This window comes from Portunus trituberculatus, chromosome 49, assembly GCF_017591435.1.
Source record: "Portunus trituberculatus isolate SZX2019 chromosome 49, ASM1759143v1, whole genome shotgun sequence".
Lineage (NCBI taxonomy): Eukaryota > Metazoa > Arthropoda > Malacostraca > Decapoda > Portunidae > Portunus > Portunus trituberculatus.
The window spans coordinates 3,446,795-3,590,973 of NC_059303.1; the positions used below are offsets into that span (position 1 = coordinate 3,446,795).

The window sequence follows — 144,179 nt, forward strand, 5'->3', positions numbered from 1 at the left end:
GTAGCTTTTCTTATCCAATTTTAGGTCTACTCAGTTGACTGCATGCCTCCTCCACAGTTTCACTACACAAGACTTTCTTCATTCTCTCACCCCTATTCTGTCCACCTTTAGTACTATAGTTAACCAGTACTCTCAATCTTTCAAACCTTTCTCTTGTAAACTCTGGATTTCCATCTTTATATTATCTCAACTCATATAAGAAGGGGGTTTCAAGACTTTTATACCATTCTTTTAGTTAATTCGCTCAGACCTGCTTGAGGACTAGCAGCAGGACTTGTTTACATTTTTGTTGCCCTTTGTCAGATTTCACTTTACATGAAAGAAAGAAAAGTACACTTCTCAGCTTGTGTGACACAGTTGTCTCTTCTCCTAGTTTTAGGTTTTCTTGGTTAATCTTTCTATTGGATGCCCTGGTTCTGTGTTCCTTGTCTCTGCTGGCTCATCTCATCTTCCTCTCTGTTTTGTCTATCAATTGACTAGGTTTATATCTGTAGACTTCCTCCTTATTTTTGGTTGTTGCTATTCTCTGTTCTTCCTCCACACAATCAAAGAAGGCTTTAATTGTTAGGAGATGAGTGAGGTGCCTCAATGAATCTACATACATAGATATCTTTATTCTCAAACATTATTACATATATAACAAATCAGTGCTGAATAGGTGTCATTCCCCCTACCCTATTTGAGATAGGACACACTCACTCCCCTAGTTTGAAAGCATCTCATGTGTTTAATGATATTCATCAGCCTCTGTTTTCAATTTTGACACATATATATTTGGTCATAATAGTGTTAGTCTTGTATCTTTATTTGATGAACATGAAAGGACGTAATTATGATCTTAATGAATAAACGTTATAACTGATAATAATACAAGCTGATGTTATTCCACCTGTGTTGCTGAACAGCTAACCCATGTGGTACTTCTCTCTTGCAGAGCCCTCACTCTGTTGGACTGATCTGGTGGATGCTGGCCCGCGAAGTGCTCCGTCTGCGCGGCACTATCTCCCGCAAGCTGCCCTGGGAGACTGATGTGATGCCTGACTTATTCTTCTACCGGTATTTTGAGCCCTTTTGCCTGTGTTACTTTGCTACTCAAAAGTTGAAGATGCAAGAGACAGCTTAAGGATAGAAATTGTAGCTACATCTTGAATAGTAGTGAAAGCGTGAGTCCAGGGAGTCCTTTGTCCACCTGGGCTCTCGTCTCTAGTTATGTACTCTCTCTCTCTCTCTCTCTCTCTCTCTCTCTCTCTCTCTCTCTCTCTCTCTCTCTCTCATTTCAATTGAAGAGTGTATGGGAAGTGCTGTTCGGCTTCCACCCATTAGTGCACGGGCAATTTTATTTATATTGGTAACCATATTAGGGCCCATATCACCCCTCCAAGTGCATCTTCAGCATAACCACCTAGAACCTGGGTATCATGGTGACATGTAGGTAACTTTAAGCCACTCGACAAATGGCATAGTTTTAAAGAGGTATGTGGTGGGATTCGAACCTATGCGTGGACATCTGCCCGATCCCACGCTCACCACCTTATCCACTATGCCACCAATATAAACACATTGTTTTTGTAGTTGTCAGGAGATATGTGTGGAGGGGTAAGAGTAAGTTAACATTCTCCCATGAATAGTGGATAGTGTGTGCTTACGCATTCTAACACAAGTGATTCCCTGGCATCAGCCTGTTGGTGTGTTGAGGTAGAGGACTGAGCCATCACCACACTGCACAAGGATCAGTTCTGTAGCACACTGGCCAGATGCAGCACTGGTTCACCTCAGCTGTTTCATAAACAGACCCATCTTATATCCTCACTTCACACCAGATCAGCTAATCAAATCATGTGGAAGAACATGGATGCCCACAAGGCTTCATTTTTATTTCTACTTTAAAAGTTTCTCTGTTCATTTGTACATTTCTGCCCTGTACAAATTGTCAGAATTGATGTGGCACTATCTCATACTAATCTAACTGTTCAAGGAACTGCTGCCATTTTTCAGAATAATTGCTAAATTGTGTGATTCCCAGATGATATTTGTGTTCATGGTATGGCTGATTTTATATTTGAAATAGCCATTTGATAAGCTGGTATAATGGTCTCTAATTCCAAGCATGCCAAGTAAATGGTCAGTTATCTGTGTGTTCCTTTACAGGATGAGTAAGACGGGACGTAATTCTGACAGGAATGAAAGAATGTCTAAGCTGATAATGGTCTATTATCGTATCTAAATCTCACTCTGGTGTTATTGGAGTTAACTTGGATTTCTATTGTTCCAGTGATCCTGAGGAGCAGGAGAAAGAAGAGGCTGCCAAGGCTGAGGCTGCCAAGGCTGAGGCAGAATCAGCAAAGGTTGACTCCCAGGCTCCTGAGACCTGGGTGGGTGATGTGCCTGAGGCTGAGGCTGCTGCTGCTGCCACACCAGCTGCACCTGCTGTTGCTGTGGCAGGTGGTGTTCCACCTGCTGCTGGAGCTGCTCCTGTTGCAGCTGCTGCTGCTGGTGCTGCTGCTGCTGCTGCTGTGGCTGCCCCTGGGGCTCCTGCTGCTCCTGTTGATGACTGGGGCCAGACTGTAAGAATTGTTTTATCATGTACAATGAGAATGCTTGCTTGATTCGATACACCTGAGTATATTTTATATATATGTAATGCATTTTAACTTTGGAAAGAACTTCTTTGTATTACAGGGAGATGACTGGGCTTCACCCACCACTGGAACCACTGAGGACTGGGGTGGCGCAGGAGACAACGCCAACTGGTAAACTCCAATAAATGTAATACACCAATGTGCCCAGTTGTTTGCAATTTTTCCACCAGTTGACTCAAAGAAGAGAATGGACAAGGCCCTCTAACATGGGCAGCAACTTTGATTATCTACACTGCAGTATCCATGGAATCAACATGCACATTATTTCATTTATGCAATACTACTACTAATGTGAGCACAGATGGAGCAGAGTTAAGAGGCTATTAAATTTCAAGCAGCACAGTTTTATACTGATTACACTGCATGTAGTTCAAAATGCCTTGCATATTAATACATTGACTGTGTCTCCTTGCACTCACCCTCTCCCTCATACCTCCCATCAACTTTTTGTATCATCAATTCTCTGATTCCCCAGCTACTCTTTCACTGTTGCAATGTTGCATCTCTTGCTATATTCTGCTGGTTTCATGCCAACTGTTCTTCGTACCTTGCAAACTTCATGCCTCCCCTCTTCCAGCCTTTCTGCACAAAACCTCAGGTCTATTCTGTTCACCTCTAATGCAAGAGTTAACCGGTACCCTCAATCATTCATAATTTTCTCCGGTAAAATCTGGAACTTCTTATCTGCTACTGTACTTAAATGTATTATGACGACCTCATTTTTAGATGAGTTTCAAAACATATCCCTTGGTTAACTGACCTCTTATCTGCTACTGTACTTAAATGTATTATGACGACCTCATTTTTAGATGAGTTTCAAAACATATCCCTTGGTTAACTGACCTGCACAGGGACTCACCTTTTAAGTAGGTCTCTCTCTCTCTCTCTCTCTCTCTCTCTCTCTCTCTCTCTCTCTCTCTCTCTCTCTCTCTCTCTCTCTCTCCAGTTGGGTGTAATAGGCGTTTTCAGTAGCGCCTTGCAAAAAGCGAACGGTCCTAAAAGCGTTCGCCTTTGGCGCCCCAAAGGCGAACGCTTTTCAAGATATGTTCGCTTGTGTTAGCTCTCAGAGTCACGTGATAGCGAACACATACGGTGATTGGCTGTGAGACGAGTTATCAACTATTATGAGGAGCATGAAGATATGATAAGTATTAGCATGTAAAGGAAATACATTTAGTAACGGTTTACTGATATTGAAATTCATAAGAATTCTCCTTGCAGTTTAAATTAAATGAAAACAGTCTTGCACTCTCAAGACATCTGGGACTACGCACTCTGGATGGACCACGGTTCACACTTGTTCACGCTACTCATTTCAAAGCTTGTGACTCCGACTTGGATTTTCAGTTATGTGAGAATCTCGTATGTTACGCATTATCTAAGCACATTAATTGTAAAATATAAATATGATGGGATATTTGCACTGTTACTTGATAATGACATAAGGTTATAGCAATATTGCGGAAGATTTGGGTATATTTTTTAATGGTGGTGCTCTGAAAACTTTGGGCGAACGAACACACAACATCATGGCCTCTTTGACAGTGCAATAATTTGAGGGGATCCACAACAAAAATGTCTCTGCCAATGTAACTACTGAATGACAAGCAGTCACTAGTGGTGTAGCGGCTTATTTGGCATATTGTGTATCAATGGATACTGGGTATATTACCTGTAATACCTTATAAAGTAGGAAAATGTGACAGGGGAAGTGATACCTGGGATCTTAAGGGCTCTATTCACCTCTATTATTTGGTCTCAACACCGCCATAGGCGCTCACGTATTATAAAACAATTTAGTTAATCTTTTAAAGGTCCGTTTCACGTACAAACACGAAACTCACATATGTAGAAGGCTTGGTGACCTTGCCGTAAACATAAAATAATTGAGCCGCAAGCGTCTAGTTTGGCCGTCAGTTTCTAAGTCCAGCGAGCTCAGCACCAGTCAAGAGTAAACACTGAAATGATTTTCAATTGTTTATAACAGATTTGTGGGTATAAACAGGGATTTGTGGGTAGCGGCATATAAGGATTTCATGGTGTATCTATAGAGCTAATCCCTCCAATCACGCGCTGCCATTCGAGAGGCATAAGGTTATCATTTTTTAGGTTCCTTGTTAGCACTAGGTTAACACCCTAACGGGGGTTCACTGGGGCTGCGCCTCCCTCCGTATAGGATAGCTTAGGTTAGGTTATGATAGGTTAATGCCTTAGCGTGGTTGGGGGAGGATCCAGGGGAGACGCAGCCCCCACAATTAGGTTAGGTTAGCTTAAATTAGGTTAATGCCCTAGCGGAGGGGTCCACTGGGGGCTAAGTTACATTAGGTTAGTTTAATGCCCTAGCAGGCGGGGTCCAGTTAGGTTATATTAGAAATTAGGTTATGTTAGGTTAGATTAGGTTATACTTGGTTAGATTAGGTTGGAAAAACTTGAAATATTATTGAAAATTTCCGTAATTTTTTTTTTAATACTCATATTGCGTTTTTTTTTTTTTTTCCCCACCAAAACCCCGATTCCCCACAGGCCCCAAGCTTGTTTGGGGGGATGGAGGGGAAGGGAGGGACAGACTTGTTATAAAGAATTACCAAAAGTTTTTTTTACACTTAACAGATTTACCTGTGACGTCTGTGACAAGATGTTTTTGAACAGACGCAAATCTGTGCTACAAAAATCATTTGGACATGTGCATCCAACCTCTGTCGCATGTACCAGGGCCGTCAGAAAATATTCCCTGCAGAAATTAAATGTGTAATGTTTTATTTGAGCCTTGCCTTCAATTATCCCATTCCCATAATAATATCTTAATATTACGGTGGAATGAGGCTATACGTCTCAGCTTGGCGTGATCCTGCGGGCAGCGGGCTGCGACTAAAGAGTACAATAGTTTTTCCGTCGGGCAACGACGGACACTCATCTGGCAGTGTTACTAATTACTATCGTTTTCAGTAGATGCGTTCGCTCTAAAAGCGAACACTTATGGATCGTTCGCCTTTTGCAAAGTGGTACTGAAAACGCCTAATGTTCCATGGATGGAAGTGTTGCGGTACAGAATGACTGGCTCTGATGCAACAGTTTTTCCAGGGGAGCAGATATCAATGTAAGTGCTAATGTTAGAAACACCCTATAATTATGTTACTCTCTTCAAACAAATAGGGAGTTTTCATAACTAAAGCCCCACTGCTATGCTAAAACGACGCAGTGTCCGGCCGATGGTGACCGTCATCAAGGCAGATTTGATACGTTTGAACTCTTTTAAAGTGCGTTAGTTAAGTCTAAGTAAATTTGGTACGAAACTGACCTTGTTTTGGTTGCACCTTGGATACAGTCCTCTGATGTTGCCTGTTAGGAATTTAATCAAATTTAGTGGGGATTGCAGCACCCTTTTCTTAACTTGTCTTGCCACTCCATTTTTTCCATTATAAACTGCATCTTTCTGCTGCTCTGCCAGGCTTTCCACTATGTGGCCTAAAAAAAAGGTGTCTCTCACATCCACACTTGCATTTCTCCATCTTGTTTCTTGGGCAGCAGTCCTTTGCTGCTTCTGGAGTTTCAATGTTTTTAATTGCATTTTTCTTTATCCCTGTGGATTGACCATACTTGGCACCATATGTTTTTTTCTTGTGGAAACTGGGATGTTCTCTTTGTGCCTTTGATATGCACATAGGTACATTTCTTGTTCATGCACTCCCTCTTTTGCAAGGAGGCATTGCATATTTTTGGGTGGGCATCACTACATTTGCGACCAAGTCTACATCCAGTCCTTTCATCATAGCCATGCTTCATGAATTTAGAGCATAATTTGGGATGAGGGAACCTGCATCCTGTACCTTTATCATCCATACTTACACACCCCAGCTACGTAAAACCTACATACCGGGAGGATGTTTTGTTTAGGTCTTTCTTCCTCCTGTATTTCATTCTTCTCTTTTACCTGGGTCTGGGACGGAGATACCTGGTGTGAGTTTTGTAACGGACAGGTTCATATCTTCTGGGGTGTCTCCTAATGGCAAGATCAGCTGTCTGGGTATTATTGTCACTTATTCTGTGAGTTTACCCGTCCTCAAAAACATGCTGGACCTTTCCTCCTTGCCTCTGATTTGAATATCATTCCCTTCACATGACATTCGGTTTTCTCCTTTTTCCAAAGAGTGTACAAGCTTTTGTTTTGTTATGGCATCTCTTCTGGGGTGTCTCCTAATGGCAAGATCAGCTGTCTGGGTATTATTGTCACTTATTCTGTGAGTTTATCCGTCCTCAAAAACATGCTGGACCTTTCCTCCTTGCCTCTGATTTGAATATCATACCCTTCACATGACATTCGGTTTTCTCCTTTTTCCAAAGAGTGTACAAGTTTTTGTTTTGTTATGGCATCTTCAGCTTCTTTCGTCCAATCATCTTCATCCACATCAAACTTGCTAAATGCAACTTTTCACAGGAATACTTCCTGTTTGACTTTGCAAAGCACAGGAGTTGGTATATGGGTAACTTGCTGCAGTAATAATGAATAATAGTTCTTGCAATCATCGCAGCGGATGGCATGGTCCATGTTGTTGTTAGAGCCGCGAAGATCTTTAGATCCTTATTAAAGGCCCTATCACACTGGCCTATGATACGCGGAACCAGGAACATCCGCTCCAGATAGCTGGAACTTGCCCGAAATTAAAGTTGGGATGGCTTCATATCCATCCCGGTTCTCCGTATGCTATCCCAATGGAAAAGTAAACATGATATATGTAATGAAAACTTTTCATTTGAACTAAAACGAATGTGACTAAATTTTTCATATTGAAATATTAAATAATATTTCATCAATTTAGAAAGATAAAATACACACACACACACACACACACACACACACACACACACACACACACACACACACACATATATATATATATATATATATATATATATATATATATATATATATATATATATATATATATATATATATATATAAATATGTCGATAGTTTGGGCTCATGGCAACCACCTTTGACTCTAAAGTTGCCATCGCGCACGTCTCAGCTTTTCTCTAGTTATTTTTACTTACTTTTCTTCAACAAGAGAAAGTGCAAATGCAGTTCCAGGACAAAGCACAGGCTGAGGTATAAGCGGCATGGTTTTGTTCTGGTTTATTTTGATTAGGCTTTGTCTTGGTTAGTGGGCCGTTTGCCTAGCATAACAAGAACGCGGGCAGCTTGTGTGTGATAGTGTTCCTGGTTTCGTACCAAGAACCATGGCCCAAGAACCAAACGGCCCACTAACCAAAACAAAGCCTAATCAAAATAAACCAGAACAAAACCATGCCGCTTATACCTCAGCCTGTGCTTTGTCCTGGAACTGCATTTGCACTTCCTCTTGTTGAAGAAAAGTAAGTAAAAAAAAAAAAAAAAACTAGAGAAAAGCTGAGACGTGCGCGATGGCAACTTTACAGTCAGAGGTGGACCGTAGTTGCCATGAGCCCAAACTATCGACATGATATATATATATATATATATATATATATATATATATATATATATATATATATATATATATATATATATATTTTTTTTTCCTTTCTAAATTGATAAAATATTATTTAATATTGCAATATGAAAAATTTAGTCACATTCTTTTTAGTTCAAATGAAAAGTTTTTATTACACATATCATGTTTACTCTCCATTGGGATAGCATACGGAGAACCGGGATGGTTCCGCTAATCCCGGGCAAGTTCCAGCTATCTAGAGCTGATGTTCCTGGTTCCGCGTATCATAGGCCAGTGTGATAGGGCCTTTATGAGCGAGCCCACATGGACCATGGTCCATGTCATCACTGAGGGAGCAGGCTCCACACATAGACACTTTATGTTATCACTGGCGGTCGCCATCTGGCTTTTTTTCTATCACTTTCATTTTCACATTCACTTAGCACTTAAGATTTCTCCGTGTCTTACTTTACTTATTCCAAGTATTCACAAGGACGAGAATGTTTTGAGTGGTGAGCTTGGGTAGCTCTTGCCACTATCACCCGTGTTGTTTCTTGACCTTAGGGTGAGGATCAGCGGGAGGGATTTGTTTAACAATCCGGCCCTGACCTTTGACCTAACGCCTCACATCCGCGGTAAGGTCAACCGTATCTCTTCACCTCACCCTGGCTGCCTTATTTCTACACAGAAACGTTTTTCGTTTATACTGTTTTTGGACAGCTGCACAAATTCGAGAATTATGTTACATGAGGGATATAAATGATTTCACAGTCTTAGATAAAAAGGAGATAAAAATGATAATTAATGTTTTGTGTACTGAGTGAGGTAAGATTCTATGTGTGATATCGACTGACTTGTAGTAACAGTGGCATATATTTTTTTTTATTTTCATGAAATGTATTTTATAGCTTTTATTTGGTTTTAGTTATTTTTAAGTGTACACATTTTGTGTGAATAAAGACTACTGAACTGAACTGAACTCTCCACTCAAGCCACTCACGATCACTTCACGAGAATGTATATACATTGTATATAGGTGTTAAGTTTCAAGGTCTACGTCCTTGAATGTAAACTGCCTATTTATATATTTTTTATACTTTAACCTTATAGTCTTTGCCCAGGGGGTGGGTGGCAAGGTCCATCCTCCTTTGTTGTATTCATTATTAATTCAACAATAAATTTATCAATCAATCCTATTTTACCACCTGGTGGCAAACCTAGTTCAGAAAACCCCCCATCGGCCATTCAGTTATTAAAGTTTATCTCTACGGTCTACAAATACAAATCGGAAAGTTGGCAATTAAATAATGCTATCCCTTTTAAACACAGTAGATATCAGCAAAGATCAACCTTGAATTAAAGGGGCTACAGGAACTAATAAATTTAAAAATGTTATCTGTTATTTAGGATTGTCATTCATTACTGTTATCAGAACAATTTATATAATGCCGAAAGTATTATTGGGTAATAATTCCATATTCAAGTACTACCTGCAGCGATATATAATTGATCGTGCTTATACAAATGAAATGAATATTTGTGCAAAAGTCAGCAATGATCAGATAATCAGCATTATTTTAAAAAACAATATAATAGGGTATGTCTATTGGAATGCTTGGAGAAAGGAAAAGAATATCGAATTTGCAACTCGAAAAGGCGCACAGCTGAGCGCGTTTGGCGGGGCCGCGGGAAGCGCCATTAATAGAGAGAGCTTGAATCAGGATGGCTGGGGTAAGTGCAATTCAACTTTACATTTCTGATTTCCTATGAATTTTGGTTAGCTCGAAAGCTGTAACATACAACAACGAGCAAGTTTACTGTGTTATGAGTTGATATACTGCTAGATTATTCAGAATCACGTGGATAATATTGCAGTTAATTGGTGTTGTAAATGTAAACAAAACTGCCTCCTGTGTTGGACCCTTCCTTTACACCCATACCACACCGCCACCACCTAACCTCACCCACACACTCACTCCAGCATGCTCGGATGAGTGCTGTATGTTGCAGGGGGATGGCTGACTTGAAGGGAGTTATGTGACAATGTGTTTTAAAATGTCCGCCATCAGTATCTTGTTGAGTTTATGGGCCGCTCAGCTCCTTTATTGACATGTTGTTGTGGTGGATAATATTGAAATAACTGGAAAGTGACCTTGTTTACATGCAAGGGATATATTAGATTAATTTATTCCCTTAATTCTGCTGACCCCTTTGTTGTATCGTACAGGTACAGTACCTGTAACCTTAATGATTATCAAATATTTTTTTCTCTTATTTTAGTCAGAAATACGATTTCTTGTTACGTACATATATGCACGAGTGGGAGGCAGACTGCAGGTAACATATATGAGCCATAAGCAATTTTAACAAAAACAGATGCATTTAAATGCATTATTTCCCTTTAAAAAAAATAGATCATTCTTTGACTTGGACTGCATCCTCTCTCCATTCGTGAATCTAGGAAACTTTTTCATATCCTCCCTTGGGTCATGATCTGCTCGTCATTTTCACTGGCAGCCACATGACTGACTCGTGGGTGTTGCTTTTGACTAGAATTGCTGGCAGAAGAGATGTGCACTGGGCCACTGGAAGGTCCCATGCAGTCATCAGGGTCAGTAGAGTCTTCCATTTTTTTCAATTTTTTTTCTCCTTTCTTCTAGTAGTACATAACTGTACATCATCAACAGTTGAAGCTTGATCATCGTCATAATATTCCTCCTTGTGAAAGGTCACTCATTCTGCCTGCCGGTTGAGGACCCCCCTTTTAAGGTGATTAGGAGTTTTTACACCAGACTTTTCATTCTTATTGTCCTCATCAGTCAGGCCTCCAATGTCTTGAGATGGCATGAGGAAAACATCAATAGGATGATTAACATAACATAACATAACATAAATAATAGGATAACAAAGGGCCATCAGGGCCCATCTAGGTTATCCTGTATCAGTCGCACAGCGACCTTGTCATCAGTACTTAAAGATACACTTACAAGTACACAATACATTATATACTAATTCTAAATATTTGGCCCATTAACAGGGCTAAGTCCTGCAGCGAAATCCTCTACAATTTGTGGTCCCCATACATGGGGATCATGTCTTATTTAACTATAGTAAATTTCTTATAAAAACTATCATGCAGTGCTATACATAATTATAAATCTAATAAATTTAAGTGCTTATCTAATCTGTTTTAAACATTGTCAAACTAGTGCTATTTACAACCGTCTCTGGCAATGCATTCCAGAAGTCTACCACTCTATGACTAAAGAAATATTTTCTTATATCTAACCTGCAGCCTTGCTTTCTAATCTTCCTGCCATGATTTCTAGTCCTATTTCCCTCCTCTAAGGTAAAGAAAGATCTCACATCTATGTAGTTTGTATCTGAGAACATTTTAAATAACTCTATCATATCCCTCTTATACATCTCCTCTCAAATGAAAACATGTTTAATTCCTTTAATCTATCTCTATACTCCAGGCGCTTTAATGCTGGTATCATCCTAGTTGCTCTTCTCTGAACTGCTTCTAACATGTTGATATCCTGCCTATAGTGGGGTGACCAGGCCTGTATGCAATACTCTAAATGGGGCCTAACATAGGAATTATATAAGCTACGCACCACTTCCTTACTTTTATAACTAACATTTCTATTTATAAAACCCAGGATCCTATTTGCCCTATTTCTTGCTTCTAAACATTGCTTTGAAAATTTCATAGTCCTGTCTATCACTACTCCTAAATCCTTTCCTTCCTCTACTGCCTCTAGCCAACATCCCTCCATCTCATAGTTAAAGTTTGTGTTGTCTTTACCTAAATGCATAACCTGACACTTATCAGAATTAAACTCCATCTGCCACCTGTCTGCCCATGCTATCAGCCTGTCCAGGTCTCGTTGTATTCTGTAATTGTCCTTTTCACCCTGTACTGCACATGCTATCTTAGTATCATCTGCAAACTTTGATACTTTGCTACTAATTCCTATATCTAAATCGTTAATGTACACCAAGAAAAGAAGAGGTCCTAGCACTGATCCTTGGGGTACCCCACTAACCACTTCCTTCCACTCAGACATTGCCCCATTTAATACTACTCTCTGTTTCCTATCAGAAAGCCATTCACTAATCCAATCAACTAACCTACCCCTATCCCATGTAGTCTCAATTTGTACACTAGCCTCCTATGCGGTACCTTATCAAACGCCTTGCTAAAATCTAGATATATAACATCTATGCTATTTCCATCATCTAACTCCTTGGTAATATATTCTAAGATATCGAGCAAATTTGTAAGACAGGACCTCCCTGATCTAAAGCCATGTTGGGTATCTCTAATTAATCTATTCTCATTTAAATGCTCCCAAATACTACCCTTAATGATTTTCTCTAGTATCTTACATACTATACTAGTTAAACTGATCGGTCTATAATTATTCGCATCATCCTTCCTACCTTTTTTAAATATTGGAGTAACATTAGGTGGAGCTTCTTCCAATTATGCAATGATTTCCTGGACAGGTAGGCTGGTAGGTCTGCAAACAAAAACTAGGGTTATAATTGTAAGTTGGTATTGTTATAGGAGAGGTTGTTAGGCTACAATTTGGTTGTTCTAAGAAAATTGATTAAGCTACTCCTAGTAAATTAAAATATTTTAAAAGATGGATTAGAAATGTAAAATTTATGTGAATTATTAAAGAAATTTGTTGTTTTTACACTATTTGTGTAAATTTAAAGTACAAAAAAATAAATATTTAATATCTTAGATTATGCAACATTGATGCACCTATAAATTGTTCTTTTAAAACAATAAGAAAATAAAAGAATGCGTTTCTTACCTCTTATTATATATATATATATATATATATATATATATATATATATATATATATATATATATATATATATATGATGCAACTCAGTGACTGTGTAATCCGTCCATCGCTGGTGAATGCTGAAGTTTTACTGATGTCCAAGGGTTGTTATGCTCACTACAAGAACCTGATAATGCATTATGAAAGTAGCACTAGTGTTGCTCTACACTCAGTGAAAAGGTTCTGCCACTGGCATCTATTTCTCTCATATACATTGATAGACACAGTCAGAAACATTAGATTTTTCTTGTATATATGTATGAGTGGGATGTAATATATAAATAGTTTTACACCATACTACGGTATGTATCACTTCAGGATGAAGCTGTTCTTTTTTGGTAGTTTTTTTTTACCTATTTTGAATGAATCTGCACTTCATTTCTATTGTAAATCAGTAGCATATATATATATATATATATATATATATATATATATATATATATATATATATATATATATATACATATATATATATATATATATATATATATATATATATATATATACATATACATATATATATATATATACAGTCAACCCTCGGCTATCACGACTTCGGCTATCGTGTTTTATTGCTATCGCGCACCCCTGAAAAGCTGCTAAAATTTCATTATCGCGACCTCAGTTGCCTGCTATCGCACGCCCCGCCATAACGTAATAAAATATCTGAGCCCTCATTAGCCAAAACCGCCTTCCCGCCAAGATCAATTCCGCTATCGCTTTTTCGGCTATATCGCGGCTATTTCGGGCCCAATTGGGCGCGATAGCCGAGGGTTAAGTGTATATATATATATATATTCCCACCCTCCTCCTTTTTTCCTAAAAATACAGTCTGTCCCCTCAGAAAGTAGCTACTGACCAAAATGTACCATAAAAAAATAGTTTGGTTATCACAAAGTACCACAAAATTAACAGTTCAAAATTATGACTGTTACTACTGTGGAGAGTATTCAGCTCTACCGCTGATCACCACTGGCTATGCCACTCTATTGAAACCTATCTATTTAACCTAAACTAACTTAACCTAACCTAGTTGAGGAGACATGCACTGCTGATATGTCTTCAGAACAAATTAACTTTGTTATACAATTGGCAATCAAATGGATCTTTTTTGCAATCTTTTCTTGCCATTGGCCAGCTTTCCCTCTTCCATAAAAAAGGAAATCTAACAAAAGCAGTGCTAAGAAATTAATATGAAGTTGTTACCTTATATTTCTTTGTAAAATTTGGCAATAAAGTGGAAATAATCGAGGTAGCACCCTCCCCGTTTAAATATCTTCCATAGACTAATTTAAATCAAGTCACTTCTTTCTGCAAACCACTCTGATTGGCTAGATTTGTTATGTATTATTTGTATTGGTCTGCGACTTCATGCTCAAACAAAAGAATCAATATCCGTGATTTATTTCATACATGTACAAATGATGTGACAGTATGCACACTCAAACGAAGACACCTAATGGCATTCCTTAGTGCCTGGCAGTCCATCACATGCGCTGGTGTCGGAGCGCGTTAGCTTGTTCTTTAAAAATTGTTGTCAACGTTATAAACAGTTTGCAACATATTACTCAGAATGAGAAGCTCTATAAGATGAGAATGGTAGGAAAACCCATGTCGATTATGTTCTAATACTGTAATGATACCAGTTTGTTCCCTTAATTCGCTTCACTGATGATCCCTTTGCTGTACTGGTAAGGTTTGTTTTTGTCCATAAATAAACTGTTGCAGCAATAATAAGTTCAACAACAAAAACTGCTTCTCTCTAAGTTAGTGGCTTAAGGTTAAGTGTCCAGAACAAGTACTATTTGGCAAACATAAGTAATTTTCTTTGAATTCTTTATGTGTTCTTAAATAATCTACCATCATATTGTTGCAAATCACTTTTAATTTTGCACTCTCTTCCATCTTCTCTCTCAAAAGGAATAGAGGATGAATATTAACTAGAGTTGCATGGTTCTATCTTTTTTTGGGGTTAGGGGGGATTTGCTAAATTAAAACCTAAAACTAGAATAGAACCAAATACTGAATTTTGCTTTGGGAAGTAGCTAAGTAGGGAGTTGCACTACTGCTGCTCCTACTCTTGTAAACTCTTGTGCCACTTTCTTTGGTCATTCAGTTGTTAGTTTACTTAATTTAGTTTCTCTTTTTTCAAATTCTGCATCAAGAATTTTTTCTTATATTTCTCAGTTTGAGGCAATTCCTTTCAGTGTCCATAGAAACCTAACACATTCCTGGGTTGTGTTGGCTGTGAGTCATGGCTGTAACATCTAAATTGGCAAACTTCAACTTATTTAAAAGAGGAAGTTTCAAGACATTTATCCTATTCTTTTGGCTAACTCTCCTGATCCTGTTCGGTACTGGGATCTCAGTAGTTTTTTTTTTTTTTTTTTTTTTTTTTTTTTTGCCCTTGGTCAGTTTTCTCCCTCTTACATAGAAAAAAAATGGCTGAAACAACTGGCAGTCTTAATTGTATATTGCCTGAATGTCCTAAAGACGCATGGAATATATTTATCATGAGTATTGGCATGAACAATGGTGTTGTGGGTGGCACAGGAGACAGCAGTCGTGGACATCCAGATGTGCATTTATATAGTAATGAAAATGTTAGAGGCCTCACTCGTATCTGTGCATATGCAGTGCAGTTAGTACAAGAAAGCTAGTGTTATCAAAATAAATATTTAAAGACATGCAAAGTTGCTTATTTAACTTAAGGGGATAGATATATCAATAAAGAACTAAAAATCTCACAGCACTAAAAATCTCCCAGCCCCTGACAGCCTGCACTCACATCACAGCACCTTGTATGGAACGATAATGTCACATATATATATATATATATATATATATATATATATATATATATATATATATATATATATATATATATATATATATATATATATATATATATATATATATATATAGGGACTGCAGCTGAAAGCAGCTTTTGGCCTAAGTATCACTCGTCCCAAACATCTTCCTAGATTTCAATTACCCTAAAGCTCTGGCAGCTGTAAAGGATTATGACCAAATAGTTCCAAACTCCCTAATACTGCAGTTATTCATCCATCCTCTTTGTCTAGTCTACCATACAATTTTTCCTCCTGTAATGCCTGAAAGAAAAACAACCTTAATTATTTTAGCATTTTCAGAATTACCTTTAGCAGTTTACCAGCAAAATTTGTTAGTGAAGCTTCATAGTTTTTTTTTTTTTTTTTTTTTTTTTTTTATTCAGTTGACGATATTTATTTATTTGTTTTCTTAACAGATGGCCAAACAGGAAAAGCGAAAGCAGAACCAGCCTGGCCGGGCCACCAACAAGAAAATTTGTAATGAAGAGATTAATACCACCATCAATGATTCCCCTCATAACGCCTCTGCAGATCTCTCTCTGGACCTGGCAACCAACGCCAACAATGTAAGTAACATTAGAACTGCACAGTTACTGCACCACTAATGGAACTGTGGTACACTTGTAACAACGGAGAAATTTTTTACTTAGATTTTTTTTCTTTGGAAACTACTCTATTGTCAGTGCATTTTCCCATATCACTGATGCTTCAGCCTTGTTGGGAAGTAATAGGAGTATGATCCAAGGAACTAGGAGTGACTGATGCCAGACACTCTCTCTCTCTCTCTCTCTCTCTCTCTCTCTCTCTCTCTCTCTCTCTCTCTCTCTCTCTCTCTCTCTCTCTCTCTCTCTCTCTCTCTCTCTCTCTCTCTCTCTCATGCACACATACACATGATGGATCAGTTGACACGATATATTTAAATATAAGGGAGTACCACATAGCAGGCTCCTATGGAAAATAGAACACATTGGAGGAATACAGGCAAATATCTTAAATTGGATGATGCACTAAACAGAAACAGATAGGGAAATGAGGACAATGATAAGAGACACCCTATCAACTTGGAGCACAGTTACTAGTGACATATCACAGGGTTCACTACGAGTAACAACTATGTTCCAAGTACACTCGACCCGAACTAAATGGTTCAGGCACTGGTCCAAATAATGAAAAAGTCTGGATAACACAAATGGTCCCTTTGTTTGCCAAATATGGTCATTGGTCTCCTTAGACTTTTCTGGGGAACTGTGAAATTCAGTCTGTTTTTTGTTTCCCTGATGAACTAAGCCTAAATAAACTTAATTTAAGTTAACCTAACACTAAAACTAATGGAACAGTAATAGCCAAGCATAAAAAAAAAACATGAAGTATTATTACTATTACATGCAGCTTTGTCATGCAATGTTGGTTGTGTCCACATTGCCAGCTTCACCCTGCACTATAGCATTGAAAAGTGTTTGTTGACTGTGGAATTGCCACAGCCACCTATTGCTTCCCTGAAATTCTGTATATAAATTTTTGTGCAGCTTCCTAGCTGCTGTGAGGATTTCAATACCAATGACATTGATCCCCACCCATCGCTGCTGCACATCCCACTTCATAACTGTGTTATCTAATGCAGTATCTTTACCACTCCTTACATATTTCCTGGCATGTCTTTACTGCTTTTACCTGATGATGCATCCATACAGTATTTGACAGAATATTCTACTAGCTTACCTTTTATTTTATTTTATTTATTTTTTATTTATTTATTTATTTTTTTTTCGTTGCAAAAGGGAATGCTAACAAGGGCAACAAAATTTTTGAAAAAAAAAAAAAAAAAAGGTCCACTGGAACTGCAGGTTCCCTAAAAGGTCCAATAGACTCATTCAAAAGCCAGAGACAAATGTCTTGACACCTCTCTCTTAAAAGAAGTTAAGTCATAGGAAGATGGAAATACAGAAGCAGGTAGGGAGTTCCAGAGTTAACCAGGGAAGGTATGAATGATTGAGAGCACTAGTTAACTCTTGTATTAGAGGGTTGGACAGAATAGGAATGAGAGGAAGAAAGCTTTGTGCAGTGAGACTGCAGGAAGATCATGAGACAGAAAGCTTTTGATTTTACCATATCTAATAAAGCTGTAAGAGTGAAACTCCCCAAACATGCGAAGAGTACTCCATACAAGGATGGATAAGGCCCTTGTACAGAGTTAGCAGTTTGAGGGACGAGAAAAACTGGTGGAGACGCCACAGAACGCCTAACTTCATAGAAGCTGTTTTAGCAAGAGATGAGATGTGAAGTTTCCACTTAAGATTATGAGTGAAGGACAAACTGAGGATATTCAATGTGGAAGAGGGAGACAGTTGAGTGTCATTGAAGAAGAGGGGATAGTTCTCTGGAAGGTTGTGTTGAGTTGATAGATGTAGAAATTGAGTTTTTGAGGCATTGAAAACTACTAAATTTTCTCTCTCCCAGTCAGAAATCCTAGAGAGATCAGAAGTCAGGTATTCTGTGGCATCCCTGCATAAACTGTTGACTTCCTGAAGGGTTGCTCTTCTCTGAAAGGATGTGGAAAGATGTAGGGTGGTATTGTCGATGTAGGAGTGGATAGGGCAAGAAGTTTGGTTAAGGTCATTAATGAATAATAGAAAGAGTGGGTGATAGGACAGAACCCTGAGGAACACCTCTGTTAATAGGTTTAGAAGAGCAGTGGCCATCTACCACTGCTGCAATAGAACGGTCGGAAAGGAAACAAGATAAACTTGCCAAGGAAAGGATAGAAACCGTAGGAGGGCAGTTTTCAAATCAAAGCCTTGTGCCAGACTCTATCAAAAAGCTTTTTATATTTCTTAATGCAACAGCAAAAGTTTCACCGAAATCTCTGTAAGAGGATGACCAAGACTCAGTAAGGAAAGCCAGAAGATCACTAGTGGAGCAACCTTGATGGAAGCCATACTTGCGATCAGATAGAAGATAGAAGATTATGAAGTGACAAATGTTTAAGAAGCTTCCTATTCAGGATAGATTCAAAAACTTTAGGCAAGCAAGAGATAAAAGCTATAGGACAGTAGTTTGAGGGATTAGAACAGTCACCCTTTTTAGGAACAGGCTGCATGTAGGCAAACTTCCGGCAAGAAGGAAAGGTAGAAGTCAATAGACATAGTTGAAAGAGTTTGGCTAGGCAAGGTGCTAGTATGGAAGCACAGTTTTTGAGAACAATAGGAGGGACCCAATCAGGTCCATAATCCTTCTGAGGGATTAGGTCAGTGAGGGCATGAAAAACATCATTATGAAGAACTTTAATTGTAGGTATGAAATACAGGTAACTCGATTTATGTGATAGATGCATTCCAAGAGGCATCGCATATATCAAAATTCACGTAAAACAAACATGTAATTCTCATAAGAAACAATAGATAATAAGGGGGATGCGGGATGTGGTCCAAAAAAAAAAATCATACAAAATACTCTATTTATTTGGCAAAATTAACATGTTTATTATTTACCATTCTAAATACTAGAAGTTTATTTAAAGTAAAGAGGAAAGCAAAAAATAAGAGAAAATAACAAAATAAAGAATACATAAACACAACACTCACTGCTTCGCTGCCTTCACTACTCACACCACAGTTAGTCACCATCTTCCTCTGAGCTTTACCACTTTATCAAAAATCCACTTATCAAAAATAACCCCACGTGCAGAAGAAGATGAAGGACATTTTGGGGCCATCTTGGTGAATTATAGGCAAATTGAAGAGATTCCGTCTGTACTCAGTGCTGGCAGACTGCACATGAGAGCGATCATATTTAAGGTGAGTTAAAGGTACTAAGGCCCTGTATATCACACATACAGGCCTATAAACAATGTTTTCCCCCTTGCATATGTTCATGAGTTAATATTTCATAAACAGACTTTGTGGGTCCACCTGGAGTCACAGCCTTTATCTAAGAAAGATAGGGCATCGCTAGCGAGAAATCCGTCTGTCCTCCTCTAAGTCTGATCACTAACACACACTAGACTTAAACTCATAGACCTTGGAGCCAGGTGTGCACGAAAAATGACACGCTTTTTCAAAACCACTAACTTGTGACTCCAGGTGGAGTCACATTTCCGTTTAAGGGTTAAACACAATGCTCAGTGTTACTTTATTATTAACCTGCAAATTAATCTGTTAAGGATGACTTGCTAGAGGGAACACAACAATAAGATTATTGGGAATACTGATTGATACATTTATTGGCTTTGAGTTGTACAATGACAAGTGTATATATACACAAATGGGCACAGTTAATCTAAAAGTTAACTTTTAAAAGACCTGAATGGTGCTTTATAATGTAATGAAGTAGAAGCTGCTCCCTGTTCTGTCTGGGCTCACCTTAACTTCACTACTAGATTAGCTGAAATCTGTAACCACAGAAGCTCCAGCCATGATTTATCAAAAAGAGGCCAACAGCATTTAATACCAAATAAAAACAGCCTTTTCCAATTATTATTTATTCAGCTTCTTTAGGGACCAGCACCTCAGAGGGCATTTATTTCTTATATCAACTTTTGTTGCCCTTTATAGGATTTCCCTCTTATATTAAAAAAATAGATAAATAAATAAAAAGCACAATATGTGCTCACACAAGAAAAATATATGTAGAGGAATGGGGAGGGGCTACAGGGTGTGTTAGAAGGATACAGGCAACCCCCGTTTAACGAAGGTTCACACAACGAAATTTCGCTACAACGAAGGTTTCATTTTACTACCATCTGCTCGTTTAACGAACACCAGGCTCGCTTTAACGAAGTTTTATCCCGGTAATTTTTTTCCAAATTTGAAACCCCCACCATATCACGCAAGCTGACAGGATTTTGAATACACCAGGAGCTGCTGGTACTAAGGCCTGCCTCAGGAAAAATCTTGGGACCCCTATAGAATAAAGATCAAGATCAAGCCTCTCGTGGACAACACGTGCAACATTCACTCCCCAGTCAAAACATAACAGCGTCAGCAGCAGCTTGTCTTCCCTAGCTCAACTTACCACCAAAATGCCCTGCAATTGGCCTAATGTTCGTAAGAAGACCAGGAAGTCTCTTACTCTCCAAATGAAGCTAGATATTATTCACAGACACGAGGGAGGCCAGAAAACTATGGCATTGCTGGCCACTATCTTGACTCCATATTATACTGTCTCTATTTTCAAGTCAGCAGACTCTATTAAGAAGGCTGGTGAGACCGTATCTTCCTTGCAAGCTAAAAGAACCACCTGAACTCGTGACTCTACAATGGATAAAATGGAAAGCCTTGTGGAAATGTGGTACATAAGTTTTGTATGCAGTACAATGATGCGCACTTTGTTTACATTCCACATGTTGCCGGTTAGTGTCTTTCCCGTTTCACTCTTCCTCCCTTCATAAAGTTAAGATCATCAACATTATAAAGTTACATACATACATACATTAGTGTACATTATAATGACTTAAATTAAACTACCTAAATGTATAACTTCATAATTTTTACTTTCATTAAACCTTTTACTATACTATGATGCACTCTCGCTTTGCTTACTCTCAATGGAAGTTCAAATCAGGGGTTAAACTTGTTATAATCGGTTTGCTTAACAAAGTTTCGCTTAACAAAGTGTTTTTAGGAACGTAACCCCTTCGTTATACGGGGTTTGCCTGTACTACTATAAGCGGTGGCATAGTGAATAAGGTGGTGAGCGTGGGATTGGGCAGACGTCCACACGTAGGTTCGAATCCCACCTCATATCACCTTGATACTTTGTCATTCGTCAAGCGGTTTAAAGTTACCTACGTGTCACCATGATACCCAGGTTCTATGTGGTTACACCAAAGATGTGTTTGGGCCCTAATATGGGTACCACTATAAATAAAATTGCCTGCACCATTAATGGGTGGAAGCTGAACAATGCTTCCAATATTCTTCAAGTTACCTGCAGGTGCTATAGGCCAGGACATGGAGGAAAAAAAAAAGCTGCCACAATGTAAGATGTACAGGTACAGTAATGTTTGAAACCATGTTGCAAATGTAAGTGGAATTTTTATTTATTTTTTCTTTGTGGGGGGGGGAGGCCTATAGCACCTATAGGTAAACTTGAAGACTATGGAAAGCGTTGTCCAGCTTCCAACTATTAAAGACACAGGCAATTTTATTTATAGTGGTACCCATATTATGGCCCATATCACTTATCCAAGTACATCTTTGATGTAAGGCAATTACACATATACCTAGAATCTGGGTATCATGGTGACATGTAGGTCACTTTAAACCACTCAACAAATGAACAAGTTTCAAGGTGGCACATGGTGGGATTTGAACCTAAGCATGTACATCTGTTCGATCCCACGCTCACATTATCCACTACTAATGTGGCTATCCCTAACAGGAGAAACTATTGATTATATTCCATCTTTTTTTTTGTCCAGCATTCCTATTTTGTGCATTTTCATTAACTAGTTCCTCTTCCCCTTCACTGTTACTATCATCATCAGCACCATCATCATCATAACCATCATCTTCTTCATCATGGTTTTCCACACCATTCCTCTTTTTAACTTCAATATTGTGCAAAACAGCTGCACTACAAATTGTGGCCATTGTTGTGTCTAGATTTGTCCTCATAGGTATGGAGAGGCAACAGAATCTTTGCTTGAGGATCCGAAATGCTCTTTCAATAAGGATGTGGGCTTCTGAATGAGCCAAATTATATCTATGTTCCTTTTGCAGTGTGGGATACCAAATTGGAGTCAACAAAAATGAGGTTAATTGGTATGCAGAATCCCCTAGCAGATGGCCATCATAAGCTCTTGCTTGCAATTGAGCATATAAAGAACTATTCTTAAATATCCTGCTGTCATGCACTGAGCCTGGCCACCGACAAACTACATTATAAAAACTCAAGTCTGGCCCACACACTGCTTGTACATTTAATGAAAAATAACCCTCTCTGCATCTATACAGTTCTGCTTGAGGACCACCTGGACACTGAATAGGAATGTGTGTACAATCTATTGCGCCAATAATACTGGGGATCCCTGAAATAGCATTAAAGTTATCCTTAACAGCTTGCAGCTGATGCGTTTCAGGAAGGTTTACATGTCGCTGAAATAAAGCGGCAATGGCACGTACAGTGCGTGAGGCACATGAGCTTACAAACTGTTGTGATACGTCAAAAGTATCCCGAATTGCAAGCTGCAAGTCACCAGTTTCCATCGACCGTAAGGTGATGAGGAGTTGAAGGTGTGCTGGCACACGACACCCTGCCGAATGGAAAGATATTAGTTAATATTTAAAGAACTAGTTACTTGTCAAACTAATACTTTTTCTAAACTATGGAAAAGGTGTTCTTACTTTATCAACCCTTAAAGTACAGGGGGTTGATTTACTTTCCGTCTGTTACAACAGGGAAAAATCACACCTATCAAAATGCTAAAAATATTTTTCCCTATAAAAACATATTTCTTTGTGTTATTCTGAGTACAACGATGTAGTTTTTAACATGTTATGACACCTGAGAGCAAAGTTATTGCATATAAAATAATTCATGGACCAAAAAATAAAGCAGATGAGATCGGCTACAGACAAAGCAGAGACTCACGGCAACTCGGCCACATCATCTTGTGACCCTTTCACCACTATATTAAATTTATGTTTCCACTCCTCTATTGCCTGCTATAATGGATATCATATCTTAGTATTCATATACACTCATGCCATGAGGATAACCTGGACTCTGTGGCAGTGAGTGGTAGTGAATTACTAATGAAATGTCGCTGTATTTCATTAGTAATTCACTATCACTCAGTGCCACCAAGTCCAGGTTATCCTCATGGCATGAGTGTATATGAATACTAATATATGATATCCATTATAGCAGGCAATAGAGGAGTGGAAACATAAAATATCATGGTGAAAGACAACACGCAGGCTAAAATGGTCACAAGAAGAAAAAGAAGCGGCCGAGTTGCCGTGAGTCTCCGCCGTCTGTGGCCATCTCATCTCTGTTTTATTTTTTGGTATCCCATATAAGATTTCACTTTATGCATTACAAAACAATCCTTTCTTGGGGGCAAGGTTTGTAAAAAGCTAATAGAAATATATATAATTTTTTTTTTTAACCTATGTGGTATGTTGGGGACCAGCCCAGAACACATCCCCCCTATTTCCATTATTTCCTATGGGAAAATTACGTCCGCTTAATGAATTTCCGCTCTTCGAACAGCTTTGACACCTCTTATCCTGTTCATTAAGTGGAGTATTACTGTACAGGCAATCCCTGCTTAACGAAAGGATTGTTCCTAAAAAAGCCTTCGTTAAGCGAAACTTCATTAAACGAACCAATTATAACAAGTTTGACCCCTGACTGAACTTCCATTGAGAGTAAACAAAGCGAGAGTGCATCATAGTACAGTCAAAGGCTTAATGAAAGTAAAAATTATGAAGTTATACATTTAGGTAGTTTAATTTAAGTCATTATAATGTACACTAATGTATGTATGTAAGTAATTTTATAATGTTGATGATCTTAAGTTTATGAAGGGAGGGAGAGTGGAGCGGAAAATATGCTAGCTAGCAACCTGTGGTATGTAAACAAAGGGTGCATCATCGTACTGTATACAAAACTTATGTACCACATTTCCACAAGGCTTTACATTTTATCCATTGCAAAGTCATGAGTTCAGGTGGTTCTTTAGCTTGCAAGGAAGATAAGATCTCACCAGCCTTGTTAATAGAGTCTGCTGACTTGAAAATGGTAGACAGTAGATGAAGTCAAGCCATGGTGGGAAGCAATGCTATTAGTTTTCTTGCCTTTCTCGTGTCAGTGAATAATATCCAGCTTCACTTCGAGAGTAAGAGACTTCCTGGTCTTCTTAGCAATGCTAGGCAACATTGCAGGGCGTTTTGGTGGCATGTAGAGCTGTTGCTGACGCTGTTATTGTTTTGAACTATGGGAGTGAGTGGTGCTTGTTTTGTCCACGAGAGGCACTTGTGTATTCAAAAGCCTGTCGGCTTGCGTGATACGGTGGGACTTTCAAACTTGGAAAGAATTGCCTGGATAAAATTTTGTTAAAGCGAGTTTGGTGTTCATTAAACGAGTAGATGGTAGTAAAAGGAAGCCTTTGTTGTAGTGAAATTTCGTTGTGTGAACCTTCGTTAAGCGGGGTTTGCCTGTATCTGAGTTTGCATTTTCTTCACATGAAAGTGCAAAAGTTCTTACTTTTACATCAAATTCAAGTGCCCAAGAGGAGAGAGAGAGAGAGAGAGAGAGAGCATGGGTGGTGTTATTGGACCTTGGGGGATATTTCTTAGCGGCAGGTTCTGCCATGAATTTTTTTATATGCAATAACTTTGCTCTCAGAGGTCATAACATGTTAAAAACTACATCGTTGTACTCAGAAAAGCACAAAGAAATATGTTTTTATAAGGAAAAATATTTTTAGCATTTTGACAGGTGTGATTTTTCCCTGTTGTAACAGACGGAAAGTAAATCAACCCCCTGTACTTTAAGGGTTGATAAAGTAAGAACACCTTTTCCATAGTTTAGAAAAAGTATTAGTTTGACAAGTAACTAGTTCTTTAAATATTAACTAATATCTTTCCATTCGGCAGGGTGTCGTGTGCCAGCACACCTTCAACTCCTCATCACCTTACGGTTGATGGAAACTGGTGACTTGCAGCTTGCAATTGGGGATACTTTTGACGTATCACAACAGTTTGTAAGCTCATGTGCCTCACGCACTGTACGTGCCATTGCCGCTTTATTTCAGCGACATGTAAACCTTCCTGAAACGCATCAGCTGCAAGCTGTTAAGGATAACTTTAATGCTATTTCAGGGATCCCCAGTATTATTGGCGCAACAGATTGTACACACATTCCTATTCAGTGTCCAGGTGGTCCTCAAGCAGAACTGTATAGATGCAGAGAGGGTTATTTTTCATTAAATGTATAAGCAGTGTGTGGGCCAGACTTGAGTTTTTATAATGTAGTTTGTCGGTGGCCAGGCTCAGTGCATGACAGCAGGGGTTCCATTGGTATTCAGCCCGCACGGAATTCAGCCCACGGAATTCAGCCCACACGGGATTCAGCCCACGGAATTCAGCCCACGGAATTCAGCCCACACGGGATTCAGCCCACGCGGGATTCAGCCCACGGAATTAAGCCCACACGGGATTCAGCCCACGGAATTCAGCCCACACGGGATTCAGCCCACGCGGAATTCAGCCCACACGGGATTCAACCCATGGAATTCAGCCCACGCGGGATTCAGCCCACGGAATTCAGCCCACGCGGGGTTCAGTCCACACGGGATTCAGCCCACTGAATTCAGCCCACACGGGATTCAGGCCACGGGATTCAGCCCACACGGGATTCAGCCCACACGGGACTTAACTCACGGGCCCACACTGTTGAGTTGAATAGGGGTTTAATTGACATGGAACCCTTAGAAATATGACCATTTCTACTGAACGGATTTTTAGAAAAGAAAAGTAAATAACTTAAAGCAATATTATTCTTTGACTATTCATTATTTTTACAGTAGTTAGTGCTCTATTCGCCGAACCCAGCTTGCACCACGAGGAGGTTGAGCACCATAGCAAGCCTTATATATATATATATATATATATATATATATATATATATATATATATATATATATATATATATATATATATATTCTAATAGTTTTTTTTAGTTTCTTCATTTTGTAACTTAGTTTTTTTTTCTGGGGGAGGCTTATTTTTCTGTTTTCCTACAACGAGAGAGAGAGAGAGAGAGAGAGAGAGAGAGAGAGAGAGAGAGAGAGAGTGTGTGTGTGTGTGTGTGTGTGTGTGTGTCACATTCACACGCACACTCTCCCCTAAGCTAGAGAAGATTATGTGTGTGTTTTCGTTCGAGTGCATATATACGTGATGAGAGAGAGGGTGTGTTCACATTCGCAATTCCGAGGGCTGAATCCCGTGTGGGCTGAATCCTGTGGGCTGCATCCCGCGTGGGCTGAATCCCGTGTGGGCTGAATCCGTGGGCTGAATCCCGTGGGGCTGAATCCCATGTGGGCTGAATTCCGTGGGCTGAATCCTGTGGGCTGAATCCCGTGGGCTGAATCCCATGTGGGCTGAATCCGTGTGGCTGAATTGGGCTGAATTCCGTGGGCTGAATCCCGTGTGGACTGAACCCCGCGTGGGCTGAATTCCATGGGCTGAATCCCGTGTGGGCTGAATTCCACGTCCACCGACAGCAGGATATTTAAGAATAGTTCTTTATATGCTCAATTGCAAGCAGGAGCTTATGATGGCCATCTGCTAGGGGATTCTGCATACCAATTAACCTCATTTTTGTTGACTCCAATTTGGTATCCCACACTGCAAAAGGAACATAGATATAATTTGGCTCATTCAGAAGCCCACATCCTTATTGAAAGAGCATTTCGGATCCTCAAGCAAAGATTCTGTTGCCTCTCCATATCTATGAGGACAAATCTAGACACAACAATGGCCACAATTTGTAGTGCAGCTGTTTTGCACAATATTGAAGTTAAAAAGAGGAATGGTGTGGAAAACCATGATGAAGAAGATGATGGTTATGATGATGATGGTGCTGATGATGATAGTAACAGTGAAGGGGAAGAGGAACTAGTTAATGAAAATGCACAAAATAGGAATGCTGGACAAAGAAAAAGATGGAATATAATCAATAGTTTCTCCTGTTAGGGATAGCCACATTAGTAGTGGATAATGTGAGCGTGGGATCGAACAGATGTACATGCTTAGGTTCAAATCCCACCATGTGCCACCTTGAAACTTGTTCATTTGTTGAGTGGTTTAAAGTGACCTACATGTCACCATGATACCCAGATTCTAGGTATATGTGTAATTGCCTTACATCAAAGATGCACTTGGATAGGTGATATGGGCCATAATATGGGTACCACTATAAATAAAATTGCCTGTGTCGTTAATAGTTGGAAGCTGGACAACGCTTTCCATAGTCTTCAAGTTTACCTATAGGTGCTATAGGCTTCCCACCCCCAGCAAAAAAAAAAAAAATGAAAAAATAAAATTCCACTTACATTTGCATCAAGGTTTCAAACATTACTGTACCTGTACATCTTACATTGTGGCAGCTTTTTTTTTTCCTCCCATGTCCTGGCCTATAGCACCTGCAGGTAACTTGAAGAATATTGGAAGCATTGTTCAGCTTCCACCCATTAATGGTGCAGGCAATTTTATTTATAGTGGTACCCATATTAGGGCCCAAACACATCTTTGGTGTAACCACATAGAACCTGGGTATCATGGTGACACATAGGTAACTTTAAACCGCTTTACGAATGACAAAGTATCAAGGCGATATGAGGTGGGATTCGAACCTACGTGTGGACGTCTGCCCAATCCCACGCTCACCACCTTATTCACTATGCCACCGCTTATAGTAGTATCCTTCTAACACACCCTGTACCCCTCCCCCTTCCTCTACATATATTTTTCTCGTGTGAGCACATTGTGCTTTTTTTTTTTTTTTTTTTTTTTTTTTATGTAAGAGGGAAATCCTAAAAAGATCAACAAAAGTTGATATAAGAAACAAAAGCTCTCTGAGGTGCTGGTCCCTAAAGCTGAATAAATAATAATTGGAAAAGGCTGTTTTTATTTGGTATTAAATGCTGTTGGCCTCTTTTTGATAAATCATGGCTGGAGCTTCTGTGGTTACAGATTTCAGCTAATCTAGTAGTGAAGTTAAGGTGAGCCCAGACAGAACAGGGAGCAGCTTCTACTTCATTACATTATATAGCATCATTCAGGTCTTTTAAAAGTTAACTTTTGGATTAACTGTGCCCATTTGTGTATATATAAACTTGTCATTGTACAACTCGAAGCCAATAAATGTATCAATCAGTATTCCAAATAATCTTATTGTTGTGTTCCCTCTAGCAAGTCATCCTTAACAGATTAATTTGCAGGTTAATAATAAAGTAATACTAAGCATTGTGTTTAACCCTTAAACGGAAATGTGACTCCACCTGGAGTCACAAATTAGTGGTTTTGAAAAAGCGTGCCATTTTTCATGCACACCTGGCTACAAGGTCTATGAGTCTAAGTCTAGTGTGTGTTGGTGATCAGATCTAGAGGAGGACAGACGGACTTCTCGCTAGCAATGCTCTATCTTTCTTAGATAAAGGCTGTGACTCCAGGTGGACCCACAAAGTCCGTTTATGAAATATTAACTCATGAACATATGCAACGGGGAAAACATTGTTTATAGGCCTGTATGTGTGATATACAGGGCCTTAGTACCTTTAACTTACCTTAAATATGATTGCTGGAATTTTATAAGAGTCCTGCTAATTTATGGTAGGTAGCCTTGAAATATGGACATAAGTTGGAAAATAAGGAGTATAATTTGGGCTTTCCCATGTATTTTCAGTGGGTGGTCAGCAATGTTTTGGCTGTAAGATGGGTAGAGACAGCAGCAGACCATAGTGTGCTGGCTTCAATTTTGTGATGTCATGCTGCCTCCTGTTATTGAACCTCCTTGATTTTTATTTATCAAAGGAGATTAAGAAATGTTATTTTAACAAAATTAATTGTCAGATGTCAAAATATGAGGTGTCGCTTGCAGTTGTATACCCAAGTGCCTCCCTTCCAGAAGTTGAGATAATGGTATCACAGAGTTCTGCAAAATCTGTTTTATATGGTTGTTGAGAGACATTGCTCAGAAAATAAGGTTTTAAGTCCATAATAATGGTTTAGTTTTTCAACCTTTTTGGCCAAAGGGCTGCTTTAGCTTGTATATTAGTGCAGTAGTATATTCATCCACCATCAGTTCCTGAGAGAACAGTGTGCATGACTGTACTCGTGCGCCAAATCAGGATAGACAATTGCGTCCCAAGCCTGTGTGGAACGTGCTCCAGTTACTTTTGCTCTCGTCCCCAGCCTGTATGAAGCAGGCCCACCTCACTTGAAAGTCACTTCTATGCTTTGTTTTGTATTACACACGCGTACCTATCACTCGCTCTGTACTTTTAGGCAAACCTACTAATTTTTGTGTTGTTAGAGCAATAGCAATAATGTGATGATATAGATGACAAGCCGTCCATAAGTAGTCAATTTACTTCTACATTATTTTATGGCAAAAAAAGAAAAAAAAAGAATGAAACTCCTCCAGTCTCTGTCTGATGAAAAACCAGCCTCTCCATTTGCAGTAGATGCTAGTGATGAAAGTACTAATGGTGAGCTTAGTGATGATAGCATTTTGGATCTTACTTATTTCCTTGATACTTCTAATACAACAGGGCTTTAATGTAGATAACTCAATTGTAGTGCCAAATGGTGAGGCCGAGAATAATGATAGTGATGATGTTTATGTAGATGTGAGTGATGGTTGTAGCACTGTGCATAATATAGTGTCATGGGTGAGGAAGGTAACAACTAGGCCTGAAACATGGAAATGTAATGTAGCAAAGAAAAATGTAATGCCAGTAAAGAATACGTCAGCATAAATTGTGGAAAAGTTATGACAAAACGATATATTTTCTTTAATTTTTTTTATCATATTTGTTGTTATATTTTCATTGCAAAAGGAATCATGTAAAATGTACAAACCATGAGCTTTAAAAGGGTATAAGAATTATTATCCAAGCTATAATATTTTGGAGAAAATCTTTTTTATACTTTGAAAACTTTTGAGCCGTTTCTTGAGAATTTTAAGAAATGGCGCTTAGGTATACTACTGCAGGCGACGCCTCATATATAAATTAAACATTACATAACAAAGGACCAACAAGACATCTTGCCTGTGTTACAGTTTCATGTTTCATGTTTGCTGAGCATAATGATATTTTTGACCTTTGTAGGTTGGTGATATGTAATATTGGTGATCTTTTTAGGTTTGTGAATATGGCTCCTTCCAAAGAGAAGAGTGTTGTAGGTATAGCTTATCAAGAAATGGAAAATATTTTCGCTTCAAGAGAAATTAGACATCATGGCCAAGGTTGAGGCAGGTGAGAATCTCTCTGAAGTAGGCAGATTTTATTATATTAATGAGTCCACAGTTTGTAACATGGTGAAATGTAAAGATGCCATAAAGAACGCAGTGCAGAAATGATCGATAAGGGGCCCCTTATGGGGGAGTCTCAGGGGCTAGTTGTGGTGGGTCCCAGTCCCAATCTTATTCGTAACATAGGGTTTTATTCTGTTAATGTGTTTTCAATATATGCACACATTTTCTCAGTCCCTTTCCTGCGCATTAACCCTGTAACTGTTTTTCGTGGCAAAACAGTTCTAACTGTTCTTGTTACAAATGTTAATCAGCTTCCATATTTTGCTGATGCCTTTCTTCATCCAGCTTCAAAGCTCCTTGGCTTGCATTTTGCACCAGCTTCTTCTTTACCAAGTGGCCTTTCTTTTGGCTTTGGAGTCACTGGCTGTTCCACAGTGACAGCAGGACTGCTGTGGAGTACTGACTGAAGAGGCACAACAGGACCACTGTGGAGCACAAGTTGAGGAGGAACTTCCTGTTGGATGGGGTCTTCCACATGTGATTGAGAAAGTGTCACAGACCCATCAGCTGAAAAATAAATTACATACTTTTTAGTCTTAACCTACATAAAGAAAAATAAGAAATTAATTTATACTCTAATTTTTGTGTTGTGTTGGTATGTTATGTACCTTGTTTGCTTATGTTTAGTTTTGTTAGTTAAATAGGTAAGGATGTTATGTTGGGTTAGTTTAAGTCCAGTTGGGATAACAACATTTGGCTTACCAGGTATTCAAATATAAGGGGGTGGCTATCATACCAAAAACAGCACCATGATTTTAATAAAGAAAAAACTTCCCCTCACTCCCTCATTGTGACACCTCCATTTTCAACAACAACTGTGTGGTGTCCATGATCACTGTCTCGTGTTATTGAGTGGGTCCAATTTGTCGTCTAGCAAAGGAAGGACACTTGCTGAAAGAGGATCCACAGGTTTTGATGGCTTACCACCTTCTCTCTTGACCCTTTCAGCTTTATGACGTGAATCATTCTTGCTTCTGGAAAGGTTTTCATGATGGTCATTATCTGAGTAAGTCTTCAACACAGAACTTGATAATGTACACACAATCCCATAATTTATTATGTTCAACTTATCCACTAGTTGTCTCAATGCTAGTTAAATCTCTAAATTTTTAAACCATTTTCTGTATTATTGTTGATTAGGATAACATTTTCTGGCTGATATAGGTGTCATTTGAATATACTGGCTACCTAACTGTTTCTTCCAACATCTTCCCTTAAAAATCAAGATCGTTTGACAAAATCCATAAAGCAACTACATTCAAAACACCAGAATGAACTAAAAAGAAATTATGAGATGACTTGACATATACCTAAAACTAGCCTAAATCTCTTCAGCAGCCATGTTTTTATGTAGCAGTTTGAGACGCAAGTGTCGGATTCAAAGTACAGTAGTACCTCGACATACAATTTTAATTCTTTCCGTGACGATCGTTGTACAGTAGTTCTTTATCTGGTATTTGGAAATTATTACCTTCGATTCGATATACGGTAAAAAAAATTCACATACGGTATCCATATCCACTCTTGTCATCCGAGAGGGCCCAGCGCGGGGAAGCAGGGGTGATGATGTCATCCACGCCACACCTCCCCGCCACTCACAGTACTAACTTTAACTTGACCACCCTTGGAGCCTGTTATCTCTTCCCCTCCCCTCTTGTCTTTTTAACTGCATTACATATTACTTAAATACATTACTAATTAGATAAATAAATGGAATATTAAAGGGTCTATTGTAAGCACAAATATATTCATAATAATCATGGCAAACACTTAAAGCCTACTACCAATGAAAACCATGCAGCAACTGATAAGGGGCACAGATGGGCCTGGCAAGCCCATTATCAGAGAATGGTGGAAGTCAAATAACATCAAGCACGCCTTAGATAACATGAAGTCATCTTGGGAAGAAGTGAAGACGTCTACCATGAACTTGGTGTGGAATAAAGTATGGCCAGAACGCGCACATGACTTCCCAGGCTTCGCTGAAGACGACATCGGTGCGATCAGAAATTACATAGTAAATCTGTGCCATAGGGTTGGCTTCGATGAAGTTGATGATGATGATGTTCAAGATCTTTTGGAAAGCCATGCTGAACATCTCTTAAATGATGAACTTATAATAAGACATAGACAAGGCATCACAGGAGGCAGAAAAAGAGGGAGACGAAGAAGAAGAACCTGTGCGTGGCCTGGACATCAAAACTTAGAGAATGTCTCGGTGGTATCAAAAAGCTCTGGAAACCCTGAAGGAACGTGACCCAAATCCTGCCAGGAGTAGCAAAGTGGCTCATGACATAGAGAAAAGTGTCAAGATTTATAAGAAAATTAATGATGAAAAAACAAGAAAAACAGTCCTCCATCTACTCATTCTTCAAGCCAGTCAGACATGCCATCCCTGTCACACTTGCCAACCCTGCTACAGCTGGCTCTTCCACATCCGCTGCCGACGGTTCTACAGCTAGCCCTTCCTCCATATCCTCTTTTCTGGATTTAGAGATAAAAGAGAAACTATGAGGAGGTTGATAAATGTGGAAAGAGTGTTAAGTTATATGAAGGAAGTGATGTCAAGTTTAATGGACAAGCAGGATAGACTGACAATGGAAAACAGCTGAGATTGAGATTAATAGAATGTGAGAAGGTCAGTGCAATCAATCAAGGATTAAAAGAGGAGATACTGGAGATAAAGAAACAAAATGATATACTAAACGCTACATGTCAACACTATGAAAACTCCCTAAGGAGCTTAAGGAAAAAGTAAGGGATGAGATTGAAGACAGGATGGAAGGTGGATTAGGTGAAAAAAAGCTGAATGAATTATGAAATGAATGGAAACAATAACAGGAAGAGGAAAAAGTTAAATTTTCAGAGGTAGTTGAGACAAATTCACATACACACAAAAAAAAGATGCTGTTATACAAGTAATTAAGGAGAAAAAGATCTAGTGAGAGATACAGTGGATAAGAGGAAATGTTTTGTGAATTTTGGTATGAAGGAAAAATATCCAAATAAGTTCATGAAAGAGCGTGAAGAAAGAGAATTAGCCAAAACTATTATCAAACAGGTCCAGGACAGCACACAGGAGCTAGAACAGGAGGTGGAGGAAGTGATTAGGTTGGGAAGATATAATGAAGGGGGTAGGAGACCAATGAAAGTGAGAATGAGATCACAGGTGGCGATGGAGGAAATTATGACAAGGAAAGGGAAGCTGGCTGATGATGTTGAACACAAAGATGTATGGATAAAAAGAGATATAAACTTAGAGGAGAGGAAAAAAGGGAAAGTGCTAAGAAATGAAGCTAAAGAAAAAAACAAGAAAAGGACAGAGATTGAGAAAAAGAATCTCTACTGGAGGGTTCTAGATATGAGACTAAAGAAATGATATGTACAGAAGGAAGTTGTGGAGGACCTTTACTAATATAGAAGGGTTGTTATCCAGCATGTTGGAGGTTAGGGATTATTTGAAAGAGTGAAAGCTGGATGTAATGTGCATTGTTGAAACAAAACGAAGATTGGAGATCCATGTTAACTTTAAAGAGGAGAGATATAATAGCTGGAGAAGAGACAGTAATGATAAAGGGGGAGAAGGAGTGCTAATAATGGTTCATGATAATATATGTGTGGACTATGTGCAATATGGTGAAGGCAAAGTGGAAGTAATGAGAGTAACAATCAAAACAGAGGAAAAGAGAAAAAGGAAAATCATAGTCGCATATGTGCCACCTAAGACAAATACATGAGGAACTGAGGAACATAAAGATATGCAAAGAGAGGTGATTAAGTGCTGAGATAATATATTGAGAAGAGATGGAAGAATACTTTTAGTTGGAGACTCTAACTATAAAAAAATAAAGTGGAGAAAGATGGAAGTAATGGACAATGCTGGACAGCGTGGAAGTGTTACAGTTGACTATGGTAAATACAATGAACCAGTGGGTGGAGGAGTCAATAAGGTACAGGGAGGAAGAAGAACCATTGTTACTTGGCCTACTATTCACAAAGAAACCAGAGCCCCCTCCCAGCATACAGAGTCCAATGGGAAGAAGTGATCATGTGACATTAGAGATGGAAATACAGGAGGAGGATGGGATAAGTTACAGAGATGACTTAAAGAAAAAAAGAGATTAAATTATACAAGAGCAGATTTTGAAAAATTAAGGAACTTTTTTGCTGATATTGAATGGAGATACATTATGTACGAAAGGACAATACGTACAAGAAAAATATGAAATATTCTTACAGAAATATAATGGAGTCAAAGAAATACGTACCTTTTTATAGAGTTAAGAAAAAAATATACGCTTGGTACAATGCTGGAGGCGCAAAAGCGAAAAAGGCAAAGGATAAAGTTTGGAAGAAACTCTTAAAACAGAGAAATGACAGTAACAGATGACAATATAGGGATGCAAGAAATTAATACACAGTAAAACCTCGCTTGATGAACGTCTCTAAGGATGAACAATTCAGGAGACGACCAAATAATTTGTCAATATATTGACCCAGGAACGAACACGGTTAAATGGCTCGCCGGCAGGCGAGCTGTTTGTGATAGCCAACCCGGCTATCACACAACAACAAAACAAAACATAAGCACAAAAGAAAATAGAAACAGGAACATACGAAAAATATTACATAACATAATCTCCGTGCCACCATGATTTTCTCCTGTTTTTCCTGGGCATGGTGATGTTACTGGCGCGCTCTACTGTAGATTCCTCGGCGTTATCCTCTCTGCTATCTTAGTCCAATGGGAAGAAGTGATCATGTGACATTAGAGATGGAAATACAGGAGGAGGATGGGATAAGTTACAGAGATGACTTAAAAAAAAAAAGAGATTAAATTATACAAGAACAGATTTTGAAAAATTAAGGAACTTTTTTGCTGATATTGAATGGAGATACATTATGTACGAAAGGACAATACGTACAAGAAAAATATAAAATATTCTTACAGAAATATAATGGAGTCAAAGAAATACGTACCTTTTTATAGAGTTAAGAAAAAAATATACGCTTGGTACAATGCTGGAGGCGCAAAAGCGAAAAAGGCAAAGGATAAAGTTTGGAAGAAACTCTTAAAACAGAGAAATGACAGTAACAGATGACAATATAGGGATGCAAGAAATTAATACACAGTAAAACCTCGCTTGATGAACGTCTCTAAGGATGAACAATTCAGGAGACGACCAAAAAATTTGTCAATATTTTGACCCAGGGGACGAACGCGGTTAAATGGCTCGCCGGCAGGCGAGCTGTTTGTGATAGCCAACCCGGCTATCACACAACAACAAAACAAAACATAAGCACAAAAGAAAATAGAAACAGGAACATACGAAAAATATTACATAACATAATCTCCGTGCCACCATGATTTTCTCCTGTTTTTCCTGGGCATGGTGATGTTACTGGCGCGCTCTACTGTAGATTCCTCGGCGTTATCCTCTCTGCTATAACGGGGCCCCACATAGCGACACTGACTTGTGATGCTACACACCTGTTGTGTAGCTCTGGCACGCTGCACATCCAAAGTCCTCTTTCATGACTGTCTTCTCGGATCTTGTCTGTCTTCCTCCCCATCCTCCTCTCCTCCATTCCATCATGCCATCAACGTGCAGTCTCTCAAGTAAATAACCTTTTCTTTTTTATTAATTTTATTATCATTTTGATAGCATTTAGGTAAGTAAAACAATTTAGGGTTTCTATAATTATTTCGTTCATGTCATGCATACATTAAAGGTCTATTTTGAATGGGTTTTATGGACAAAAGTATGATTTTTTTTTTTTTTTTGGTCTGGAACGGAATAAAATTTCAATACATTCTTATGGGAAAAATTGATTCGGGACGAACAAATCGGGTGACGAACAGGATTTAGGAACGAATTATGGTCGTGAGCTGAGGTTTTACTGTATTAGACTAAGGAGAGAGGAAGAAAGAAACTTTGAAAAAGATGTGGCGAGTAAATGCAAAGACAAACCCAAGCTTGTCTACAAATTCATAAATGGCAAAATGAAGAACAAGGAAACAATAGAAAAATAATTAAAGGAGGGAAGATATACCAAACAATGAAGGAAATGTGTGAAATAATGAATGAGAGCTTCAAAAAGATTTTGCAGAACCTAATAGGACATTGCATAGCCAAGGATTACAGGAAATCACAGTGCACAAAGAGGATATTAGAAGGTTATTGAATAATTTGGATGTCAGAAATGCAATGGGGCTGGATGGTGTATTAGGCTGGGTGCTAAAAGAATGTAAAGAACAACTATTGGATCCAATTTGGAAAATGATTATAAGTTCACAAAATGAAGGGTAAGCTGCACTAGAATGGAAAAGAGCCAACTTAAAGGAAGAAGGCATATGAACCATTAAATTACAGATCAGTATCACTTACAAGCACTATTGGAAAGTTCTGTGAAATGATTATCAAAGATAAATTGGTTAAACATCTGGAAGAAGAACAAGTCATATCAAACAGACAATTTGGGTTCAGGACAGGACAGTCATGTGTGTTGGATTCATTAAGCTTCTACTAGGGAGTAATAGAAGGACTAGAAAACAGAGGGTTGGGTGGACACAGTATACCTGGACATAAGAAAGGCTTTTGATAAAGTCCCTCATGGAAGACTACTTTGGAAACTAGAGATCATAGGAGGACTGTGAGGAACTTTGTTTGAATGGACAAGGGATTACTTGAAGGAAATGGAGATGAGAACTGTGATCAGAGATACATGCTCATCTTGGGGTAAAGTAACAAGCGGAGTGCCACAAGGGTCAGCCCCCATTATGTTTCAGATTTATGTAAATGACATTCACAATGGAATAAACAGTTACATTAATTTATTTGCTGATGATGCAAAGTTACTAAGAGTTACCAAAACCCAGGAAGACTGTTTGCTGCTGCAGGAAGCATATAAACAAGATCTACAAGTGGAGTAGAAAATGGAAATTGGAGTTCAATGCCAAGAAATGTCACCTAATGGAACTAGGAAACTCAAACTCCCCTCAAGACTTCTGGCATCTAGCCAAAAACATCTCCAATAACTTCACTTCTTCATCTTTCCCTCCTTTATTTCATCCTGATGGCACCACTGCCATCTCTTCTGTCTCTAAAGTTGAATTCTTCTCTCCAACCGTTGCTCACAACTCCACCTTGGATGATTCTGGGCTTGTCCCTCCCTCTCCTCCTCCCTCTGACTATTTCATGTCTACAATTGAAATCCTTCATAATGATGTTTTCCATGCCCTCGCTGGCCTAAACCCTTGGAAGGCTTATGGTCCTGATGGGGTCCCTCCTATTGTTCTCAAAAACTGCTTCCGTGCTTGCACCTTGCCTGGCCAAACTCTTTCAACTTTGTCTATCAGCTTCTACCTTTCCTTCCTGCTGGAAGTTTGCTCACATTCAGCCTGTTCCTAGAAAGGGTGACCGTTCTAATTCCTCAAACTACCATCCTATAGCTTTAATCTCTTGCTTGTCTAAAATTTTTTAATCTATCCTAAATAGGAAGACTCAAACATGTGTCACTTCACAATCTTCTGTCTGATCGGCAGTATGGCTTCCATCAAGGTTGCTCTACTGGTGATCTTCTTCTACTGAGTCTTGGTCATCCTCTTTTAGAGATTTTGGTGAAACTTTTGCTCTAGCGTTAGATATATCAAAAGCTTTTGATAGAGTCTGGCATAAAGCTTTGATTTCCAAACTGCCCTCTTACAGCTTCTATCCTTCTCTCTGCAACTTTATCTCAAGTTTCCTTTCCGACCATTCTATTGCTGCTGCAGTAGACAGCCACTGTTCATCTCCTAATTCTATTAATAGTGGAGTCCCTCAGGGTTCTGTCCTGTCACCCACTCTCTTTCTATTCATTAATGACCTTAACCAGACTTCTTACCCTATCCATTCCTACACTGATGATACCACCCTACATCTTTCCACGTTCTTTTAGAGATGACCAACCCTTCAGGAAATCAACAGATCACACAGGGAGGGCACAGAACATCTGACATCCGATCTTTCTAAAATTTCTGATTGGGGCAGAGAAAATCTAGTAGTTTTCAATGCCTCAAAAACTCAATCCCTCCATCTATCAACTCGACACAACCTTCCAAACAACTATCCCTTCTTCTCAATGACACTCAACTGTCTCCCTCTTCCACCCTGAATATCCTCGGTTTGTCCTTTACTCATAATCTTAACTGGAATCTTCACATCTCATCTCTTGCTAAAACAGCTTCTGTGAAGTTCGGCGTTCTGAGGCGTCTCCTTCAGTTTTTCTCATCCTTCCAACTGCTTACTTTGTATAAGGGCCTTTTCTGCCCCTGTATGGAATACTCTTTACATGTGTGGAGGGATTCCAGTCACACAGTTTTACTGGATAGGGTGGAGTCAAAAGCTTTTTGTCTCATCAACTTCCCTCCTCTGACTAACTGTCTTCAGCCTCTTTCTCACCGCCGAAATGTTGCATCTCTTTCTATCTTTTATTGCTATTTTCATGGTAACTGTACTACTGATCTTGCTAACTGCATCCCTCCCCTCCTCCTGTGGCCTCACTGCACAAGCCTTTCTTCTTCCTCTCATCCCTATTCTGTTCAACTCTAATACAAGAGTTACCAGTATTCTCAATCATTCATACCTTTCTCTGGTAAACTCTGGAACTCCCTCCCTGCATCTGTATTTCCGACTTCCTATGACTTGTCTTCTTTTAAGATGGAGGTATTGAGGCATTTGGTTCCTAATTTTGGTTGATGCTTTTCCTCTTTGTAGAGAGCCATCACTCAAGTGGGCCTTTTTTATTTTATTTTATTTTTTTATTTATTTATTTATTTTTTTTCTGCCCTTGGCAGATGAAGACCGGTATGGCACTATTTGATGGGAGATTAAAGAGGAAAAAGATCTGGGAGTGATTATACAGGAAAATCTGAACCCCGAAAAACACATAAGCAAGATATTTAGAATATCTTTTAAAATGTTGACTAAAATGAGATTGGCATTTCAGTTCATGAACAAAGATATGATGAAAAAAATTATCACAAGCATGATACGTCCAAAGCTGGAATATGCAGCTGTGGTGTGGTCTTCAAGCTCTAAAAAAAAGAAATAAGAAGATTAGAACATATACAGAAGATTGCTACAAAGATGGTGCCGGAACTAAAGGACCTCTTAACACATGAAGAACAGCTAAAGGAAATGGGACTACCAACCTTACAAGAAAGAAGAGAATGAAGAGACTTAATAACTATGTACAAGATAGTCAATGGCATTGAAAAGATAGACAAGGAAGACCTGGTGCTGGTGACAGAAGATGATGGAAGGACAAGAGGTCATGTAAAGATCAGGAAGAGGCAGTGTGTGAAGGATATTGGAAAATACAGTTTTACACACAGAATGGTGGAGAAGTGGAATGCATTGTGTAATGAATTTGTTACAGCACATAATGTGCATAAGAAAAAAAAATGGATAAATGGAGACATGGAGAGAGGACACAATGAGCCCCACTCGAATCCTGTACAAAACAACTAGGTAAATTAGGTGAATGCACACACACTTCCAGAAGCTGGAAGGACAAGAGGACATGCAAAGATTAGGAAAAGGCAGTGTGTGAAGGATATTAGAAAATACAATTTTGCACATAGAATGGTGGAAAAGTGGAATGCATTGAGTGATGAAGTTGTTACAACACATAATGTGCATAGTTTTAAAGAAAAATTGGGTAAATGGAGACATGGAGACAGGACATTGTGAGGCCTGCTCAAATCCTGTACAATACATTAGGTAAATACAGTGGCACCTCCACATACGATTTTAATTCGTTCCGTGATGATCTTTGTATATAAAAAAAATCGTATATCAAATAAATTTTTCCCATAGAAATTAATGGAAATACAATTAATTTGTTCTTGTGATATGAATTTACCCCCCTCCACTCCAAAATAATAACATACTTTAAATACTAACTAAATATAGATTTAATATAATATAAATACAGTATTTATTGTATGCATGATATAAATTAACTATATTGCTCAAAATAACAACTTAACCCGCAAAACTCGGGACACACCGATAGACGTTCACCACGCAAGGCATGGGGCACATCAATAAACCCTTAGGCTTTTTACAGCTATATTTTGGTTATTTTCTTCCCGTTTTCTCTGCTTGTGAGCTGGCAACACTCATCAGGAGTAAACATATGCTCTACGTCACTGTGTCACCAACGATAAATGGTAGGAGCGATCGACAGTGATTTCATTGTGTCTGATTCCGCCACCTCTCCCGCACGCCTTACTTCTATACCTTGGGTCTCTTGCCATGTTACGGGGAGACAACTTTTGAATGAGAGTGGTATCAGAACAGGAGAGAGAGAGAGAGAGAGAGAGAGAGAGAGAGAGAGAGAGAGAGAGAGAGTGGGGGGTAGGATACAAGGGGCCTGTTTTCTCGCGGTCTAGCCAAGACTGCTGAACCCGATCGGACGCAAGGCCACGTAAACCGATGATACTACTTCATTCAACCTGTGATATTTTGGTAACCATGACATCTAGAGACTTCTGGTTTTTTGCATTGCAAAGAGGAAGAGTTGCTTGTGGGCAGGAGTAAACATATGCTCTACGTCACTGTGTCACCAACGATGGAGGGTGGTAGCGAGTGATTTCACTGTGTCTGATTCCGCCACCTCTCGCGCGAGCATTACTTCTATACCTTGGGTCTCTCACCATGTTATGGGGAGACAACTTTTGAATGAGAGTGGTATCAGAACAGGCGACAGCAGGAGAGAGAGAGAGAGAGAGAGAGAGAGAGAGAGAGAGAGAGAGAGAGAGAGAGAGAGAGAGAACACAAGGGGCCCGTTTTCTCTCGCTCTAGCCAAGGCCGCTGAATCCGATCGAACGTAAGGCCACATAAACCGATGATACTACCTCATTCAACCTGTGATATTTTGGTAACCGTGACATCTAGAGACTTCTGATTTTTTGCATTGCAAAGAAGAAGAGTTGCTTGTGGGCAGGAAACCATTTGTACTCACTTGTTTATTGAATCTCTAAGTGTAATCAGTATGTGAATACAGGCTATTTTGTGTGTTTTTCACCAAACTTTTACTTTTGGGACCCATGATCACGGTCTTGAGTTCACAAAACTTAATAAAAAATACACACTGCCGAGGAGCATAGACACATACATACACAAAGGATGAACAATGATACACAACACGGGCTGAATGTTCGGTTGGACGCGGGTAGCCGAACGATAGCTGCACCACCTACTGATGGCTAATTGTATCTTAAAAATATTGTCATATTTCAAGGTGTAAATTATATAAAAATTTTCGTCGTATATCAAAAAAATCATATCTTAGTTTAGGCGATCGTATGTCGAAGTAGCACTGTACACACACACACACACACACACACACACACACACACACACACACACACACACACACACACACACACACACACACACACACACACACACACACACACACACACACACACACTGGTAAGCCATATTGATAGAATTTTTAGAGAAACATAATTTGCTGAGGAATATTGGAGTAGCATTTCACTACATGGGCAAAAAAATGATGAAGAAATTGATAAGTACTATAAAAAGACCCAGATTGGAATATGCAGGAGTAGTGTGGACCCCTCATAAAAAGAAACACATAAGAAAGTTGGAGAGACTACAAAAAATGGCTACAAGAATGGTTCCAGAATTTGAAGAGATGACATATGAGGAGAGACTAAAGGCTAAGGATCTACCAACCCCGGCACAAAGAAGGGAGAGAGGAGATCTGATACATGTTTATAAATTGATCAATGGAATGGACCAAGTGGATAATGAGAAACTGATCCTGAGAGAAGAATATGACATTCGAAGCACAAGATCGCATAATAAAAAGCTGAGAAAAGGAAGATGTCTGAGAGATATTAAAAAATATAGTTTCCTGCAAAGATGTATTGAGACGTGGAACAGTTTAAATGAAGAAGTAGTGTCTGCAACGAGTGTGCATACTTTTAAAGTAAGATTGGATAAGTGTAGATATGGAGACGGGGCCACACGAGCATAAAGCCCATGCCCTGTAAAACTACAACTAGGTAAATACAACTAGGTAAATACAAACACACACACACACACACACACACACACACACACACAGGGTGACAGATGTACACACAAAGAGATGGTTGGGCTGATGGAATATATTTTCCTCATATATATAAGACTGATCTGGAAACTGCCATGGTAGGAGGAGTGCATGAACTAAAATGGATGGAAGATAAATCTGAGAACAATAATTAAGGACAGACCATCAGAATGGGGCTTGGTGGAGTGGAGTTCTCAGTGTTGGCAGTAATGTCAAAACAAAATGACATGGATTGTGAAATACCTGCAGGAAGACTTAAAAAAGATCTGTGAAATGGAGTAAAAGACTTGGAGATGGAATTCAATGGCAAATGGAGTTCAACACGACAAAATCATGAAAATAGGAAGGCAAGAGTGAAAGACGACCAGGAGTATCTATAAGATGGGAGGCGAAGTTGAACTAGAACCAGTAAAAAAGGAAAAGGGAGGAAGATGGAAGAAAACAATCAACCTATCGTAAGCCATATTGATAGAATTTTCAGAGAGACATATAATTTGCTAAGGAATATTGGATTAGCATTTCACTACATGGACAAAGAAATGATGAAGAAATTGATAAGTTCTATAATAAGACCCAGATTGAAATATGCAGGAGTTGTGTGGGCTCGAAAAAAGAAACACATAAGGAAGTTGGAGAGACTACAAAAAATGACTACAAGAATGGTTCCAGAATTTGAAGGGATGACATATGAGGAGAGACTAAAGGCTATGGATCTATCAACACTTGAACAGAGAAGGGAGAGAGTGGTTCTGATACAAGTTTATAAATTGATTAACGGAATGGATCAAGTGGATGATGAGAAACTGATTCTGAGAGAAGAATATGACATTAGAAGCACAAGATTGCATAGTAAAAAACTGAGGAACGGAAGATATCTGAGAAATGTAAAAAAAAAATAGTTTCCCCGCAAAGATGTGTTGAGATTGGAACAGTTTAAGTGAGGAAGTGGTGTCAGCAACGAGTGTGCATAGTTTTAAAGAAAAATTGGATAAGTGTAGATATGGAGATGGGGCCACACGACCATAAAGCCCAGGCCCTGTAAAACTACAACTAATTAAATACAACTAGGTAAATACACACACACACACACACACACACACACACACACACAACACACACACACACACACACACACACACACACACACACACACACACACACACACACACACACACACACACACACACACACACATGACATGCCATGCCAGAGGGAGTGAACAGCTACATAAATCTGTTTGCGGACGATGCGAAACTGTGCAGAGTCATTAAACAAAAAGAGGATTGTGAAATACTACAGGAAGACTTAAACAAGATCTGGAAATGGAGCAAAAATGGGAGATGGAATTCAATGTGGACAAAAGCCATGTCATGGAAATGGGAAAAGTGAAAGACGACCAGTGGGAATCTATAAGATGGGAGATGGAGTAGAACTAGAAAAAGTAAAAAGGAAAAGGACTTGGGAGTGACAATGGAAGAAAATAATCAACCGTTAGCCATATTGATAGAATTTTCAGAGAGACGATAATTTGCTAAGGAATATTGGAGTAGCATTTCACTATATGGACAAGGAAATGATGAAGAAATTGATAAGTACTAAAATAAGACCTAGATTGGAATATGCAGGAGTTGTGTGGACTCCCAAAAAGAAACACATAAGAAAATTAGAGAGACTACAAAAATGGCTACAAGAATGGTTCCAGAATTTAAAGGGATGGCATATGAGGAGAGACTAAAGGCAATGGATCTACCAACCTTGGAGCAGAGAAGAGAGAGGGATCTGATACAAGTTTATAAATTGATTAACGGAATGGATGAAGTGGATAATGAGAAACTGATCCTGAGAGAAGAATATGACTTTAGAAGCACAAGATCGCATAGTAAGAAACTAAGGAAGGGACGATGTCTGAGAGATGTTAAAAATTTAGTTTCCAAAGATGTGTTGAGACTTGGAACAGTTTGAGTGAGGAAGTGGTATCAGCAAAGAGTGTACATAGTTTTAAAGAAAAATTGGATAAGTGTAGATATGGAGACGGGACCACACGAGCATAAAGCCCAGGCCCTGTAAAACTACAACTAGGTAAATACAACTAGGTAAATACACACACTTAAGATTCTCCTTAAATTGTTTATTGTGTTTTTTTTTCTGATGTTAAGAATTAAACTGGTACAGTTTTTGTATAACTGTAACGAACTGTAATGGTGCTGCTGACATTGTTAGTATTGGTAATTTTCCCACTCACCAAAATTACAATGATATGGTATTATTTTATGTTGCCTTTCACTTGCTTCTCCTCTTGCATGAAAAAAATAAATAAATAAAATAAAAATAATATACGCATATATATATATATATATATATATATATATATATATATATATATATATATATATATATATATATATATATATATATTGCTGAAAAGCTTTATGTTTAGTGTACATCATCACTTCACCAAACAACTTGTAACAATGCAAGAGTTAAACAGTTTTCATTCATTCATCCCTTTCTCAGGTAAGCTCTAGAATTCCTTACCTGTCTGTATTTCCATCTACCTATGACCTAATCTCACTTAAGATGGAAGTTTCATGACGTTTATCCTATTCTTTTTGGCTAACTTTCAGATCTGCTCAGGGACTGGCATCTAAGTGAAAGTTTTTGTTGCCCTGGATCAGATTTTCCCTCAAAAAAAAAAAAAAAAAAAAAAAAAAAAAAAATCTCGTGTCCTTAACAACATATTAGATTTTTCTGTTTCCCAATCTGCATTTCTCCTTCTAAGCCAAAGTTTAGGGTTTATGTTGTTCTGGAAGTGTAGATAGCATAATGATGAATATTTACCCCCTTGTCTTAACATTTTCAGGAATATGGTAGCAAATGTGGTATCCTGAAATGGATCACTATCAAGAACTTCATGTGTCACGATTTTCTTGAGTTTGTATTCTCGTCACATATCAACTTTGTGCAGGTTAGTGTGAAGTAATGTTCTTGCTTTCTTCTTGAACTTGCTTATATATGTTTGATGTTTTGATGTGGGCACATATACATTTGCTCTGGGTCATTTAGAGATTGCTGAGTGATTAGTAATAGATTTGTGACCAGTTGGGATTTTTAATGCTTCTGTCAGTGTTTGTGATTTTCTCTCTCTCTCTCTCTCTCTCTCTCTCTCTCTCTCTCTCTCTCTCTCTCTCTCTCTCTCTCTCTCTCTCTCTCTCTCTCTCTCTCTCTCTCTCTCTCTCTCTCTCTCTCTCTCTCTCAATCAATAGGGAAGGAATGGCAGTGGAAAGAGTGCCATCCTTACTGCTGTGGTGGTAGGCCTTGGTGGAATGGCACGCTTTACCAACCGAGGAAACAGCTTGAAAGGTAGGGCTGTTATGACTTGAATTGTTTGATTATAATCCTAGTAGCGCTCACTTCACAAACGTTTTGCTACTTGACACTGTTGCTGAGTTGGGTAACCAGTATTCTTAGTCTTTCATCCCTTCTGGTAAACTGAAACTCCCTGCTTGATTCTGTACTTGAATGTTTTCAATAAGGCATTTATTAAAAGTTTTTATATCCTTGTATTACATACAAAATATTTATTAGATTCATTGCCCAATTTCTGCAGCAATAAGAAATTAAATAGAATGTAATGGCATATGGTAATGGAATGGACTCTAATCATATTACTCATATTAGTAGGAGCTGTAAAAGAAGATTTGACAATTTTATGGATGAAGATGATGGATGGAATTAGGTAGCTTTGCTCATATAGGGACTGCCATTTGTAGGCCTGATGGCCTCTTGTAACTTCCTTCATTTTCCTATGTTCTTATGTAATATACCTGTTTGTAGTGGATCATTTCCATATGCTGTGGTGGTGTGTGTGTGTGAGGAAGAAATGTGAGTGCTAGGAAAATTAAGAGAGAAATAATGCTATAGTTTTAATATATCTTATAAGTATGCTAGCTGTACGCAAGTATGATGTAGTTATAGGAGAAAAAATATGGAGTTTAGTGAAACATGATGAGGCTGGTGTAGAGACAAAAGAGACTGTAGTGAAATGTTGATGTGTCAGAGGATTTCTTAAAAGATTTAACAAAAGGGGCAATTATTTTTGTAGATGTAAAGAGAGGTTTATCCTGCCAGTATATACATATAGATGAAGAAGCTTGACATGAGATAGGATTGTACTGTCTGGAAAGCTTGGTGTGGAAGTGAATTATAATATATATATATATATATATATATATATATATATATATATATATATATATATATATATATAAAAAAAAAAAAAAAAAACACAACACACACACACACACACACACACACACACACACACACACACACACACACACACACACACACACACACACACACACACACACACACACACACACACACACACACACACACACACACACACACACACACACACACACACACACTGAAGTCACAATAGTACTGAAGTCACAACAATTTGCGGAGGATGTCCTATATAGAACATCAAAGTTAAGAGAGATAGAAGGTTGTAAAGAGGTGTTTGTGAGAAAGAATAGAAATGAGGAAGAGAGGAGAAGATATAAGGAATTGGTGGAAGAGGCGAGAAGGAAAAATGATGAGCGGTCTGAGGAGGAAAGAGAAAGTTTTTGGAGAGTTATAGGAGAGAGAGTCAGAAAGTGGTATATGGAAAGAAGGAATACGGAGGAACCCCTAGAGGGAGCAGTGGGTGGACCGTAATGTATACTAATATAGATGGGATACTGTCAAGTAGATTGGAATTGCAAGACTATATGATAGTGGAGAAGCCTGATATAGTGTGTTTGACTGAGACAAAATTGCATGAAAAAACAAAGATAAATTTGGATAATAAATATAATATATGGAGAAAGGATAGGGAGAGTAAAGGTGGAGGAGGAGTTATGATTATGACAAAGAAATATATAAATGTGGATAAGGTTTGGTATGGGAAGAACAACGCAGAAGTGATAAGCATAAGGATAAAAAGTGATGGAAAAGAATTAATAATCATGGTGACCTATGTACCTCCTAAAACAAATTCTTGGACATTAAGGGAATACAACAATATGATCAAGGATACTTTACAGAGTTTGGAAAGTGTATTATCTGGAAAAAGAAAGGTGATACTAGTAGGAGATTTTAATTGTAAGGAGGTGGATTGGGAAAATCTAGTAAGTGGTGTTGGAGAAGAAGCATGGGGAGAGAGATTTCTTAATCTAATGATGGAAAATATGATGGAACAGAGGGTGAAGGAAAATACTAGATATAGAGGAGATGATGAACCGGCTAGACTGGATTTGGTGTTAACAAGAGAAGTGTACCTATGTGGAGATATACAATACAAGTGTCCTTTGGGAAAGAGTGATCATGTGGTTATGGAAATGCAGATAGCAACAACACAGCGAAGGAAGGACGAGACATACAGGAGTGGTAGATTGAATTATAGAAAGATGGACACAGAAAGTTTGAAAAATTATTTCAGAAAATTAGATTGGGAGGAGATGTTACAAATCAGAGAAGTGCAAAAGAAATATGAGATTTTTATGAAATATTATAAAGAAGGAGTTATGAAATTTGTACCAAAGTATAAACCAAGAGAGGAAGGAAGAAAGGATTGGTTTAATGCAACTTGTGTTAAGGCTAAGGAAAAGAGAGATGTGGCTTTTTTGAAAGAGTTTAAGTCATAGGCAGGTGGAAATACAGACACAGGTAGAGAGTTCCAGAGTTTACCAGTGTAGGGAATGAAGGAGTGAAGATACTGGTTAACTCTTGCATTAGGAAGATGGACAGAATAGGGATGAGAAGAAGTAGAGAGTCTTGTGCAGCGAGGCCGCAGGAGGGGGAAGGCATGCAGTTAGCAAGTTCAGAAGAGCAGACAGCATGAAAACAGCGGTAGAAGACAGATAAAGATGCAACATTGCGGCGGTGACTTAAAGAATCAAGACAGTCAGTTAGAGGAGAAGAGTTGATAAGACGAAAAGCTTTAGATTCCACCTTGTTTAGTAAAGCTGTGTGTGGATCCCCCAGACATGAGAGCCATACTCCATACACGGGCGGATAAGGCCCTTGTACAGAGCAAGCAGCTGGGAGGGAGAGAAAATGGACGAAGACGCCATAGGACACCTAACTTCTTGGAAGCTGATTTAGCAAGAGTAGAGATGTGAAATTTCCAGTTTAGATTTTTAGTGAAGGATAGACCGAGTGTGTTTAATGTAGAGGAGAGGGAAGTTGAGTGTTATTGAAGAAGAGAGGATAGTTGTCTGGAAGGTTATGTCGAGTAGATAGTTGTAGAAATTGAGTTTTTGAGGCATTGAACAAAACCAGGTTTTCTCTGCCCCAATCAGAAACAAGTGAAAGATCAGAAGTTAGGCGTCCCATAGCATCTCGCCTTGAGTCATTTAATTGTTGTTGGGTTGGGCGTCTGTTGAACGCTGTTGAATAATGCAGGTGGTATCATCAGCATAGGAGTGGATAGGGCATTGAGTCAGATTTAGGAGATCATTGATGAATAATAGAAAGAGAGTGGGTGATAGGACAGAACCCTGTGGAACACCACTGTTGATAGTTTTAGGAAGAACAGTGACCGTCTACTACAGCAGCAATAGAACGATCGGAAAGGAAACTGGAGATGAAGGTACAGAGAGAAGGATAGAATCCGTAGGAGGGTAGTTTAGAAATTAAAGATTTGTGCCAGACTCTATCGAAGGCTTTCGATATGTCAAGGCCGACAGCAAAGGTTTCACCGAAGTCCCTAAAAGAGGATGACCAAGATTCAGTTAGGAAAGTAAGAAGATCACCAGTAGATCTGCCTTTACGGAAACCATACTGGCAATCAGAGAGAAGGTTGTGAGCTGATAGATGCCTCATTATCTTCCTATTAAGGATAGACTCAAAGGCTTTAGAAAGGCAGGAAATCAAAGCTATAGGGCGGTAGTTAGAAGGATTGGAGTGGTCACCTTTTTAGGGACAGGTTGAATGTGAGCAAACTTCCAGCAAGAAGGATAAATAGAAGTAGAGAGACACAGATGAAAGAGTTTGACCAGGCAGTGAGCGAGTTCGGAAGCACAGTTTTGAGAACAACAGGAGGGACTCCATCCGGACCGTAAGCCTTCCGAGAATCAAGGCCAGAGAGGGCCAGGAAAACGTCTTTATAAAGAATTTTAATTTTAGGGATGAAGTAGTCAGAGGGTGGAGGAGTAGGAGGAATATGCCCAGAATCATCCAAAGTTGAGTTGGTAGCAAAGGTTTGAGCGAAGAGTTCAGCTTTAGAAAAGAAGAGACAGCTGTAGAGCCATCTGGATGAAGTAAAGGAGGGAAAGACGAAGAAGTAAAGTTGTTAGAGATATTATTGGCTAGATGCCAGAAATCTCGAGAGGAGTTAGAATTGGAAAGACTTTGACATTTTCTATTGATGAAAGAGTTTTAGTAAGTTGGAGAATAGATTTGGCATGATTACGGGCAGAAATATATAGGGCATGAGTTTCAGCAGTTGGATGGCTACGGAACCGTTTGTGAGCCGCCTCTATCATTGACAGCACGAGAACAAGCAGAGTTAAACCAAGGCTTTTAGCTTTAGGGTTAGAGAAAGTATGAGGAATGTATAGCTCCATGCCAGAGATAATCACCTCTGTTATGCGCTCGGCACAAAGAGAAGGATCTCTGACATGAAAACAATAATCATCCCAAGGGAAATCAGAATAGTACTGCCTTAGTTCCTCCCACTTAGCAGAGTTAAAATGCCAGAAGCACCTCCGCTTAGGCGGGTCCTGAGGCTGCACTGGAGTGATAGAACTGGTAACGGAAATTAGATTGTGGTCGGAGGAGCCCAACGGAGAGGAAAGTTTAACAGAGTAAGCAGAAGGGTTGGAGGTTAGGAAAAGATCAAGAATGTTGGGCGTGTCTCCAAGGCGGTCAGGAATACGGGTAGGGAACTCACTAGCTGCTCTAGGTCATGAAGGATAGCAAAGTTGAAGGTTTGTTCACCAGGTTGGTCAGTGAAAGAAGATGAAAGCCAAAGCTGGTGGTGAACATTGAAATCCCTAAAATGGAGATCTCAGCAAAAGGAAAGTGAGATAAGATGTGCTCCACCTTGGAAGTCAAATAGTCAAAGAATTTTACATAGTCAGAGGAATTAGGTGAGAGGTATACAGCACAGATGAATTTAGTTAGAGAGTGACATTGAAGTCTTAGCCAGATGGTAGAAAATTTGAAGATTCAAGATTGTGGGCACGAGAGAGTGGTGTCGTTACGCACGTATGCGCAACATCCAGCTTTGGATTGAAAATGAGGATAGAGCAAGTAGGAGGGAAACAGATCATATTGATAAGATGTTTGGAGAAACGTATAATTTGATATAAAATATTGGATTAGCCTTCCATTATATGGATAAAGATATGATGAAGAAATTAATTAGTATGGTAATTAGACCAAGATTGGAATATGCTGGAGTGGTTTGGTCCCTTATAAAAAGAAGCATATAAGGAAGTTGGAGAGATTGCAGAGAATGGCAACAAAAATGGTTCCGGAATTGGCAGAAATGACCTATGAGGAGAGATTAAAAGAAATGAATTTGCCTACCTTGGAACAAAGAAGAGAAAGAGGAGATTTAATACAGGTTTATAAACTGTTGAATGGACTGGATGAAGTGGATAATGAGCAAATGATGTTGAGAGAGGAAAACTTAAGTAGAACTACAAGATCGCATAGTAAAAAAAGATAGCCAAGGAATATGCTTGAAGGATGTGAAAAATATAGTTTCCACAAAGATGTGTGGAGGTGTGGAATGGTTTGAGTGAGGAGGTGGTGTCAGCAAGGAGTGTGCATAGTTTTAAAGGAAAGTTGGATGTGTGTAGATATGGAGACGGGCCACACAGTATGATACCCAGGCCCTGTAAAATTACAACTAGGTGAATACACACACACACACACACACACACACACACACACACACACACACACACACACACACACACACACACACACACACAAAAAAAACACTTATGAGTGAATGGAAGAAAACAATCAACCAGTAAGATATTGATAGAATTTTTAGAGAATCATATAATTTGCTAAGGAATATTGAGTAGCATTTCACCACATGGACAAAGAAATGATGAAGAAATTGATAAGTACTTTAATAAGACCCAGATTGGAATATGCAGGAGTAGTGTGGACCCCTTATTAAAAGAAACACATAAGGAAATTGGAGAGACTACAAAAAATGGCTACAAGAATGGTTCCAGAATTTGAAGGATGACATATGAGGAGAGACTAAAGGCTATGGATCTACCAATGGAACAAAGAAGAGAGAGGAGAATTGATACAAGTTTTTAAATTGATCATTGAATGGACCAAGTGGATAATGAGAAACTGATCCTGAGAGAAGAATATGACATTAAGACAAGATCGCATAGTAAAAAGCTGAGAAAAGGAAGATGTCTGAGAGATGTTAAAAATATAGTTTCCAAAAAGATGTATTGAGAGTGGAACAGTTTAAATGAAGAAGAGTGTCTGCAAGAGTGTGCATACTTTTAAAGTAAGATTGGATAAGTGTAGATTTGGAGAGGGAAGAGATAAAGAGAGGTGAAAACTACAACTAGGTAAATACAACTAGGTAAATACACACACACACACATATATATAATATAAATAAATATATATATATATATATATATATATATATATATATATATATATATATATATATATAGAGAGGAGAGAGAAGAGAAAAAAAAAAAAAAAAAAAAAAAAAAAAAAAAAAAAAAAAACACACACACACACAAAAAAAAAGGTCATGTGTGACAAATTTATTGAGTTTCTACTCTAGAATAGTTGATAAAGTACAAGAGAGAGAGATGGTTGACTGTATTTATTTAGATCTAAAAAGGCTTTTGATAAAGTGCCACATGAAAGATTACTATGGAAGTTAGAGGAGAAGGGTGGCTTAAAGGAAGCACATTGAGATGGATGAAGAATTACTTAAGGGGAGAGAAATAAGGATAGTTAAAGATATGAAGTCCAAGTGGAGAACAGTAGACAGCGGAGTGCCACAGGGTCAGTATTGGCACCAGTACTTTTCTCGTATATATAAATGACATGCCAGAGGAGTGAACAGCTACATAAATCTGTTTGTGAACGATGCGAAACTGTGCAGAGTCATTAAACAAAAAGAGGATTGTGAAATACTACAGGAAGACTTAAACAAGATCTGGAAATGGAGCAAAAAATGGGAGATGGAATTCAATGTGGACAAAAGCCATGTCATGGAAATGGGAAAAAGTGAAAGACGACCAGTGGGAATCTATAAGATGGGAGATGGAGTAGAACTAGAAAAAGTAAAAAAGGAAAAGGACTTGGGAGTGACAATGGAAGAAAATAATCAACCGGTTAGCCATATTGATAGAATTTTCAGAGAGTATAATTTGTTAAGGAATATTGGAGTAGCATTTCACTATATGGACAAGGAAATGATGAAGAAATTGATAAGTACTAAAATAAGACCTAGATTGGAATATGCAGGAGTTGTGTGGACTCCCCATAAAAAGAAACACATAAGAATATTAGAGAGACTACAAAAATGGCTACAAGAATGGTTCCAGAATTTAAAGGGATGGCATATGAGGAGAGACTAAAGGCAATGGATCTACCAACCTTGGAGCAGAGAAGAGAGAGAGGGGATCTGATACAAGTTTATAAATTGATTAACGGAATGGATGAAGTGGATAATGAGAAACTGATCCTGAGAGAAGAATATGACTTTAGAAGCACAAGATCGCATAGTAAGAAACTAAGGAAGGGACGATGTCTGAGAGATGTTAAAAATTTAGTTTCCGCAAAGATGTGTTGAGACTTGGAACAGTTTGAGTGAGGAAGTGGTATCAGCAAAGAGTGTACATAGTTTTAAAGAAAAATTGGATAAGTGTAGATATGAGACGGGACCACACGAGCATAAAGCCCAGGTGTAAAACTACAACTAGGTAAATACAACTAGGTAAATACACACACACACACACACACACACACACACACACACACACACACACACACACACACACACACACACAACAACTGGAAAACAAAAAAAAAAAAAAAAAAAAAAAAAAGGCCCACTGCATTGCCGAGTCCCGTTAGAGTTATTAAAAGTTATCCAAAAGACAGGAATTAATGTCTTGATACTTCTGTGTGTGTATTTACCTAGTTGTATTTACCTAGTTAAAGTTTTATAGGGCCTGGGCTTTACACTGTGGGTCCATATCTACACTTATCCAATTTTTCTTTAAAACTATGCACACTCTTTGCTGACACCACTTCCTCACTCAAACTGTTGCAAGTCTCAGCACATCTTTGCGGGAAACTATATTTTTTAGCATCTCTCAAACATCTTCCCTTCCTCAGTTTTTTACTCTGTGATCTTGTGCTTCGAATGTCATATTCTTCTCTCAGGATCAGTTTCTCATTATCCACTTGATCCATTCCGAATCAATTTATAAACTTGTATCAGAATCCTCTCCTTCTCTGTTCCAGGGTTGGTAGATCCATAGCTTTTAGTCTCTCCTCATATGTCATCCCTTCAAATTCTGGAACCATTCTTGTAGCCATTTTTTGTAGTCTCTCTAACTTCCTCATGTTTTCTTTTTATGGGGGTCCACACAACTCCTGCATATTCTGGGTCTTATAGTACTTATCAATTTTTTTCATCATTTCTTTGTCCATGTTGTGAAATGCTAATCCAATATTCCTTAGCAATTTATGTCTCTCTGAAAATTCTATCAACATGGCTTATCGGTTGATTGTTTTCTTCCATCGTCACTCCCAAGTCCTTTTCCTTTTTTACTTTTTCTAGTTCTATTCCATCTCCCATCTTATAGATTCCCACGGGTTGTTTTTCACTCTTTCCCATTTCCATGACATGGCTTTTTTCCACATTGAATTCCATCTCTCACTTTTACTCTATTTCCAGGTCTTATTTAGGTCTTCCTGCAGTATTTCACAGTCTTCTTTTTGCTTTATAACTGGACAGTTTCACATTGTCCACAAACAGATTTATATAGCTGTTCACTCCCTCTGGCATGTCGTTTATATATATATGAGAAAAAGTATTGGCGCCAATACTGACCCCTGTGGCACTCTGCTTTCTACTGCTTTCCACTTGGACTTTATATCTTTAACTAGCGTCCTTATTTCTCTCCCCCTCAAATAATTTTCCATCCATCTCAATGTGCTTCCTTTTAAGCCACCCTTCTCCTCTAACTTCCACATTAATCATACATGTGTGTGTTTCACTGTTTGATCTGCTGCAGTCTCTGACGAGACAGCCAGACGTTACCCTATGGAACGAGCTCAGAGCTTATTATTTCCGATCTTCGGATAGGCCTGAGACCAGGCACACACCACACACCGGGACAACAAGGTCACAACTCCTCGATTTACATCCCATACCTACTCACTGCTAGGTGAACAGGGACTACACGTGAAAGGAGACACACCCAAATATCTCCAGCCGGCCGGTGAATTGAACCCCGATCCTCTGGCTTGTGAAACCAGCGCTCTAACCACTGAGCTACCGGGCGTGTGTGTGTGTATTTACCTAGTTATATTTACCAAGTTGTATTGTACAGGGTTCAAGTGGGGCTCATAGTGTCCTGTCTCCATGTCTCCATTTATTCAATTTTTCTTTTAAGTTATGCACATCATGTGCTGTAACAAGTTCATCACTCAGTGCATTCCATTTTTCCACTGTTCTATGTGGAAAATTGTATTTTCCAATATTCTTCACACACTGCCTCATCTTAATCTTCTTTACATGTCCTATTGTCCTTTTAGCTTCTTTTGCCCCAGCACAAAGTCTTCCTTGTCTATTTTTTCAATGCCATTTACTATTTTATACATTGTTATTAGGTCTTCTCGTTCTCTTCTATCTTGTAAGGTAGGCAGTCTCATTTCCTTCAGCCTTTCTTCATATGTTAAGTCCTTTAGTTCTGATACCATCTTTATAAGCATCTTCTGGTTCTGTTCTAATCTTCTTATGTCTTTTTTAGAACTCTGTGACCACACCAGTGCTACATATTCCAGCTTAGGATGTATCATGCTTGTGATAATTTTTTTTATTGTATCTTTGTCTATGAATTGAAATGCCACTAATATTAGTTAACATTTTATATGCTATTCCATATATCTTATTTATGTGTTTTCATGGTTCAGATTTTCCTGTATGATCACTCCCAGATCTTTTCCTCTTTAGTCTTCATTATATGTTCCTCTCCCATCAAATAGTTCCATACCAGTCTTCTCTTATTCTTTCCTAGTTCCATTACATGACATTTCTTAGCACTGAACCCCAATTTTCACTTCTTACTCCACTTGTAGATTTTGGTTTTATTTTCCTGCAGCAGCAAACAGTCCTCATGGGTTTTGATTACTCTCAGCAATTTTGCATCATCAAACAAACTAGTATAACTGTTTACCCCATTTTGTATATCAGTTACACATACCTGGAACATAATAGAGGCTAACACTGACCCTTGTGGCACTCCACTTGTTACCTTACCCCAAGATGAGTACGTATGTATCTCTGATGACAGTTCTTATCTCTTTGTCCTTCAAATAATCCCTTACCTAATTTAACAAAGTTCCTCTCCGTCCTCCTATGCTCTCTAACTTCCAAAGTAGTCTCCCATGAGGGACTTTATCAAAAGCCTTTTTTATATCTAGGTATATTGTGTCTACCTACAACACTTGTAAGTGACACCTGTCTGTAATTTAATGCCTCAGTTGGCTTTCATCCTTTAAATATTGGGATTATGTTGGCTCTCTTCCATTCTAGTGGTACTCTCCCTTCTTTTAATTTACTTGTAATCATTTCCAAATTGAATCTAACAGCTGCTCTTCACATTCTTTTAGCACCCAGCCTGGTATACCATCCAGCCCCATTGTTTTTCTGACACCCAAATTATCTAATAATCTTCTAATATTTTCTTTGTGCACTATGAATTTATGCAATCCTTGGCAATGCAATATCATATTTGGTTCTGCAAAATCTTCTTTTTCAGTGAACACAATTTTGAAGCTCTCTTTCATTATTTCACTCATTTCCTTTGCTGTTTGGTATTTCTTCCCTCATTTAATTATTGTTCTAATGTTTCCTCATTCTTTATTTAACCATTTATGAATTTGTAGAAAAGCTTGGGTTCATCTTCACTTTTTTGCACCACATCTCTCTTAAAGTTTCTTTCTTTCTCTCTCCTTACTCGTAATATATTAATTTCTTGCATCCTTATACTGCTGTCTGTTATTTTAATTTCTCTGCTTTTTGAATTTCTTTCAAGCTTTATCTTTTTTGGCTTTTTAGCTTCTATACATCTGGCATTGTACCAAGCATGTGTACTTTTCTTTATTCTTCACTTCTTCATTATATTTCTGTAAGGATATTTCATATTTCCTTTGTATTGTCTCTTCGCTCATAATGTTCCTTCATTCAATATCAGCAAAAATATTTTGTAACTTTTCAAAATCTCTTGCATGATTTAATCTCTCTTTTTTGTAGTCTTTTCTGTATCTTATCCCATCCTCTTCCTGCATTTCCAACTTTAATGTTACATGATCACTTCTTCCCATTGGACTAAGGTACAGGGGATCCTCGCAATTCGACCGTTCGCAGTTTGAATTATCGCCAATTCGAACTCAGTTAATTGATATCTAATCCTCAAAGTTCGCCAATTCGACATTCATATCTCGCACGCCACCCACCCGGTCAAATTCGTCGCAAACCCGCCAGGCGAAAACATAAACCAACGCTACCCTGTGCATCGCAGGCGGCGCCACACTACCACTTCTCTGTCAACTTTTTCTGTCAACTTTCTGAAGACTGTCAGCTTTTGCCGACGCTGGTCATTACACACAAGCTCGCTTCTGCCTTTGTCATGTTTGTCAATTGTAAACAAACATGGCAGTCCCTTCACCCCCAGCAAGCTGTTGCTTTTTTTGCCCTTTAATGTTTCCTTTGAAAAACTCTTCTGACAGCTTTGTCCACTCATAAACAACAGAGCTGCTCATCTTGGCCAGTTGTTCCTTGGAAGAGAAGCCTTGAAATGTTGCAGTGCCAGAGAAATGTAAACAAACAACTGAACTACTTTTCATTGCTAGGCTAGAACACACACACACACACACACACATACACTTACGTATGAGCGGAATGTAATGTATTCCAACATAAATGGAGTGATATCGGGGATTTTAGAACTCAACGATTACTTGAGGGACAAGAACCCAGATATTGTGGGTCTTACTGAAACAAAACTGAGAGAGGGAGAAGACCTGATGATGGTTGGAGAAGGGAAATATAATGTTTGGAAAAGAAATAGAGTAGGTAAGATGGGAGGAGGAGTGATGTTGCTGGTTAAAAAAGATATAAAGGTGGATCAAGTGAAAGAAGGTATGGGAAAGGCAGAAGTGCTAAAGATCAGAGCAGAAACTAATGAAGGAAAAAGAGGCACTACATAGTGGTGTACGTACCACCTAAGACAAATGCATGGTCAGTACAGGAATATGAAGAAATGATAAGTGATACAGGAACATGTCTGGAAGAAATGTTGGGTGGCTGTGAACGAACTATAATGATGGGAGATTTTAATTGTAAAGAGGTGTGTTGGGAGGACTGGTCAATGGAAGGATCAGAGACAACATGGGAAATACACTATTGACACTGGCAATGGAAAATGTGTTAACTCAGTGGGTCAAAGAAGATACTAGGTTTGGAGGAGAGGGAGCATCGTCAAGACTGGACTTGGTCTTTAGTACAGAGCCAATGGTCATTGAGGAGATGAGGGTGGAGTGCCCTTTAGCAAAGAGTGATCATGCAGTTTTGGAGTTCAAGGTGATAGATGAAGAGAAATCTAGAAGAAATGAAGAATATAAAGTGGGAAGATGGAATTATGCCAAGACAGATTTTGGAAACCTAAAGAAATTCTTTCAAGAGACAAATTGGATGAAATTCAAGAGTGCTAAGGAGCAAATGAAAAGTGGAAGGAATTTATAAAAATATACAAAGAAGGTGAGAAAAATTTGTACCAATAAGACAACATAGAGAAGTTGGAAAGCAGGACTGGTTTAACGATAGATGTGAAAAGGCTAGAACAAGAAAAGAGGATGCATGGAAGAGGTGGAGAAGGAAAAGACGGATTAAGCAGTGGGAAAGTTACAAAAGAGCAAGAAATGAATATGTGTTGATTAGAAGAGAAGAAAGAAAGAAACAAGAAAAGGATATAATTGATAAATGTAAAGACCAACCAAGGCTTTTTACAGACATGTGAACAACAACATCAAAAATAGAGAAAGTATTGAAAGTTTAGAAGTAAATGGAGTATGCAGTGAAGATCCCAGGAAATGGCAGAGGCTATGAATGGATGCTTTCGGAAGGTATTCACAAAGGAGACTGCTTTTGACAAACCACTGGTAATGGAACAGAAAGGGATTATGAAGGAGTTTCAAGTAACTGTGGAGGAGATCAAGAATATGATGGGGAGTTTAGAAGTGAGAAAAGCTGTGGGACCTGATGGGGTATCAGGATGGATTTTAAGAGAATGCAGGAGCAACTGGCAGAAAAAGTTTGTGAAGTAATTGATGCCTCATTAAGGGAAGGTGTAGTGCCCCAAGACTGGAAAAGAGCTAACATTGTCCCAATCTATAAATCAGGTAACAAGAGAGACCCATTGAACTATAGACCAGTGTCACTTACAAGTGTGGTAGCTAAGATGTGTGAGAGGGTGGTGAAGAATAGATGGACAGACTTCTTGGAGAAAAATGACATACTTTGTGAGTGTCAATTTGGTTTTAGAAAAGGGCGTTCATGCACGACAAACCTGATATGTTACTATTCGAGGGTGATAGATGTAATACAGGAAAGAGATGGTTGGGCTGATGGAATATATCTGGATTTAAAAAAGGCCTTTGATAAGGTACCACACCGGAGACTGATCTGGAAACTTGAAATGGTAGGAGGAGTGCATGGCAGTTTACTAAAATGGATGGAAGACTTTTGGTAGGAAGAGAAATGAGAACAATAATTAAGGACAGACCATCAGAATGGGGCTTGGTGGAGAGTGGAGTTCCACAGGGATCAGTGTTGGCACCAGTAATGTTCGCGGTCTACATAAATGACATGGTGGATGGGGTGTCCAGTTATGTGAGCCTATTTGCAGACGATGCAAAATTGTTAAGAAAAGTGAGATGTGACAAAGATTGCGAACTACTCCAGGAAGACTTGGACAGAATATGGAAATGGAGCTGTACATGGCAAATGGAGTTCAACACGACAAAATGCAAGAAAATAGAGTTTGGCAAGAGTGAAAGAAGAATCAGGAGTATGTACAAGATAGGAAATGAAGACATAAAACCAGTCATGAAGAAAAAGACCTTGGGGTGACAATTACCAATGACCTATCGCCAGAGAGACATATAAACAAAATAATTGGAGAAGTATTGAACTTATTGAGGAACATAAGAGTGGCGTTCAGATATTTAGATGAAGAAATGATGAAGAAAATAATTACTGCAATGATAAGACCGAGGCTTGAATATGCAACAATACAGTGGGCTCCGAACTTAAAGAAACACATAAGGAAACTAGAGAAAGTACAGAGGGCTGCAACAAAATGGTGCCTGACTTAAGAGATTTGACTTATGAAGACAGACTGAACAGAATGCAACTTCCGACCCTGGAAAACAGAAGAGAAAGGGAGACCTGATAGCAATATACAGAGTGATGATTGGCATGGAAAAATGGATAGGGAAGATCTGTGTATGTGGAATGAAAGAATGTCGAGAGGGCATGGGAAAAAACTAAAAATGGCCACTTATAGGAGAGATGTGAAAAAATATAGCTTCCCTCATAGAAGGGTGGAAGCATGGAATAGTTTAGACGTGGAAGTGGTCAACGCAAGGAATATTCATGATTTTAAGAAAAAGCTGGACATTAGTAGATATGGAGACGGGACAGTATGAGCATAGCTCTTTTCCCGTATGTTACAATTAGGTAAATACAATTAGGTAAATACACACACACAAAAAAAAAAAAAAAAAAAAATATATATATATATATATATATATATATATATATATATATATATATATATATATATATATATATATATATACACACACAAATATATTTACATCTACTTATCAAGATTCTATTGATTTGAGATTATAGCATCATTCCAATTAACAAGAAAATTGATTTTATTTTAAAAGTGTTAATTAGAATCCATAGATCTTAATTGGACTAAAATTTTCATTTTGTCTGACTCTGACGATGAAAAGCCACCTCCAGCCCCAGCCCTAAGAAGCACAATTTCCTGTCTTTCAAAGATAGCTTGAGCTTATAAGAAAGTGTGAGGCAGGTATAGCTCACAGTGTCGTTGCAATGCAAATAAGTGTCCATAGATCAACAGAATTAACAATTTGGAAGAACAGAGACAAGTACCGCAAGACTGCTGCAATTGTTTTTATTTCCAAAAATGTACTGTACAGCACCCTAATGTGTTTAATAGAAAAAAGTTAGATATAAATGAAGCCTTTAATAGTACTGATTTAGTCTAAGTTAGTGTTTTCTAGAGGTTATAGTGATGTTTTGAGGGGGTTTAGGCTGGAGATTGGTCCTTATCCCCCCTAAATGTTAAGTATCTTATGGGAAAAATTGCTTCACGATTCGAATAAACTCTGATTCAACCGATGTAAAACTGCCCTAACCCTGTCGAATCGCGAGGATCCCATGTATTGTATGCTGGGAGGGGGTGCTGGCTTTTTTGTGAATACAGTAATACTCTGCTTAACGAACGTTTGTCTAATGAATTTCCGGTTTAACGTACTATATAAAGTTAGACCAAAAAGTCCGCATAACGTACAACCACATCCGTTTTAGTGAATTTTCTGGGTTTGAATTTGCCAGATGAGGGACCAAACGCGGCAGCTTCGCTGTGATTGGCTGGCTCCCCGCCTCTGTCTCTAGCGCTCCTGGAGCTAGATCCAAGATTCTTTAACAACGTCAGAGCAACCTCCTGCTGCAAAATGGCATCCATGAATGCTTGGAGGACGGTGATGAGGTTGCTCTGAGGCTGCTTGGAACACCACGTCTGGAGGTGGTGTTATTGTCTTATATATATATGCATTTATGTTCACTAAACGTTTCTATTAGCTTTTTATAAACCTTGCCCCCAAGAAAGGATTGTTTTGTAATGCATAAAGTGAAATCTTACATGGAATACCAGAAAATAAAGCAGAGATGAGATCGCCCACAGACGAGGCGGAGACTCACGGTGACTCAGCCGCTTCTTCTTCTTGTGACCATTTTAGCCTGCATGTTGTCTTTCACCACAAAATTTGTTTCCATTCCTCTATTGCCTGCTATAATGGATATCATATCTTAGTATTCATATACGCTTATGCCATGAGGATGATAAAAATCATAATGAAATATTTATTTTTGGAGATTTCAATTTAAATTTATTACTACATAATGACAACAAGATATAAGAGTTTAGCAATTTAATGTATAGTTACTCCCTGACTCCACTCACAACGTTACCGACACGAGTTACTGCCACTTCCACCACCATTATAGATCACATTTGGTCCACGTTCATAGACAACAATGTAGGTAATTTTGTTATCAAAACTGATATTACTGATCACTTTCCTGTTGTTTCCCTATTTAAATGTAATAATATTCCATCTCCTCCTGTTTATATAACAAAAAGAACTTTTACTGATGAAGCTTTGGGTAAATTTAGTAGTGCACTTTCTCATATAGATTGGTCTGATGTTGTTAATTCTACCTGTCCTGACATATCCTATAATTTATTTTTTGCCAAATTCAAAACAACCTATGACAACTGTTTCCCCAAGAAGAAAATTAAGATAAGTAAAAAAAGTAGTCGCAGTCCCCATATTACTCCAGCATTAAAGAAAAGTATCAAAGAAAAGCATCGTCTTGAAAAACTAGCATATAAGTGGCCATTAACCTTTTGAGAGCAATACAGAACTTATAGAAATAGACTAACATCACTCTTAAAGGAAGCTAAGAAAAGTACTACCAAGACCAATTAGTAGCTAATCAAGGTAACCCTAAGTCCCACTGGCAATCAATAAACAACATACTTGGTAGATCGGCAGATGGTACAAATAGAGTAATAGAACTCAAACCAGTTTGCTCTAACATTCCAGATAAATTTAATGAACACTTTCTACAAGCAGGAGGGCAAATAACAGAAACTACTGGTAGTGAATTTTTAGATAATTTACAATGTTCTCCAAATTTTTCGATGTTTTTATATCCAGCCACAAATTTAGAAATTGAAAAATGTATTAAGGCATTTAAAACATCCTCCTGTGGATATGATGAAATTTCCCCACTTGTTATGAAACGGACAGTAAGTGACATAATAATTCCATTGACCCACATAGTGAATCAAACATTAAGAACAGGAGTCTTCCTTGAGGCACTGAAAAAAGCCAAAGTTATACCTTTGCTCAAATCAGGTAATAGATCAGATATGAAAAATTACAGACCAATCTCTATACTTCCCGCCTTCAGTAAAGTCTTTGAAAAAGTTATTAATGCACGCCTTATTATATATTTTGAAGATAATAATCTACTCACAGACTATCAACATGGCACGCCGTTCCACAGAAACTGCTATTTTTCAGTTCACCTCTAATGTGTATCACTTCCTAGAGGAAAAGCAATATTTAATAGGAGTATTTTTAGACTTATCCAAAGCTTTCGATACTTTGAATCACAAAATTCTGCTAAACAAACTGAACCACTATGGCGTTAGAGGTATCCCTCTAAAACTAATTGAAAATTACTTGAGCAATAGGTTACAATCTGTATATTGCAATTTCACACATTCTTCCTTCAGGACAATTAACAAGGGTGTACCGCAAGGTTCTATATTAGGACCAACTCTTTTCCTCATTTATATAAATGATATTGTCAATGTTAGTTCTAAATTCAAATACACTATATATGCTGATGATACAAATTTACTGTTAAACAACTCAAATATTAACAATCTTCACACAGATTTGGCTACATAATTAAGAAAAATGTATCATTGGACTAAAATAAATAGTTTGAGCTTAAATATTGTAAAAACAAATTACATACTGTTCCAAAATCGCTCTGTACATCATGAGTTTCCCCCTGTTACTATTGCAGGAAAGATATTGAACAGAGTAGAATTCACTAAATTTTTGGGTGTCTATATACTCGTAGATGAAAATATTAATTGGAATAAACAGATTTCTTTTGTTACAAATAAATTATCAAGGATGTGTGGTATTTTGTTTAGAGTTTGTAATAGTCTCACAATTGAATCACTCACTAGTATTTATTACACCCTCTGTTACCCCCACCTCACCTATTGCGTAGCAATCTGGGCGTGTACTTGGCAGTCTTTCATTAAGAAAATAACTATTGTTCAAAATAAAATATTTAGATGTGTTTTTCATTTGAATAGGTTTGAATCAACACGCAACATATATAATGAACACAATTTTCTTACTTTTTCAAATATTCAAATATTCAGTACTTTACACAATATTCTGGAGCTCAACCTTTCAAATTGGTACAGACATCATACAATATTCGGGGTAATAATGTCAATCTCATGTGCCCGCAATTCAGAACGACTCTTTTTAAACATAGTGTATTATGCTCCGGTCCACAAATATGGAATTCATTACCTTTTCAAATAAAAACACTTCTTTATAATGATAACTTGTCCACTTTTAAAAAATCTTACTTATATAACTGCCAAAATACATGATATTCTAAATTTAACATTTAAATGCAAAACAAACATTTCTATCTAAGATTTTCCCTTCCTCTTTGCCTTTACCATGTATAACAAACAGATTTTTATAGATGTATCTTCTAATGTGATATTGTAGTATGCGGTGTTAATTTCCTTTCGTGATCGTTTTTTGAATTTGCAGTATGTTTATTGTGATTTGCTTAGCTTTGTTCTTGTCATTATTAGATATGGTTGTTATTATTACTATTCTAGTTACCTAAATGATTCTTTAGGCAATTTACCTAAAATATTGCCAATTGGTGTTGGTGTAAACAATAATCATAGTTATGTACATAAATGTGACTGTCGGGAAGCTTCGGCTTGACAGTCTCTGCCATTTTTCTTTTCGTTTGTAAACATGTCTTTCTCAAATGTATTTATGCTAATGGGCAATAAACCTTTACTTACTTACTTACTTACTTACTTAGGATAACCTGGACTGCGTGATAGTGAATTAGTAATGAAATACTGCAGTATTTCATTACTAATTCACTATCACTGAGTGCCATGGAGTCCAGGTTATCCTCATGACATGAGCATATATGAATACTAAGATATGATATCCATTATAGCAGGCAATAGAGGAATGGAAACAAATTTTGTGGTGAAAGAAAACACGCAGGCTAAAATGGTCGCAAGAAGAAGCGGCCGAGTCACCGTGAGTCTCCGCCTCGTCTGTGGGCGATCTCATCTCTGCTTTATTTTCTGGTATTCCACATAAGATTTCACTTTATGCTTTACAAAACAATCCTTTCTTGGGGGCAAGGTTTATAAAAAGCTAGTAGAAAAAAATATATAATTTTTTTTTAACCCATGTGGTATGTTGGGTACCAGCCCAGAACGCATCCCCGCGATTTCCATTATTTTCTATGGGAAAATTACGTCCGCTTAACAAATTTCCGCTCTACGGACAGCTTTGACACCCTCTATCCTGTTCATTAAGCGGAGTATTGCTGTAGTAGGTCAAGCAACGATGGTTCTTCTTCCCCCCTGTATCATGTTGACTCTTCTACCCACTGATCCATTGTATTTATTATAGTCAACTGTAATACCTCCTTGCTCCATTGTCCAGCATAACCCATTACTTCCATCTCTCTCCAGTGTACTCTTTTACAGTTAAAGTCTCCTACTAATAGTATTCTTCTGTCTATTCTTATAATTATCTAAGCACTTAATCACCTCTTTTGCATATCCCTTTTCATCAGTTCCCCATGTCTTTGTCTTAGGTGGCACATAACGTAACTATGGTTTTCCTTTTTTTAATTCCTTTGTTTTGATTGTTACTCCCATTTCCTATTTTCCCTTCTTGTGTCTTCTCAGCTATTATAACCCTTTTCTTTAAAACTAACATGTATCTCCTCTTTGAGTTTTGTTTCTGCTATGCACTTTACATCTGGCCTTTTTTCTTTCAAAGTAATCTCTTAACCTCCAACATGCTAGATAACAACTCATCTATATTAGTATAAGTCACTGTTAATTTCTTGCCTCTTCCATGACCTCCTCCTTCCATAGATACCACTTGTTTAGTCTCATATCTAGAACCCTCCTGTAGAAATTCTTTTTCTCGATCCGTCTTTTTCTCGTTTTTTCCTTAGCTTCATTTCTTAACACTTTCTTCTTCCTCTCTTCCAAGTTCATCTCTTATCCTTATATCCTTAGATTCAGTATCATCAGCCAGCTTCCCTTTTCTTATCATAATTTCCTCCATTGCCACCTGTGATCTCATTCTCACTTTCATTGGTCTCTTATCTCCTTCACTAAATCTTCCCAGCCTAATCACTTCCTCCACATCCTGGTCCAACTTTTGTGTACTGTACTGGACCTGTTTGGTAATAGTTTTGACCAATTCTCTCTCTCCTTGCTCTCTCATGAACTTGTTTGGATTTTTTTCCCTTCATCCCCAAAATTAAGCAACATTACCTCTTATCCACCGTATCCCTCAGTAGATCTTCTTTTTCCTTAATTACTTGTATAACAGTGTCTTTTCCTGAATTTGCTTTCTTACTACCTCTGAAAATTTTACTTTTTCCTCTTCTTCTTCCTGATCCTATTTCCATGCATTTTGTAATTCCTCCAGTTTGCTTTCACCCATTCCATTCTCTAGTTTATTCTTCCAATCCTGTATTTTTTTTTCTGTAGGCTCCTTAAGGAGTCTTCATAGTTGCAACATGTAGCCTTTAGTATATTGTTTTGTTTCTTTATCTCCTACATCTCCTTCTTTTATCTTTTGATTTATTTCTCTTACTTTTTCACATTCAGTTAAAACAGACTAACCAGTGTTGACACAAACAACATCTTTATTTCCTTAACTGTTTTCTTCCTTTCATCTTTATATCCAGACGTTTTGACATCTCAGTATGTCTTCATCAGTGGTCTAAAAGTGATAAGATAAAATACATTAAAATTCTAATACACACAATAAAAAATTATACATAAAATACAAAAGTTCAAAAAATCTATACAATATGCAAGGGAACAGCAGAAGTCATATTATATAGTTGTGAAGAATTAGTTTTGATATGTAAAGATTCCAGTATTCTGAGATCTGAATTGTTACTACTGTCTATTATTTTAAAGTGTTCAGTTTTAAGAGGGACACCACAAACCTCAGAGTGATCTCTCACAGCTGAATGTGGGGGGTTGTGACTTCTATGGCCCATTCTGCTCGATTGTCCCTTGTGCTCGTTTACACGAACCTTGAAAGCTCGAGTTGTGCTTTCAACATACCCAGCTTGGCAACTGGGACATGTGAACTTATAAACGATGGACGAGCACAGCTCAGTCAGTAGGCGGTCCTTGAAGTAAAAAAAGGAACTGATTCTAAAATTATTAACTGGAATGAACCTAAAATTAATTTGGGGATAGAATTTCTCACATTCCTTTAATCTCACTTTTAGTTCAGTGTTTTCTTTTATCAATTTGTCTTGTTTTTCCACCATACTTGACATCACCTCCTCCATATGTCTCATCTCCCTTTCCATGTTTATCAGCCTCTTCATATTACCTCTTTCCTCTCTAAATCCAGAAAGATCCTCGTCCGTATTATCATCATTCAGTCTCTTGAGGCCAAATGGTGTTTCGATAAATCTTTGGATTTCAAAACATGGCGTTTGTTTTGGTCCTGTACGTTTGGCCACACCACCTAGCTCCGCCTCTCTTTCCATATTTTCATTCTATGCTGTATCCAAATCTTATTTATTTTGGAGACAGGAGAACTCTATTGCCCCTGCTGAAGTGCTTCCCCTGGGAGCTGTTTTCGCTCATCTTGTTGGTACGGTGGCACTCTCGTGTGTGTATTATATAGGGTTCAACTGGGGGTCATAGTGTCCTGTCTTCATGTCTCTATTTATCCAATTTTTTCTTTAAAGTTATGCACATTATGTACTGTAACAACTTCATCACTCAATGCATTCCATTATTCCACCGTTCTGTGTGGAAAACTGTATTTTCCAATATCCTTCACACATTGCCTCATCCTAATCTTTTCACTGTCATGTCCTCTTGTCCTTCTAGTTTCTTCTATCACCAGCACCAGGTCTTCCTTGTCTATCTTTTCAGTGTTTGTGTGTTTGTGTGTGTTTAATGTAAGAGAGGGAAAGAGTTTTTTTTTTTTTTTAAGAAGTCAAATTATAGGAAAATTGAAATTCAGAAGCAGGCAGGGAGTTCCAGAGTTTACCAGAGGAAGGTATGAATGATAGAGAATACTGGTTAACTCTTGTATTAGAGAGTTGGACAAAATAGGGGTGAAAGGAAGAAGAAAGCCTCGTGTAATGAGGCCGCAGGAGGAGGCATGCAGTTAGCAAGATCAGTAGAGCAGTTAGCATGAAAATAGGGATAATAGATAGCAAGAGATGCAACATTTCGGTAGTAAGGAAGGCTGAAGACAGTCAGTCAGGAGAAGGAAGTTGATGAGATGAAAAGCCTTTGATTTCACCATATCTAACAAAACTGTGTGAGTGGAACCCCCCAAACATGTGAAGAGTACTCCATACAAGGACAGATAAGGCCCTTGTACAGAGTTAGCAGTTGGAGGGGTGAGAAAGACTGGCGGAGACACCTCACAATGCCTAACTTCATAGAAGCTGTTTTAGCAAGAGATGAGATGTGTAATTTCCTGTTAAGATTATGAGCAAAGGACAGACGGAGGATATTCAGTATAGAAGATGGGGATAGCTGAGTGCCATTGAAAAAGAGGGGATAGATGTCTGGAAGGTTGTGTTGAGTTGATTGTTAGAGGAATTGAGTTTTTGAGGCATTGAACACTACTAAGTTTTTTTCTGCCCCAATCCTAGATAGATCAGAAATCAGGCATTCTATGGCATCCCTGCATGATCTGTTGACTTCCTGAAGGGTTGGCCATCTCTAAAGACATGGAAAAGTGTAGGGTGGTATCATCAGCGTAGGAGTGGATAGGGCAAGAAGTTTGGTTAAGATCATTAATGAATAATAGAAAGAGAGTAGGTGACAGGATAGAACCCTGAGAAACACTGCTGTTAATAGATTTAGGAGAACAGCAGCAGCAATCTACCATGGCTGCAATAGAATGGTCAGGAAGGAAGCTTTAGGTAAATATTGGAGTGACAAGATTGGAGGGTGAGAGTAATAATGTATGTAGTACTTGAAACATAACAAGAATACTAGTGTAAATGATGGAAAAAGTGAAAGTAAGACATTCAGCTTGTATAGCCATATTAAGAGCATTGTATTTTAAGGAAAGTGCATGTGAGCAAAGTTGTAGATAGTACTAATAAGAGAGGAAAGCTACTTGGAAGATAGAAGGATAGGGTAAAGACTCGTTAGTAGAGGCCAAGTCCTTGAACAAGCAAGAAAATCCTCTGCTGAAGTGCAGGCACTTTACAGCCATCCCTTCAGAAATCAAAGAGATAGATGGAAGACAAATTCTGCATCAGCTAGAAAAGTAATGATATTTCTTGGGTGGAATTGTCATACATGGCTGAAAATTTCAAGTTGAAAACGTTGGTGTACATGCAAGAATTTGTGCGAGAGACACAGTTGTGGGATATACTTGTATGATGACAAGTATTGTATACTTTCTTCCTATTCTCTGTATCTTGATCCACAATGTGTATAACATTACAACACCATGACTATTGTGTAAAGAGTTAGAGATGAGATGTGGCACCTGGTCAAGAGTCAGGGAAATCAGTGCAGGTTAAAATTTTGTGGTTATTGTGTACAGGTGGTTACCTCAAGCTGATAGTAAATTTCCTCAATGGGTTATTCATTAAGTCATTTTATAGGTGCTTGATTGATTTTAAATTCTGGTAGTACTTGAAAGTAATGTTTTCTTTTTTATCACTTTATTTATTTATTTATTCCTTTTTTTTCAGATTTGATAAAGCATGGCAAACATACAGCTGTAATAGAAATTGCCATCAATAATGCTGGGCGCAATGCATTCAAGCCTGAGTTATATGGAAGTGCTATCATTGTGGAGCGGAAAATATGTGCTTCAGCACCTGGAGGATATAAACTTAAAGCTTATATGGGTAATTGGTTTCAGAAACTGTTTTTATGTATTCTATAATTGCACAACTGTTAATTTGATAATTGTTTATTGAGTTATAGATATTGTTTTTTATAGTCTTTGAATTTGGTTATTGAATTAGCAGTTTCACATTGTTCAAATTATCAAATTTCCTTCATTGTTATGTGAATTATTGCATTTTTACACCACCATTGCTGCAGGAAAAGTGGTCTCAACCAAGAAGGATGAGCTGTCAAGGATGATGCAACACTTCAACCTGCAGGTGAACAACCCTGTGACAATACTCAACCAAGACATGTCACGCTCCTTCTTCAACACAACAGTGAGTTGTTATACTGTCAAATCTTGGAAGCAGTTCTTGTGAAGTTTGTAGGATGTTGAGAAGTGCCAGTCAGCATTACAAGATGCAGAGCTGTGTGCCCAATGGTTGCATTAGTGACATTAGTAAACAGAAAAGTGAATAACAAACCAAATGATACAAAAGCTTTCATCTTCACCTTCATCAAGCTGATTGTAAAAACATTTGAGCCCTTTCAGGCAAAAGTCTACTTGAAACTTATTTTTTCTGAAATATTTATTTAGAGTTTTAGGATATTGTGCATAACCATGAAATACTTCATGTGATGTTTAATATCATCTGCAGTAAATCCTTAGCATATTAATTTAATTGGGGAAAACTGACAAGGCAAGAAAAGAAAGTCATTTGGATACCCCTCCCATCACTCACCAAACCTCATTTGGTATTATGGATAAAAATTATTGGTGCACTATGGGTTAAACATTATGTTCGATTGTACAAAATGAAGGACATAAAAAGATAGCACAAGGCCAGCAGCTGACCAGTTCATGTTATTCATCAGACCCTTCGTACACTGATACTTTTATACCCATTGTATATGAGGGGGAAATTCGGTATACAAACTTGAACGTAAAATGATAAAAAAATAATAAAAGTATGGTAACATACATTGGATGTCAATAATACAACTTATTAGTTAAATTTGCTTAAAAAAAAAATTCTTATCCAAAAATATTTATACTGTGCTCCTATTTTCTCTATTCTCATTTTCGTTCCAATGCTGGATTTTGCGTCTATGTGTGCAACGACTTAACTTGCTCTCGTGCTCTTTTTTTTTTTTTTTTTTTTTTTTTTTTTTTTTTTTTACGGTAAGGCCTAAAGTGCCTGTAGGCACACTTGAAGAGTGTATGGGAAGCGTTGTTCAGCTTCCGCCCGTTAGTGGCACAGGTAATTTTATTTATAGTGGTACCCATATTAGGGCCCATATCACCCCCGAAGCTCATCTTGGGTGTAACCACCTAGAACCTGGGTATCATGGTGACATGTAGGTAACTTTAAACCACTCGACAAATGGCAAAATGTTTTAAGGCTGTACGTGGTGGGATTCGAACGTACGCGTGGACGTCTGCCCGATCCCACGCTCACCACCATCTCTAAATAAATTTATCTGTGCTGTCTATCTCTCCCCAAACTCTTCTGACTATAGTAAATTCTTTGACTAACTCCCAAAGTGGAGCACATTCTGTCCCTTTACCCTTTCGCAGAGATCTCCATCATTGGAGATTTCAATGTTCACCAACAGCTTTGGCTTTCCTCTCCCTTCACTGATCATCCTGGTGAACTAGCCTTCAACTTTGCTCTCCTCCATGACCTAGAGCAACTGGTGCAACACCAGGACTGTCTTGGAGACACATGCAATATTTTTTACTTCTTCCTTACCTATAATCCTTGAGCTTATTCTGTTACCCTGTCATCTCCGTTGGGGTCCTCTGATCACAATCTCTCACTTGAGCCTTCCATCTCCTGAACCTCATGCACTTTACATTTCTTCCCGGAATCATGCCAAGTCTGTTCTTCAACTTGCCAAACACTCCTTCATAAATAGAAAATGTCAGTCTTTCAAACTCTAATTCCCCTCGTGACTCCTGGCATATGGCCAAAAACATCTCCAATAACTTCACTTCTTCATCTTTCCCTCCTTTTCATCCTGATGGCACCACTGCCATCTCATCTGTTTCTAAAGCTGAACTCTTCTCTCAAACCTTTGCTAAAAACTCCACCTTGGATGATTCTGGGCTTGTCCCTCCCTTTCCTCCTCCCTTTGACTATTTCATGTCTTCAATCAAATTCTTCGTAATGATGTTTTCCATGCCCTCTCTGGCTTAAACCCTCATAAGGCTTATGGACATGATGGGGTCCCTCCTATTGTTCTCAAAAGCTGTGCTTCTTTACCTGCACCTTGCCTGGCCAAACTCTTTCAACTATGGCTATCAACTTCTGCCTTTCCTTCTTGCTGAAAGTTTGCCTATATTCAGCCTGTTCCTAAAAAAGGGTAACTGTTCTAACCCTTCAAACTACCGTCCTATAGCTTTAATCTCTTGCTTGTCTAAAGTTTTTGAATCTATCCTCAATAGGAAGATTCTTAATCATCTGTCACTTCACAATCTTCTATCTGATCGCCAGTATGGCTTCCTTCAAGGTCGCTCTACTGGTGGGTGATCTTCTGGCATTCCTTAATGAGTCTTGGTCATCCTCTTTTAGAGATTTCTGTGAAACTTTTGCTGTTGCTTTAGACATATCAAAAGCTTTTGATAAAGTCTGGCACAAAGCTATGATTTCCAAACTGCCCTCCTACGGTTTCTATCCTTCTCTTTGCAACTTTATCTCAAGTTTCCTATTCGACCGTTCTATTGCAGCCATGGTAGACGGCCACTGTTACTTTCCTAAATCTATTAACAGTGGTGTTCCTCAGGGTTCTGCCCTATCACCTACTCTCATTCTGTTATTCATTAATGACCTTCTTAACCACCACGCCGCGCTGCCACCACAACAATCAGTGTCTTCCCGTGTTTCCCACTGAACACAAGTGAAATCCTTATGGCGTGGTTTTTGTGGATATTATGAGTAAGGGCTGAAGTCCCTACTGTCCTTTAGCCTCGGGAGGTACATCATCTGATAGAATATGTGGTGAGTGAAAGGTAAATAAAAACATTTTCTGTATTTCTTTTGTCCAGTACTTTACATTTTTTTATATGACTATTTTCATGTATTTTCATGTGTGTAGGGGTGACTTTTGACGTGCTGGAACACATCCCCTATTATTATATGTTATTATGGGTTCAGTATATTGTAATTTTGATTTGCGGTAAGGTTTTCAGGAACGCATATGTACTGTATAATGAAGACTTACTGTATCCCCTCTTCTTCAATGACATTCAACTGTCTCCCTCTTCGACACTAAATGTCTTCAATCTGTCCTTTACTCATATTCTTAACTGGAAACTTCACATCTCATCTCTTGCTAAAAGAGCTTCTATGAAGTTAGGTGTTCTGAGGTGTCTCTGACAGTTTTTCTTGTCCATTCAACTGCTAACTCTGTAGAAGGGCCTTATCTGTCCTTGTATGGAATACTCTCTGCATGTTTGAGGTGGGGGGGGTTCCACTCATACAGCTTTATTAGATAGGGTGGTATCAAAAGCTTTTTGTAACATCGCTATTTTCATGCTAACTGCTCTAGTGATCTTGCTAACTGCATGCCTCCCCTCCTACAGTCTTGCTGCACAAGGCTTTCTTCTATCTCTCATCCCTATTTTGTCCAACCGTCATTCATACCTTTCACTGGCAAACTCTGGAACTCCCTACCTGCTTCTGTATTTCCATTTTCCTATGACTTAACTTCTTTTAAGAGAGAGATGTCAAGACATTTGTTCCTGAATTTTGATTAATTCTTTGGAATCTTTTATGGAGACTGGAATTGCAGTGGGCCTTTTTTTCTAATATATTTTTTTTTTTCCTGCCTTTGGCAGATCTCCCTCTTATATAAAAAAAGAAGAAAGTAATTAGAAGTATATACACACTACAGATACATAAATACATTCATACTGTCCTCCTCTTCTAAACTGAATATCCTCAGTCTGTCCGTTACTTGTAATCTAAAATGGAAACTTCACATCTTATCTCTTGCTAAAACAGCTTCTATGAAGTTGGGCATTCTGAGGTATCTCCACCAGTTTTCTCAATTTCCCCCCAACTGCTAATTCTATATAAGAGCCTTATCCACCCATGTATGGAGTGGGGGTTCACTTAGTTTTATAAGATAGGGTGGAATCAAAAGCTTTTTATCTTACCAATTCCTCTCCTCTGACTGCCTGTCTTCAGCCTCTTTCTCACTGTCAGAATGTTGCATCTCTTGTTATCTTCTACTGTTATTTTCATGTTAACTGTTTTCATCTTGCTAATTACGTGCCTCCCGTCCTGCGGCTTTGCTGCGCAAGGCTTACTTCTTCCTCTCACCCCTACTCTGTGCAACTCTGTAATGCAAGAGTCAACCAGTACTCTCAGTCATTCATACCTTTCTCTGGCGAACTCAGGAACTCCTTATCTGCTTCTGTATTTCCAACTTCTTATGATTTGACTTCATTTAAGAGGAAGGTTTCAAGATATTTATTCCCCTTTTTTTTTTTTCTACCTCTCAGACTTGTAAGAAGACTGGCAATTAAGTGGACCTTTTTGTGTGTATGTTTTATGTTGCTCTTGTCCTGTTTTTCCCTTTTAAATAAAAAGAAACATTCATACATACATACATATGAGTGCAATGGCATTCCACTTCAGCTGCCACTGCAAGAAGCAGAGGCTGAGGCTGGCAGTGTTTGTGGATGCAGTGTGTGCTCACCATCACCACCTTCAATTCCCTCTCTCCCTCCCTCCCTCCTACCTACTTACCTACCTACCTACCTACCTACCTACCTACCTACCTACCTACCTACCTACCTACCTACCTACCTACCTACCTTCACCACCCACCCACCCACCCACCCACCTACCTACCTTCACTTACTCCTCTGCTGACTTGAACACTTTATATGTAAAATTCACTATAATAGGGCTATCTATACTAATGATTTACTGTAATTATGGATCATGTAGGCTCTCATTATGTTTCTAAATCTACATTATGCAAAATCTTCTAGGAACCAAAGATGCTCTACAAGCTTTTCCTGAAGGCTACACAGTTGCAACAATTGAAAGATGACTATGCTGATCTGCAGAAAAGCATACAGAGTTCCCTGAGAATTATTGAATGTCGAAAAGAGGTAAGCTTTGTCATCATTATCTTCTACAGCTCTCTCTCTCTCTCTCTCTCTCTCTCTCTCTCTCTCTCTCTCTCTCTCTCTCTCTCTCTCTCTCTCTCTCTCTCTCTCTCTCTCTCTCTCTCTCTCTCTCTCTCTCTCTCTCTCTCTCTCTCTCTCTCTCTCTCTCTCTCTCTCTCTCTCTCTCTCTCTCTCTATATATATATATATATATATATATATATATATATATATATATATATATATATATATATATATATATATATATATATATATAGTAGTGTGATCAGATGTATGGCACAGTGCTGGATTTACCATTTATTCAATCTATGGAAAACAATGTCAGTGAACCACGAGACAATCTCGTTACCCAGAATAAATACACATGTATGCATCATCACATTAACAACTAATCACTTACACCATTGTGCACTCACTCAATTCCCGATCACTACCAATAGAAGTGCCAGTCCGAGTCTGCTATGGTGACGTGTGACCTAATCAAACATAAGACAGTAAGTGTACAGGGATAAGGATATCTTAGTATGAAATATACATACATGTTATAGATGAAGTGTTAGATTCCATTAGTACAATGCATTTAACAATCAAACGACCATATCTCAGGACACCTACTTAAACTTGTCATGTCCTATTCCAACACATTAACATACGAATCTGTCAGGTTCACTGCAGAGTTCCTGGACTCTGATTGGAATGAACAATACTTTTAATACTTTTATCATGCTAAAAAAATATATATAGACAGGAAACTAAACTACTAACTATGTAACAATCATTTGTTGTAATTGCTTTAATCCAACACTATTCTTGCAATGGCAACATGACATTCAACACAAGTAAAGACACTCACCAGCACATACGATAAGTATTCCCAAGGACATAACCAGTACAATGAATATACCAACACCATGTGACACACCAATCCCCTATATCCTCTCGACCCGAGACACACACACACAGCAGACTGGCTCATGCAGCTACTTCCCGCATACACGTCACGTTCGAAAGACAGGAAACGGGACAGTTCGAACTTCTAACAATCAAAATGGAACTATCATAACATTTATGATACATATATGAACTGACATAGATGATGAAAATAAAGTGCCTGACACTTATCCTGAAGTTGAAGTTGAAGCTAGATTTATAAGAAAATGTGATCCCACAATGATCTTAATAAAGATCCTTTCAGTCTCTGTACTTCCTGGCACATCTCTTTCACATATTTGTCAATACCAGTAATACCAGAAAAGGTGAGAAAGTATTGAGAATGGAACTGCTGTACCAAGCAATTTTGTTTAATAGGGGTATCCACTTGGGACAATGGTTTCCAAATGCCATAGCCAACATTAGGTGTTGTTCTTGCTCAGAAGATAACCTAGACAGAAAAGAGAGGAAAAAAATTGCTTGCATTTGATGCTGTAGAAAGTTTTATCCATACAGATAATTTTGAAATCTTTCATTGTTTAACATTATCTTAATTGTCATTGTTTCAGTGCCTTCCTGATTTGGAGAAAGAGGTGGAGGAACAGCGCATCCACTATCAGTTCAGTTTATCACTTCGAGAAAAAGGAAATAAACTGAAAGCACTGCGCCATGAATTGGCTTGGGCAAAAGTAAGTAATGCACTCAGATTCTTGTAGCTTATTCTGAATGGGAGTGTGTGTATATTTACCTTGTTGTATATTACAGGGTTTGAGCAGGGCTTATAGTGACCTGTCTCCATATCTACTACTTATATCCAACTTTTCCTTAAATGTATGCACATTTTGTGCAGTTACAATCTCTTCACACAAGTTATTCCAGATATGCATTGTTCTGTGAAAAACAAACATTTTATGTTTCTCAAACATTGACTCTTTATGATCTTCTTGGAGTGTCCTCTTGTATGTCTATCTCCATTTTCTGTCAGTGATACCAGGTCTTGTCTGTTTATCTTTTCCATACAGTTTATTATCTTATACATTGCTATTAGATCTCTCAGTCATTTATCTTTCAAAGCTGGTAGTTCCATTTCCTTCAGTCTTTCTTCTTAGGTAAGATCCTTCATCTCTGTCCTTTAAATTCTTTTTAATTTCTTGATATCCTTTTGCATATGTAAGAACTGCACCACTGTTGCATATTCAGTTCTGGGTCTTATCATAGTGGTTATGATTTTTTTTTCATCATACTCTTACCCATGTAATTAAAGGCCACCGAGATGTTTGTAAGTGTCTTTATATGTTGAAGTAAATAACACATTTATGTGTTTTTCTAGGGTCAAGTTATCTTGTATAAGCACTGTCTTTCATCCTCTTTATTATAACTTCTCCCATTTTGTATTCCCACATAGGTGTTTTATTACTTGTACTCATTTCCATCTCATGGCATATTTTAGCATTAAATTCTAATATCCACTTTAGCTTCACTCCCAGATCTTTTTAGTATCTCTTTGCAATTCCTTACAGTCCTCATTGCTCTTTATTTCTCTCAGTAGTTTTGCATCGTCTGCAAACAGATTAATGTAGCTACTCTTGTAGCATTCTTGTATATTGTTAGTATATATTTGGAACATAATTGATGTTGGTCCTATAGTACACCACTAGTTACTGTCCTCTAACTTAATGAGGTGTCTCTTACCACAGTCCTCCTTTCTCTTCCTCTTAAGAAGTCCTTCATGCAGCTTAAGAAATTTTCCTGTATTCCTCCTATGTGTTCAATTTTCCATATCTCATGTGGTACTTTGTCAAAAGCCACTTTAATATCCAAATACACTGTGTCAACCTATCCATCTCTTCTTTGTGCCTCATCAGTTACTCTTGTATAGAAACTTAGTAGATTTGTTATACATGATCTTCCTTTTCTAAAACCAAATTGGGAGTTATTTATAATTTAATATTCCTCCAGGTATTTCACCCATTTTTTCTTGATCACAATTTCACAGATCTTTCCCATAAGATTAGTCAGTGACACTATAGTCCGTCTATGCTTAGATGGCTCCTGGGACTCAGTCTGGGTAGTGTCCTGGAGGAGTGCGTGTTAACCATAAGCTACCCTTGTGATAAGTGTGTTACTGATCAGAAAACAAGTATTGTTCACATAAAATCAATTATATTATCAATAAGCTACAATATGTTTTGAAAAATAATCCAATGGAATTACATTATATTTGAAGAAAGCAGAAACTTTACACTTTTTTTCAACGTTGGTATAAGATGGAATGAAGGAATGATTCACTACCACGTTAGACCTTTGGTGGACAAATAGTGTTAAACTGAAATTTGTCAGTGTAACAAGTGGAAAATATAAGTAATGGAGTGGAAATAGAAGAGGAAAAAAAAAAATAATAATATGACCATTTGGCAGCAGGTCCTGCTTCTGTGGATGGCAGAATGGCAGATAGGCCTATAGGATCTGGCCCCTCAGAGCCCCATCTCTCATATTATATATATATATATATATATATATATATATATATATATATATATATATATATATATATATATATATATATATATATATATATATATATATATATATATATATATATATAATAATGGTGCAACCTATTGTCATGACATGGTAGAAATATTCACGTTCCAGCAACTTTTAGTATCCTGACCTAACATAAGGCCAAGGCCACACCCAGATGTTCCCTCCCCATCCTAGCATACTAAATATTCTTATATACTACATCCATACATGCATATTATCACAGGCCCCACACCCCACCTTTTACTCTTTATTACCTTGTACTATATTAGTGTCTACTTATTCAGATTCAAGGGACCCTCATAAAACAATAAATTATTAGGATAAATTTAAACAGGAACAAATGAACATATATCTAAAAGAACAGGATTATGAGTAACACTTAACTCTAGGGGAGAAAATGAAAAAAAATGGCACCCAAAATAACATTGCTACCTGAGCAAAAGTTCCTTATTAATAAAGGAATGTATGGCTTACCAACCCATTAAACCAGACACAAATAAATATTGAAACACACATAGAAATATTACACTGAAAGATTTCACACACACAGGAAAAAAAAAAAAAAAAAAAAAAAAGAAACATACAAAAACACACTGAAAAAAAAAAAGTAATAATAAATCACAAAACATGAAACACAAAACAGAAACAGAAGAACAGGAAGATGAGGCCCAGGTAAAACAGACCCAAAGATATATCCAAACTTAACCAAGAAAAAGCCAAAACTCAAATCCCCTCTTTGCAAAAAAAAAAAAAAAAAAAAAAAAAAAAAAAAAAAAAAGGACAAACTAGGCACCCCTCCCACCCCACAAGCTTAGAGAAACATTACTCTGCCCCACATATCCTACACACTCCACAATATCACATGTAAACTTTACATACCTATGATATCTTAAAAATAAACCATAGCTTACCTCCACATGGTCTCACCTTCACCACTCCTGTCAACCTGTGGTCTTGCCCTTTCGCCTTGGAGTGATATGCACTCCCCCCAGCCGTGATCTTTTATGCACACAGGCTCCCCCATTAACCCCACACTGACCCACGCAAGAATGGTCCACGTGGTTTAGTTCTCCACAACAAAGAAATTATTGGATAATTTAACAAAAACTTGTGTATCATACCACAAAAACAAAGCCAATATGCACAGTGTTACTCTCACAACTAGGTTAATACATAACTGCTCCCAAATCCTTAAAATATTTCAGCAAAAAGGGGAAAACACTAAAATAATCTTACATTTACAGAAACCCAAGTGAAAAAGATAAAAATAATAAAGAATAGAAAATAAAGAAAATTTTTCTTGCAATTTACTAAACAAGGCTGATATAGCCTATCTTGCCTCACGGGCAACTTGTATTACATGGTGAGGTTCAATTATTTACAACTTACAACCTAACCAATCCTTTATAGCTAAAACTTCAAATTAACCATAATATACATATATACAAATTACATTGAGGGACAGACGTATGGCAAGGGTGCCTAGGGATGTGAGGCAGCTGGGTGACAAGCAACCTAGTAGGTAGAACAAAGGCACCTCCATAACAATACATATATAATCATAAATGCATACTTATATGCATACATACATAAATGCATACATATTGTACCTGCAACCTATATTTCATGGTATTGCAGAGAAAAGCATAAGCAGGTGGATGGGAAGTTCAGGAAAAGTGGCGGCAACACTGTAAAATTTTTCAGTCCGAGACCAAGGAGCCATCTAAGCATAGCCAAACTGTAGTCTATAATTTAGGGACTCAGTCTTTTTTCCTCCTTTGTATATCTTTCCCACTCCCTTGGTACTCTCCCTTCCATCAAAGAACTGTTGATTAAATTCCAAATGGGTTCCACCAGCTGTTCTTTATTTTCTCTTTATGTCCATTCTGACACTCCATCTGACCCCATTGCTTTCCTAACATCCACCTTCTCCAATAATTTGCTAATTTTCTGTTTTTACACCATAACATTCCTTAACCTTTCTTGCATTATTTCATCATTTGGTTCTATAAAGTCTACATTAAATACCAATCTAAAGCCCTCATTCATAAGTTCACTCACTTTTTCCGTTGTTTCATAAATCCCATTTTCCTTATTTAACCTATCTTTCCATTTATATATATACTTGTGAAAAGATGTCTTTATTCTGTGTGCTACAATTGCTCAGTTAACCCTAAATATCTTGAAACTACAGTAGTGGCATGCTGGCCCTTATTACACTCATATACAGTAATCGCCTGAATATCCGGATCGCCACTATCCGGAATTCGCTACTATCCGGAGCTGCCCCCAAGCATATTCAAACCTACCGCGCAAGCGATCCCTCGATCCCGCTAGGCAGCAGCACTTAAGACGGCGTCACACTAGCACTTTTTCCGTCGTCTTCAACGATTTCCATTGGTTTTTTACTGTTCCGTCAATTCTTTCCATCGTCTTGAGCCAGACGGAACACACCGTTTTCTTCTAAAGTCAATTTTTAGTCAAATTAAGATTTATGGTTTCTAAACAAAACTTTTATAATAAATTTTATTTTCTTGCCAATTGGAATGATGTTATAATCTCAACTTAATATCATCTTCATAAGTAGATGTAAATGTATTTGTATATATATATATATATATATATATATATATATATATATATATATATATATATATATATATATATATAGGCAACCCCTGCTTAATGAAGGGGTTACGTTCCTAAAAAAACCCTTCGTTAAGCAAACTAATTATAACAAGTTTAACCCCTGACTTGAGCTTTCATTGAGAGTAAAAAAAGTGAGAGTGCATCATAGTACAGTAAAAGGTTTAATGAAAGTAAAAATTATGAACTTAAACATTTAAGCAGTTTAATTTAAGACTGTCATTATAATGTACACTAATGTATATATGTAAGTAATTCTATAATGTTGATGATCTTAAATTTATGAAGGGAGGGAGAGTGGAGCAGGAAATACGCTAGCTGGCAACCTGTGGAATGTAAACAAAGGGCGCATCATTGTACCGCATACAAAACTTATGTACCACATTTCCACAAGGCTTTCCATTTTATCCATTGCAGAGTCATGAGTTCAGGTGGTTCTTTTAGCTTACAAGGAGGATATGATCTCACCAGCCTTCTTAATAGAGTCTGCTGACTTGAAAATGCTAGAAAGCAGATGGAGTCAAGCCATGGTGGGAAGTTTTCTCACCTCTCTCATGTCTATGAATGATATCCAGCTTCACTTTGAGAGTAAGAAACTTCCTGGTCTTCTTAGCAATGCTAGGCAACATTGCAGGGCATTTTGGTAGCATGTAGAGCGAGGGAAGACGAGCTGCTGCTGACACTATTATTGTTTTGAACTAGGGGAGTGAGTGGTGCGCGTTTTGTCCATGAGAGGCATTGGTGTATTCAAAAGCCTATCGACTTGCGTGATATGGCGGGGCTTTCAAACTTGGAAAAAATTACCTGGATAAAATTTTGTTAAAGTGAGTTTGGTGTTCGTTAAACGAGCAGATGGTAGTAAAAGGAAACCTTCGCTGTAGCGAAATTTTGTTGTGTGAACCTTCGTTAAGCGTGGTTGCCTGTATATACATATATTGTTCCAGCCTAGCAGCGAAAAGTGGTTCAGTTGTTTGTTTACATTTTTCTGTGAGACACTTCCAAGTAGCAAATGGCCAAGATGAGCTGCTCTGTCATTTATGACTGGGCAAAGCTGTCTGAAGTTTCTCATAAAGAGCATTTAAGGCCAAAAATAGCAACGAAAAAATAGCGGGCGAAAGGGCAGCCATGTTTGTTTACAGTTGACAAACGCAACAAAGAAAGTTGACGGAAAAGTACTAGTGTGACGCCTCCTTTACTGTTGTGTGTACATCCCACCACCCCTTGTACTGCTTATGTACCATTTTTTGTTCCAGATTATACATTTAGTGTGCTTTCATTCGTTGTTTTCTTACCCATTTGGGTTATGTACATGTTTTTCTCAATTTATAAAGTGTTGGGAGAGGAAATTCCATGTATCTGGGTATTTCGTGTATCCGCCAGGGCCTTTGCTGCTATAATCCGGATACGCGGGTGATTACTGTATATATATCTGACTTGTTCGAATTCCCCACCCCCGAAAAAAAATTAATATCATACTTTAGGGAGATGCAGGATTTATTTATTTTATTTTGTGGGATTTAAGATTTGGGGATTACTATTGTATCTCCAAAATCTTCAGATCCTAAATTACCAGATGGTATTGTTTATTTTTTGATAATTAAATACCTTTCCTATCAGGAAGCCATTTTTAAATGTCTTGTGTGATTGTGTCATAGCCTGACTCACGCCCTACACAGTACGTGGCCAGGAGTCAAGTAGGGAGGTGTGTCATTTAGCTCTCTAATTTTTGCCTGATAGGTATAAGTTGACGAGAATTAGAATGAGAAACATCAAGAAGAGAAGACAACTAGAAACAAACAAACAAATGTATTGTTGTGAGACAGCTGGACTTTCAATTCTGGCCTCCCCTTTCCCATCTGTCATTTGTGTTATCTCCCCCTCCAAGACCGTGCCTCACCCCATGCCTCATTGCCAGGCTTCTCCACCATCTCTCTATATCATAAGACTTATGATCTTTTCTAACACTTTTTTTCTTGCTGCCTTCATCATCACAACTTTACATGACATAGCTCTCACAATAACACTATTACAAAAAATTATGTTGAGACAGAAAGCTGTACCAGACAAACAATAAATACTTCACTATCATTATCTCACTTCAGCACACTAATAATGACTCAGATAGTGTCCAGTTCAGCAGTGAAACAGCAGATTGCCATGATGCTGCTGATGGCACCTTCCCAACCCTCACATTTTGTAGAGAAGCAGGTATCTTATATGTTATCATTTTATCATGCTCCAGGAAGTCATTATTGTATGCACAATCATTTAATGTGCTTTCATTTATTGTTTTCTTACCCATTTGGGTTATATACATGTTTTTTTTCTCAATTCAGGAGGAGTTGGGAGAGGAAATTCTGCGTATCCGGATATTTTGTGTATCCGCTAGGGCCTTGGCTCTTATAATCTGGATACGCAGGCAATTACTGTGTGTACATATATTATATATATATATATATATATATATATATATATATATATATATATATATATATATATATATATATATATATATATATATATATATATACATACATACAGGCAACCCCCGCTTAACGAAGGGGTCATGTTCCTAAAAAAAAACCTTCGTTTAGTGAAACTTTGTTAAGCGAACCGATTATAACAAATTTAACCCCTGACTTGAACTTCCATTGAGAGTAAACAAAGCGAGAGTGCATCATAGTACAGTGAAAGGTTTAATGAAAGTAAAAATTATGAAGTTAAACATTTAGGCAGTTTAATATATCATTATAATGTACACTAATGTATATATTTACATAACATTATAATGTTGATGATCTTAAATTTATGAAGGGAGGGAGAGTGAAATGGGAAAGACACTAACTGGTAACCTGTGGAATGTAAACAAAGGGTGCATCATTGTATCACATACAAAACTTATGTACCACATTTCCACAAGGTTTTCCATTTTATCCATTATAGAATCACGAGTTCAGGTAGTTCTTTTAGCTTGCAAGGAAGATACGGTCTCACCAGCCTTCTTAATAGAGTCTGCTGACTTGAAAATAGTAGAGACAGTAGATGGAGTCAAGATGGTGGCGATCAATGCTATTAGTTTTCTCGCCTCTCGTATCTGTGAATAATATCCAGCTTCACTTCGAGAGTAAGAGACTTCCTGGTCTTCTTAGCAACGTTAGGTGACATGGCAGGGCGTTTTGGTGGTAAGTTGAGCGAGGGAAGACGAGCTGCTGCTGACGCTGTTATTGTTTTGAACATAGGTAGTGATTGGTTAGTGTGTTGTCCATGAGAGGTGCTGGTGTATTCAAAAGCCTGTCGGCTTGCGTGATACGGCGGGACTTTCAAACATGGAAAAAATTACCTGGATAAAACTTTGTTTTTTTCTTAGAAATTTCTTTCAAATATTAGGGTGCGTCTTCCAAGATGCAGCGCCTTGCAAGCCGTAAAATATGGCATTCATTTTATTTATATACTTTTTTCAGTTTCTAAATGGCGAGAATTTAAAATTTTCTGCATGCAGGAATTTCGAGTTTTGTTGTGTATCTTTCGTATGCTGAGTATTTTTTTCATATTATGAAGCAAAAAAATCTTCTCATATCATTTCGTAAAATGAAATTTTCATATACAGAAGCTTTCGTATCTAGAGGTCCACTGTATATATATATATATATATATATATATATATATATATATATATATATATATATATATATATATATATATATATATAGATAGATAGATAGATAGATAGATAGATAGATATACATACACCTTAATAATAGGCCATAGAGGAAGATGGTGAAAAAATCAGTCAAACTACTCATTAAGAAATGTTATGTGCTTATTTATTTATTGTTATTATTCTTGTTTTTATTTTTATTCATTTATGTTTTTTCATAATTCCATGTTTTCTTTTTCATTCAGATGTCTTTTTCCCCACACTGAAGAATGATAGATATGTCAACACAGTTTTTAGATTCTTGCATTCTTACAGATTATTGAACTTGAGCAAGCTAAAGCAAAGGCAGAAAAAGACTTGGAGAAGCATACAAAAGCTAGGGATGAAATCCAAAAGAAGGTAGAAGAGCTCCAGAAGATTCTAGAACACGAAACGGAAGAGAGAGCGTAAGTGTTTTAATTCCACAAGTGAGAGGTTTGAGAGGAACTGTGGTTGTGGAGAAAAGTAATAGGTAGTATCTTTAAGTGTATGAGGGAGAGCAGCAAACAGAGATTAAGGAGGCATTTCATGAGGGCAGAGTGACACTGGTGATGATGCATGTTAGTAAGATGTAAAAACTGGATCAATATTTAAAAGTAATGTACTACCTTGATGCAAAGATAGCTTAAATGTACTGCATGATTTGTTTTTGTGCTGTATGTAGCAGTGACATGCAGTTTTGTATCCCTAGTAGCCTGAGATTTCTGATGAAAGTGATTTTATGGATCATTATTATTATATATTTTCTTTTTTTTTTTTTTTGGGGGGGGAGGGGCAGCCACGATTTTTTTTCCTCAGTGATACCAGTGTCAGCCCATGGTTGACATAGCTGGTTGGGGTAAGGCTTGCAACCTCCCCTGTAAAAAAAAGTCCACAGCCGCCATCAGAGTTGGAGATAGAGGTTGGGGTCAAGGCTCTCAGCCACGACCTCGATTTGGTTTTGCTGGGGGAATCTGACCGTGCAAAACCCTCTGGTGCCAAGGCATCCCTGTGTCCTGAGAGGGGCGGAAGGATCCCCTTGCCCTATTTTTAACTTTGGGGGTGCCAGTGGGGTTGCAGACGTTGTGCCTGCCTGTCGGACCATTCCTGGGGTAAACCTTCAGAGGGTTCTACGTGTAGGCTCCTGGAATGTCCTGAGCCTCTCAGAGGATCAACAATTGTCTCATCTATCGGATGAGCTCAGTAGACTGAAGGTGGATATGGTAACGCTCTCTGAGACATGGAGACCTGGCAATGGCATGAGCAATGGTCACCATGTCAAGGGGGTAGCCATAGGCGTCTCCAGCAGACTGCAGCCGTCTGTTGTAGAGATTACTCTGGCGTATGAGTGTATAATGCGACTAAGGCTGAAGCATAGTCTAGGCTTCATGTCTGTTGCTGCAGTATACACTCCTACTGAGATGTGTGAAACTAAAGAGGGAGATGTTCTACACCAAACTCAACTCTATACTGGACCAGTGTCCCAGTCATGATGCACTTATTGTCTTTAATGCTGTCACTGGCACTGAGAGAGCTGGCTACGAGCTATGTGTTGGTTCCTATAGCTCTGGTACCAGGAACGACAACAGTTCTTTCTTTCTGAATATTACAAGATCCAGAAGGTTGAGAATTGCAGGTTCTTGGTATCAGAGACCAGAGCTGCACCGCTGGACTTGGTTTAGCAGTGCCGGAGGGGTAGCAGAGGAGATTGACCATATCCTTGTTAATACTCATTGGAGGATCCTTCAGAACTGCAGGGTTTTTTGGAGTGCCGAATTCTTTGCGACTGATCATAGACTTGTTGTTGCTACACTCAAGCTACATGGCAAGTTCAGAAAGCCTCCAAGATGTGACCATACTGTGTTTCATCATGAAAAACTGAAGGACTTGACATGTGCTGAGGAGTATGCAGTGACAATCTCCAATCGGTTTAGAGTGCTCGACACCCTTGAGGACCCAGTAGAGCTATGGGATTCCTTCAAACGTGAGACTTTTGAGGCTGCCAAGGAATGCATTGGGGAGCGCTCAAGGTCACGGAGTGGCTTCGCCTAGGTATAGATGCTGGATAATATTGAGGAGTGTCACGCTGCCAACATTGCTGGGAACTGCGACCAGTACAGGGCTCTGTCATGTAGGATTAGAGCTCTCCTGAGGAGAGACAAGGAGAGGTATGTCAGGGGTCTTGTTGAGGATGTAGAATGTCATTTAAGTGCAAATGACCTCCAACCTGCCTATCAAGCCCTGAAGAAACTTGTCTACATCTCAAGCGAGCTCTGTCCGAACACCAGATGGCCGCCTAGTATCAGACGCAGATGGGCAGATGGCTCATTGGGCGGAGTACTTTGAGCAGCTGTTCATGGTGGATTCTCCAAGCAGACAGCTCCAAATTACAGGGTTACAGATGCTCGATGTTGATCCATCTATTGATGAAACTGCACCCTCCATTGATGATGGAGGGTGCAGTTTCCATTGCTGTGTCAAAGTTGAGGGTGGAAAGGCAGCTGGCATCTGTAACATCAGTGCGGAGCTGCTCAAAGCTGGGGATGAGGTCATGATCCATGGGTTGCATGCTGTCTTGACTGCTGTATGGCATTCAAGTACCATTCTCCCTGACTTGAAAAAGGGGTTGGTCATCCCTATTTGGAAGGGGAAAGGGGACCGTCAGGACTGCAATAATTATTGCGATATAACACTGCTCAGCGAACCAAGCAAGGTGTTTGCCCATTTGCTGTTGATGTGTATCCGCAGTCACCTGCTGAAACACCATAGACCTAAACAGTCTGGGTTCATGCCCAGTAAGTCAACAACTGACTGGATCCTAACACTTCGCTTACTGGTGGGACGCCAACGTTAGTTTCAACAAGGGATGCTACAACTTAGTTCAGTAAAATAGGAACAAACATCTGTACAGTGGCCCCTGTACATATGAGATTAATTCGTTCCCGGATTGAGCTTGTATCTAGAATTTTTCGTATCTCTAACAAATTTTCCTCATAAGAAATAACTGAACACCAATTAATCTGTTCCTGGCCTCCCAAAATCATCCAAGTTAACCCTAAATAACTATAAAACACATCTTCCGATTACTAAAAACACATTCAAATAGTAATTAAACATGAAAATACAGTAATAAGATAAATAAGATGATATTAATGAAATGAAATATGAGTTTATTATGAGCACTTACCATGGAAGAAGTCGGCGGTGTCTAACAAAGGTGTATGCGTGGTGGTGGAGAAGTGAGGGAGATAGGTGCGGGAGGAGTGAGGGAGTGCAAGAGACTGTTGACGATACATAAGCACTTACACTTTATAGCTTTTATGGCATCTTTCTGTTTCAATATCGTACAGATCGTTGATGATGACCAATTGTACTGCTTTATGAGATCACTCACACGAACACCACGCTCATGTTTGTCTATTATCTCCTGTTTCATTTCGATTGATATTAATCCTCTTTTTTTTTCTCCGAGGACACCTTTCCATTTTCTTTTTTAGAACTCATGGTTAGGGTCACAAAAAAAGCCACAAAAAGGTGATAAATGTGATAAAAACATCACAACACAAGAGCGGGATCAGATCTGTATGGTGGGAAACACACATGCTGGCTGATGCTGGGCGGTCTCGACCACTTGGCCACCTATGGGTGCATCAGGAAATTCTCGTAACTTGGATTTTCTCTCGCGTGTCGGTCAAGATTTTGCTCAAAAGACACGTCGTGTCTTGAATTTCTCGTAAATAGAGTTGCTCGTATGTAGAGGGGCCACTGTATATAGACGATCTGACAAAAAGTCCCATTTTCAAAACGTCTATATATAGATCTTCTGCCGAGAAGGGGTTAACTGGCCTCTAATCCGTGACTGCGAGTGCTATGAAGTGTGGAGGGTGCATGTTCAGCTTCTTTCTTGTGAATACGGGAGTGAGGCGGGTATGCGTGGATATTAGGCAGAGTTGTAGACCAAAGTCATTGTAGTGCATCTGTTGGCAATACTGAGATTACAGATCTTGTTTATGGCGATGATGCAGTAATCTTTGCTGAGTCACTGAAGGTTCTGGTAATAGTTTTAGAGGCACTGCACAAGGAGGCAAAGCCCATGGGACTCCAGGTGTTTAGGTGTTTGGAGGCTTACTGGATGAAACAGTACAGTCTTGTCATTATTATAGGCATCTCTTAGGAGAGAATCAAAAGCTTTTCATCTTATCTACTCTTATCCTTTAGCTCTTCATCCTCTCTCATTGCTGTAGAGCTGCATCCCTTGCTACCTTCTACCATTACAGTGGAGACTCAATACTCAAACTTAATTAGTTTCAAATGGCTGTTTGAGTATAAAAAAAAGTTTGATTATCAATATTTATAAATCAGGTAATTTGTTCTATACTTAGGAAAACTTCCAGTTTGTAAAAAATTTCAGTGTAATTTTTTTATATAATTTTTATTTGTATATACTGTAAGTGAAGGCTGGTGATGGATAATGTAGAAGAGGAGGGAGGTCGTCAGAAGACGAGTCACCATCTATGAAAACATCTGGTGTGATTCCTGTGAACACACTAGTGGAGGGTTGTGGCCCACTAACACTTCCACTTTCACTAGATTCCTTATTTTCACCACCATTAAGCCTTTATGGTGCCATTATAAGTTTCTAAATAAAAAAAAAACTACCAAAAGAGTGTAGAAGAATACTGTTTTTTTCAAGACTGTTGAAGGACTAGGGATGCGCATTGGTATCCAGAATACTAGCAGTTTTTTTATTGGCAATATGATATCAGAATGGGACAATGGTAGCAGCAGGGAGGGAGAGGCCGGAGCTTAGTTTACAACCAGGTGTGGCTGTTCAATTACCAGAGATTTTCACCACTAATAAGATTTTGGTGTAAATGTAAGTTTATAAATGAAAACTATAGACAATGCATGAGAATGTTATTCTGAAGACCACAGCAGCACAACTGGAGAGGAGGAGGGAGAGGCTAAGAAGCTTTTGTTTACAACCACATGGTTGGACATTTGACTCTCAGGTATTTTTTCAAGTATTAAATATAACTTTTGCTTTGGAGTATTGAAAAGATTGACTATTAAGATGTTTGAGTATTGAGTCTCCACTGTATATTTATGCTCTTCTGATCTTGCTAATAGCATGTCTCCCTTTCTGTGATGATGCTGTTGCACATCACTATCTTATTTCATCCCTGTTCTGCCCACTTCTCTACTGCAAGTTAACCAGTATTTTCAATTATTAATTCCTTTCATTGGTAAACTTAAGAACTCCTTGCCTGTTTCTATATTTCCTCTTCCTTATGAATAAAACTCTTTCAAGATGGAGGTTTTAAGACAGTTATCCCTTTACTTTTGCCTCCTTCTCTCTCTCTCTCTCTCTCTCTCTCTCTCTCTCTCTCTCTCTCTCTCTCTCTCTCTCTCTCTCTCTCTCTCTAATGGCTTGCATGAAAAAAAAACTACCATTTTTTTTCTATCTAAAGCTAGCTGGGTTAAATTACCTATAATCAATCCTTCAGTCTGTCTCACAAAGAAACCTAGATAAAACTGTTTCCAATTTCTGAGTTAACTTTTGTAATAAATATTTTAATTTTATAGAAAGAATACCAAATTGTTGGAAGAGGCCACCAGCCAGTTGTCAGCTGTCTCCAAGGAAGTGCGAGAGGTAGATGGAAAAATGAGGAAGGTAAAGGATGAGTATAAAGAAAATCAGTCTCAGTTTAACGTAGCTGAGAAAAAAGTTCGTGCACTGAGTTCAGAAATTTCTACATTAAAATCTGCCATTGAAAAGGATGATGATGGGTAAGTTGTATGATCTTTTGATATGACAGTGTCTCATGTGGAAACCTTTGTCCCTTTGTACAGACATAATGAATTGAAGGAAAGGGTGGGATTTGCTGGTTTTAGTTTGGTGATGAGAAGAAACAGATTAATGTGTTTTCTTTCATTATTTTTTACTAATTATGCTAAATGTACACAGGAAAAAGAGTCGATGGGCATCTGAACGAGCAGAATGGCAGAGGGAGATGAATATAGTTGAGAGCAGGGTTAAAAAGTGATGGAGAACTTGAAGACAGAAAACACTCATTTTGATAACCTACAACACACATTGGACGTCAAAAAGTCAGAGAAGATAAATCTGGACGTAGAGGAAAAATCATTGCGCAGACAAATAGGTAAGTGGATATTTGTGTTTGTTATTGCTTATTGGCTAATTCTCTCTCTCTCTCTCTCTCTCTCTCTCTCTCTCTCTCTCTCTCTCTCTCTCTCTCTCTCTCTCTCTCTCTCTCTCTCTCTCTCTCTCTCTCTCTCTCTCTCTCTACTGGTTTTATATGTAGTCAGGCATAGCAGCAGTACATGATGCTGCTCCAGTCATTCCCTAAACCTTGTTTGTTTCAGTTGGATTCGAAAAGGAGCTCAACAGTTTTAAGGACAAGAAAAGCTGTCAGTTCACTATATATGGCCATTGGGTACCTCAACTGTTGAAGAACATTTTACATGCACATGCAAATGGATTGTTCATCAAGAAACCTGTTGGACCTATGGGTAAGAGTTACTGTGCTTTATTTTTATTACTAAGGGATCAGATCTGTCTTCTGTATCATAATCAGCAATCTAGTGGAATTGGAGACAGTTGTGGTGGTCTTTCATATTGTAACCCAACCCCAAGCTGCTTTCTAAACACCCACTGAATTTCACACTTTTCTTATGGCATTTCAGGAGCCTTCATTAAAGTGAAAGACACAAAGTGGGCTCATGTGGCAGAACGTGTGCTGGGAAGAAGAATCACAGGCTTCTGTGTTGATAACCATAAAGATGAAAAAGTCCTTAGAAATTTGATGAAATCCGTGGCCATAGAACAAAACTCCATGCCAATTGTGACTGTGTCCAAGTTCAGAGACCAGGTGAGACCTAATTACATATGTAAAGTACTGGATATACTGTTGAGTGAACAAGGTGACTTGAAACAACCACTTATGTATTCTTAATCTGAAAAGAAATCAGGCATCCTATTAACCCCTTCCTGGCAGAGGATCTTTATAGACGTTTTGAAAACAGAACTTTTTGTCAGATTGTCTATATATAGACGTTTGTTCTTATTTAACTGCAGTAAGTTGTAGCATGGTCTATATATAGACAATTCCTTACAAGTAACAAAATTAATAAAATAAGTAATTATTTGGCATCTCAAATACCCAAACACTGGTCAGCATGACCTCTCAAGGTCAGTCACTGTTTGTTCTTTGTTGATGGTGGATGTACTACACACATAAACTAATACTGGAAATTTTTGCATTTTTTCTTTTTTATTATTATTAGCCTATCATGTCAAGGAGAAAACTGTACCACACTCCAGCAACATTGCTTAAAAATGAATAGGTACAGAACAAGTACGTATGAGAAAATATACAAAGAAAAGTGGAAGTAAATTAAATCCACGTCACAAGTCTTGGATATGAGTAATTCCAAATATTCATACAAACATACTGATATACATTATCACCAATCACACACAAACAACACTTATAAATAGATTTAATTGTTTGTTAAGTTTTGCAGCAGTCTATTTATAAATGTCAATCTGGAGTACCCATTTGCCAGGAAACTATATATAGTTGTATGGATGAAAGTCATTAGAGTCGATATAGACAATTTTTTTTTTTTATAGTACTCATCTGCTCTGTTACTGGGAAGGGGTTCATCATCTTTTATAGAATCAGAGAATACTATCCAACCCATCCAGTGATGGGAATTGACCTGGAATTGGATGGAAAAAGGCCATAATTCACAGCTGGTTTTAAGGATGCAGGGTTGCAAGACCAGATTTTCTCTCTCTCTCTCTCTCTCTCTCTCTCTCTCTCTCTCTCTCTCTCTCTCTCTCTCTCTCTCTCTCTCTCTCTCTCTCTCTCTCTCTCTCTCTCTCTCTCTCTCTCTCTCTCTCTCTCTCTCTCTCTCTCTCTCTGTTATGGCTTATAGTGCCTGTAGGTATACTTGAAGAGTATAGGTGGGAAGCACTGTTAAGCTTCCGCCCATTAGTGGCGCAAGCAGTTTTATTTATAGTGGTACTCATATTAGGGCCCATATCACCACCCAAGTGCATCTTTGGTGTAACCACCTAGAACCTGGGTATCATGGTGATATGCAGGTAACTTTAAAGCACTTGACAAATGACATAGCTTCAGAGTGGTATGTGGTGGGATTTGAACCTATGTGTGGACGTCTGCCCAATCCCACACTCTCCACTATGCCACCACCTGCCCTCTGGTCCCTTTGGTAACGGTCTGTAGTAAGTGTTTGCATACATCACTATGTCATGACTTGCAGGTAATTGATCATCACACACTGGCAAAGTCTCTTTGGCAAGAGACACCTCTCCAGCAGTTGAAGCAGGACAGTTCAGGCCCCTTCCAACCCCTCATCTCCAGTAAATCACATGCCTTCATATTTAGTCTTTGAGTTTCAGAATGATTGGAAAGTTGATTTGCTACTATGTTTCTTGCCTTATATTGAGCATGCACTCTTACATTGATGATACCATCCTACATCTTTCCACGTCCTCTCAGAGATAACCAACCCTTCAGGAAGTCAACAGATCATGTGGGGACGCCACAGAATGCCTAACTTCTGATCTTTCTAAGATTTCTGATTGCGGCAGAGAAAACTTAATAGTTTTCAATGCCTCAAAAACTCAATACAACCATCCAGACAACTATCCCCTCTTCAGCGACACTCACTTGTCTCCCTCTTCTACACTGAATATCCTCGGTCTGTCCTTTATTCATAATCTTAACTGGAAACTTCACATCTCATCTTTTACGAAAACAGTTTTTATGAAGTTAGGTGTTCTGAGGCATCTCTGCCAGTTTTTCTCACCCCTCCAACTGCTAGCTTTGTACAAGGGTCTTATCTGCTTCTGTATGGAGCAGATAAGGCTTGTTTAGGGGAGGGAGGGTTCACTCACACAGTTTTATTAGATAGGGTGGAATCAAAGGCTTTTCATCTCATCAACTCCCTTCCTCTGACTATCTTTAGCCTCTTTCTCACTGCTGAAATGTTGCATCTCTTTTTATCTTTTATTGCTATTTTCATGCTAGCTTTTCTACTGATCTTGCTAACTCCATGCCTCCCATCCTGCAGTCTTGCTGCACAAGGCTTTTCTTCTTCCTCTCATTTCTATTCTGTCCAAGTCCCTAATGCAAGAGTTAACCAGTATTGTCAATCATTCATACCTTCCTCTGGCAAACTCTGGAACTCCTTGCCTGCTTCTGTATTTCCATCTTCCTATGACTTGAGTTCTTTTAACCCTTAACGTATGGTGATTGTTTTGGGACAGTTGTACTGTCGCATGCAGAGAGGCTGGGATTGTTCTGAGAATCATGATTTTTCTGTGCTAAACGTTTGAATCTCTCCCCCTCAATATTGGTCCTGGGGCAAGTGGAGGTATCTGGCAACTTTTTTCGCTCGCCTCCTCAAGCCTTGAGACATATGTTCCCACACAATAGGTCATCTTTTCCCCCTCCCCCCGTGACACGGAGGGAGGAAACGGTACTCCGGTATTCTAAGTTATGTCAGTGTTACTCAGTAGTGACATTGAGGACAGTGATGAAAATGAAGACTGATTTTTTTATTGAGACAGAAGAAAGTGAAGACTCCAGTAGTGATTCTGATAGTGATCTGGGAGACAGACCAACCCTCACAGCCAGCGACGTTCATAAACCTCGTCACGTACTCCCCTCAAGCAATGCGCTGATGTGTGTCACCCATGGTTGCCTCTACAGGACTGTGCTTGTTAGCCAAGTCATGTGAATCCCATTGCTAATAAGAGTTGCCAGATTCCAATTATTATAGAAATCCACAATACTTGTAATATGTGGTTTCTTTTTCTTTTCCTGTTTTGCACATCATTTCATATATCTGAGTTTGCATTTTCATATTTTCATGATATGAAAGTGCACAAGTTCCTACTTTTACATCAAATTCAAATGCCCAAAAGGAGAGAGAGAGAGAGAGAGAGAGATGTGGGAGAGAGCTTGTGGGGGTATTTCTTAGCGGTAGGTTCTGCTACAGGTTTGGGGAGAATTTTTTTATATGCAATAACTTTGCTCTCAGAGGTCATAACATGTTGAAAACTACATCGTTGTGCTCAGAATAACACAGAGAAATATGCTTTTATAAGGAAAAAATCTTTTAGCATTTTTGACAGGTGTGATTTTTCCCTGCTGTAACAGATGGAAAGTAAATCAACTCCCCGTACTTTAACGTTTAAAGAGGAGATCTCAAGACATTTGTTCCCTGATTTTGGCTAATTTCTTACTACTTTTTAAGGGAACCAGAACTTCAAGTGGGCCTTTTTTTTAATATTTTGTTGTTCATGGCTGGCTGTCCTGCATAAAAAAAAAAAAAAAAATGCATTTGCTAGAAGGAAATGTTTGAGCATATGTCTGTGTTGTGATGAATATGTGCAAATTACAATGTGGTGATGAATGTGTGCACTTATTACAGACCTTTATTGAGGGGACTAGCAAAGATTTAGGCCCATTTTATGTATAGAAGTTTAACTTGCTAAACTTTTATGCTTCAAATTGTGCTTGTCATCCCAAGTTATGATGAGAGTTGGTCTTGATTTTAAGACAAGCTCAGAAGTAGCTTAACTTTCACCCTTCAACACCATGGCACCTAGATGAGCATCATGATGCACCATGAGCATATACAGGCAACCCTCACTTAACGAACGGGTTATGTTCCTAAAAAAACGTTCGTTGCGTGAATTTTCGTTAAGCGAACCAATTATAACAAGTTTGACCTCTGACTTGAACTTCCATTGAGAGTAAACAAAGCAAGAGTGCATCATAGTACAGTGAAAGGTTTAATGAAAGTAAAAATTATGAAAAACATTTAAGCAGTTTAATTTAACACGAAGTCATTATAATGTACACTAATGTATCTATGTAAGTAACTTTTTAATGTTGATGATCTTAAATTTATGGAGGGAGGGAGAGTGGAGCAGGAAAGACGCTAGCTGGCAACCTGTGGAATGTAAACATTCCACATACAAAACTTATGTACCACACTTCCACAAGGCTTTCCTTTTTATCCATTGCAGAGTCACGAGCTCAGGTGGCTTTCTTTTTTTTTTTAGCTTGCAAGGAAGATACGGTCTCACCAGCCTTCTTAATAGAGTCTGCTGACTTGAAAATAGTAGAGACAGTAGATGGAGTCAAGATGGTGGTGAGCAACGCTATTAGTTTTCTCGCCTCGTGTCTCTGAATAATATCCAGCTTCACTTCGTGAGTAAGAGACTTCCTGGTCTTCTTAGCAACACTAGGTGACATTGCAGAGCTGGTTGCAGGGCATTTTGGTGGCATGTTGAGCGAGAGAAGACGAGCTGCTGCTGATGCTGTTATTGCTTTGAACTAAAAGCGGGGAAGGATAGGGGAGTGAGTGGTGTGTGTTTTGTCCATGAGAGGCACTGGTGTATTCAAAAGCCTGTCAGCTTCCGTAATATGGGGGGCTTACAAACTTGGAAAAAATTACCTGGATAAAATTTCATTAAAGTGAGTTTGGTGTTCATTATACGAGCAGATGATAGTAAAAGGAAATATTCGTTGCAGTGAAATTTCGTTGTGTGAACGTTTGTTAATCGGGGTTTGCCTGTACAATATACACAGGTGTAGGTACTGTGCACGGAAGTACTGAGCACGGAAAGTACCGTGCACGGCAATTGCAAAAAAAAGTCAGGTGGTACATAGCGTGCCTTGAATAGGTACACAACACGGCACATGCAAGGTGACAGCCAGTCACAACTGACTCACTGCGCTATGTACTGCATCTGTGGAATGACAAATTATTGTTTGTTATTTTGTTATTTTATCCAAAAAATGTAAAATAATTGCTTTATTAACTCTATATTTAATCTTTTACTTTTTTACTCTTTCACCATATCATACTGGGACTTGAGAGTTTGTTTTAGCCAGGATTCTTGGGAGATTGACAAGCTCTGAGAATATTTGTTGATACAGCCCATGGTCTTTGAACTCTTTGGTTACTGCATTACCAAGATATGCTAACAAACTCTGAGGATCTTTGTCTTGGGACTCTCTGGTTACTGTATTACCAAGATATGGTTTGATATAAGAATAGCTTTGAGTAGGGGTATAGTAAAGCTCAGCATTATGCAAGGTGAAGCAGTACATTGCTTGCATATGTATTTCATGCTACACATTGCTTCCTATTCTTATCATACACACCCTTATAATGGTGCACCACTTTAGATAGAACAAATTATAAGGACAACAATCAGTCATTTATACTTTACATTTATCTTACAACAATGATCATTTTATTGCTGAAGACCACCAGTGTTTTGATGAGTGTGTATATCCTATAACATATTCTAATTTGGTTGCAGGTTCTTGATGCGTCCAGGTTTGAGACATCTTCTGAATATTCTTCCCTGTGGTCCATTCTTGATATTTCTGAGACTGTGGTGGCCAATACAGTCATTGACCAAATGCAAGTTGAGTCAATCCTCCTCATTCCTACTTCACAAGAGGCTGGCAAGCTGCTGAAGGATAAATCATTGTAAGAATCTAATAATTTTTACATTTCCTATTTGTTACAGGCCACTCTTGTGATAGTGAATATCTCTATGTATCATAGGTGTATATACTAAGGTTTGTAGAGAGAAGAATAACAGGTAGAGATAACTGGATTAAATGTGAGATGCAGAAGGATGAAGGGAAGACAAAAGATATTGAATGGACAGTATATACCAGAAAAAATTATTGGTTGTGATAAGGATTAGACATCTAATTTGAAGTAAGTCTTTTTATATAGATTATAATTAATTTGATTATGCCATTAACAAGAAATTGTGAATGCAATTTGAGTAAGAATTTTTATTTTTCATAAATTTTACTACATTTGAATTTGATAGGGCCTTTCATGTACAACATTTTATGAAGATCAGTACTTAATGTTCATTTGTGTTTTGTTTCAGGGTACCAAAGAATTGTAAATGTGCTTACACTCTCAACCTGGACCAGTACTACCCAGATCCCAATTACCGGGTGTACTCTGGCAGGGGCTCTCATCGGGCCAGATTCTTGCAGGTGTCTGTGGAAGACAAAATAAGGTATGTCCAGAAGATAGAGAAACATTGGTACTGTCACTACTCACTGATTGTCATTATGTGGGGAAAAAAATCTGAGTTTCCTTAATATGATAGTGTAGGACTTTCAAGGAAGGAGACAATTGGAACTAGAGATGAGGTTTATTGTAGAGTCCATGAGCACTTACGGCATACACTTCACACCTAGCTGGTCTGGTGCGTAACTTACACTCCTCACTGTTGGTGGGAAGTGCCTCACAGATGCCAATTCACACCATATCCCACAAATTTACAAGCAATTCCTTGTAAAAAAACATGTCTTTTCTATTTTGCTAAATTATTTTTATTATATTAGCCTTTACCCTAAACTAATCATAATTATTAATGCAAAAATTGCTAATAAAATAAACAAAATAAATAATAATATCCATGTATCTTTTATTGTGATGATTGTAGTAAATAGGATTGCTCTTTCACACAACAGTACATCATTAAGAGAAAAGCATTTTTCCAGTTAGTAATTTGGATACCATAAAACAATTTGATTCTTACAGAGATATCACAAAGAACAAGGAGGAGTGCACAGAAAGACTGAACTTGCTAGTTACCCATGATATTAAAGAATCTTTGGCTGAATTGAAGGATTTGCAAGAAAAAATGAAGGTTTCCAGCAGCAAGATTCAAGGGTACAAGGTTTGTTATTATTATGTAATGAGTATGACTTTTGCATATATAAAGTTTTTCTTGTAGAGGCTGTCTTTTTCATTATGAAGAGTAATGCAATAAGTTATAATACATGTATTTTAATTTCACTTTGGAAAAATATTTAATTGCAAATATGTTGAACTTGTGCAGTGGAAAGCAAAATTTTATACTTTATCTACTCGTACTTGGAGAAGATTGGGTATAACATTTAACTTTTTTCAACTTAACAGAAGGAATTGGGCAGTCTCCGCATGACACTAGCAGAACTACAAAACCAAGAGACTACACCCCCTCCTGATGTTACACAGCTAGAGGAAGAAGTGAAGCAACTAGAAGCAAAGATGGGAAATGCCAAAGCTAAAGTGGGTTTTATTTGGTTGTAATTTTTGGATGATAACCAATATTGAAAAGTATTGTAGTGTTTCAATGCAATCCAATTTGTAGAGAATGGATACATCCTCTTAACTGATAGTGATTTGATTTTGATATTGTTATAGTGCTCCAAATTTGACAAAGAAATGTCTAACATAAGCAAATTTTTAGTTTTGTCTTGCATTTTATAATAATGCTTGATGTCTTTCACTCTAGATGGAGGAGATTCGTAAATCTTCACTTGAGAAGAAACAAGAATTTAATAATTTCAGTGCAACTCTAATGGACTTAAGACAAAAGGAAAAGCATGCCTATTCTGAAGTTGAGAAATGGAAGGTATGTAATCTCTCTTACATTTGTAGTATTTCATGTATATGTATTCTCAAGAAAATGCAGATATGTATATGTACATAAAACAGATACTGTCATGGTGTTAGATTGACCAGGTTATTTGAGGTTGAGGAAAAACTATGCTCATCAATTCCCAAAATAAGAAATCGACCAGATGTTTTGCCCTGCTAATGACAATAGGTTTGTGGATTGGATAACACAAGCTATTGCTACAGTATATTAAAATTTCATGTATGAAATTAGGAAGATTCTACATAAGAGTCATTTACTGTAGGATGGGTGAATTTACATTTTTAGTGGTTATGAGTTGGACCTGCCAGAGTCGCTGGCTATTATTTTCATGTCACATTTTCAAACAGTTTTTGCCTTTCCAACATGATTTTAAAAACTCCTTCAGTGTAAGGATATACCTAACTTAGCACACAATTCTTTGTCATATGTGGAAGGCTCCAAGAGAAAGTATATTGTAGGAGAGGCAAACCTGATGTCCCCAGCTGCCAATCAATCAAGCTTGAGCCCATATTTTCTGATTCTATCCTGGTTACTGTTCCTAAGATTTTTTGTTTTGTTTTCGATATGTTCTATACCACTTAAACACTTAACATTTTCCCTTTTAACCTACAATTAGGGAATGCAAATTTGAGAGCTTCAGTCTTGTTTCATAAAAATATCCCTCATACCCTGTATCTTTTTTTTTTTTTTTTTTTTTTTTTTTTTTTTTTTGTCATTCTCCTTTGCACTGATTCTGATGGAACAAATATCCTTGGGACCAAAACTGTACAACAAAATCTAGATGAAGTCTGCCAGTACCAAGTATAACTTTAATATTACACCAGGACTTTTTGTTTTAACACTCCTTGAAATTAATTCTAGTACCCTATTTGCCTTATTTCTATAAGCCAAAGTTTCATCCTTCTTTAAAATTGCTACTTTGGCATGCTTCCACATTACCAGTATTTTTTCAGTGTCTGGTGGGTGATTTTCTAAGACAGAACAGTTAATTAATTAACAACCTCTTTGCATTCCTTAATTAAGTACTGTAGGATATATTTTGTCTGGTGTTGGTGACAAGTTATTTTATCCTGTTCCTGTGTCTGTCTATTGCCTTCTCATTCTCTTCTCTAAAAATATGTTCACTATCTGGCATTTCCAGCACATTTTCCGAGCTAAAGATAGTTAAAAGATACTTGTTCATAATTTTATTTATCTCTTCCCTAGAATTAGCCAGCTCCCCATCACCTGCCTTTAATGGACCTATTATACATTTGTTTTTATTCTTGGTCCTACATACCTGATAAATCTTTCCCTTGCTGGCTGCCTTCAACTCAATTGTTTTTAGAATTCCTCATAACTTCCTGACTTCTAACTAATTTGTTTCATTGTGCCTTTAGTTTCTTATATATACTTCTCTTCATTACTATTTAATGTTTTAACTTACCAGTCATCCACTTAGGGTCATTCTGTGATCTTATTGTTCTATGTGGGATGTTTGCTAACTGGTCTGTATGTAATCTATCAATGAAAATATGACTTAACATTTACTTAAGGCGGGTTCACATGTGCCAATTTATGACTGAAATTGCAAGTTGCTAGAAATATTGACTGAACCCTTCTAGTCGGAAAAATCACACATAGCGATTGGAAAGTATTGACTAGTAGTAGTTGGCGTTGCTTAACCCTTATGTTCCGGTGATTAAACTTTTTTCCAAGATCCCATGACGGGTAAAAATGGTAAACTTAGAAATTGTCAGAAGACTGTTTGAATACTAGTAATTATTTTCTCTTTGTTATTCTGAATACTATGATGTACTTTCTAGCTCGATGTGACCTCTGAAAGTTTAGTTATTGCCTCATCAAGGATTCCTACTCTGCCCGCTGTGTGATCCGTCAAGCAGAAACAGCTCGGTGAGCGATGACACCGCGCAAACACACACACACACACACACACACACACACACACACACACACAGAGAGAGAGAGAGAGAGAGAGAGAGAGAACCAGTGCTTGGGGATATGAACAGTACAAAATGGTGATGAGAAATACTCTAGACAGAATGAAGCAAGAACTCATCAGAAAGGATAGAGTGATGATAGTTGGAGACTTTAATTGCAAAGAAATAGTGTGAGAAGACTATGAAGTGGTGAATGGTGGTGAGTGGGCAGAGGAATTGTTAAAGGTAGCAACAAATAACTTGATGACACAGTGGGTGAGATCACCAACAAGGTGCAGGGGACAAGATGTTGCAGTAAGGTTGGATTTGGTATTTACCAGGGGCATCTCTCCAAAAGAGGAAATTGAACATGAATGTCCCTTGGGGAAAAGCGATCATGATGTCCTAAGCTTTGAGCTGGATACAGAATTAAGCACGAATAAGATTGTGGAACACAGGGAGGAAAAATTAAATTATATTAGGGCAAATTATAACCATATAAGGGAGTTCTTTAATGAAATTGACTGGTCCATGGTATACCAGGAAAGGGATATGCAATTGAAATATGATAAATTTATGGATTTGTATAACTGCTGTGAAAAAGTTTGTGCCATATCACAGAAAGAGGACTTTAAATAATAAACAGTGGTTTAATAGAAATTGTGAAGAAGCAAAAAAGAACAAAGAAAAGGCATGGAAGAAACTTAAGAAAAACAGTGATGTATTATCAAGAGAAGTTTACAAAACAGCAAGGAATAGATATGTTGAAGTAAGGAGAACAGCACAGAAGGAATATGAACAGAGGGTGGTGGAAAACTGTGATAGTGACCCAAAATGTTTTACAAATTCATAAATGGAAAACTAAATATAAGGGAGGCAATAGAAAAGGTAAAAATGGGAAGAAGTATATGAGGATGCTGGAGATATAGCTGAAATTTTGAACGACAACTTTTGCAAAGTGTTTACAAAGGAGGAGCATTTTATGGGAGGAAGGCCTACGGAAATAAAGCAAATGCAGGACATCATGGTTACTAAGGAAGATGTAAGGAAAATTATAAGCAATCTGGATATTAATAAATCAATGGGGCCTGATGGCATATCTGGGAGGTTGCTAAATGAATGTAAGGATCAATTGTTGAACCCCGTATTTGATATTGTGGAAACCTCCATACGAACAGGATTAGTCCCGAAAGAGTGGAAAAGAGCTGACATTGTGCCTATATATAAGAATGGTAGTAGAATGGAACCACTAAATTATAGACCAGTATCGTTGACTAGTATATTGTGCAAGGTATGTGAAGAAGTAATTAAAGCTAAGTGGAGTGAGTATCTAGAAAGTGAAAACATTCTGAGTGAAAGGCAGTTTGGTTTCAGAAAAGGAAGATCGTGCGTATCCAATTTATTATGTTTTTATTCAAGAGTGACTGACATACTACAACATAGAGAGGGATGGGTGGATGCTATCTACCTGGACTTGAGAAAGGCCTTTGATAAAGTACCACACAATAGACTGATGTGGAAACTAAAGAAGATTGGAGGAGTAAATGATAAACTAGCAAAATGGATGGAAAATTACTTAATGGGAAGAGAAATGAGAACAGTGGTGAGAGGAAGGAAGTCCGAGTGGAAGAAGGTAACCAGTGGAGTTCCACAAGGGTCAGTGCTCCCATCATGTTTTTGATATGCCAGTAGGAATTGACAGTTACATGAACATGTTTGCGGACGATACTAAAATTATGAGGAGAGTAAAAAATGTGGAAGATTGTAACAAGTTACAGGAAGATCTTGATAAAATATGAGTGGAGTAAGGAGTGGCAGATGGAATTTAATATAGACAAGACCCATGTTATGAAAATGGGAAGAAGTAGATACAGACCAAACAGGGATTACAGGCTGGGTGATGAGAAAATTAAAGAGACCAATGAGGAGAAAGACTTAGGAGTAACCGTGCAAAACACCTTGTCACCGGAGAAACACATTAACAAGATTTTTTTGAAAACATACAACATGCTTCAAAATATTGGCCTTGCATTCCACTACATAGATGAAGGAATGATGAAGATATTATGTACCTTAATAAGACCCCAGTTAGAATATGCAGCATGTGTCTGGTCACCGCATATGAAGAAAAATGTGAAGAAGGTGGAAAGGGTACAGAGGCTGGCAACAAGGATGGTACCAGGACTCAGGGGAGTTAGACTATGAGGAAAAACTGAGGAAGCTGGGGCTGGCCACATTAGAAGAGAGAAGAACAAGAGGAGACATGATAAATATGTATAAATTGGTGAACAAGATTGACATACTGGACAGAGAGTTGATAAAGGTGACCACAAGTAATCATCTCCGAGGACATGGAAAAAAGCTGATAAAAGACATCTGTCTAAATGATGTGAGAAAATAGAGTTTCCCGCATCGTAGCATTGATAAGTGGAATAAACTGAGCAGTGATGTCGTTGATGCGGTGTGTGTCAATCAGATGAAAGAGAGATATGACAGGAATGGACAAGGAGACAGGTCACAGAGAGCTTAGCTCGGGCCCTGTAATACACAAATAGGTAAATAGGTAAATACAGATTAATGCAGATTTACATCTCATATGCACTAAACAATAAAGCAGTAGAAGCAGTCAGACACAAGCATGAATTAGGTAAAGCATCTACCAGTCAGTGCATCATTACTTGTCACATCAAAGAATGCTGGTTATTATTATTATTATTATTATCATTATTATTATATATTGTTTACATTAAGCACAAACAATACTTTAAAGAAAATACAAGCACATGCTAAATTGTTTACACAAAATATAAGCATAATAAGCTAGCAAAACACTATAAAATGATGTCATATCTACATACATGATACAGAATACTTCCAACACCTGAGAAATTAAAGGAACTTTGTTAATACATCTACCTACCTACACACACACACACACACACACACACACACACACACACACACACACACACACACACACACACACACACACAGTTAGTTAGTTAGTTAATTTATTGACAAAACAAAATTACATTACATTACACACACACACACACACACACACACACACACACACACACACACACACACACACACACACACACACACACACACACACACACACACACACACACCGGACCGGGGTTCGATTCCCCGACCGGGTGGAGATATTTGGGTGTGTCTCCTTTGACGTGTAGCCCCTGTTCACCTAGCAGTGAGTAGGTACGGGATGTAAATCGAGGAGTTGTGACCTTGTTGTCCCGGTGTGTGGTGTGTGCCTGGTCTCAGGCCTATCCGAAGATCGGAAATAATGAGCTCTGAGCTCGTTCCGTAGGGTAACGTCTGGCTGTCTCGTCAGAGACTACAGCAGATCAAACAGTGAATTACACACACACACACACACCTGCATGCCCCAACATGTTCGGTTTGATCTCTCTCTCTCTCTCTCTCTCTCAGAAGAGTTACCTTCTACCATTTTATTATAATCGAAGATAATGAAAAAATGAACATGAAAGAATGGTAATATTTTATTCACTTTGCTGAACAAATTTAGTGTATGTGTCCCTTCGCTTGTATCAGGGTGCTTTCGACACGGCGGGTCGCTGGGGTTGCCAAGTGTCGCCCTCAGAATGAGAGAATAGCTTAGTTACCCCTAAATATACAGAGCTAGTGGTAACACTACGGGTGGAAAAAGTAATCCAGACCATGCTGCCTCATTATTCCAACACAGGCAATGTGGAAACTTTTATAAAGAGAATCAGTCCTATTACTGCTGCAGAGCATAATGTATTAATAGACTTGGTGAGCCAGAAAAAAAGTGCTTCTAAATAAAAGCACAGATGACCACATAGTGTGGCCTTAACTCAAGAAAGAATTGCCACCTTCAACTGTGCAGGCTGTGGGAAGATGACAGTTCACCAGCTGTTTACATAAATACAAATAAATCTGTCTACATAATTACAAGCAATAAAGACATACAACTGATCATAAGCTAAGTAGAATTCTGATAGAAAACATGGGAGATGGAGATGCAGTGATTGAAGCTGGCAGCTGTGATGTTACATGATGTTCCTGTGTTTGGTTCCAATCACAATTTTTGTAAAGTAGTTTATTTGAATAATAATGTATATATTTGTTTCTAGAATCAATTAATTCACTAGAAAACTAATAATAAAAAGGTATTTAGGCAAAATTTATGAGAAAGTAATGATGAAGACATGGGTCTTGGCTCACTTTTGTGGTGAAGGTAAATCTTGCCCGATTGTTGCCTTCCTGAGCTGCAGGAAGACAACGTTCGCTCTTGCGAATACTGATTTCTCATGGACAGTATCCTTCTGCTGACTAAGGTAGAAGGTATTATCTACAAATCTGGCCGAGAGTGTCTCAGTGTGGTTCCCGCTACAAGCAGGATGGGTGTGCATGACGTCATTGAATTGAGTTAACCCTCATTAAATTGAATTAATTGTGTTATTTAATTGTATCTTCTTAAATATCATTGCATTAAGTAAAAATTCTAACTAGCATTAATCAAGAGTTGACTGTATATTCATTCTTCTGTCAAAATATTTCCAAAGTTTATTTTGTAGCCCAGTTTATATAAAATATTGAAGTGCAAGGGGCCTCGGGGAATTTTAGTCCACTTTGCTCGGATAGACTGCACCTCCTATTTTAAATTATTATGTGTTTATTTTTTTTATAAAGTATGTTTTCCTTTTAGAAAAAATTGTAGTAGACCTAATTGTACTGATGTGTGTTGTCACAGTCATGAGATAATTAAGAAACACGACATTTAAAGTGAGATTTTCGGAGTGGACATGAACATAGTCCCCTTGGAGGTGAAAGGGTGACCAATTTTGACCAATAGATTAGTAAGCATTTAATATTTTCATCTTAAAATTTGCTAGGAGCAGCATGAATTAAACTGTATTTACTTAAAAAATGAAAGTGCATGATGTTACTGTGTTGTTATTTTGTGGAACTGTGCATATCAAAACTATTCATAGGTTTCAAATATTCAATAAATAATAGATTATAAGACTATTGATGATGATGTATATATGCTCATAATGACAATTGATAACCATGCTGAATCTGGTTGGGATCCACAAGTTTGAGCAAAGATAAAGGAGGGGTTTCACGTGAAGCCAGGGGATACTTTCACATGGATGGATAATTTTGCTTGTGACACTGCCTTCCACCATTTACCTGGATAATTGTCTCCTCCCTGTTTATTAGAAGTAAATGCCTTCCACCATTTACCTGGATAATTGTTTCCTCCCCTATTTATTAGAAGTAAATGTAGAACGTAATTCCCCTTATGGGTTCTAAGTATCTGTTTTAAAAAAAAGTTGTCTTGAAAAATTTTCCTACTTCACTATTACCTACCATCAGGCTCCAGTCTACATTCCTAAAGTTAAAACCTCCAACCAACCAGACGTACCTGAATATAACTGCTTGCTCTATTGAATTCTTACCATTGTGAGTTGATTTCCTTTATAGCATTTGGTGGCCTGTACAGTAATTCCAGTGTTACTGATTGTGATTATTCTTTAATATCCACATAATATGGGAATCTTCTTTTATTATCTGTTTCACTTTTCTTCCTATTGTCCTCACAACCTTTATCTCCATCCAGACTAACAAAAAACAGAGTGCACTCACTCTCACTTGTGTTGCTAAAATTTTTAGCACCCTGGTGTGATTTTTATTTTTATTTTTTTATGGTAAGGTCTATAGCGCCTGTAGGCACACTTAAAGAGTGTATGGGAAGCGCTGTTCAGCTTCCGCTCATTAGTGGCGCAGGCAATTTTATTTATAGTGGTACCCCCGAAGCTCATCTTGGGTGTAACCACCTAGAACCTGGGTATCATGGTGACATGTAGGTAACTTTAAACCACTCGACAAATGGCAAAGTGTCTTAAGGCTGTACGTGGTGGGATTTGAACCTACGCGTGGACGTCTGCCCGATCCCACGCTCACCACCTTATCCACTACGCCACCGCCCTCCCTAATGCTCTCCATCCCCAGCATACAAGGTTCCTTTGCCCAATAAGTGGTCCCAGTTGTTGTTGAATGTCTGTGTTGTCAAAATCTTTTCATTATTTTTGTACCATCTGATTTAATTTTTATATACTTGACAGAATGTATTACAAGAGGCCAGTGCTAATGCTGCCAGATTAGAAATTCAGACTTGCAAAAGAAAGGATAAAGAACTGAAGGCAAGCAAAAAACCACTTGAAGAGGCATTGACAGAAGCAGAAGAAACTTTGGAGAAAGCATTGAACACTGCAGATCAGTTAAATCTAGGAGAACGCATAGAGACAAAAAAGTAAGATGTAGTGTATCTGCAAATAGAAACGGATTGGCATGCAGTTTACCTTTTTCTTATAAATGTAAAGAACTTTACTTAACTATGAAATATATAAATGTAAAGAACTTCACTTAACTATGCAATATATTTCATAGTTAATATTGCATAGTTATGTTGAATTCTAGAAAATAGTGTCAGAAATCATTCTTATGATGTATAAGAAGAAACACAAGATTATTATAATCTAAGTTCCTGTTCTTCCCCATTGCAGGAGTGTGAAAGAGCTGGAGCGCCAGTATGCTGCTCTACAGGACAGGCTTGACAGGGAAAGAGCTATCTCTGGGGACCCAATAACTGTTGCCGAGAAATATGTGGCCACAAAACATAGATACAAACTGGTTTCAGAAGACCTGAATAAACACATCAATTTAATGTCGGTATGAAATTTAGTTTCCTCATGAATTGTAGGCATCATGAAACTAGCAAGCAAGGCTAGAATGTGTCATGACAATTGCATGTAACCAATAGTTCTCAGAATATATCAAATAGCAATTACTTTTTTCAGAAACTACAAGAGAGCCTACATTTGAGAGAAAGAAAATGTGTGCGTTTTCACTCTTGGCTGGCAGTGATTGTTAAACATTTCTTCAGGGAAAACTTATCAGTACGAAAGCTGCATGTAAGTAACTCTGCATGTATTGTACATACATGCATTGGTTAGGTATCTGTGGACTGTACAGAACTTCTTGATCTATGTGCTTTTCTTGTCAAAGCTCCATTAATCAGATTGACTGGGAACAATGTCTTTGAAACTTTCTTGAACAAAAATGAGCATGAAAGTATTTTCAGGTGAATTTGTCATCACATTTTCACAATCATTGTTTCTTATTCCATATGCAGGGCTCAGTTTCCATCAGCATAGAAGAAGAAGCTCTTAACATCCATGTGGAGAAGCCAGGTGTCCACTATACTTCACCTGTAAAGATTCAGTAAGTAAACTTGGTATACTGTAGAACTCATATATGTATATGCTATTCTAGTTATCTATATTATTATGCTTATGCCACTGATTTTTTGATAAGTTGGTCTGATACCTTAATCCAAATTACAAAGTATTTTGAAATATTATGGATGCTAGTATATTGTGGTGCATAGTTTAATTTCCTGTAAGTTATTATGTGGTGCAACTTTAATACAGCAGTAATACCTAAACTTTCAATTCATTCAGTGATGGAGCTCGTATCTTAATATCCTCATAATTCAAATCAGTTTTCTCCATTGAAATCAATTAAAATGCCATTAATCTGTTCCAGCCACCCAAAAAAATATTACAATTTTTTTTCTGCATTATTTTGTATTAGAAAAAGGTATTTATAAGTAACCAATATTGTGTCAAAGCATAATGAAACAAAAACTTCTTTATATCAAGTATATTCATCTCTGAGATCAAATGATTTAGGCTAATGTAAAATGCTGGTGGAGGAGGCAGGCAGAGGAGATGGGAGGAATTTATTTTGTTTTGTGCTTTCTCAGTTACTTTCATTTGCCATAAACACGCATAATTGCTGAACTGAACCTACTTGTTATTCTTAATGCTACACTTGATTACTACAGTTCTCTAAGTAACAATTTTCTTCATTTATTTATTTTTTATGCTTTCCTCTTTTTCATCTGCCTCGCATTTCGCAAAATCACTTTCCCTAAGGTTCGTTTCATTCTCCTTTTCAAAATTTATGGAAGTGAATTAGACATATCATTGTATAGTACCACTTCTTTAGTACCCATGGTCAGACAAAAGAAATTCGCCTAAATAACTGCACAAAATGCTAGTACATGAGAAATGCTTCCATCCTGGGAAAAAAAAAATGCATGAACTGAATGTCAGACACAGGTTGCTGGCTGTTCACAGCACCAACTACCAGCGGCCTGCCTGGAGCTACCTTGCAAGTCAAAGCAAAAAATCAACCAACTAAAGCCTCATATCTCAGATTTTTTTTTTTAAGTTGGGGTGCTTGTAATTCAAGGTTCCACTGTACTATAATTATGTCTAGATGTGCTTTGCTGTGATATTTTAGGTGTATAATGCTTTGACATAGTGAAAAGACTATGTACTTTACAGATTAACCTCCAAAGAACTCAAGAAGTCTAAAACACACCAAGACCTAATCATGATGTCTGGAGGTGAACGTTCATATGCAACTGTGGCCTTCATCATTGCTCTTTGGCATGCAATAGTGTCACCTGTACGCATCCTAGATGAATTTGATGTGTTCATGGTAAGTATATTATTGAGGTGTTTAGTCATTAATAGGAGGAGGTAGTAGACACCTACCAAAACAATAACTTACTCCCAGAAAGATCTAACAGCACTAGTTCAGGGGGTGCTGTGAACCTTCCATTAAAGCTAGTTGTGCTCTCGCTAAATGTCTCCCTTTGTGTCTCATAACTCAAGGGGGCAGTCACAGCCTATCCTCTAAAGACAACTGTCTTTTTTCACACAAAACTACATCCTTCACTTGAAAATCAAAATTTAAAAGAAAAATGGGAACTCCAGTCAATGCCATAGAGTCCCCTTCTGGGGAGGGGACCAAAAATGTCCCCAGGTTGGATGCCTCTCTTGATAACGACCCCAAATGCCTTGACACCTCCCTCAACTTTTTCTACATTAACTTCTGCAACATTCGCTGTCTTAGGTTTAATTTTCAATCTGTGGAACACCACCTCTCCTCAACTAAACCTCATTTTCAAACACAGCTGTTTGAGGCAACTGACAGTAGCCCCTTCTCTGTTCCCTCCTACGTTCTCTATTCTCATTTTCGTTCCAAAGCTGGATATTGCGTCTATGTATGCAATGGCTTAACTTGCTTTCGTGCCCATGCTCTTGAATCTTCTGAGTTTTCCATCATTTGGCTTCAACTTAAGTCACTCTCAAACTAAATTCATCTATGCTGTTTGTTTATCTCTCCCCTAGTTCTTCTGACTATAGTAAATTCTTCGACTATTTAACTTCCAAAGTGGAGCACATTCTGTCCCTCTACCCTTTTGCAGAGATTTCCATTCTTGGAAATTTCAATGTTCACCACCAGCTATGGCTTTCATCTTCCTTCACTGACCATCCTGGTGAACTAGCCTTCAACTTTGCTATCCTCCATGACCTAGAGCAACTGGTGCCAACACTCTACTCGTATTCCTGACTGTCTTGGAGACACGCCCAACATTCTTGATCTCTTCCTCACCTCTAACCCTTCTGCTTATGCTGTCACCCTTTCATTTCCATTGGGCTCCTCTGATCACAATCTCATCTCTGTATCTTGTCCTATTTCTCCAATCCCTCCACAGGATCCCCCAAAGCAAAGATGCCTTTGGCATTTTGCCTGTCAGTTGGTGGGACCTGAGGGGGTATTATGCCGATTTTACTGCTTCCATGTCAGAGACCCATCTCTTTGTGCTGAATGCATAACAGAGTTGATAGTGTCTGGCATGGATGTGTACATTCATCATTCTTTTTCTCAACCTAAACCTTCTAAACCTTGGTTTAACAGCCTTTTCTCGTGCTATATGAGACAGAGAGTCTTCCATCTCCTGAATCTCACGCACTTTATATCTCTGCCCAGAATCATGCCAAGTCAACTTGCCATACACTCCTTCATAAGTAGAAAATATCAAAATCTTTCAAACTCAAACTCCCCTCGAGACTTCTGGCACCTAGCCAAAAACATCTCAAATAACTTCACTCCTTCATCTTTTCCTCCTTTATTATTTCATCCTGATGGCACCACTGCCATCTCTTCTGTCTCTAAAGCTGAACTCTTTCTTCTCTCAAACCTTTTTCTCACAACTCCACCTTGGATGATTCTGGGCTTTTCCCTCCCTCTCCTCCTCCCTTGACTATTTCATGTCTACAATTAAAATTCTTTGTAATGATGTTTTCCATGCCCTCACTGGCCTAAGCCCTTAAAAGGCTTATGGTCCTGATGGGGTCCCACCTATTGTTCTCAAAAACTGTGCTTCTGTGCTTGCACCTTGCCTGGCCAAACTCTTTCAACTATGGCTATCAACTTCTGCCTTTCCTTTTTGCTGGAAGTTTGCCTACATTCAGCCTGTTCCTAAAAAGGGTAACCATTCTATCCCCTCAAACTACCGTCCTATAGCTTTAATCTATTGCTAGTCTAAAGTTTTTTAATCTATCCTGAATAGGAAGATTCTCAAACATCTGTCACGTCACAATCTTCTATCTGATCGCCAGTATGGCTTCCGTCAAGGTCGCTCTACTGGTGATCTGGCGTTCCTTACCGAGTCTCGGTCATCCTCTTTTAGAGATCTTGGTGAAACTTTTGCTGTAGCGTTAGACATTTCAAAAGCTTTTGATAGAGTCTGGCATAAAGCTCTGATTTGAATACTGCCCTCCTACGGTTCCTATTCTTCTCTTGGCATATTTATCTCATGTTTCCTTTCCGACCATTCTATTGCTGCTGTGGTAGACGGCCACTGTTCTTTTAAATCTATTAATAGTGGAGTTCCTCAGGGGTTCTGTCCTGTCACCCACTCTCTGAGGAACCCACTCTCTATTATTCATTAACCAAACTTCTTGCCCTATCCACTCCTACGCTGAAGATACCACCCTACATCTTTCCACGTCCTTTCAGAGATGACCAACCCTTCAGGAAATCAGCAGATCATGCAGGGACACCACAGAATGCCTGACTTCCAATCTTTCTAAGATTTCCAATTGGGCTAGAGAAAATCTAGTCGTTTTCAATGCCTCAAAAACTTAATTCCTTCATCTGTCAACTCGACACAACCTTCCAGACAACTATCCCATACTTCAATGACACTCAACTGTCTCCCTCTTCCACAATGAATATCCTTGGTTTGTCCTTTACTCATAATCATAACTGGAAACTTCACATCTCATCTCTTGCTAAAACAGCTTCTATGAAGTTAGGCATTCTGAGGCATCTCCCTCAGTTTTTTTGCCCCTCCAACTGCTTACTCTGTATAAGGGCCTTATCTGCCTGTGTATGGAGTACTCTTCGCATGTTTGGGGGGGATCCAGTCACACAGTTTTACTAGATAGGGTGGAATCAAAAGCTTTTTGTCTCATCAACTCCCCTCCTCTGACTAACTGTCTTCAGCCTCTTTCTCACCGTTGAAATGTTGCATCTCTTTATCTTTTACCGCTATTTTCATGCTAACTGTACTACTGATTTTGCTAACTGCATGCCTCCCCTCCTCCTGCGGCCTCGCTGCACAAGGCTTTCTTCTTCCTCTCATCCCTATTCTCTCCAACTCTCTAATGCAAGAGATAACCAATACTCTCAATCATTCATACCTTTCACTGGTAAACTCTGGAACTCCCTCCCTGCATCTGTATTTCCAACTTCCTACAACTTGTCTTCTTTTAAGAGGGAGGTATCGAAGCATTTGCTCCCTAATTTTGGCTAACACTTTTCCACTTTTTAGAGAGCCAGCACCCAGGTGGGCCTTTTCTTTTTTTTTTTTTCCTTGGCTGGCCCTCTTCCCTACACAAGAAAAAAAGAAGAAAAAAAATTGTAATACACATGTGCTACTGTATATATGCATCACTAACAGAATGGTTGTGGGAGGTTTCTCTGTAGCAGGAGATAACATGTCAACAATGTCTAATATACTTTCTTACACTACAGGATGTGATTGCCAGGAATCATGCCATGAAAATGATGATAAGTGCAGCAAAACAAGACACCCAGTACATCTTCCTTACTCCACTCAGCCTGGATACAAGCAAGCTTAGCAACTGCCAGGTATTCAGGTTAGTATTATACTTAATATTTTTATTGTTGCATTTTAAAATTAATAATTTTATTTAATTTCAGAAATTTTAGAGATTTGCTGTTTTAAATCTTTAGTACTATGAGGCAGCTAGCATCTGAGGTTCATCAACTTAAATTGGGAAATTTAGTCTGGTCTGAAAAAAACTGCCAGATTCACCAGGCAACTAAATTTTATACAGAGACGTTGGTCTGCTGGAAAAAAATCTGTATATTATTTGTATACTATCAAACTATCTAATAAAATTTTCAGAACATTTGAACTATACCATCATCAAGTTCACATGGCATATCCTGGTACATATGAAAGAAACAACCTTGTTTTGATGGGAAACCTTAGCAGGACACTGGTGAAGATCATCTTTTGATATCATGTTTCCCAAAGCCTTCACCAAGTTGCCACTTTCTTCTTTGGAAATACAACCCATCCTTTCTCTCTAAAAATCTTTGTTCTTCTTTTGTGGTGTGTTTATGCAATGACCCACAACACTTGTACAAATGGGTTTTACATCAACACTACAAATTCATATCTCCCACCGTAGAATTATTCTGGGTTTCACACAAGTTGCTGTGTGATATGGGCCAGTCTTCCATTTAACCTCCACAGGGTTTTGCCCCTCACAATATCCTGTCAACACAGAATACAACTTTTTCAACCGTTTTGGGATATCCCTATAGGAACCATTAGAAAATATTTAAAACTAAATATATACTTTCAGATTAGAAATAAATGTGAAAAGATATATATATATATATATATATATATATATATATATATATATATATATATATATATATATATATATATATATATATAGGCAGTAGTCACCTGCCGCCCGGTGGAATACTCCAGGTGAGGTACTTACGGGGATGTAGGCAATGCTGCAGACTGAGTGATTCCCCGTGTCCTCTCTTCCCGGTTCCCTTTGTGGTCTCATTTATACAATTGAGCAGCTGCAGCCTGCCCTCTAAAGACAACTTCTACTACTTCCTACACTACACTACAACACCTTACACTTTTACACTCTCTTCAAATCAAAATTTAATAATGGCTTCACCACGCCCTGCCTCGGAGTCCCCCTCTGGGGAGGGGACCATAAATGTCCCCAGGTCGGACTGCCCCTCTGCTGTCGACCTTGGGTGTCTTGACACTTCATCTAATACTTTCACTATCAATTTCTGCAACATTCGTGGCCTTCGTTCTAATTTTCAATCTGTGGAACACCACCTCTCCTCTACTAAACCTCATCTTCTCTTCCTAACCGAAACACAGTTGTCTGTGACTACTGACAGCAGCCCCTTTTCTGTTCCCTCCTACTTGCTCTATCCTCATTTTCAATCCAAAGCTGGATGTTGCGCATACGTGCGTAACGACACCACTTGCTCTCGTGCCCACAATCTTGAATCTTCAGAATTTTCTACCATCTGGCTAAGACTTCAATGTCACTCTCTAACTAAATTCATCTGTGCTGTATACCTCTCACCTAATTCCTCTGACTATGTAAAATTCTTTGACTATTTGACTTCCAAGGTGGAGCACATCTTATCTCACTTTCCTTTTGCTGAGATCTCCATTTTAGGGATTTCAATGTTCACCACCAGCTTTGGCTTTCATCTTCTTTCACTGACCAACCTGGTGAACAAACCTTCAACTTTGCTATCCTTCATGACCTAGAGCAGCTAGTGCAGTTCCCTACCCGTATTCCTGACCGCCTTGGAGACACGCCCAACATTCTTGATCTTTTCCTAACCTCCAACCCTTCTGCTTACTCTGTTAAACTTTCCTCTCCGTTGGGCTCCTCCGACCACAATCTAATTTCCGTTACCTGTTCTATCACTCCAGTGCAGCCTCAGGACCCGCCTAAGCGGAGGTGCTTCTGGCATTTTAACTCTGCTAAGTGGGAGGAACTAAGGCAGTACTATTCTGATTTCCTTGGGATGATTATTGTTTTCATGTCAGAGATCCTTCTCTTTGTGCCGAGCGCATAACAGAGGTGATTATCTCTGGCATGGAGCTATACATTCCTCATACTTTCTCTAACCCTAAAGCTAAAAAGCCTTGGTTTAACTCTGCTTGTTCTCGTGCTGTCAATGATAGAGAGGCGGCTCACAAACGGTTCCGTAGCCATCCAACTGCTGAAACTCATGCCCTATATATTTCTGCCCGTAATCATGCCAAATCTATTCTCCAACTTACTAAAACTCTTTCATCAATAGAAAATGTCAAAGTCTTTCCAATTCTAACTCCTCTCGAGATTTCTGGCATCTAGCCAATAATATCTCTAACAACTTTACTTCTTCGTCTTTCCTCCTTTACTTCATCCAGATGGCTCTACAGCTGTCTCTTCTTTTCTAAAGCTGAACTCTTCGCTCAAACCTTTGCTACCAACTCAACTTTGGATGATTCTGGGCATATTCCTCCTACTCCTCCACCCTCTGACTACTTCATCCCTAAAATTAAAATTCTTTATAAAGACGTTTTCCTGGCCCTCTCTGGCCTTGATTCTCGGAAGGCTTACGGTCCGGATGGAGTCCCTCCTGTTGTTCTCAAAAACTGTGCTTCCGAACTCGCTCACTGCCTGGTCAAACTCTTTCATCTGTGTCTCTCTACTTCTATTTATCCTTCTTGCTGGAAGTTTGCTCACATTCAACCTGTCCCTAAAAAAGGTGACCACTCCAATCCTTCTAACTACCGCCCTATAGCTTTGATTTCCTGCCTTTCTAAAGCCTTTGAGTCTATCCTTAATAGGAAGATAATGAGGCATCTATCAGCTCACAACCTTCTCTCTGATTGCCAGTATGGTTTCCGTAAAGGCAGATCTACTGGTGATCTTCTTACTTTCCTAACTGAATCTTGGTCATCCTCTTTAGGGACTTCGGTGAAACCTTTGCTGTCGGCCTTGACATATCGAAAGCCTTCGATAGAGTCTGGCACAAATCTTTAATTTCTAAACTACCCTCCTACGGATTCTATCCTTCTCTCTGTACCTTCATCTCCAGTTTCCTTTCCGATCGTTCTATTGCTGCTGTAGTAGACGGTCACTGTTCTTCCCTAAAACTATCAACAGTGGTGTTCCACAGGGTTCTGTCCTATCACCCACTCTCTTTCTATTATTCATCAATGATCTCCTAAATCTGACTCAATGCCCTATCCACTCCTATGCTGATGATACCACCTTGCATTATTCAACAGCGTTCAACAGACGCCCAACCCAACAACAATTAAATGACTCAAGGCGAGATGCTATAGGACGCCTAACTTCTGATCTTTCACTTGTTTCTGATTGGGGCAGAGAAAACCTGGTTTTGTTCAATGCCTCAAAAACTCAATTTCTACAACTATCTACTCGACATAACCTTCCAGACAACTATCCTCTCTTCTTCAATAACACTCAACTTCCCTCTCCTCTACATTAAACACACTCGGTCTATCCTTCACTAAAAATCTAAACTGGAAATTTCACATCTCTACTCTTGCTAAATCAGCTTCCAAGAAGTTAGGTGTCCTGTGGCGTCTTCGTCCATTTTCTCTCCCTCCCAGCTGCTTGCTCTGTACAGGGCCTTATCCGCCCGTGTATGGAGTATGGCTCTCATGTCTGGGGATCCACACACAGCTTTACTAAACAAGGTGGAATCTAAAGCTTTTCGTCTTATCAACTCTTCTCCTCTAACTGACTGTCTTGATTCTTTAAGTCACCGCCGCAATGTTGCATCTTTATCTGTCTTCTACCGCTGTTTTCATGCTGTCTGCTCTTCTGAACTTGCTAACTGCATGCCTTCCCCCTCCTGCGGCCTCGCTGCACAAGACTCTCTACTTCTTCTCATCCCTATTCTGTCCATCTTCCTAATGCAAGAGTTAACCAGTATCTTCACTCCTTCATTCCCTACACTGGTAAACTCTGGAACTCTCTACCTGTGTCTGTATTTCCACCTGCCTATGACTTAAACTCTTTCAAAAGAGGAGTGTCAAGACACCTCTTACGTTAACTGGACCCTCCTTTTAGATTTTTTTGTTTTTTCTCTTTCTCCTACTTTCCTTTTAACAGGGCCTGGCAACCAGCGGGATTTTTTTTTTCCAACACTTTGTTTTCCCTTGGCCAGTGCCCTTGTAATGTAAAAAAAAAAAAAAAAAAAAAAAAAAAAAAATATATATATATGAGAGAGAGAGAGAGAGAGAGAGAGAGAGAGAGAGGAAATTTAATTTGGCAGTTCATTCCATGTAAATTGTTTGGAAAGCAAAACTGCATTGAATTATGCATATTGTATTACTAAATTATATAAATATATTGCAGGATGCCAGATCACACTGTGGAGTCTCAAAATAGTGAAGGATGCTGAGCACTCCTAAGAAGGCCAAGGACATAATCCCTCCCAAGAAGTACAAAGACCTGAGCAGTCCTGGACGTTCTTTTAATTTATGAAGCCTTAATGATAACAAACTGTCCCAAGCCTCAATGATAGAAAATGGAGAAATGAACAGTTAATTAAACTTTCAATACTATTTACCTTAGGTACTGGTGATTTTTTTTTTTCTTCAATATTTAGCTTAACATTATTACTTTCATTTCATACTAAATTTGCTATGAAAAAAAAAAATAAATAAATAAAATAATAACAATAAGTTGGGTTGTAAAAAAATAGCTTTCTTTTTCCTCAAGCATAGATGTTTACACAAGATACAGTTTAGGAGCATAGCATAGGTAGATTGGGGATAGGACAACCCAATTAAAGCAATAGGACAGTAGTTTGAGGGTAATGTGTGTGTTGTTACAGAAGCAAGAAATATAAGGATTACCTACAAAGTAAGCCAGTGAGAAAATCATGGTGCAGTGTTCTGTTCAAGGTAGATTTATCTGTGTTGGATACATAAAAGTACAAAAGGAATAATATACAAGGATGTACAAACATATTAGAACATTTCATACACTATCCAAAGGAAACAAACTAGAAATGGAATGTTTTGAGACCCTATCATTCCACTTGTGTTTAGTCACAAATGATTAGTAAAGATCAAGTAATGTGAATGCTGTTTAGTAAAGCATGTTTTAAGTTAGTTATCTGAACATATCTTTAAGAGGAATGACACAAAGCCTCTATATATGTCATATTAAGTCTATTGGTGTTTCTGTTTGATCTTATATGATATGTCAAGTATGTGGCAAAACATTACCCTCATAACTTAGGTGATAGGAAAAGTAGGGAACTGGAGGCCCTACCTTTTACATTTGTTTCTGAAATGAGAAAAGGTATGAGATTTGGGTTGCTTTTATTTGTCCTTAAGGATTATTTTAGCCTAGTTCTCATATATTGATGTGAATCCAGTGAATCACATATCTGATGTACAAATATAAGCAAACAAAAGAATAGGTACCTAAATATTATCTGAACAAAACAGTATTGTATAGAAGATACAACATGATTAAAACTAAATGAAACCAGCATTTTTCTTTTCATACAGATTTAAATGTTTGAATAATTATTATTATTACTATATGAATATTTTTTCCATTAGTCAAGTTGCAAAGTGACAGTAAACATAAAAAAGACCTCTAAAAAACATCAAGTCTCTGCATAAAGGAATATCTATTAGCAAAATATGACTGCCAGTATTGAAATGAGGCAGTGATTTGGTGGCTAGAAAAATTGTGAGGGAACTACAAAAGTGGTAGAGGTATCAGAGATTAACACTAAACTACTCCTGCAGACCTGTTTGAAGACAATGTGGAGAAAAAACACTAATTTAAAGCTATAACCTAATTATTTTATGTAAACAAATCAAAATGCCACTCAGTTTTTTGCAGCACACCAAGGAAATAATGATAACCCACTAGTGTTCCATGACACATTCTTTGGGAATGAGTGCCTTACACCAGGGGGTTCTCAACCTTTTACTTACTAAGAAACCCCCTGAATTATGAGATCATCTACCCAAACCCCCAGTATTCTGACATCAAACAGAATGTTAACTTAGTGATTGATATTAACTCAATATGCAATGTTACTGCAAAGGATATTATTACATCAGCCATCTAAGTATCCTATAGAATGTTGGTTTAGTGATGGACACTAACTCAATATGCAATGGTACTGCAAAGATATTATTAGGTCAGCTATCAAAGTACCCCTAGAAAATATCTAGTCCCATTAATGCTTTGGTGGCACCTGAATTAACTATGTAAAAGTTTGTCGTCACCTGACGACCATTAACACTTACTATAGCAGATAGGGTGCCAACGATGATGAGTGGCGTTCTGCCTACCCTGTAGATTTTGGTTGTACAGTAAGCCCCTGCACTTGGCGAATTAATTAGTCTGGCAAACCTACCGCCAAATGCGAATTTCGCCAAGCATGAGTTCATTATACCATATAAATTGCCTAAAACATGCCTCAATCAGTCTTTGCTCATTGCCAAACTCCCTCTTTTGACCCATAAAATACCATCTTTTGAGCTGAAATAAAATCTTTTGCCTTCACATATTAGAACACGTGTACAAAACAGACCAAAAAACAATAAATAAAGCTAATAAGACATGATATAAAGGCTCTAACTCCCGTTTTCCACCCATTTCCTTTGCCCACTTTCGTCCTTGCCGCCACCACCATTGTCCTTATCCCCACCAGTACCACCTGTTGCGCCGGTAGAGGCCAAATTGGTGGAAAATTGCCAGAATTCGTTCCCACGCTAGCAGAACAGAGGGTAGCACAAACAAAATGGCTGAAGGGGACTTTCACACTGCATTCTGATAGGTTTAGAGAGAGGTCTGACATCACCAGGGAGCTGCGTGGTTCACCATGTGATCACCAGGGTACCGCCAAGTTTAAATTCAAATCGCCAAGCGTGCACTCAGTGGTCCGTGGCCACCCTACTGCCAAAAGTGAATTTCGCTAAGCTGAGATTTGCCAAGTGCAGGGGCTTACTGTAGTCATCTTCACTCTGACACCTTTGAAATATTCTTTTGCAAAAGACAAGGAGAACAGCGAAATGGACTCAATGGTATCTACTTGCAAGTGTAGCATCCTTTCTTGTCGTACACTTATCATAACTTGACATCTTAGCTGTCCTTGGTGTTTCTTGTAGCTGCAACTCAGGATAGCTTCCTCTTCACACTTCTGGACTTTCTTGAATCCCGAGGAATGACACGATGCTGCCCAATGGCCCACCTTTACACAACACCAGCAATGTGACTGATGAGCAGAGCATTGGCTGTTACGGGCCAAGTGCTTTCTTTTCTCACAGTTATCACACTTCACAGTACCTTTTCCTTGTAAAGCTGTAGTCTTGTGCACCTCCCATGAAGCTTCCTCATGTGTGAAGTTGGAAGTGTTGCAAGCTGGCTCTCCCATCTCTTGTGATTCCTACATGGAGTGCTTGTAGACTTCTGCTTGCGTCACAATCACACCCAAGCTTGTAATTCTGAAGGAATTGTTTACGTAGCCTCAGACAAATAGTCTTCTCAACCGCTTGGTCTCGAATTATCCCCTAAGCAACTGTCCCAAATTGGTAGTTATGTGCCAATCGCCACAGCTCAGCCACATATTCAGTCGCTGACTCACCGCTACTCTGCCTTCTGCATCATGGTCATTTAATCACCCTTACCTGTAGCCTTAATAGCCGGTGGCTGGCTATGAAACATCCTCTGCGCCTAAGCACCCATGCTGTGAAATAACAATGCCTTCGTCCATGTTGCCGTGAAGTTGTTGCTGCCAACAACTATGAGAAACATCTCAAACTGGCACTCCCAGTCTGTCCAGGTGCAGGAGGGCTTTCCAGGACACTACAGAAATGACAGAGAAGGACACAATTCTGGTGGCCTCCATTTTAGGCGAGAACTCACTGCGCCAAAATACAGTGTATGGTCACAAAGCTCAGACGGTAAGAATAGGTGCACCTGCCTGTACAACCGTTAAGAAGCCCCCAATCCCATTTATTCACCTGGTAACTTGTATATCAACTCTGGTTCGAACTAAAACGAGCATAACTGAGCCATACCAACTGAAACAAACTAACAATACAATCAAGACATTAGACCAGTTTTCATTTGACCAGAGTCACTTAATCAGGTAGGATAGTTGAGTAGTATTTCAGATAAGTACACTGATCTCGTAACTAACAAAAGTATTTGTTTTAACTACTGTAGTGACAACGTGTAATAGATGTGAAACAAAGAATCCAAATAGGACTACCTGACAGGGCCACTCTGCTGGTGATCTTTTCGTTTTCCTTACTGAGTCTTGGTCATCCTCTTTTAGAGATTTCGATGAAACTTTGGCTGTCACATTAGACATGCCAAAAGCTTTTGATAGAGTCTGGCACAATGCTTTGATTTCAAAACTACCTTCCTACAGCTTCTATCCTTCTCTAGGCAACTTTATCTCAAGTTTCCTCTCACAATGCTTTGATTTCAAAACTACCTTCCTACTGCTTCTATCCTTCTCTATGCAACTTTATCTCAAGTTTCCTCTCTGACTGTTTTATTGCTGTTGTGGTAGATGGCCACTGTTCTTCTCTTAAATTTATCAACAGTGGTGTTCATCAGCATTCTGTCGAGTCACCCACTCTCTTCCTATTACAGGGGATCTTCACAATTCGATGGGGATAGGGCAGTTTTTCATTGGTTGAATCAGCGTTTAATTGAACCATGAAGCAATTTTTCCCATAAGATACTTAAGAATTAGGGGGGATAGGACCAACCTCCAGCTTAGACCCCTTCAAAACATCACTATAATCTCTAAAAAACACAACTTAAGAGTAAATCAGTACTATTAAACACAATAGGGTGCTATACAGTACATTTTTGGAAATATTCATTTATATCTAACTTGTTTTATTAAACACAATAGGGTGCTATACAGTACATTTTTGGAAATAAAAACACTTGCAGCGGTCTCACGGTACTTGTCCCTGTTCTTCCAAATTGTTGATACTGTTGATCTAGGGACACCCATTTGCACTGCAATGACACTGTGACCTATACCTGCCTCACACTTTCTTATAAGCTCAACCTTCTCTTTGAAAGGCAGAAAATTGTGCTTCTTAGGGCTGGGATTGGAAGTGGCTTTCCTTCATCTTGAGTCAGACGAAACACACCATTTTCCTCTAGCGTCAATTTTTAGTCAAATTAAGATACAGGCAACCCCCGCTTAATGAAGGTTCACACAATGAAATTTCGTGACAACGAACGTTTCCTTTTACTACCATCTGCTTGTTTAACGAACACCAAACTCACTTTAACGAAATTTTATCCAGGTAATTTTTTCCAAGTTTGGAAGCCCCGCCATATCACGCAAGCCTGTATATTTGTATATATATTTTTTTTTGTCCTAGCCTAACAATGAAAAACACAGTGGTACTTCGACATATGATTTTAATTCGTTCCGTGACGATCGTTGTATATAAAAAATTGTATATCAAATAAATTTTTCCCATAGTAATTAATGGAAATACAATTAATTCGTTCTTATGATATGAATTTCTATGCCCCCAAAAAAAAATATATACTTTAAATGCCATCCAAATATAGATTTAATATAAGATAAATACAGTGTTTATTGTATGCATGATATAAATTAACTATATTGCTCAAAATAACAACTTAACCCGCAAAACTCGGGACACACTGATAGACTTTCATCACACAAGGCACGGGGCACATCAATAGATGTTTAGGCTTTTTACGGCTATATTTTGGTCATTTTCTTCCCGTTTTCTCTGCTTGTGATCTGGCAACACTCATCACGAGTAAACATATGCTCTACGTCACTGTGTCACCAACAATAAATGGTAGGAACAATCGACAGTGATTTCACTGTGTCTGATTCCGCCACCTCTCCCGCACGCCTTACTTCTATACCTTGGGTCTCTCGCCATGTTACGGGGAGACAACTTTTGAATGAGAGTGGGTATCAGAACAGGAGAGAGAGAGAGAGAGAGAGAGAGAGAGAGAGAGAGAGAGAGAGAGAGAGAGAGAGAGAGAGAGAGAGAGAGAGAGAGAGAGAGAGAGAGAGAGAGAGAGAGAGAGAGAGAGAGAGAGAGAGAGAGAGAGAGAGGGGCCGTTTTCTTTCACTTTAGCCAGGCCACTGAACCCGATCAGACGCAAGGCCACATAACCAATGATACTACCTTATTCAACCTGTGATATTTTGTTAACCATGACATCTAGAGACTTCTGATTTTTTGCATTGCAAAGAGGAAGAGTTGCTTGTTGGCAGAAAACCATTTGTACTCACTCGTTTATTGAATTTCTAAGTGTAATCAGTATGTGAATACAGGCTATTTTGTGTGTTTCTCACCAAACTTTTACTTTTGGGACTCATGATCTTGAGTTCACAAAACCTAATAAAAAATACACACTGCTGAGGAGCACAGACACATACATACAGAAAGGATGAACAACGATACACAACGCGGGCTGAATGTTCGGGTGGACGTGGGTAGCTGAGCGATTGCTGCGCCACCTACTGATGGCTAATCGTATCTTAAAAATATCGTCGTATTTCAAGGCGTAGATTATATAAAAATTTTCGTCGTATATAAAAGAAAATTGTATCTTAGGGCGATCAATGTTGAAGTACCACTGTACTTCAGTTGTTTGTTTACATTTCTCTGGGACTGCAACATTCCAAGGCAAAACTTCCAAGGTACAACTGGCCAAGATGAGCGGTTCTGTTGTTTATGAGTGGACAAAGCTGTCTGAAGTGTTTCTCACAGGGAGCATTAAAGGCCAAAAATAGAAACAGAAAAATAGCAACAGCTTGCTGGGGTTAAGGAGCCACCATGTTTGTTTTACAGTTGACAAACACGACAAAGGCAGAAGTGAGCTTGTGTGTGTAGAGGGCGTTGCAGTAGCAAAACAAAGGCTGGAGTGGCTCCCCACATTTATCTGCTTTTTACGCCTCAGAGCGTTACTACAGACAAAAGGTGGGCACGAGAAACCTTATAAGAGGTGCAAGGACCGACAGAGAACTAGTGTGAGGGAAAGTGTTTTTGGACTTAGCCAGGAAAAGTAGTTAAATTTTTTACTACTCTGGTAAGGGCCTCCCTCGCACCGAAGTTGAATTTCTGCGCATGCGCAGACTGTCCTAGCAATGCGTCCTTAGCAACCAAAGTGAAACATCAACTGCCCACCTTTTGAGCCTAAAAATGGCTGGACTTGATGATGCTGCCGCAGTGCGATTACTCGCGCCAAGTGAAATTGATAAACTAAAGAATGCCCAGCTCAAACAGGCTTTGGCTACCTTGATTGGAGAAAATAAGAATGAGCCATCCAATGCTGTCCTGCTAGAGGAGTTACGCGTTGTGAAACAAATTGTGGCTGAAATGGCAACTCTGAAGCAGAAGGTGAGCGAGCTATCAGAGAGGTTAGATGACGCTTACAAGGTTATTCATCAACAGCAATTATTCCTCGAGTCAATAGACAGTAAGGAACGGCGATGCAACATAGTCATTACTGGCGTGCTGGAGGCTGAAGATGAACTTGGAGAAACAGATGATGGTAAGATTCAAAAGGTGCTCGAGAAGGCAGGTTGCCCGAGACACTAGACCAATCCTGCTGGAGAGTGAGGAGACTTGGGAAACCAAACGAACGAAACAAAAGGCCGATTCTCATCTCGCTTAAGGATCAGGCTCAGAGAGATATCATCTTAGATTCTGCCAAGAACCTAAAGAATGCCAGTACACCTTTTTCAACTGTGTACATTAAGAAAGACGTTCATCCAGCTGTCAGGAAAGAAACTGGACGGTTAAGGAAAAGAGAAAGGGAGGAAAAAGAAAAAGCAGAAAACGTTGGCGTGAACATCACATATGATTGGAAAAACCGTGTTCTGTTGAGAGACGGAGTTGTAATTGATAGATTCATGCCTCGTTTTTTCTGACTCCCTATTCGGCTCACGAACTGAAGCTTTGCTCTTGGAATATTGCCGGACTCAAAGATAAACTACAAGATAAACACATCCTCTCATTTATTCTTAAATATGACATTGTTTGGATACTGGAAGCCAAGAAATATTTCCACTTGAATGTTCCTGGTTTTGATATCTACAAAAATGTGTCTCGAGTTGGCCAGCACAGAGGTGGTGTGGTGATGCTGGTAAAGAGTAGCCTGACTCATGACATCAAACAAGTTGACACGGATGCCGAGGGGCAGATCTGGGTTGAGCTAGCAAAATGGCCAGACTTAAAGTTAGGTGGAATATACATACCCCCCGATGATTCGCCTCATTACCACCCTGCTCAATATGGAAATTTTGCCCGCCATACTTTAGATGCTGGGAAAGTTGTCGCGATAGGTGACTTCAATGCAGTAGGCACACCGAGAATCACAGATACCAGTGGTAACACTTACGAGTATCGGGGAGTGAAGGACGACACTATTAACAGCCATGGGAGGACACTGGTGAATGTGTGCAATAATAACAGCATGGTCATTGCTAACCACATATGCCACAACGGAAGGAATTTGGGAGGTGACTTATCATTTCAAAGACGCTCAACCTGGATTTCAGAAATCGACCTTTGCCTTGTAAAAGGTGAATGCATTGATCTCATAATGGACGTTAACGTACACCAAGACATACCAGGCTCCGACCACGCACCACTCACTGTTACTCTGGCCACAGACAGTTTGCCAACACTGTCACCAGCAGAACTGTTACAGAGAGCATCAGCACTGGGTCAAATGTACGAAGTCACTCCTCAACACAAACTACCCAAGAGTGTGAATTACAGAAGAATTGATGTCGAGGGCCTTACAAACGCACTGCAGGAGATAGCACCCCCGGACTTCGCGGTGGACGGCGTGGCAGTGGATGTCGACAAGGTTGTTACAGAAGGATGCCGGACTATTATAGACACTGCGGCTACATTTACTCGGCCCCACTCGGAGATGCAACATGAGTGGGACGAAACACATCCAAGGTGGAAAAACTTGTTGGACTCCAAGGATAGTAAACTTATCTGGAAATCAATAAACTGGAAAGGAGGAGTTGAACAAGAAAGAATAGAACAGCCTAAGGACGAGCAATTTAAAGTGCACTTTGAAAATTTATTAAACCCTCCTAATATGCAAATAATTGAAGACGATACTATTACAAATGCTCCTTATATACCAGTGTTGGACGATCCGTTTACGGTTATTGAGTTAGATGAAGCAGTGAGCAGTTTGAACATGAATAAAAGTTACAGTGGTATATGCCCAGGTGTAATTAAAAGATTGCCCGTGTCGTGGTTTTTATTCATACTGGCAATAATGAACTCGGTACTCATAGGCTGTTGGTACCCATTATCTTGATGTTATAGCAAGTTGGTATTGTTATTCAAATCAGGAGACTCTTTAATATGTAATAATTATAGAGGAATTAGTATAATAGACACCCTTGCGAAGATATATGATGTAATGTTACTAAACAGATTAAAGCTTTGGTGCACCATTGATAAATGTCAAGCGGGAGCACAGAAAGGCAGAGATTGCATAGAACAAATCATGACGTTAAGACTACTTTGTGATTATGCATTATTTAAAAAGGTAAAATTATATGTATTATTTATAGATTTTAGCAAAGCTTACGATAGAGTCCCCCGGATGAAGTTAATTGAGCGTCTCAAAGATTTAGGTTGTGGCAGAGTAATGTTGCGGGCAATCATGGCAATGTATAAATCTACTAAGAATATTCTTAATTCAGCAGTAATGGACGCATCAATTGGAGTTCGCCAGGGGGCTCCCTCGAGCTGTTTATTATTTGTTCTTTACATTAATGAGATAGTGAAGATGTTGAAAAGAACTATACCAACAGACGGGTTTCTAGGCAGTTTACACACATTACTACTGATGGACGATGCTGTAATATTATCTACCAGTCGAGAAATGTGTTTAAAGAAACTCAAAATTGTATGTCGTTTCTGTAGAGAGAGTGGTATGGTAATCAACGAAAAGACGACGAAGTTTTTTGTTATTAATGGGGAGGACTGTGATAAATCCTGTTTAACAAGTGAAGGCATGAGCGTGAACTATGCCACCAGGTATTTGTACCTCGGGGCATGGTTCACTGACTCGGCTAAAATGGACGAGATATTGAGACTACATGAAGCTTCAAGTGAAGCTGTTGTAAATAAGTTCTCTATATTCTGTGCCAGTAACACTCAAATGCCATTTATTTACAAAAGAACAGTGTTTGAAGCGGCAGTGATGAGTTCTTTACTTTACAGTTCAGAAACATGGTTAAAGAAAAATACAAAAGCACTGGAAAAACAATATAATAGACTAGTGAAATGTCTGCTTGGTGTCAGGAAAAACACGAGCATGAATCTCTGCATGATAGAGGCAGATATTCCTCCTGTACAGCATCTCATTGAAAAGAAAAGATATAAGTTTATTAAAAGAAAGCATGAAAACATCGATATGGAACAACCTTACCATTTTGTATATAACCTTTGTAGAGATGTAAGCACACCTGGTTTTCGTTTTATAGAAAGATCCCTTTTGTGGAACAGTAATGAAAATCCATTAAATAATATTGCGACATATGTTCGGGAAAGAATGGCAGGTGCGACGAAGTTAACAACATATATCACAGAACTGAACCCCTCAATGATAGTGCATCAAGTGTATCGGACAATGAAATTCATCCCTGACTATAAACGTGAAGCATTCACTAGACTTAGACTCATGTCCTATAGTCTTAGGATAGAGGTAGGGAGGTGGAGCCGCACACCAACAGACCAACGTGTGTGTCTATGTGATGGACAACAGGTACAGACAGAACAGCATGTTATGATACATTGTCCACTTTCTGCGCAATACCGTGTACAATTCCCTATGCTGCCCTTTACAAGTATCACTGACCTACTCAGTGAAAATATTTATATAGGTGAATTATGTGACTATATATTTAAAGTGCTTAATCTGTATACATGAGCCTTAAAGCAGATGAAATATATAACCTCTTTTTTACATAAACTGAGAAATCGCCCTACAAGATTATTGAAAATTTTTTTTTTCTTTTGGACAAAATGTAAGTTTAAATATTGGTTCTTTGTTCTTTGTTCATGTAATGTAATTTTGTTTTGTCAATAAATTAACTAACTAACTAACTGTGACAACCAGCATCGGCAAAAGTTGAGTCTTCAGAAAGTTGACAAAAACTTAACAGAAAAGTGCTAGCAAGACACACAGGGTAGCATCGGTTTACACTTCCGGGTTTATGGCATATTTGACTGGGTGGGTGGCGTGCGAGATATGAATGTCGAATTGGCGAGTCAGTCGGTCGAACCTTAACATAACATAACATAACATAAATAATAGAATAACAAAGGGCCACCAGGGCCCATCTAGGTTATCCTGTATCAGTCGCACAGCGACCTTGAGGATTGGGTATTAATAAACTGAGTCCAAATTGGCGATAATTTGAACTGCAAATGGTCAAATCACAAGGATCCCCTGTATTCATTAATGATCTTACCCAAACTTTTTACTCTATCCACTCCTATGCTGATGATACCGGTCCTACACTTTTCCACATCTTTTCTGAGATGACCAACCCATCAAGAACTCAACAGGTCATGCAGGGACACCACAGAAGGCCTAACCTCTGATCTTTCAAAAATTTCTGACTGGGGCAGGGAAAACTTAGTAGTGTTCAACGGCTCAAAAACTCGGTTCCTCCATCTATCAACTCAACACAACCTTTTAGACAACTATCTCTTCAATGACACTCTCCTCACTCCTCTTCTACACTTAATATCCTTGGCCTTTACTTATAATCTAAACTGGAAGCTTCACATTTTATCTCTTGCTAAAACAGCTTCTATGAAGCTAGGCATTCTGAGGAGTCCACCAATTTTTCCCGAACTGCTAACTCTGTACAAGGGCCTTATCTGTCCTTGTATTGAGTTACTCTTCGCATGTTTGTGGGTTGTGGTGTATCTAAACTAAAAATTTCACATTTCATCTCTTGCTAAAACAGCTTCTATGAAGTTAGGTATTCTGAGGTGTCTCCGCCAGCTTTTCTCGCCTCCCCAACTGCTAACTCTACAAGGCCGCCGTGGTACATAGTGGAACCATGCGCGCTTTGGGGTCCGAAGGGTCTCCAAGCGCATGGGTTCAAATCCTGTCCACAGTCTGAGTGTAGGTTGGGCTTTCTCACTCTGGGCAATGGTTTCCTAGTGGGTAGGCTTTGAGATAGGAGGTACCCCCAAAAAGTACCCCCTTTAGCCCATTAATTCCCATGAAAACCCCACATGGTATAGAAAAAAAAAAAGTCTTATTTGCCCTTATGTGGAGTAGCTACTCTTCACATGTTTGTGGGGGTTCCACTCACACAGCATTATTAGATAAGGTGGATTCAAAAGCTTTTCGTCTCATCAATTCCCCACTTTTAACTGACTGTCTTCAGCCTCTTTCTCACCACTGGAATGTTTTTTTTTTTTTATGTTGTGGCCTATACCGCCTGTAGGTATACTTGAAGAGTATGGGAAGTGCTGTTCAGCTTTCACCCATTAGTGGCACAGGCAATTTTTATTTATAGTGGTAACCATATTAGGGCCCATATTACCACCCAAGTGCATCTTTGGTGTAATCACTTAGAACCTGAGTATCTTGGTGACATGATACTCATGATACAACTGGCAAAGTATCAATGCGGTACATGGTGGGATTCAAACCTGCGAGTAGACTTTTGCTTGATCCCACGCTCATCACCTTTTCCACTATGCCACTGCCTCCCTTTATTGCATTTCTTGGTATCTTTTATCGCTATTTTCATTTTTTTTTTTATGAAGGAGAGAAGGCCAGCCAAGGAGAACACATTATTGGAAAAAAAAAAAAAGGTCCGCTTGCATGCTGGTTCTCTAAAAGATAAGTAAAGAGTTAGCCAAATTAGGGAGCAAATGTCTTGATACCTCCCTCTTGAAAGAAGTAAGAAGACGGAAATACAGTAACAGGTAGGGAGTTCCAGAGCTTACCAGAGAAAGGTATGAATGATTGAGAATACTGGTTAACTCTTGTGTTAGAGTTGAACAGAATAGGGATGAGAGGAAGAAGAAAGCCTTGTGCAATGAGGGGAAGCAAGCAGTAGAACAATTAGCATGAAAATGCGATAAGAAATAGAAGAGATGCAACATTTTGGCGGTGAAAAGGAGGCTGAAGACAGTCAGTCAGAGGAGAGGAGTTGATGAGACGAAAAGCTTTTGATTCCATACATTCCATACATACAGAGTTAGCAGTTGGAGGGGTGAGAAAAATTGGCGGAGACGCCTCAGAACGCCTGAAAAACTGGCGGAGACGCCTCAGAACGCCTAACTTCATAGAAGCTATTTTAGAAAAAAAAAAAAAAAAAAAAAAAGAGATTAAGATTACGAGTAAAAGACAGACTAAGGATATTCAATGTGGAAGAAGGAGACAGTTGAATGTCATTGAAAAAGAGGGATAGTTGTCTGGAAGGTTGTGTTGAGTTGATATATGGAGGAATTGAGTTTTCGAGGCATTGAAAACTCAGTTTTCTGTACCCCAATCAGAAATCTTAGAAAGATCATACGTCAGGCATTCTGTGATGTTCCTGGATGACCTGAAAGGTTCGTCATCTCCGAAAGGACGTAGAAAGATGTAGGGTGGTATCATCAGCGTAGGAGTGGGTAGGGCAAGAAGTTTGATTAATTAGATTAATGAATAAGAGAAAGAAAGTTGGTGACAGGACAGAACCCTGAGGAACACCACTATTAATAGATTTAGGAGAACACTGACCGTCTACCACAGCAGCAATAGAACGGTCCGGAGATAAAATTGCAGAGGGGAGGATAGAAACCATAGGAGGGAAGTTTGGAAATCAAAGCTTTATGCCAGACTCTTCATAAAGCTTTTGATATGTCTAACGCAACAGCAAAAGTTTCACCAAAATCTAAGAGGATGACCGAGACTCAGTAAGGAAAGCCAGAAGATCACCAGTAGAGCGACCTTGACGAAAGCCATACTGGCGATCAGATAGATGGATGGATTTTGTTTAGGCGCCGCAACAGCTAGGGTCATATGACACCGCAACTATAATTTATGAAAACTAAAAGCAGTTAAAAACAATAAAACTAAAGGTAACTAAAAACTAAAACTACAATAAAATTAAATAAAACATTAAAATACATAATAAAAAGAAATAAAATTTACAAATTGGGGAGGAGGCCTGCTTCTCCCAGAAATCTAAAAATGTCATGGCCAGGGGCCAGAGAAGCTGGTCCAAGGATCTTAGATAGGTAAAGGACACCACTATCTCTACCGTGACAACGGTAGAGGTAGTGGTGTCGTAACTCAATTAAACTAGGGCACTCTACAAGCAGGTACCATACAGTAAGCAGCAGCAATCAGTCATCACAGTAAGGTTGAGGGTCCCTGGTCAGGAGGTACCTTTGTGTAAGGTACGTGTGACCTATACGCAATCGCGCCGATAAAGTCTGTGCACTGCGATCCCGGACATGGGTGTATGTCCAGTGAGGGATAGAGGAAGTAGTGATCTCTCTCATTTTTGGGGTTGCGATCCCCATTAGCCCCGTTAGAGGAAATACATCTCGAAACGGAACAGGGGCAGGAGATGGAGCGCGACTTGCTGCCTCTTTAGTGAGGCGGTCTGCGTGTTCATTCCCAGGACCACCAACGTGACCAGGGACCCAACAGAACCCAACCCGATATCCTCTTCTGTTAAATAGATATAGCCACTCTAGGGCTGATAAAACCAATGGATTAAGGGAGAGAGAGGAAGAGAGAGCAGTAAGAGCACTGCGACAATCACTAAAAATTGTAAAAGATGAAACCGGGAGAGTAAAAATTATCTGTAAAGCTAGGACTATGGCAGACAGCTCCGCAGTAAAGACGGATGCCACTGAAGGAAGGCTGCCAGACCGATAAAATGAGGAGAAAACCACACTAAATCCAATGCCTGCGACAGATTTGGAACCATCAGTAAAAACAGGGAGATCATCAGAATGGGAAGAAAAGTGTTCTAAAAACCGTGTGTTGGACAAAGTTGGTAGAAAATTCTTCTTGCCATCCATGGCAGGAGGGCATATTCAGACAACCGGAAGCTGCCAATAACCAACTTGTGGGAGCCGGAAAGAGTAGACAGGAGTGGGATCGATAGACAAGTCCATCATGAGGTTTGTCACTTGAAGGCCAAAAGGTTTAGGTAGACTCGGTCGAGTGACATACACCTGCAAACGCGAATCCCGCAATATTGACAGATGTAACATACTCCACTACCCTCACCTCCTCCGCTTGCTACCTCGTTTTCCACCTCCCCTTCCACGTCACCGTCTCATGAAGCCCCGCTACTGTCCCGAAGTTGGATTCACGCGGCCCCATTTGACTAAAGCGGAAGTGTCAAGCGAGCTCCCTGATTTCTGGAAGTCAGTCAAGGTCAAGGCCTCAACCAGTGAACACAATGCCTCTTGGATTACCGTGGGATCCACATCACCCAGCACTTCACCACTGCGACATTTCATAAGTATCACTTCCCCTCGTCCCGTTTTCACCACATTGCCTCCATACAGGATTAGTATTATTGTTAGGTATTAAGTTGGGTTCTTTATTGTTGTATTTATTTCTGTGTTATATATATATATATATATATATATATATATATATATATATATATATATATATATATATCAGTTTCATGTGTTTCATGTTATATCTATCTGTGTATGTCAGTTTCATTGTTATTGGGTTATTAAATAGCTTTTTAAGTGCCCCCTTTGCATATCCTCACCAGTTGAACCTGCAGTGTTTTTTTTTTTTATTGTTATTGTTCACCGGCTCCCCGATGCCAATCTTACCCATTTAACCGGTGAACGTAACAATTGGCGACCGTGACAGGACCCTTATAACCCTTGTTCAGTGTTCCATTTTTCCAGTGACTTTTTTCTGTGATTACATTATTTTTTGTGTTTCTGTGGTGTTGTGACTTTGATGTGTTTTCTGTGATTACATGTGACTTACTTGCTGTTTGTGTGACTTTAAATTTACCTTTGTGCGATCAAGTGGCTCCTTTTGGGTTAAAAGTGCTTCGTGACTTTCATTGGTATCGCATAGCAGTGGTAGAGCAGGAAACCAGGTAGAAAGGCGTGTTCACCGATAGCACTTATCTCTATTTTTTGCACATAGGCAGGTGTGTAATAAGTGTTATCCAAGTGTTGGGATCATCATATGTTCATGCGAACCCTCAATCCCCTCACTTCGCGGATCATTTTTCTCGCTAGTTAGAATTGGCCATTTTAACTAGTCCCTCAGACTAATCCGCCTCCTTATCAATAACAAGTCTCAGTACAATTCGCTCCTCACTCTCAAGTCTCGTAACTAGAGTAATCCGGATCCCTCTTAATGCCGTAATTCTCTAGTTTACCCCTCATTAGTGATTGTACTCATAAGTGTTTACTTAAGTATAATCTAGGTAATTTCCAAGGTTGCCTTTATTATCACTCTGCCAAGTTCCTCACTTAAGTAATTCGCTTATCATTTTTTTTGTTGTTTAACATCTATTTAATATGGCTTCCGCTCAGTTTAACGTTGAAGATTTTCGTGCTGACCCTTCTTCTCTGGAACAACTTAAAGGTGCTAACATAAAAAAAGACCAATGGAAAGCCATCGCTAAACATTTTGATGTTCCCATCACGTCTCAGATGACTAAAGAGGTTGTTAAGAATGTAGTTGTTGAACATCTAGTGCAAGAAGGTCAGTTGCTAGGAAATGCCATAGAAGAGTTAACTCCCATGTCAGCCTCTACGAGGACTATAATAAACAGTCCCCAGGAAGAACAGGATAAGAGTAGGATAAGTCAGTGGGAAATTGAGAAGCTTAGACTAGAATACCGGATGCAAGAAAAACAAATGCAACTACAGGCAGAAAAAGAAGAGAGAGAATTACAGGAAAAAAAGAGAGAGAATTTCAGTTACAACTTAAAAGGCAGGAGAAAGAGTTAGAACTTCAGGAGTTAACCCTACGAAATGACGCTAAGTTTAGAGGGGAAGAAATAGATATAAAGAAAAAGTTAGCAAGCTTTAATCCTGCTACAGCTGCTCCGCTAGTTCCCCCTTTTGATGAATCTGATGTTGACGGGTCATTTCGCGCTTTTGAGAGCATTGCTAATAGGAATAAATGGCCCAAGGATCAGTGGGTGTCTCTCCTTGTCCCTAAGCTAGTAGGAAAAGCTTACAGGGTATACAACGGCCTTAGTGATGAGGTAGAGTATGAAGAGATCAAAGGTAACATTCTAGACGCCTACTCTATCACTTCTGACGGATACAGACAACAGTTCCGAAAGTATGTGAAACCAGACTCTCACACCTATGTTGAATTTGCTAGTGAGAAACTAAGACAATTTAAGAAATGGTTAGCCGCCCTTAACATTACCACCTTTTCGGAGTTGCTCAATCTAATGGTCCTGGAAGAATGGAAGAACAAGTTACCCTTTAATATTCTGAGGCATGTGGAAGAACGGGGAGAGAGTGATCTTATGTCTGCCGCTAAAGTGGCTGATGCCTTTGCTTTGTTGATGGGATCCCTGGGTAGTAGAGGTCGTGGTTCACCATCTAATGTTAGGTCCTCCTTTGGGGAAGGTTTTGGGGGTGCGGTGGTAAGCCGACCGGATTCTCGCCAAATGCATATAATTCCCCTGGTGTACATACTGTAAGAAACCAGGTCACACGATCCAAAAATGTAGACACCCAAATTGCAAGGCCTCTCAACGTCAACTTTCTTTTGTGGCCCCTAAACCTAACACATTTGAGAACAAGAAACCAGTGGCCCTAGCTAACCCTGTCAACTCTCCTCTAGAACTTTATGACTCGTACACATATCAAGGTAAAGTGTCCCTGACTGATGGTAAAGACAAGGCAATAAATGTCAAGGTTCTACGTGATACAGGTGCTGCCCAATCCATCTTGAGGGAAGATGTCATCCCTAACATCAAACAGGCTTTCACTGGGGAGAAGGTGATCCTTACAGGTCTCGAATCACAGCTCTCCTATCCCTTGGCTAATATTAACTTACAGTGCCCCTTCATTTCAGGAGAGGTTGAGGTAGCCATTAAACCTGGTGAACTGCCAGTACCGGGGGTACATCTTGTACTGGGTAACGATCTTGCGGGTAACTTGGCTGTTCCAAACTTAATTGTTCTTGATTCCCCTTAACAGAAAGTCCCACTAAGACCCTGGACGAAACATCCCCTCACTTCTTCCCAGTGTGTGCAGTCACCAGGTCTCAGTCCAAGTCCCCTGCCCTTTCACCACCTCCTCCACCAATGATTGCCTCTACTGACAACTTGTACAATAACATCATTTCAAAGGAGAATTTGATTAATGCTCAGGAACAGGATCTCACTTTGGCTAAGATCAGACATGTTGCCAGTGAGACAAAGGATATGTCTAAATTGCCTTGTTTTTATTATCAGGAAGGAGTCCTGATGCGTGCCTACAGACCTCCTGAACTGAAACAACTAGACACCTGGTCAGAAACACATCAAGTTGTCATCCCTTGTCTGTAAGACCAGCCATTATAGAACTAGCTCATGATGGATTGTCAGGTCATCTAGGCATCCAAAAAACCTACAAGAAGGCTCTTCAACATTTTTTTTTGGCCAGGAATGAAAAAGGATGTGTCACACTATGTAAAACATGTCATATATGTCAAATTGTGGGTAAGCCTAACGAACGCCTTGTGCCAGCTCCTCTGACGCCTATTCCAGTTCAGACGGAGCCCTTCGAAAAGATCGTTCTAGACTGCGTAGGGCCCTTACCCAAAACCAAACGAGGGAATCAGTATTTGTTAACCCTCATGGATCCCACTACCAGGTACCCTGAAGCATTCCCTCTTAAGAACATCACATCAAAGACCATTGTAAAACATCTAATACATTTTTTCACCTCGGTAGGAATTCCAAAACAAATTCAGTCTGACAAGGGTAGCAATTTCACTAGCAATTTTTTCCAACAGATAGTGAATGAGCTAAACATCGACCATGTAACCTCCTCGGCTTACCACCCCAATCCCAAGGCTGTCTGGAGCGGTTTCACCAAACATTAAAATCCATGATGAAGAAGTATTGCTTGGAGCATCAAGGAGACTGGGATGAAAGTATCTCTTTCCTTCTCTTCGCTTTAAGAGAATCTCCTCAAGATTCTTTAGGTTACTCCCCTTTTGAATTACTCTATGGTAGACAGATCAGGGGGCCTCTCAAAATATTAAAGGATCAATGGTTTACTCAAAATACTCCTTCAAGCCCCAGTGTGTCTGACTACATCAGTAACCTTAAGAATAAAATCAGTGAAGTCAGATCTTTTGCTAAATCAAACTTCCTCAAATCTCAAACTAAAATGCAACAAAATTCTCTTCCCAAATCTGTCATGAGAAGTTTCAAACCAGGAGACAAGGTTTTACTTTTTCTCCCCACTCCAGGCAATGCTCTTCACAGTAAGTTCATGGGACCTTATGTTGTGGCTCAAAACTAAGTCCATTAAACTATGTGGTCCACACTCCTGACCGTCGTAAGGATTCCCAACTAGTTCATATTAATCTAATGAAACCTTACCACTCCAGAGAACCAGAGGACGACTTGTCTCGCACTGTACCTGTATGTCTGGTAGGGAAGGAGTCTGGTCCTGTGCCCCCCGAGGAAGAGTCCGACATCGAATTCCTCTTCTCGTCACCTAAAGGACGCCCCTCAAACAGCCAAATCATGTCCAACCTTGATGAGGTTTTTCTTTCCTTAACACCTTCACAATGGTCTGATCTTAAAAAGTTATTGCTGAACTTTTCGGAAATCACAGGTGACCTTCCAGGGCTTTGTACTACTATCCAACATGATATAACATTAATATCTAATGACATCAAGCCTATAAGACAACCAGCCTATCACATTTCACCAATTAAAAGAGACTTGATGAAAAAATAGGTAGACTATCTGCAGAACCTAGCATATCCCTGCCTGTTAACATCTAAGCCAAATGGTAGTAGTCGATTTTGCACCGACTACAGGAAATTAAATAAAGTGACGGTACCAGACTCCTACCCATTGCCCTTGATAGAGGACCTTATAGATAGCATAGGAGTAGCCAAATTTGTAACCACTATAGATTTACTTAAGGGTTACTACCAGATTCCCCCTCTCGGACGAGGCCCGAATAATATCCGCCTTCATCACCCCCTTCGGGCTATACCAGTAAACAGTGATGCCCTTCGGCTTGTCTAATGCTCCCGCCACCTTCCAGAGGGCTATAAATTACATCACCCAGGACTTGGAAGGAACATCTGCCTATCTGGACGACCTGGTGGTGACTTCGGACGACTGGGTCTGATCCATCTCCGGAGGCTGATGGGTCGGTTGCAGGAAGCCGGTCTTACAATCAACCTGGCCAAGTCCACCTTCGGGAAGTCTATGGTGGTCTACCTGGGACATGTGGTGGGGAACGGCAAGGTTCGCCCCAAGAAAGCCTACATGGAGGCCATCCTTGGCTTCCCTGTCCCTACCACCAGGAAAGCTCTCATGAGGTTCTTGGGGATGGCTGATTTCTACAGACGATTCTGTAGGAACTTCTCCACCCTGGCCGCCCCCCTGACGGACCTTATCAGCACTTCCGTCCCCTTCCACTGGACCCCGACCTGTGACCAAGCCTTCCAACATCTTAAGGCGTTCCTCTCCTCGGAGCCAGTGGTCTGGACGCCAGATCACTCCCGCCCCTTCCATCTACAAGTGGACGCGAGTGGAGTTGGAGTGGGTGCTGTCCTCCTACAAGCGGACCCCACAAGCGGCATCCTCCATCCCATCGCCTATCACTCCACCAAGCTGAAGAAACACCAACTCAACTACTCCACCATCGAGAAGGAGGCTCTGGCACTCGTCCTGGCGCTTCAACGTTTTGAGTGCTACCTTCATCCTGGCCCTCAAACTACGAAGGTCTTCACCGATCACAATCTTTTGGCCTTCCTTCACGCCATGAAGAACCAAAACCAACGCATACTTAGGTGGGCCTTGTTAACTCAACCCTTCAACTTGGAAGTCCATCATATCAATGGGGTGGACAACATCATCGCCGACGCCTTATCAAGATCTCCCATCTCACCTCCTTCATGAGCCCATTACGGAGGTCTTAGGGGGGAGGAAACGTTACAGCCCGCCCGTAACATACTCCACTACCCTCACCTCCTCTGCTTGCTACCTCCCTTCCACGTCACCGTCTCATGAAGCCCCGCTACTGTCCCGAAGTTGGATTCACGCGGCCCCATTTGACTCAAGCAGAAGTGTCAAGCGAGCTCCCTGATTTCTGGAAGTCAGTCGAGGTCAAGGCCTCAACCAGTGAACACAATCCCTCTTGGATTACCGTGGGATCCACATCACCCAGCACTTCACCACTGCAACACCTCATAAGTATCACTTCCCCTCGTCCCGTTTTTTCCACATTGCCTCCATACAGGATTAGTATTATTGTTAGGTATTAAGTTGGGTTCTTTATTGTTGTATTTATTTCTGTGTTATATATATATATATATATATATATATATATATATATATATATATATATATATATATATATATATATATATCAGTTTCATGTGTTTCATGTTATATCTATATGTGTATGTCAGTTTCATTGTTATTGGGTTATTAAATAGCTTCTTAAGTGCCCCCTTTGCATATCCTCACCAGTTGAAACTGCAGTGATTTTTTTTATTGTTATTGTTCACCGGCTCCCCGATGCCAATCTTACCCATTTAACTGGTGAACGTAACACAGACAAGGGACAGAATCAGGAAGACGGTGGGTGTGAAACCAACACCAGAGCATCGAAGACTGGCGCCGAAGGTCGAGCGGCCAGAATCCAGCATCTACTAATAGGCTAGGTATTGGAGATGTCCGAAATGCACCCGTAGCCAAGCGGACCCCAGCATGATGTACGGAGTCAAGCACGCGTAGCCGTGCATCCGTTGCGGATGAGTAGATCTCACAGCCTTATTCCAGCTTGGGAAGTATAATTGTTCTGTGAAGAAGCAGCAGAGTCTCCCTGTCCGCATCCCAAGAGGTGTGACTTAAAACCCGAAGAAGGGATAGTGCCGTCCTGCAAGACGCTTTAAAAGAACGGAAATGGGGAACCCAAGTAAGACGGTTGTCAAACAATAGGCCAAGATGGCGATCAGATAGAAGATTGTGATATTACAGAAGTTTAAGAATCTTCCTATTCAGGATAGATTAAAAACTTTAGACAAGCAAGAGATTAAAGCTACAGGACGGTAGTTTGAGGGATTAGAACGGTCACCCCTTTTAGGAACTGGGTGAATGTAGGGAAACCTCTAAAAAGTAAGAAAGGTATAAGTCAATAAACAATGTTGAAAGAGTTTGGCCAGGTAAGGTGCAAGCATGGAAGCACAGTTTTTGAGAACAATAAGAAGGACCCATCAGGTCCATAAGCCTTCCAAGGATTTAGGCCAGCGAGGGCATGGAAAACATCATTACAAAGAATTTTGATTGAAGTCATGAAATAGTCAGAGGGAGGAGGAGATAGAGGGACAAGCCTAGAACAATCCAAGGTGGAGTTGTTAGCAAAGGTTTGAGAGAAGAGTTCAGCTTTAGAGGCAGAAGAGATGGCAGTGGTGCCATAAGGAAGGTAAAGGATGGAAAGATGAAGACGTGAAGTTATTGAAGATATTTTTGGCTAGATGCCATGAGTCTTGAGGGGAGTTTTAAGTTTGAAAGATTTTGACATTTTCTATTTATGAAAGAATGTTTGGCAAGTTGAAGAACAGACTTGGCATGATTCCAGGCAGAAATGTAAAGTGCATGAGATTCAGGAGATGGAAGGCTCAAATACCTTTTGTGGGCAACCGCTCTATCATATATAGTAGGAGAACAGGCTGTACTAAACCAAGGTTTAGGTTTAGGTTGAAAGAAAGAATGAGGAATGTACACCTCCATGCAAGACACTAGCTATCACCTCTGATATGCATTTAGCACAAAGAAATGGGTCTCTGACATGGAAGCAGTAATCATGCTAGGGAAAATCACCATAATACCTCCTCAGGTCCTCCCAACTGGCAGAGGCAAAATGCCAGAGGCACCTCCACTTTGGGGGATCCTGAGGAGGGATTGGAGAAATAGGACAAGATACTGAAATGACATTGTGATCGGAGGACCCTAACAGAGATGATAGGGTAACAGCATAAGCTGAAGGATAATAGGTAAGGAAGAGGTAAAAAATGTTGTGTGTGTTTCCAAGATGGTCAGGAATATGAGTAGGGTGTTGCATCAGTTGCTCTACGTCATGGAGGATAGCAAAGTTGTAGGCTAGTTCACCAGGATGGTCAGTGAAGGGAGAGAAAGCCAAAGCTGGTGGTGAATATTGAAATCTCCAAGAATGGAGATCTCCATAAAAGGGTAGAGGGACAGAATGTGCTCCACTTTGGAAGTTAAATAGTTAAAAGAATTTACTACAGTCAGAGGAGTTAGGGGAGAGATATACAACACAGATAAATTTAGTTATAGAGTGATTATTGAGTCGAAGCCAGATGGTGGAAAACTCGAAAGATTTGAGAGTGTGGGCACGAGAGCGAGTTAAGTTGTCGTGCACACAGACGTAACATCCAGCTTAGGAACGAAAATGAGAATAGAGAAAGTAGGAGGGAACAGAGAGGGACTACTGTCAGTAGCCTCAAACTACTGTATTTCGGTGAGGAAAAGAAAATGAGGTTTAGTAGAGGAGGTGGTGTTCCACAGATTGAAAATTAGATCTAAGACTGCGAATGTTGCAGAGTTAATGTAGAAAAATTTGAGGGAGGTGTCAAGACATTTGGGGTCATGCCAATTGCTCTGCTGATCTTGCTAACTACATGCCTCCCCTCTTGCGGCCTCACGGCACAAGGCTTTCTTTCTCTCACTCCTATTCTATCCAACTCCCTAATGCAAGAGTTAACCTTACCTTTCTCTGGTAAAATCTGGAACTCCCTGCCTGTTTCTGTAAGGAAAGGAAACTTGAGATAAAATTGCAGAGAGAAGGATAGAACCCGTAGGAGGGCAGGTTTGAAATCAAAGTTTTGTGCTAGACTATGAAAAGCTTTTCATATGTCTAACATGACAGCAAAAGTTTCACTGAAATCTATAAAAAGAGGATGACCAAGATTCAGTAAGGAGAGCCAGATCACCAGTATAGCAACCTTGATGAAAGCCATACTAGCGATCAGATAGAAGACTGTGATATTACAGATGTTAAAGAACCTTCATATTGAGGATAGATTCAAAAACTTTAGACAGCAAGAGATTAAAGCTATAGGGCTGTAGTTTGAGGGATTAGAATAGTCACCTCTTTTAGGAATAGCCTGAATGTAGGCAAATTTCCAGCAAGAAGGAAAAATAGAAGTCGATAGACATAGTAGAAAGAGTTTGGTCAGGGAAGGTGCAAACACGGAAGCAGAGTTTTTGAGAACAATAAGAGAGAACCCCATCAGGTCTATAAGCCTTCCGAGGTTTTAGGCCAGCGAGGGCATGGGAAACATCATTATGGAAAACTTTAATTGAAGGCATGAAATAGTCTGAGGGAGAAGATGGAGGGACAAGCCCAGAATCATCCAAGGTGGAGTTGTTAGCAAAGTTTTGAGAGAAAAGTTCAGTCTTAGAAACAGATGAGATGGCAGTGGTGCCATCAGGATGAAATAAAGGAGAGAAAGATGAAGTAAAGTTATTGTAGATGTTTTTGGCCAGATGCATAAGTATCGAGGGGAGTTTGGGTTTGTAAGATTGACATTTTGTATTTATGAAGGAGTGTTTGGCAAGTTGAAGAAGAGATTTGGCATGATTCCGGGCAGAAATATAAAGTACTTTAGATTCAGGTGATGGAAGGCTCAAGTCCTTTTTGTGGGCAACCTTTCTATCATGTATAGGACTAGAACAGGCTATGTTAAGCCAAGTTTTTTTTAGAAGGTTTAGGTTGAGAAAATGAATGAGGAATGTATGCCTCTATGCCAGACACTATCACCTCTGTTATGCGTCCAACACACTGAGATGTGTCTCTGACACGGAAACAGTAAAAACAGTAAACAGGGAAAAGAAGCATAATACCTGGTAGAGACAAAACGCCAGAGGCACCTCTGCTTTGGGGTATTCTGGGGAGGGATTGGAGAAATAGAAAAGATACAGATATGAGACTGTGATTGGAAAAGCCCAATGGAAAAGATAGAGTTAAGCAGAAGGATTAGAGGTAAGGAAAAAGTAAAAAATGTTGGCGTATCGCCAAGACGATCAGGAATACGAGTAGTGTTGCACTAGTTGCTCCAGGTCATGGACGCTGGTAGTTCACCAAGACGGTCAGTGAATGGAGAAGAAAGCCGAAGCTGGTGGTGAACATTAAAATCTCCAAGAATGGAGATCTCTGCAAAAGGATAGAGGGACACAATGTGTTCCATTTTAGAAGTTAAACAGTCAAAGAATTATCTACAGTCAGAGGAGTTAGGGAAGAGATATACAGCAAAGATAAATTTAGTGGTGTGTGATTAGTCATTGCTCATGGCAACCCGTGTGAGGCTTTGCAAGGTTGCATCGTCGCTGCCCTCACATACACATACACGGGACTTGGGGTGAACCCACGAGGAGGAAGGGTTCGTCCTGTTACCTGTATAGGTAAGTTAACTTCAATGGAATGCAGGTATGGGGAGTTTTCAGAACTAATCCACCACATGTCACCACTGCTACATGTCCTTTAACCCTTATGTACCGGTGATTAAACTATTTTCCAATATCCCATGACGGGTAAAAATGGGAAACCTAGAAATTCTCAGAAGACTGTTTGAATACTAATAATTATTTGCTCTGTTATTCTGAATACAATGATATATTTTCTAGCTCGATGTGACCTCTGAAAGTTTAGTTATTGCCTTATCAAGGATTCCTCCTCCGCCCGCTGTGTGATCCGTCCAACAGGAACAGCTCGGTGAGCGATGACACTGCGCAAACACACACACACACACACACTCTCTCTCTCTCTCTCTCTCTCTCTCATCTTAGAAGAGAAATTGTACACTTCCAATGAGAGAGAGAGAGAGAGAGAGAGAGAGAGAGAGAGAGAGAGTATTCTTTCACCCCTTTTCATATCAAGTTTCAAACAAATAACATGTAGGTATCATCTCTCTCTCTCTCTCTCTCTCTCTCTCTCTCTCTCTCTCTCTCACACACACGCCCACTTGATTGTCTTCCCAGAACACGAGAGGCACGCCTGCGTCTCCGTGAGCCACTCTGGGTTCCCAATACGATGTTTGGAGTCTGTTCTCCATTACCACTATCTTTGTCTTCTC

At 38.9% G+C, this 144,179-nt stretch overlaps 2 protein-coding genes and 1 long non-coding RNA gene across 3 annotated transcripts in view; 2 read left to right on the forward strand and 1 right to left on the reverse strand.

Annotated features, from left to right (window-relative positions):
* LOC123499085 (40S ribosomal protein SA-like) overlaps positions 1 to 2,782 on the forward strand; it is an 8,005-nt gene extending 5,223 nt beyond the window's left edge. Inside the window, exons 5-7 of the mRNA XM_045246709.1 lie at positions 935 to 1,056; positions 2,273 to 2,564; positions 2,680 to 2,782. Of these exons, the coding sequence (XP_045102644.1) occupies positions 935 to 1,056; positions 2,273 to 2,564; positions 2,680 to 2,754 (489 nt within the window). The 3' untranslated portion in view covers positions 2,755 to 2,782. The remainder of the gene's footprint in view (positions 1 to 934; positions 1,057 to 2,272; positions 2,565 to 2,679) is intronic.
* A 7,004-nt stretch (positions 2,783 to 9,786) lies between these two features.
* Positions 9,787 to 119,315, forward strand: LOC123499086 (structural maintenance of chromosomes protein 6-like). Its single transcript, XM_045246710.1, is given in 26 exon segments — positions 9,787 to 9,841; positions 16,247 to 16,396; positions 45,871 to 45,975; positions 46,274 to 46,370; positions 70,216 to 70,374; positions 70,574 to 70,695; positions 75,363 to 75,485; positions 77,003 to 77,122; positions 85,600 to 85,730; positions 90,889 to 91,092; positions 91,271 to 91,341; positions 91,344 to 91,466; positions 91,690 to 91,836; positions 92,011 to 92,195; positions 97,700 to 97,872; positions 98,291 to 98,425; positions 98,956 to 99,094; positions 99,337 to 99,468; positions 99,695 to 99,814; positions 107,901 to 108,088; positions 108,342 to 108,507; positions 108,636 to 108,749; positions 108,971 to 109,059; positions 110,190 to 110,346; positions 113,737 to 113,861; positions 118,173 to 119,315. Coding segments are annotated over 26 exon segments (3,330 nt in total). The 5' UTR covers positions 9,787 to 9,832; the 3' UTR covers positions 118,219 to 119,315.
* Positions 97,462 to 98,437, reverse strand: LOC123499087. Its single transcript, XR_006672880.1, has 2 exons — positions 98,319 to 98,437; positions 97,462 to 97,852 (listed from the first exon to the last, which is right to left on the reverse strand). It is a non-coding gene; the product is annotated as an uncharacterized LOC123499087 (long non-coding RNA).
* Positions 119,316 to 144,179: the final 24,864 nt, after the last annotated feature.